The sequence below is a fragment of the Eulemur rufifrons genome, chromosome 2 (genome assembly GCF_041146395.1).
Source record: "Eulemur rufifrons isolate Redbay chromosome 2, OSU_ERuf_1, whole genome shotgun sequence".
NCBI classification, from domain to species: Eukaryota; Metazoa; Chordata; class Mammalia; order Primates; family Lemuridae; genus Eulemur; species Eulemur rufifrons.
The window spans coordinates 23,965,165-24,109,343 of NC_090984.1; the positions used below are offsets into that span (position 1 = coordinate 23,965,165).

Genomic DNA, 144,179 nt, shown 5'->3' on the forward strand with positions numbered 1-144,179 from the left:
ACGCTACACTAATTTACTTTCCCAGATAGATTTCTCCTCTTTGGGAAGAGAATGTATTGCCAGTTGACACGAATATTCTACCCTGCTTGTCAGTTCTACTTCTAGGTTAAGGTTTTGGTTTTGTGAACTATTTTTCCGAGGTGGACCACTTACCAGAAAACTGGCAAAAGCAACAAAAAAATTAGGCCCTGCACACCAGACCCTTAGGAGGCAGCCTTCCACAAAACCCTCTCAGCTAGGACCTACAGTGAGGACTTACCCTGAGCCTGTGAATTTGCCTTGAAGCCTTTTGCCCCTCATGACCTAGAGTTGTTCACCTATACTCTCTCTTTGCAACTACAGAATTCAGTCTGGATCAAAAGTCTCAACTTTGCACATTAGAATCATTGCGGTTAAGGGTAGGGATGGGGAAAGGGCTCAAAGCAATTAAACCATAATCTCTGTGAGACTCAGGCATTAGTATTTTTAAAATCTTCTCAGTGATTCCAATGCACAGACAAGTTTGAGAACCACTGGTCTAGATAACGTCAGATGGACAGGACAGTGGCATTAAGTTGCAACCCAAGACTAATAAAGCTGGAAAATGATAGCCTAAGGCAGTTTTTCTTTGGCCCACATTTAGAAATATTGTAAAGTGCCAACATTTCAAAATTATGAGAATTCACATTAATTCTGGATTGTACAGGATCCTCTCAAAGCCCACCTAGGCCAGGGTAGTCCATTCCTAAAATATTTATCTGGCTCTTGTAGACATCTGAGTTTGAGGCTCCTGGATTACTTGAGAACCCTGAATTACTATGGTATTAAGGTTGTGCTTTTGGCACTGTTAGAGGTGCTACATATCAACATGTGATTGCTTTACAAACTAATTAGCTCCTGCTCTGAAAATGGCCTTAATCCAGCGTATCATAGCCAGAAAACTGCTTTTCACAAGAATCTCGTATTATTTTTCCCACCCTAATGCTACTGCCTCAAGAAAGATCAACAGTTGCCTTAAAATTTGGATTTAATTCCACAAAACGTCAAAAATGAAAATCCAAAAGTTGTCATACTGTCTACTCCAATAGTAGGCACTATTCAATTTTCAATTGAGCATTTCTGAGTTGGCTATTTCATCTTGGGTAATTGAGAAGCAGATCCCTTAAAATAAACCAGATATATACCAATGTTATCCCCAAAGATATGTGAAAAATCTGAGGGGCCCATATATTTTCCTGTTTCTAAAGGAGTCAAAATTTTCCCATAATGCTCACTGCTCGTTATCTTAAAGCCCCAAAGGTCATCCAGTTCCAAGGATAAAGGCTGAGATCAAATGGATATTGGCTGTTCTGTGCATTCCTGGTTTAGTTATAAAACAAATCCTCTAACAAGTTCCAGTAGACTAACCAAAATTCTTTACATTTGAAATTCATTTGAATGAATAACCAGACTAACAACAGCAAATCACTTGGGCACTACTTATCAAATCATGCTAAACCATTTATTCTCAACTATCACACGTGGTAGTCTCCTCATGAGGAATAACTACCCTATTGAGATGAGAAGAGCTACTCCTATCCATGGCTGGCTGCTTCTAGCAATTACACAAAACACAGGACCTCATTGTTGCAAACTCTAACAAATTAAAGATGAGAGATAGTATACAGCAATCCTCCAACAGTAGCAGCGATAGGCATTTATACAGTTTTTGATGTGGTTTAAAAGTCCAATAGGAGATCTTTTTGTAGTTCATAAACGTGATTAGGTTTTCACGCTCACATGTGAGATATGCCTCCCTCAAACCTTGTTACAACATCTGCGATGTCAGCGCATTACCCATCTGATTTTTTAAAAAAGTACAAAATAGTTAAGAACTAGTTTTCTGGTACTAAAGAGTAGGTCATTCTGAGACCAAGATAAGAAAATATGATACCAAGAGGTAGTACAATGTGGTTTGAGTCCCAGATAGAAGGAATTGTGATATCTTGGGCAAGTTACTTAACCTCTTGAGACTTATTTTCCTCCTTTGTAAAACAGAGCAATTTCTACTTCACTTGTTTCACACAGTAAGTTAAAGTGCTTTGAAGATGAAAGTGATAAATGAACTCTCGTAATTATAGATACAAATAAGATAATTAAATTATCCTAAAATCTGGACTTAGCTAGAATCTCAATGACAAGTATCTCTTGACTTTGGAACCTTCTGTAAGACAACTCTTCCTTCATCCCCATGGGAGACATCAGCTGTAAGAATAAGCTAAATCGAAGCAATGTGAAGCAGTTTTGAGGTTAATTGAGATGACTTTTAAAGTATTTTATCTTCGAAAAATTGACAAAGATCTACTGGGTATCTAATATGTATCACTGTTATAACACAAACAGCAATCTAAATTTAATGTTTGAGACACAGAAATTGGAAAGTTTTCAGAAATTGCTCTGAAGGCCTTATTAACCAAGTTAAGTGTGGGGGATGGTCTCATTCACAGTTCCTTGCAAAGAAACTGAACCAAATCTTGACATTTTATATTAAGTAGGAACAGTGAATAAGGCACAGAATACAGGTGGCTGTTAGCCACCTAGTCATTTTTTTTAACTATAAAAATAAACATAAGTAACTAATGGAATAACAAAATAAAAGTTTATTTTATTAGAATTAGGAATGTTCTTTCCCTCTGGGCAACCTGAACAGTCCAGTTACAATGAAAATCTAAGAACAGTTATTTCCACAGCTCAGGGTGCTCTATGCACAAAATTACAGGGTTAGGAGCATTTAATCAATTCACCAATCTGATTGTCTCACCAACCCACCCCATTCCATCCCCCAAGTGCTCTATACCGGGATTTGTAATTAAGTGAATGTCACATTAAGTCCTTTTCTCTCTTGTACTAAATTTCAGTTCCTAATCATGGCTAAACCAATATTACACTGCAGATTCAACCATTTCAAATGAAGTCAGTATTGGATCTGTTGTATATGTGTGCATGTATACACATGTGTATTTAATATATTTATTTAAAAACACATAAAACACATACATCTGGGTCGCAGCACATTACACAGAATTTAGAATCTGATTGTATGCTACTCAATTTTACCACTGCAGTTGTCCTGAGCTTTGGATCAAAATTGTATTTTAAACCATTAAAAGTCCACCTGCTGCTCAATGAATCTGCTGTTCAAATGAAGCGTGCACTTCTCAAAAGACAACGTAACTGACCTCAAGAAGACAAGGAGACCCTGGTGCTTACTGTGAATAGAGCCCTCTGATAAAAAGATTTAGGTAGGTGAAATAGGGAAGCTGTCATACAATATGGCTTGCCTATCCCAGCTGGGGGCACTGAAGGTACTAACAGAGAAAGCAATTAACTCTGGGACTTCTGTCAAATATGATGATAGCTGTTAAAAGCTTGGAAGTAGAAAAGGCCAGTTCAGCTTGATCAATACAAATCAGGGAATGCACTCACAACTGCAATACCCTCAGGTAGTATGCCAATGCTAAAACTAGAAAGCATCTCTAAAAAGCACTGTTCCTCCACGGGTGGGAGCTGATATTATGAAGTGCACACACTGTTTTTGGATACTTGTTGCAAGGGGAGCATGTAAAGAGGATTCATGACACTCAAACCTAGATACTGCAAAGTTAACTCGTAAGATTTTTTAAAAACCCCACACATACACAAAGCATTTTAAGGGAACCACATCTCTCTATATAGCAACTCTGGCTGTTTTTCAAAGTTACCAGGGAAAGGAACTTAAGCTTTAAAAAAAAACAAAAAACAAAACAAAAACAAAAACTCCTTAGTTTTGATAAATGTCTTTTAAGATTGATGCAGTCATTTAAAGTAACATAAAGTCAAATGGATGATGGGGGGAAAATGCGGGGCGGTGGGGTGGGGGAGACGAGAATATGGAAGAAGCAGACACTGAGTTCAGATTTGCACCTGAGGTGGCAAGTGAGGGAAGGAGAAAAGGTACAGGTAAAGTTGATCCTAAAGCGACAAGTGGTTTAAGGAAGCAGCATAATATACTCAGCAAACATTCACTGATTTTTGATGGGAAAAGAACATTGCAAGTACATCTCATGTAACAACCTTTTCTAAAAGGAAAAGTAGGGTTGATTCAGCAAAGCCTAACTTAGGCAAAAGGCCAGAGGAAAGTGAACCTACTTCCCAATGGAGTAATAAGATGTACAGTGCAAGAGCAGACAAAGCTGCCTCACAATTGGTAAACACTCCCTAGGCACAAGACATTTAAAGGAAGACAAAGAGGTCCTCAGCCCAAACTGGTATTTAATATTTAGACCTCTTAATCTAGTTGCCTAGTTCACTCTGCACTCCTGTATAAAACTGACAGATTTCGGGATGCTGACCTGTTGCAAAACACCACAGCCTAAATGGCCTAAACAGGTATATAGTTAATAAAACCACCACCATCCTTTACTTTTAACATAGCTCTTAGTAGAAATTTCATAAAAATGGACATCACAGCTAAAATGCATTATTAATTTTCCTATCTGCTGACAATAGAAAAAAAGCAAACTCAGTGATTTCTATTTAAATGCACTAGATGGGAATATGTTCTAGGGGTGTTCGCCTTCAAACTGAACCCACAGCAACACGCACAAGTAATTTCAGTATCTGTCATTTTAAATTCACAATCTGAGACTAAGTGAATGGCTATTTTTTAATATTTAAAACAAAACATTCTATTTGACACCCTAATGTAGAGAAGGAGTGAGAGATGAGCCATAACTAAACCAAAAGGCTCAAAGCAGCAATTAAGGGAAAACAAAAAAGGAAAAGAAATTTTGAAATGCTTCCTCTGGATGTGACAGGAAGCCTATAGCTCTGTGCATGACATGGGCACACAAGGGCTTGGGTAGAGACATGAGGCCATGGAGGGGGATTAGGTTGGGGACAGGATCATTCATGAACTGCAGCAACAAAACTCCCTGTTGCAGCTCTTATCAGGACGTGGCCTTTAGTCAGAGCTTGACCTCCTTGTCCCTGATCAAGAGCTGGGAATTCAAGGCATGAGGCCCATGGCCAGCATCAGACATTCCAAAACCAGAAAGGGCAAAGTAACCCTAGGAAAGGGGAACTGAAGAGCTCTAGTTAGGTCTTCCAGAGGTGCTAAACCAGCACACCTTTTATCCCAACCCCAACCCTGGAAAGATAAAGCAAACTGAAAGAAAATGCACAGCAAATAGACATAATCTTGAAGATTTTTAAAGAATAAATATTTTTTTTTGTAATTAAACATTATGCAAACACGTGCCACGCTTGCTTTGTCCATGCATATGCGCTATATACAATTTTGAAAAATACTGTGTTGTCCTCTTGTTTTAAAAGTCATATACAAAGTTTTTTTGTTGTTTATTTAATCCTCTTGCTGCCTACCCCTTCCCCATTCCAAGATTTTCTTTACAAGGAACTAATCATCATTCACTCATGACCTTGGAGTATGAGAGAAAGAGTCAGACTGTGTGTGTGTGGGTGTATTTGTATGTGTAGGGGAGAAAGGAGAAGAGGTCCTTTACCAAAGTACAACAAAATGGCTGGTCTGGACATGAAAAGCAGTATCAAGGAGGTGTTTGAAATTTTAACTGTACTACACTCAGGAAAAAGAAAAAGAAAAAAAAGGAGTCAGCTTTGAGAATGAAGCTACGTTACAAGTTAAAGTTGGAGGGCTTTTAGTGTGTCTGTCACACTTTTGTTGGCGGCCTAGAATACTGTAGTACAATGGTTTATCTACCTTTTTTATTACAATATAATTTACTTAAACTTTCCGTTAACAAAACAGAATTCTGGTACTACAGACCAGCGGTGTCAGAATAGGCTTAGTGCCTCCTTGTTTGTGTTTGTTTTGTTTGTTTTAATTGCATGAGCACTCTAGATGGTAAAGTTTTCAGAGTTCATTTTATGCAGGGCCATTCTCAGTCCTCAATGTATTCCCACAGATCTTTTTCATAGCCTTCATGTACATGCTGTAACAAAACCCTTCGTCGACTCTCACAGTATCTGTAATCAAAGAGAAAAAAAACAACTTGTTGTCAGCCTCTAATAACAAAAAAAAAAAAAAAAAAAAAAAGAAAGGCATTTACTTATTTTTAAGGCACCCCTACAGTTTATCCAGACTTGGAACCAAGCACCTGTTTTAGTAGAAACTAGTATTTTCAGGACTAGATGTACAGATACATTAAACTGCTTCTAACATTAAAACAGTATTTTTTGAAAGCCAGAATTCCTAGTCAGGGGAATTAATTTTAAAGCAATAAAGTGTTAGAAGTTCAGATGGGCCTTAGAAATCATGATTCGGTCTGTAGTTCTACAAATAAATAGTTTCAGAAAGAAGTAATTTCATGGGTTGGCTGAGCGCAGTGGCTCACACCTGTAATCCCAGCACTCTGGGAGGCTGAGGCGGGCGGATCGCTCGAGGTCAGGAGTTTGAGACCAGCCTGAGCAAGAATGAGACCCCGTCTCTACTAAAAAATAGAAAGAAATTAACTGGACAACTAAAAATATATAGAAAAAATTAGCTGGGCATGGTGGCGCATGCCTGTAGTCCCAGCTACTCGGGAGGCTGAGGCAGGAGGATCACTTGAGCCCAGGAGTTTGAGACTGCTGTGAGCAAGGCTGACGCCATGGCACTCTAGCCCGGGCAACAATGTGAGTAAGACTCTGTCTCAAAAAAATAAAAAAAAAATTTCATGGGTTATTTATTCACATCTATAAAATCTCTGTTAACTATAAAAGTACTATTATAAATGTAATATAATAGCTATAGTTGGCTAAGGGAAGTGAAAATATTAGTTAGAAATAAATCTTCAAGTCTTCCAAATTTCCAAACTTTCCTACTACTTTAAAAAAATATTATCATTTGCCAGGAAAAAACTTTAGGGGAAATAGCTTCATGTTGAGAAAAATCAAACATTTTGCATCTTTAGCTTAAGAGGCAGCATGTCTTGAAGCAACATCTGCTCTTAGGACAAAGTAAATCTCTCCTTAGAGATAAAAAAAATCTAATAAAAACTCTAAAAGGTAAGTTTCATAGCTCATTTATCAATAGCCACAACCCACAGGATTCCCAGGCTAAGACCAACATCCAATTCTCAACCCTCACCCTAAAGGTCATTTGTTCTTTTTGGGCTCTTTCTTCCTTCTAAGGCAGCAACTAAATAGTTAAAGCTGAAGAGAAGTACAATCAGCAGTGGGATAAATGGCTGGATTCCTCCTCTATGCTTGACCAGTACTACTGTCCACAATTCGAGTCCCAATGGACAGAAGCAATCTGTGAGAAACATGGCAGCAGCTCCGTTACTGGATACGCTAAACTCAGTTTCACTGTCACTGAACTTCACTGCTAAGGCATACTAGACTACCACCGGCACAAAGTTTTACTCAACAGCTATTTAAAAAAATCTTACCTGTACTTATCTTGTACTTTCTGCTTTATATCCTGCAGAGAATCTTGGGAAATATCTCGCTCGAGGTAGCCCGAAAGCACCTCTGTGGCATTCTCTAGATCTGCTTGGTTATTCTGCAAGAAGAATACACAGTAAATTTTGGCTTCAAAAATAAACCTAAAAGATAAAACATTTTAGCTGCTTTGTAGACTGTACACTACTCTCAACAATGATTCCATAATTTTCATAGGTGGTTTAACTGCACCTGCAAAGTTCTTTAAAGGCTTTCACCTCTAACAACTTGTTCTTTCTTTTCCAGAACAATTTTTAAAATAATAAAAGAGCTAAAGATTCACCCACTACTTTTGGAAGGATACTAAGGACAATTTGAAAGGGCTTAATAAGTCTTTTGGAATCTTCTGGTTCTGGGAACTGCTCTTTGCTAAAAACTCAAAAACTTTTATTGCTAAAAGCCCGCTTTTAGTCATTACTTCTCCACCAAAGGAAACCACCATATTAACTTCTGATCCCATAGGGTTAGTTTAACCCAAATAAAGGCTTTCGTTGAGAACTTATGATGTGCCAGGTGCTGTATAAATGGATATTTCCATTTTAAAATAGAGAAATAAGATGTTAAGTAATTTGTTCCAAATCAACAGAGCCAAAAAGTGATGAAGTAAAGATTCAAATTTAGGGCTAACTCCAGAATCTGCACACTTAATCACTAGCTGATTAAACCACATCAATCTGACTGTAGCTTAAGATAAAAGAAATAGAAACTTCCTGTATCCTCGTAATAAATACTATAATATGTTTACCCACATTTTCCAAACAAACAAGAACCTTTAAGGCTCTATATATCTTATCTATGAAAGATCAAGTAGTCTTATGACACAGCTAGGCTTTTTCCCCATCCAGAAACTACTCCTACCTCAAAGATAATGGACTGGTTATTCTTTTTGAGGTAGAAAGCGAAGACATAAGTGTACATGAGTGTGGCACGACACTGGCAGAGGACATCAACTGCTTTCTTCAGGAACTGCACCTCAATCCAGGACATGTTGTGCTGTTGCATCTCTTCCATTTTCTGCTTCACCTGAGCATACAGTTTGTGCTCAAAGCGTAGACTCTGCATGTGGTTCATATAGCGATTACAGTAGAACAGGTACCTCTGCAGGGCTGCCCTAGATCGCTGTTCCATTAAGAAAAATGAGGTCATGTAATTATAACATATGAGTTGTACACAAAAGTTGATGTCAAATTAAAATCACAATGAGATACCACCTCAAACCTGTTAGAATGGCTTTACCAAAAACATAAAAGATAGTAAGTGTTCATAAGAGTGTAGGGAACTCTTGTACATTGATGGTGGCAATGTAAATTTGTATAGCCATTATAGAAAACGGCATGACAGCTTCTGAAAAAACTAAAAATAAAACTACCATAGGATCCAGCAATCCCACTACTGGGTATATACACAAAGGAACTGAAATCAGAATGTCAAAGGGGTATCTGCACTCCTATGCTCACTGCAGCATTTTTCACAATAGCTATGGTAAGGAATCCATCTAAGTGTCCATCAATGGATGAATGGACAACGAAAACGTGACAGATACACACACACACACACACACACACACGAATATTATTCAGCCTTTACTGATGAAACAGTATAGTAATTTAAGCTAAAATAAGGAACAGACGTCTACTGCTACCTTTGTTATTCAATACTGCTTTGAAAGTCCTATAACTGTACTTTCCAATACCACAGCCACGAGCCACATATGGCTATTTAAATTTATTAAAATTAAAAACTCAATTCCTCAGTGCTCAATAGTCACATGTGGTTAGTGGCTACCAAACTGGACAGAAGTGATAAAGAATATTTCCATCATTAAAAAGAAGTTGTATTGGATAGCACTGTTCTATAGTATGTACTAATGTAATACAAGAAGCAAGATCATTTTAAGTAGAAAACCATAGTGGCAACCAGATATCATATAACTCCTGATATAATGCAAGAGAAAGTCATAGTAATCAATTAAGTGTTACATGTCCCTCTCCCCACCAGCAATGAGTCTGAATTTGATCCAGTTTCTTAAATTAAACACCAGTTTCTGGAAATGCAGGAATGGAAGACATTATGGAGTTGCAATCCCAAAATCCATAACGTGGGAAATTCTATAGCACAAAGGACCTAATGTCCTCAACAAATGATAATGAAAAAAACGGCAGGGATGAGAAAGATCTGTAGATTAAAACAGACTCAAGAGATATCAATCAAATTCAATTGTAGATCTGTGTGGATCCTGATTTGAACCAACTGTAAAGGAAAATGTGTAAGATTATTTGGGACATCTGAACATTAGATAGTTGACACTAACAAAGTACTGCTTTAAAATATATACAATTTGCCTTTGAACAATATGGATTTGAACTGGAAAGTTTTTTTGAAACTTGGGACAATTTGAGAAAACTCGATGAAAAACCATAGCCGGGAAACATCAAAAAACTTAAGAAAAAGGTATATCATGAATGCATAAACTATATGTAGCTACTAGTCTATTTTATCCATTTACTACCAAAAAATATATACAAATCTGTTATTAAAAGTTAAAATTTATCAAAACTTATACACACATTTACTTAACAGATCATATATGGAACCATTCATAGTCGACAGAAATGTAAACAAATGTAAAGAGGTAGTATTAAATCACAACTGCATAAAATTAACTGTAGTACATACTGTACTTTCAGAGCTACCTCCTGTTGCTATTGCGGTGAGCTCAAATATTGAGAGTATTGGCTTAAAACACTGCATGACACTAATCATGCGTGACAAACATGAATGAGCAGTTCATCTCTCCAGAAAATTGCATACTGCAGTAAAAAGTGACCTCTTCTGGTTCTTGCATATCCTTCACCCAGTTTAGTAGAGTACTGTAAACCCTGGATAAAACCATGCAGCCCATACAAAGTACCACTACTGATGCTGGAAGTGCTCCTCATAAGCAGAGAAAAGTCATGACATTATAAGAAAAAATTCAATTGCTATGTACAGTAAACTGAGGTCTGGTGCTGTGGTTGCTCGTTATTTCCAGATAAATGAATCCAGTATAGGGACCATTGTAAAAGAAGAAAAGGAAATTCACGAAGCCTTTGCTGCAGCTACACCAGCAGGCACAAAAACTTTGCATTCTGGGAAATATCTTTTTATCTCATATTGAAAATGTAGCTTCTATGTGGGTGCTGGATTGCTATAAGAAAGGCATGTTAGAGTCTTTCTTATGTATTCTAATATGATTCAAGAAAAAATAAAGTCATTCTGCAACAACTTGAAGCAAAAGAAGGTGAAGGATCTAAAGCTGGAAAATTTAATGCCAGCAAAGGATGGTTTGATAATTTTAGGAAAAGGTTTGGCTTTAAAAATGTCATGATAACAGAAGCAGCAGCTTCTGCTGACCAAGAGACAGCGGACGAGTTCCCAGATGCCATTAAGAAAATCATTGAGGAGAAAGGATTATCTGCCTGAGTAGGTTTTTAATGCAGATAGAAGTTTCCTATTCTGGAGGGTGGGAGGGGGGAAGCCACAAAGGACATTTATCAGCAAGGAACAGAAGAAAGCATCAGGATTTAAGGCAGGAAGGGATAGGCTAACTCTACTGTTTTATGCAAGTGAGTTCAGTGTACGACCAGGGCTATCCTTATCTATAAAGCTGCTAACCCATGAGCCTTGAAGGGAAAAGATAAACACCAGCCGCCAGTCTTTTGGTTGTACAAGAAGGCCTAGACAGTTGAGAACACTTTTTCTGGATTGATTCCATCAATGGTTTGGTCCCAGATGTCAGGAAGTACCTTGCCAGTAAGGGATTGCCTTTAAAATTGTTTTGATATTGGACCACGCCCCTGGCCACCCAGAACCCCATGAGTTAAACACTAAAGGTATTGGTCTACTTGCCCCCAAACACAGTATCTCTAAGGCAGCTTCTAGATCAGGAGTCATAACCACATTTAAGATTCATCACACAGTACTCTACGGAAAGGATTGTCAACGCAATGGAAGAGAACCCCAATAGGAAGAACATCATGAAAAACACTATGGAAGAGAACCTCAACAGAAAATCATGAACGTCTGGAAGGATCACACCACGGAAGATGCCACTGCAGGAAAAGCCATGAAAGCCATCAAGCCTGAAACAATAAATTCCTGCTGGAGAAAACTGTGTCCAGATATTATGCATGACTTCACAGGATTTATGACAGAGCCAATCAAGGAAATCATGAAAGAGACTACAGGTATGGCAAAAAAGGTGGGACTGGGTAGGTGAAAGATACGGATCTTGGAGAAACTACTTAAGAGCTAATAGAAATCACACCAGACGAATGAACAGAAGACAATTTGATGGAAATGAGCGCTTCCAAACCAGTGCCATATTATGAGGAAGAAGACGTAGAAGAAACAGTGCCAGAAAAATAAATTAACATTAGACAATCTGGTCGAAGAGTTCCCATTATTCAAGACTGCTTTTTTCACTTTTATGAATGGACCCTTTTACGATATATAGGCACTGAAACTAAAGCAAATGGTAGAAGAATTAATACCATATAGAAACATTTTTAGAGAAATGAAAAAGCAAAAAAGTCAGATAGAAATTATGACATAAAGTTACACCAAGTGTGCCTCCCTCTCCTGCCTCCCCTTCCACCTCCTCCACCTCTTCTGCCTGTCATCCCTGAGACACTAAGACTAGCTCCTTCTCTCTCTCCTCCTACTCAACATCTAGATGACAAGGATGAAGACCTTTAGGCCAGGCTTGGTGGCTCACGCCTGTAATCCTAGCACTCTGGGAGGCCGAGGCGGGTGGATCGCTCAAGGTCAGGAGTTCGAGACCAGCCTGAGCAAGAGCGAGACCCCGTCTCTACTAAAAATTAGAAGAAAATTATATGGACAACTAAAAATATATATAGAAAAATTAGCCGGGCATAGTGGCGCATGCCTGTAGTCCCAGCTACTCGGGAGGCTGAGGCAGTAGGATCGCTTAAGCTGAGGAGTCTGAGGTTGCTGTGAGCTAAGCTGACACCACGGCACTCACTCTAGCCTGGGCAACAAAGTGAGACTCTGTCCCAAAAAAAAAAAAAAAAAAAAAGACCTTTATGATGATCCACTTAATGAATAATAAATATATTTTCTCTTCCTTATAATTTTTTAAATAACATTTTCTTTTCTCTATCTAGTACTTTATTGTAAGAATATAATATATAATACATATTACATACAAATATGTGTTAATTAACTATGCTTATCAGTAAGGATTCTAGTCAACAGTAGACTATTAGTAGGTAAGTTTGTGGCTATTAGTAGGTTAAATTATATGCAGATTTTCTACTGTGCAGGGAGTTGGTTCCCCTAACCCCAGCATTGTTCAGTCAACTGTAATGGTATTATAGTTATATTAAGAGAGTCTGTTTTTCAGATATACACAAAGTATTACCAAAGAAACAATATGATAACTAGTTTAGATTTGTTATGTATTATTATCACATTGCAAAAATTGTTCACATAAGGTCTCTCCCATTATACTATAAATCTATAGAGGGCATAGACTTTTAAAAAGTAATCTTAAGTATCTCTAATACCTGATATGCAGAAAATGATTAATAAATGCTTGCTAAATGCAACCACTATCAAAGGGTTTCTTACCACACATACATTATTTCTTCTCTTTTATCCTCACTTTCTCCTCCCCTCTCCATGCTTTAAAGTATACAAATAACACAGACACTTACTTCTTGGTCCTGTCGTTGGTCTCTTGCTTGGAAATACTAATTCTGAAACATATAATTAGCCAACCACATGATCTAGCATCATACAACATTGAGAGACCTCAAAACATCATTCCAAGCCTTGTTATTTCAGAGTCAGGTAGATATCAAACCTATGTTTATTAACTGGAATATTATGCCAATCTGAAAATAGAATATATGGAAAATAATCTGCTAGGCATTTTATCTTCCCCAAAAGCACTAATATTTTCAAGCCTGTCAAATTCCCCAAATGGAATAGAAAGCCTAAACTGTCACACACACACACACACACACACACACACATATATATATGATGCTAGAGGACTTAAACAATACTGAAAGAGTTTCTCACTAAAATTCAACATGAAAGAAGAAAATCCATACAACCACTGCAAATCTAAGACAAACTTTCTAATCAAATGCCAGAATCTGAAATGAGAAATATAATCAATGACCTGAAAACTGTTTGGAAAACAACAAAACAAAAAAACCTACCCCCAAATCCACAAGCCTGAATGCTTAGAACAGCAGCAGGCAAACTCCAATCTGCAAGCCAAATCTTACTACCACTTTGTCTTTGTAAATAAAGTTTACACAGAACACTGTCACACCCATTCATTTAAGTTTTCGCATTACAAAGGCAGAGGCAGAATTGAGTAGTCACAATAGAGATCAACCACGTAGTATGTAAAGCTAAAAATATTTATCATCTGACCCTTCACAGAAAATGACCCACTCTCCCTACAGATCTCAGAAAGGGATTCTACTAGCACCCAAATGAAGACCAGATCAGATCAAGGATAACTCATATACTTTCTATACTTATCTGGTTAGATTGCTAGACCTGGCTAGACTACTGTTCTTTTAGGATAAGTAAAAATTAAAAGTCCACCACGGTAATTAGGAAAATAAAATGCACTGTAAGAGAAAAGAACATTTCTCTGTGGAATAAAAAGAATTACTATAAAAATTAGAAGAAAATTTTAGGAAAATGTATGGCCTCTTTCTTTAGTAGGATTTAAGATGATCATGACTGCTTAAAACAGAAGCAGAAAGCCATAAAAGAGAAAAGGCTAAGATAAAACAACAACAGAAGGAGATGTAATAACAAAATGAGCTAAATAAAAAATACAGCAGCAGAATCAAGTCTAAATAGGAGGTTGGAAAAAGCATGACTGTCATTGTAGAACTTTTATATAAAAATTACATGGGATACTAAATTAGAATCTAAGGACCACTAGATGGAAGTGGAATAGGGGTACCAAATGACCTGGTCTCAGCAGATTATGGAATTTTAAAATACTTAAAAATTTTTAAATGCGCTTAAAAATCTGATGATAATCTAAAAGAAACAAATGCAAATACTCTAGATCATCTGGATAAATGGAGAATGTTATATTTGTGAAATGGCTAAAACTGGCATCCATATTACTTCAATTGTACCACTTAGAAAGGTAAGTGATAAGAGTATACATCAATAATAAATTCTGGGCAAATCAAATCATGACACACTGTAGGAATGAATGTTTACAGTAGTTGGAATATAGAAAACTGGCAGGAGAACAAGTTATCATATGACACTTAGACACTTAGTAGTATAGTAAAATTAAATTTAAAAAACTTCAACCAAAGAGCAGTCTATCAACAGTAATTTAATTTCAGCAAACAACATATCTGCCAAATTAACACTTTCACTGATTTTTGTAGTTCTCTTGGTTTGGCTGTCTAGTTTTATAAGAGCATATAAGACTTTACAGCTGGTTTATCATTTACACATTTAAATATTATATAATAAATGTAATTTAAGCCAACAATGGAACTTGTGGGAATTTTTTTCCCTTTAAAAGAATCCAAATATTTCAGAAGTCAGGAATTGAAAAGAAAAACAAAATAAAAAGAATCCAAATACTGTGAAAGTCTATAAAATATTTATAATCACAAAATACAATTTTCTAGGCTTTTAAAAAAGTGAGACATAGAACTTTCACTTTTATGTATATATAATGTTTTCTATTATGTTATTTTTATTAGAAATTAATTTTAAAGAAACATTAAAAAGTGAAACAATAGGAAACAGATGCAAACCATGTTTTGAACTGCAACCTAAGAAAATCAATTGAAAATAATACATTTGGGACAACTGGGGAACTTCAATATAGAATGAATGAATGTTAAGAACTAATAAATTTTAGGATTCTACAATTACGGCAGAATTACCAGAATGAAAGGACTGAAAGTGTCATAGAATCTAATTCACATCTCGTGTTTGGATTGCTTCTACAATAGTGAACAATTTCTCTATCTAGTAATAGGGAATTTCTCAGCTCCTGAGACAATCCATTCCAAATCAGCTCACCTATAATTATTAGAACTTCTTGATGAACAATGAGGTAAAATAATAATATTGCCTATAAATAGGAGCAGGACCATTTAATAAATGCTGCTGTCTACTGCCCTTGTTTGGAGGCAAGTCAATCTTGACACCAATACTACTAAAACCTGAAATTGTATACAATATTACTACATTAATTAAAAGAAAGCAAACAAAACTTATTCATAAGAATGCCCCTGATAAGCATTCTAGATAAGATACCCTTCTAAATGTAAATAAATACCTAGCATCTCCTGGAATGTCTTTTCAGAAATCTTTCAGAATTGAAAATGCCTGCTAAATTAATCCCTAAGGAATTATTCCCTAATGAATATACAATGTACATTCCGATTGAACTCTTACCCTGTAATAAATATACTTACCTCCTGTGCATCTCTTGCTGCCTTTGCATCATCCTCATTATAACGGTTACAGTTGTACCTTAAAATAAATTAAGAGAATTCCATAAAGAAACCAATGAAAAGGAACAAAATATTAACCTAGATTTAGAAATTACCTAAAACCAACATTCTCTTTTATAACAGATAAACTGAGATGTTAAAATAGTCAGGGTTCTACTGTTATAATGATAGAATTAGCAGGCTGAAAGGACCTGAAAGTGTTGCTGAATCTAATCTATACACAGTGTTTGAATCCTCTCTATTAATAGTGGATCAGTTCTCTACTTGGTAATAGGAAATTTCCCACCTCCTGAGGCAGTCCACTCCAAAACAGCTGATCTGTAATAATCATTAGAAAACATGGTCATTCTAGAACTTTCACTGACCATAGTCTGAATTTCTAACTCAAGTTTTTAAGGAAGAGATCATCTTATTTCCTAGGTCATCTGTTACTTAGGCAAATATTCCCAACTTTTCACAGTTACAAACTTTCTTATCTGCTCCTTTATAAAAACCAAAGACAATCAATAGTTGATGGCTTACCCAAAAGAGATGCTGTGCTATGTGCTTTACATGCTATTATAGTTTATTAAGAGTCACTGAAGGTCAGGTACAGTGGCTCACGTCTGTAATCCTAGCACTCTGGGAGGCCGAGGTGGGAAGATCGCTTGAGGTCAGGAGTTCCAGACCAGCCTGAGCAAGAGCAGGACCCCTGTCTCTACTAAATATAGTAAAAATAAGCTGGGCGTGGTGGTACATGCCTGTAGTCCCAGCTACTTGGGAGGGTGAGGCAGGAGGATCACTTAAGCCCAGGAATTTTGAGGTTGCAGTGAGCTGGGCTGACACCACAGCACAACAGCCTAGATGACAGAGCAAGACTCTGTCATGAGGCTGGGCATGGTGGCTCACACCTGTAATCCTAGCACTCTGGGAGGCCGAGGCAGGTGGATTGTTTGAGCTCAGGAGTTCGAGACCAGCCTGAAGAAGAGCGAGACCCCGTCTCTACTAAAAATAGAAAGAAATTATACGGACAGCTAAAAAAATATATATAGAAAAAATTAGCAGGGCATGGTGGCACATGCCTGTAGTCCCAGATACTCGGGAGGCTGAGGAAGGAGGATTGCTCAAGCCCAGGAGTTTGAGGTTGCTGTGAGGTAGGCTGATGCCACGGCACTCTAGCCCGGGCAACAGAGTGAGACTCTGTCTCCAAAAAAAAAAAAAAAGACTAAAAAGAAAAAAATCACTGAAAACTGAATGATATACAAAATGCCAAATGCCCAAAGAACCAGCACAGAGTGGAGATGAGACTGGCACTTCCCTTGTCTTTGTTATCATATCTTTTTTGTGGGAGCCCTACATTATGGGAGCAGCTATTTATTGAGTGCTTACTACATATCAGCACTTGCTAAGAACTTTAAATGTATTAATATATTTAATCCCCTCAAATGCCTTATGAAATACGTATTATTATCCTGAATGAGTAGATGAAGAATAAGATTTAGGGAAGATAAGTAACATACTTAAGGTCACATAACTAGAGAATTTCAGAGCTGGGAAATAAACTTTTGCTTGTCTGTCAAATGAGGCTCATGCTCTTAACCAAGAGGTATATCGCTCACATGCTATTGTTATGTCTTTGGAATCTTTTAATGGAGATCATTTTAGATCTAAAGGAAGAATTTTCAGTTTAATTTAAATCTTGTTAAATTGGAGCTGTTTCAGTGTGTCAAGTTCTTCAGGATTTAAGAGTTAAGAGTTAAAGAAATATCAAGTATTTTTTTGATATTAACCAAAAACACATTTAAGACTCTTAATTCTTCAAGCAAATTATCAATAAACCTGACCAGGAAAGCAGCATATACTTAATACATTAGGGAAAAAAAGATGAGAACACCACCTTTCACAGCAAGCCTTTAAAGCATTTCATAAAGAAAACACAAATCCATTATCTGTACTCCAAAAAATGGTCAATCAATGCCAAATATCCATGCTTTATATTCACTGCCTAGACCACAAACTTCTCAGTCCACACTGAAATACCTTGCTGAAATCTAGAAAACATCCCCGTATCTATCATTCTAGTGATACCATTTGATTCTGGGATTTCACATGAGAAAAATTAAGTTATGTGGTTCATGTGTAGTTTGTGGAACCAATCACAAATTTTGGAAGTTTGAGATTACATTTTATGCTTCCAGTACCAAAGGTATTTCTCTATTTTACATATTAGTCAGAAATAACCAAAAATGGCCCACTGATCTCATTTTAAAGTTTTTAAAGTAACCTAGATAGCAATTTGCTTGGGTTGGGAGATTTATTATTAATTTCCCCTTAGCTGGGATTATAAACCTCTCCTGGCAATAATTACCATACTCAACCTAGCCCAAAGATTGCTTCCCTTGACTTTTATTTGTCAATTATTAATCTCTCTCCTTCCTATCTGACGTATTCTTAAAAACTTTCCTTCTGATATATTTTTTAACATTATCTAGAAGCCTCAACTCATTCTGGACTTTACCCTGCCAACATTATTAAGGATTTTAAGGCCAGGAAGGCAAATATTTAGGATTCATCTATACTTCTAACTCAGATGACTGACAGTGCTACTTGGAATGCTATTTTGAGGATTGGGAGGCCTTTTCAGATATAAACAGGAAAGCATAGCATGGTTCACTTGCAGTGTCAGCACGGGTAAAGACAAGACACAGGTAGCACTTCTGACACCCCTGGTCCAGGCTATTCTTCATTCTTCTGTATCCATCATTTGTTCTGTACACTTTTCAGGTATAAATACAGCTTACTTAAAATCCAAGCTACAATTAGAGATGTCACTACACAAACATATACTAGGTTGGTGCAAAAGTAATTGCGGTTTTGGCATTGTTGAAATTTGCTATTTGATATTGGAATACATTCTTAAATGTGGTTATGTCATACATCATTTTAATGCGCATTTCTCACTTTATTTTTTTTGCTAATGACTTGCTGTTTATTTTATATATTTATTTTAGACTACGGAAATGTTAGACAGAAAGCAAATTCGAGCAATTTTCTTATTTGAGTTCAAAATGGGTCTTAAAGCAGCGGAGACAACTTGCAACATCAATAACTTGCAACTGCTAATGAACATACAGTGCAGTGGTAGTACAAAAAGTTTTGCAAAGGAGACAGGAGCCTTAAAGATGAGGAGCACAGTGGCCAGACATCATAAGTTGACAACAACCAATTGAGAGCAATCATTAAAGCTGATCCTCTTACAACTACATGAGAAGTTGCCGAAGAACTCGACATCAACCATTCTACGGTCATTCGATTCGGCATTTGAAGCACATTGGAAAGATGAAAAAGCTCGATAAGTGAGTGCCTCATGAGCTGACCGAAAATCAAAAAAATCGTCATTTTGAAGTGTTATCTTCTCTTATTGTACGAAACAACGAACCATTTCTCAATCCGATTGTGATGTGTGATGGAAAGTGGATTTTATACAACCAGTTCAGTGGGTGGACTGAGAAGAAGCTCCAAAGCACTTCCCAAAGCCAAACTTGCACCAAAAAAAGGTCATTGTCTCTGTTTGGTGGTCTGCTGCCAGTTTGATCCACCACAACTTTCTGAATCCGGGTGAAACCATTATAGCTGAGAAGTATGCTCAGCAAATCCATGAGATGCACCGAAAACTGTAGTGCCTGCAGCTGGCACTGGTCAATAGAAAGGGCCCAATTCTTCTCCAGGACAATGCCTAATTGCATGTTGCACAACCAACGCTTCAAAAGTTGAATGAATTGGGCTATGAAGTTTTGCCTCATCCGCATATTCACCTGACCTCTCGCCAATGACTACCACTTCTTCAAGCATCTCGGCAACTTTTTGCAGGGAAAATGCTTTCACAACCAGCAGGATGTAGAAATGCTTTCCCAGGGTTCATCAAATCCTGAAGCAAGGATTTTTATGCTACAGGAATAAACAAATTTATTTCTCATTGGCAAAAATGTGTTGATTGTAATGGTTCCTATTTTGATTAATAAAGATGTGTTTGAGCCTAGTTATAATAATTTAAAATTCATGGTCCAAAACTGCAATTACTTTTGCACCAACCTAAATACCTGTTTAGAAAGTATACGGTGAATTTAATTTCTGGGAACACACTGATCCTCCAGTTTGCCTTCTTAAAATCTAGAGTATTTGCCTGGCTAAACCCCAAATACCCTTTCTTGGCTCTGACAGTGGCACAATTTCTTCACTTCCACTTAATCAGTTCTTACCTGGCTTAGAATTAATTTCAGAGAAGTGACCCATCTTACTATTACTTTAATTAACACAACTAATGAAAGTTCCAACAAAACTAAAAGGGAAGACTCGCCATTGTTTTAAGTTCAGATCTTCTTCAACTTGTCTTAAACCTGTAATCTTTTCTCTCCCATAAACCCTCGATAAAGCAGTCAGAATAATGAGATAATGTATGCAAAGCACATGATACAGAGCTTTCTTATCTAAATTATAGCTCTAACCATGTCATTCCCACTTAAAATCCTTCTGATAATATCCAGACTACTGTAGGCCCTCGTCTACATTCCTGTTCCCCACAACTAACCAGGGGACACAAACTCAAATTCCAATAGACGACAGGCATATAACACAAATCAGTGAAGTGGGTCACCTGCATATCATATAATAACACTCAGAAATATTTTTGTTTTTATGAGGAAATATGTTAGCTACCATTTAAGAAATAGGCATGCAACAAAGGTATGTTATCACTACTAAATGAAAAACAATGGTGCCGTGTGATTACATGCAAATATTAAGCTTCAGTCTTAGGGAAACATATCAAAGTGGAAAGTAAAGGCCCCATCTAGATGACTGCTACTCAGTTCTAGGTGACTATTGCCAAACAGGAATGTAAGCCTGTTCCTAAGTTTCAAAGAGAAGCTAAAAATATGGATTTTGTTGGACAATTTCCCAATTTTTAAAGTTTGGGACTAACTTTCTAATGATGTACAGAGTAAATAAAACACACCTTGCAGTTTGGGTTTTGCTAACTGCCTCCTAGTTTTCAACTTTTGCCTAGAGAGACATATGTGAAAATGCACCTCTTCTTTGAAAAAGGCATGTACTTTCATATCACTCTACCTTTCCTCATGCTGCAACTTTTTCATTTCCTACTACTTTTTTAACTAATGAACTCTTACTCTTTCTTAAAGTTCATCTCAATTGTTACCTGCTCTGTGAAATATGCCTAACTAATCCCTCTCTGTGGATATCTTGCATATAAAACACTGATCACACACTGTATTTATTTATTTAGCTCCCCAGTTAGATGGTAATCCCTATAAGGTAGAAATTTTATTCATAATTCGTGGCACATATTGCATACTTATGTGAACATATTCTCCTCCCTTCATTTCCCCAACCTACCAGGCAGATCCATGTGGTTCCCAAGGGCCAAGACACACCCAGCAAAACTCTGCTTTACAGTTCTGGTTACGACAGACCATGTGATTACAACCGCCATCCTTCTCAATTGTGACATGGCATTTGGGACATTCCTATGAAGAGAAACTATAAAGTTGGTGTCAATGCTACACAGGTTGTATTACTACCATTGAGGAGAAGCCAGTTCCAGATTCGGTTTATTTTTAAATACCATATTTATTGTGGTTAATACATGTAAAGCACTTAGAACAGTGTCAAACACTTAATAAGTACTACTAAAAATGAGCTGTTGGTCAGGCACAGTGGCTCACACCTGTAATCCTAGCACTTTGGGAGGCGCAGGCAGAAGGATTGCTTGAAACCAGCCTGAGCAACATAGCGAGACCCAGTCTTTACAAAAAAATACAAAATTTCACTGGATGTGGTGGCACACGCCCAGAGTCCAAGCTACTCAGGAGGCTGGAGCGGGATGATCCCTTGAGCCCAGGGGTTTGAGGCTGCAGTGAGCTATGATCGCACTACTGCACTTCAGCCTGGGTGACAGAGACAGACCCAGTCTTAGGGGGAGGGGGGAAAAAAGCTAGTACAATTATTATTACTAGCTTTTACGATACAACAATTTAAAGTGTTTTGTTTTGTTTTTTTTTTTTTAATTTAGAGATGAAGTCTTGCTATGTTGCCCAGACTAGAATGCAGTGGCTATTCACAGGCCCAATCAATCATAGGGCACTATAGCCTTGACCTCCTAGACTCAAGTGATCCTCCCACCGCAGCCTCCTGACAGCTGGGACCATGGGCATATACTACCGTGCCCAGCTAGAAGTTTTTAAAAGTAGGGTTGAGGAACAAAAACATTTTAAGTACTTTTAATCATACACATAGTAATAATAGTTTTTTGGGAGGGTAAAATTTATTCATGTAAATATACTTTCTAGTGTCATCTAAAAATAATTATTGAGTACTCCCTATATCCCATGCACTGTTCTTAGTGTTCTATATGTATCAATTCACAATTCTTATGGTGGTGCTATTCCTACTTCCATTTGTCAGATGAATAAACTAAGGGAGGGAAAAATAGTAAAGAAACTAGTCCAAGAACACATAGGTAATAAATGGTAAAGTAAGGATCCAAACCCAAGCAACCTGACCTCAAGAGTCAGGCAAGTAGGAAATCAGGCCTCAACTGGTAAATTTATTTAGAGGCTATTGAATTTCCCAACTTTCACCTGCCAAATACCCATATTTTAAATTCTTTACATTTGGCTCATTAACAACTATACTACAGAGATCATGTTAGATTGTTTTTTCCCAAGTCCATTCCATTTTCTTTGTTGCTAGGTAAGCCAAAGTCACTGTCCTATAGGCCTGCTGGTTTTTACTTCTGAAAAATATAGAAAAATCAGCCTTTTTTTTTTTTAACTAAAACTATAAATAAGATGTAAATATCTTGTATTTTTATTATATTTGCTGTAATTGTGCTTGATGTCTGTAACCCCCACAAGCAGGAAACATCACCTACTATATTATTACTTGCATAATTTGGCTTTGTGAGATAGACTGCACTGCCCATAAACTAGCAATTTTAAACAGGTCAACATGGCAATCTTTTATTACATATTTTAAATCAAATTTTTAAAATCATTCACGTAAGATATTTTACATTTTCCCAAACAAGGAAATTTCAGGCATAAAATATGTTTCATTCTACATTTCTTGGTTATAATTAACCAAATAGTATTAAGCCCTCAAAATGTTCAACAATCTAATCTGTTTAAAGAGCTAATAACAATCATAAATGCTTCTAAAACCTCTTCAGAGAAAAACCCTTCAGTTTCATCTCCAAACTATCAAGTAACTAAATTTGTTATTACAAATTGCCATTCTTCCTTGGTAATCTACCATCTAAAACAAAGCCAAATACATCCAAGCCTGCTCCCTATTTTAATCATCCTGGGGGCTTAAAGTATTTGGAGATTTCTCTAGATATAGAAAGAAGGTTATTATTTAACCAAACTACTTAGTGAAAATATAACTGCCCTATGCTAAATACTAGTTTTTTGGTTTTTTTTTTTAAGAACACATTAAAGGATCCTGGGACTTTAAAGAACATTCCTGGTGGGAAAATCTTTAATTTTCAAAAAGAAATGCTTGGCTAGGAAGTTTTTTTTTTAAATAACAAAAGTAGTAACCACTTCCTGATATTACAGTATATTTACTAAGGTTTTCTTGAGTGACATGAGTTATGCATATTGTGATGGTTTTAGAGAACACAAAAATATTAATTTCTACCAGGTATTCCTCAAAGATTTGGGCATTTGTTTTATGTGACAGGATTCACTGCTTCACTGCTAATACTTTCTGGGAGACAAAAATGTACACTTAAGCTTTAAATATAAGTATGTAAGATATATACTTAAAATTGTGTGTTGGCCTTCATCATTTAAGCATGTCTTACTCTTATCATTATCCTGTGACTGAGTGAAGGACAGTGCGAAACTGTAATACTACTGGTCAAACTCAGCATTCTTTACAGTATCATCTTCATATGCAAAAGACAATACCAAAAATGAATAGTCCATGAATCATCCTATCATTCATTACTACCGTCACTTACAGGATTGATATTTATACAATTTTTTTGTTAAGAGACTGGCTGGTACACAATTGGAATTCAAATGTGTGCTTAGTGATAGTTAAGAAGGGTGTTCAAGATTATTTGCACTTATAAGACATCCGTCTAGGGTTAAGGAAATGGTTCATGATCATAAAGAGACTAGCATTTTGAAACTAGTATCATAAGCAATGTATAATGTAATTAAAAACAAAAAACCAAGGCAGACCCATAATACCCCAAAATTTCCACTTTTCAAGAGTCAAATCTCTTAATAAAGCACATTTTAGAAGTTTAACATGAAGTGGATTTAAAGAAATTTTTGTTAAGCCCAGTTCAGTTAAAAACTTCTGCCCCTAAAGAATGACTCCTAAAATGTAAAACCCTGAGAGTTTACAGCAGAAATGTAAATTAGCTTAATAGAACCAAGCTAGGTAGAGTAAACTCTATATTTGTACACTACAAGGCAGCCAAGCACAAACCCCTGACTTGAAAAATCCTATCACCTTTTCTTCTATAAGAAACTAAGATTTTTCCCATAGAAGCAACCTGAGGCAGAGCACTGTGTATAGTACAGTATTGTGCTCAATACTCTAAAATAAACTCAAATACTAAAATAAAGGAATAGTATTAGTAGGCAAGCATTCTGGGGAAAAAATGGAGAAAAAAGTGAAACAAGGTCTATAAACTAGGTAAACTTAATTGCCTTTGCTAATGCTGATGCACTTAACAGTTTCATCACTAAGAGTTACTAAAGGAAAAACACCAACCTTTGTGTTGGCTGCAATCCAATTGGAAGTTTCACTGTCATCGTCACACTTTTTAATCCACTTCTTTAACCACTGTTTGAAAACAACAACTTTTAGGATGTAACAAAAGATTTTTTTAAAATAGCAAATTACTTCATCACTTAACTACAGTCAAGCTTCAATGTAAAAGCCAATGAATAAGGCTTGCTTCCTCTTGAACCAGGGAAATCCTATATCGGTAATATCCAGTATATATAAGATCAACCGAAGGAGGATTTTTCTCTGGCTGTAACTGAGTGGGGAACCCCTAGACTGAAGAGAAGCACAGCTACAAGGTGTGTTATCCCACTAACTACAAAGCTTGTTGAAAAGGTGCCTTAACTATGATTACCCTAATAATAATCAGGAGCTGACTTTACTTATCCTAAGGAATGACCTCTGAATACCTATAGTGATCATCTGAAATGAAAAGGGAAAAATAAAATCTTCTATCTACTATGGATAGATAACAAAATCATCAGCTGTGATTTTTAGTCATCAAATCTTAGAAGTGTTCCATCATATTATTTAAAAATAAAAATGCCAGACAAACTCACCTTACATTTAACAGGATCATGCCAATTTTCTCCACAGTTAAAGCTGTTAAGTGACACAAAGAGTTAAAAGAATTAAGTCCTACCTACTGTCAGTAAGTAAATCGGCCAACCATATCATGCTTTATTGTTTCACAGTATTGTCACCATTTCTAGTGACTGGCAAATACAAGGGCAGGAACCATGTCTTATTTTATAGTTAATTATCTAGAATTTAGTATTAGAATTAGTATGTAGTGGGTACTAAGTACATATGAAATGAAGAATGACTATAAGCATGAAGACATCCTTTGATGACAATTTCATAACTGTTACTAGAGTGGTTTTACGTTTCAGACTGTATTCAGAATGCCCAATCAGTCCTTCATCAGTGCATATTTAATCTTTTACTTAACACCGCCAATGAAGAGGAAAAGTCTGACTTTATAGGTTAATAATATAACTTAGTACTAATACACAGTACTCAACATATGGGAAGGAGAAGGTCACATCTTTGCATAATCTAAATAAATGAACATCAGCCCTGTAAAGAGAAATGGAACTGAACAAGGTATAAAACAAAAGACTAAGTAATCTCTAAACATATACTGATAATTCATTCCTGTTTTTCTAGGCTCATTGTATATGCACTTGTAAAAAAGGTATAAATTAAGAATAAACACAAACAGTTAAGAAAAAATAACCATAAATGGCTTATTAGTTAGCTAATCAAGTAACTTAGAATACCAAAAAATCCTTTGTTAAAGAGAAGAAAGTACCATTGATCTAAATGAAGTCAAGATAATGATTATTTATTATCCTGAGGACATGGAGAATGGGATAGAGCAGGGAACGAAGGAGCTTAAAGTATATGTGTTGCATTTTATTTCTTAAAGAAAACAAAATACTAATTTTGATTAAGCTGTGTTGCAGCTATGTAAGTATCCACTGTTGTTACTCTCTATACTTTATATTTGTAATGTCTGACACTAAAATTCATTGAAAGTAGGTATGAAATCAGAATCTACCTTCTCTTTACAGGGTAAACTCTGAAACAATAATGTATTTAATCTTTATGAAAATAGGATGTATTTTACACATATTTAATCCCTGAGTTTACCTGCTCTTTTTAGAAATATTACTAATGATGTTTAAATCTAATTCTACAGATATTTGGAGGGGGGAAAAAAAGGTATAGAATACCAATAAAATATCCATTTGCTAGGACTAGAGACCCTTGGCTTGAGTGGCTTCTCACTCCTAAAGATCCTCAAAGAAACACAAGATTATCTTAACTTCCAGCATGGTCGGAATGTGTTTATCTCCCAAAATACAAACATTAAAACCTAATCACCAATGTGATGGTATTATAGGAGGTGAGGCTTTGGGGAAGTGACTAAGTCATGAAGGCAGAATCCTCACAAATAGGATTAGTGCTTTTATAAAGGAGGCCCAAGAGAGCTGCCTTGTCCCTTCCACCATGTAAGGCCGCAGCAAGACAGCACCATCTATGAACCAGAGAGTGGGCCCTCAGCAGACAACAGATCTGCTGGTGCCTTGATCTTGGAACTTCTAGGCCTTCAGAACTGTGAGAAATAAATTTCTGTTGTTTATAAGCCATTCAGTTTATGGTATTTTGTTATAACAGCATAAATGGACTAAGAAACGTGGTCCTGAAAAGTGAGCGTGCTGTTGTAACAAAAACTAAAATGTGAATGCCGATTTGGAACTGGGTAATGGAAAAAAGCTGGAAGAGTTTAGAGGTGCATGCTAGAAAAAGCCTAGATTACCATGAACAAACTATTAAGGGTGACTTTGGTGAGGGTTCAGAAAGAGAGAAGTGCAGATAAAGCCTCAATCATCTTTGGAAAAACCTAAGCAACTGTGAACAGAATATTGGTAGAAATATGGTGATGAGGTCTTGGATAAAAAAGAGAAACATGCTACTGGAAATTGGAGAAAAGGCCATCCTTTCTATAAAGCGGCAAAGAAGTGGAGGCTAAATTGTGTTTGTGTCCTATTGTTTTGTGGAAGGTAGGAATGTGTAAGCAATGAAATTGGATATTTGACTGAGCAAATTTCTAAGCAAAGTGCTGAAGATGCAGCTTGGCATCTCTTGAGTGTTTATAGAAAAATGCAAAAGAGAAATGACTTAAAGGCAAACTGTTAGAACTTAAAAATTTAGAAAATTCTCAGCCTACCTACATTGGGAAAAAATGAGAAAGCCTGTTAAAGTAGCCCGAACTAAGACATCCCCTAATATGTGGCATTGGAAATTTCCCAGTAAGTCAAATCTTGAATTCAGAGGCTGAAGAGTAGTATGGTATAGAACTCCTAAAGCCCAAGTTATCAAGAAAACTGGGCCCAGAAGAGCCACAGGAAAACTCTTAGTTAAAAAGTACATCCAATCAACCAAATTTACCTGCACATTTCATTTCTAGAAGATTAAAACTTGACAGAGTAAAGGAAACTTATAGTCCCAGATCTGTAAGTTTGCTCCCATATAAGTTACAGTGGGACATACAGGAAGATGGACTACAGCTGAATTTTCCCCATAAAAAATATATCTAAAAGTTAGAACATCAAGGAATGAAAAAAAATTATTTAAAACATGACTTTTTCATCTAACTCTTACTTGAAAGAAATATACACTATTTTAACAACATCACTCATCCCCCTGCCTGAGGTAAATATTTTTTTCTACTATTTTATTACCAATAATAAACAGAAGAAATAGAAAAGATATGTGTGCTATTCCAATTTAGAAAAAATCTGCTTACCAGAATTGGCGCCCACATTTGCAGCGAACAGGTTTAGCATCAGGATATTGAACTTTGACAACATGGTGGCAATCTGGGGCAGGACACCACTTTAATAGTCGATTGCACTGAAAAACAAGTTAGAAAATAATAAAATGACAGCAAATTAAGTCATGATGCAAAATTTCCTAGTACACCAATTATTTGTATTGCTTCCCTAGTGTAAAGAGCAAAAGAGTGATGATGACACAAGCATAGAAAAGCCTGCTGTAGTCTTCTATAGCAATGCTTTGGCATGTACTATTTTTCTAAAATTATTGATCCCTGAAGACCTGGTTTTATAAAATATGTCAACTGTCCCTTGTTCTATCTTCAAAATCCCACCGAAAAACTTTAAAACAATTACCCATTATGTGATCATTAAAAAGCATCAATTTATTTATGGTTCTATTTCAGGGTAATTTTCCTAAGATGCAAGAAAACCAGATATGTTCTTAATCAGAGAAGGTGTTTTGATGCTACAAAATAGTTAATAAGCTAAAGGATTTACATGCAATTTCTCCTTTTGATTATAAAAAGCTTTCCTCAGAGGAAAAGCCAGTTCTGAAACTACAGGCAAAGACTGCATTTAGTTCCTCAAAAGGAAATATGACTTTTTTTGTTTTAATTTTAGAGACCGGGTCTTGCTGCTCTGTCACCCACGCTGGAGTGCAGTGGCACAACCATAGCACACTGTAACCTTGAACTCTTGGGCTCAGGTAATCCTCCCACCTCAGCCTCCTGAGTAGCTGGCACCATAGGTAGACATCACGATGCCTGGCTAGTTTTTCTTATTTTTTGTAGAGACAGGGTCCCGTTAGGGTTGGTCTCAGACTCCTGGCCTCAAGTGACCCTCCCACCATAGCCTTCCAAAGTGCTGGGATAATGGGTATGAGCCACTGCACCCGACCAGAAATACAACTTTTGTTATGGAACAAAACATGGCTAAAGTAACACTTTGTATCAGAAGTCCGCTGACCATTTCAAAAAATACACTAGTTCTAAAATATGCTGTGTTCCAATTTGATCTCTAACAGAAATAAAAATTATTTTCTAGAATTAAAATACCAAGTTACCCTGATGTTTTCATATGGGGGCTGGCAAACTCTGTAAAGAGCCAGGAAAAAATTTTGGTTTTGTGGGCCGTAACAGTCACTGTAGCAACTATTCAACCTCACCACTGTAGCACAAAAGCAGTCACAGAACAAATGGCCATGGACAGGTTCCAATAAATGATAGCATTCTTTATTAACAAGATTTACTGATAATGAGACCTGTAACTAGCGGAGAAACAGAAGGGTTAGAATCCCAAACAGGATTAAACATGACATGATTAGTGATCTACTACAATTCTCTGCTAAGCATAAAGAGAAATAAAGGAAGAATATTGTAAAAATAATTTTACTAACAGAGCTCAAGATCTATGAAGACAGATCATTTACTGGTTTGTCATATTCCTTTGAGGATAAAGGTGTGTTGGTATGCTTTCTAAATATGGGAAAGTGTTTCTTACGGTTGATCAATAAGACTTTTTAAAAAATAGTATTTCTATAAATAAACAGAATTTCTTTTATTAAAAGAAGGAAAACTTAAATCACTTACCTCTACAAAGCTATTTGTTATTAAATGCTGATACTTTAATTTAACTTTTGAATCTGTGATGAGGCGCCTGAAACCAAGAATAAAATAGTTTATTAGAAAGTTTTCAGCCAAGGGTATTTTCCATATTTATAAAATTTCAAAAATTGTTTATGCTATGGCTACAAAAACTGCCCAAATTGAATACATTGAAATGCACATAGACTATCAACAAATGTAACTGTACTAATCAAAATAATAATTTCAAAGTTTCTACAGTTTTATTTTGATAGACATTTTCTGCATGTTTCTTATATTTTAAATAATCTACTTTTACCTAGTTTTTATTATAGCCTGATGACTTATCAACTATTGCCAAGTTTAGGCCCATTTCAGAGCCTTCTGACTCTGATATTATACCTTACGACAGCAATTCTCAGGCACCTTCCTTCAGACCCCCACCCAAATCAGTGTGTGCAATGAGACAGATGTTGCTGACAGGAGTGTTAAGGAATAAATCCAAGTTTTGTGATACCTAAAGCTTATATATTTATATAATTTTGAGGGCCTTCTTCTGAGAGCTCTTGGCAATCTACCAGAAGTGCTTATTGATTGTATCCTGGCTTCCTTTGTCCACCTAGAACACTCTATAATTCACAACAAATTCTAGCACTCACAGGAGCCCGTGAAAGTGAGGAATGTTGAAGCTCAAGTTTCATTAGTTCTGTGGTAAATACCCCTCCGAGTGTGTTATAAGAAAATGATGTTGAAGCAGGGGAGAAAAAAGAATAACCACTGACAAAGCCAGGAAGAATGCTGAATATGTTGAATATGCATGTAGTTCAACCCCAATACAGTCTTTTAAATGAACAAGATAGTTTTGTACGATCTAAACTCATCTAACGCTAGAGGTTCACATCCTACCTCTTTCCTTCCACAAGCCCCCACCCTGTCCCATACCACTTTCAGTGTACTCCTGTCACATCCATATTATTGTATTTCCTCAAAAACAGCATGTACCGCCTTTCCTCAGAGGCTTCGCATAAGGCTGCCTCCCTTGGAAAGGAAAAAGAAACGGAATATCATGATGCGGCTCTGAGGTGGGACAGCCTAGGTTTGAATACTGGGTTCGCAACTCACTAGCTATGAATTGAGGGTAAGTTCTTTGATCGCTCCATAACTCAGGTGACTGATCTGTAAAATACATAGCAGAAAAAGCGTTGTGACACTAGAACAGTGCCTGGCAAATAGTAAGCACTCAATAAATATTAGATGCTATTAGTATTACTTCACTCAGTTAAAATATACTGTTACTCACTCAAAGAAGCCTTTCCTGAGTTCCCACACTCTAGTTGTAGATCCCTTCTCAGTTCTTTTTCTTTCTTTCTTTTTTTTTTTTTTTTTAATAGAGACAGGGTCTTACTATTTTGCCCAGGCTAGACTTAAACTCTTAGGCTCAAATGATCTTCCTGCCTCAGCCTCCTGAGTAGCTAGGACTACAGGTGGGCTTCCCTCTTAGTTCTCATGGCACCTTAAACATATCCTTTATAGAATTTATCATAATTTTAATTAGACAATAATCTGTATTCATTTAATATCTGTCTTCCTGTTCCCTTATCCCCAATCAAACAGTAAGCTCCATGAAAGGATTCCCCTGTGTCTAGCACAGTGTCTGGCCAGTAGAAAGTGTTCAGTAAATATGTTTTAAATGAGTAAACCTCCATATTTCACAGATGTTGGAACTGTGGTCTAAAAATAATTAGTGCATTTGGCAGTTCCTCAAGAAGTTAAGCATAACATTACCATATGACCCAGCAATTCCCCTCTGAGGTGTATATATACTCAAGAAAATTAAAAACAGGTGTTTAATAAAAACTTGTACACAAATGTTCATATAACACCACAAATGTTTCCACAAAAAGTGACAATATTCATATAATGAAACATTATTTAGCAATAAAAAGGAATGAAATACTGATTTATGCTACAGCAAGGATAAGTCTTGAAAACATGAAAGTAAGTGAAAGAAGCCAGTCATAAAAGGCCATATATTATATGATTCCATTTATATAACATGTCCAGAATAGACAAATCCATACAGATAGAAAGATGGTAAGTGGTTGCTAGGGTCTAAGGGAAGGAAAGAATTGAGAGTGACTGCTTAATGGATATGGGGTGATGGAAATACTTTGGAATTAGGTAGTGGTAACAGGTGCATAACATTAAGTATGTACTTAAAAGCCACTGAATTATATATTTTAAAATACAATTGATTCTTGAATAGCCTGGGTTTGAACTGCACGGATTCACTTATACAAAGATTTTTTTTTCAACCAAACAGGCATCAAAAATATAATGTTCATGGGATGTGAAACCCACGTATATGAAGGGTTGACTTTTCATATATATGGGTTGCATAGGGCCAACTGTGGGACTTGAGTGTGAGCAGATTCTAGTACACTTGGAGTGGGGAGTGGGGGTCGTAGAATTAATCTCCCACATATACTGAAGGGCAGCTGTAATTAAAATGGTGAATTTTAAATGAATTTTACATCAATTAAAAAATAAGGAAAGCATCAATCCAAAGTTCAGATGCCTTGATTCTTAACACATTGCCACACTAGAAAAAAAATTGTTTTCTTGCAGCCACAGTATTTTATTACAAAATAGAATAAAAACTTCAAAAACAAAACAATCCTTTCTAATTTAATGAAAAATTTATTTTTTATTGTTTTCTGTGTATGAGTTATATGCAACTTGAAAAATAGTTCTTGCAGCTCGCAAGGTGAAGAGACATGTGAGTTACATATGCTTCATAAGGCCCCGAGCGCAAAACTAGAGTGAGTTAAATCCAACTCTCGTGGCAGCAGTTAATGTGTTAAACAAACACATCTTAATTACACATCTATTATCCCTAATGTTTCTCTGATATGACCTTAATGATTTCTTATGGCTGATCCTAGCCTAAAGAGCTGTCTAAACCTGGCATGACCCAGCAGGGCTGGTGAGAGCAAAGGTTAGCCATAGTTATTGGGCCAAAGTTTCTACCTTAGTTTATCTGATAATAGGAAAGTAAAAGAAAGTGAACTCCCATCCTTGAAAACAGGCACTCTTAAGAAGAAGGCAAGTGTCCTTTTGGTCATTAATAAGCTAATTCTCTACACAAAGACCTGTTGCCATCACTTAAGTTGAAAATAGTTATTATGCCAGCTCTCCTAGTGGAAGGCAGATTTCTAGGTAAACAAAAGGACTTCTACTGAATACCAACCATACATGCTGAGCACAGTGTCAGATGTATTAAACCACCCTTCAGTTTGGGGGATAACACTCTGTTTTAACAAACAAGATAACTAGAGAGCTGTGATTTGAAACCAGGTGATGTTAAACACAAGGGTTTTTTTTTTTTTTAATTAATGCCAACTGCTAAACCATACCTTAACACTTACATAGCACCCTGAGTAATTCAACAATATTATACTTCAATTTAAGACTACTAATAAAAATATTTAACTTTAAAAAGGTTTTTTGTTCTGACATACAAATTAGACAAGCATAAAGAAGAAAACAAAACCACCTATAACTATCACTCAGGAGGAATAACCACTTAAAATTATTATGAACCTAGATTTTTTTGTAAATGTATGATAATTTTAAATATAGAATTTACTACAATAAATTTTGTATCTTAGCTTTTTTGGCTAACATTATTATAGGCACTTTCCAGTGTCATTAAAATAATTCATGAACTAATTTTAATAATTGTATTACATTTCATCTTCTTTTATGGTTGGGCATTTGGGTTATAGAATTACGATAATGTGATTAACATCTTTATAATAAACCTTTGTTAAAATTTCTGATTATAAAAATTAATATAATATTTACTGTCACCTGAATTTATTTAATCACGATTAAAGGTCAAAATAATTTTGCAGTCATCCCTAACTCATCTCTTCTCTTATACTCCGTATCTAACCCTGACTCTACCTTCAAAATAAATAAAAAATCCAACTATTTTTCACCATCTGAAAATGGTGATATCTGTCCTCTGCTACCATCCTGATCCAAACCACCATCATCTCTCACCTGGACTGCTGTAACAGTCTCCGAACCAATCTCCTTACTCCTAATTATAGCATTTTTTTAAAAAAACTAGCAGTCAAAGCAATCCTCCCTGACCACGTCACTACTCTGCTCAAAACCCTCTCTCATGGCTCTATCAAAATAAAAGCCAGAGACTGTATACTGGCATATCAGGCCCTACAGAATCTGCTACATGCACCCTCCCCCACTATTCCCTGCCTCCCTTCAATCTGTAAGCTTGTATTTATGGTTCAGTAACATTTTTAAAAGCTAAAATTACTAATATTGATCAGTAATTTACCTCTAGCCTATATACTTAACCTTATACTTAAACTTGCCAAACTTCAATTGTTTCACCTTATATTTCAATGAGACTAGGAAATTATTTCAGTATGACCTTCAGCTCTGTTCCTTTAAGCATACATTCCAAAACAGTATACTATAGCTCTTGTGCTAAATTTCCTACCTAGAATACTAAAGTCAGTGCTTTTCCATGTTTCCTTAAGGAGAAATAACAGTGGGCGTTCAATTTATTCCACTATGAGACATATAAAGTTACATGTTATCAAAGCATTCTCCATAAACTCTATGTGCCTTAAAAATAAATACAACTTGGGGCAAGAAAAGATTTCTTAAGTAGCAATAGCCATAAATTGGTGAATTAGACACCAAAATGAAAACTTTTGTTCATTAAAAAAAATCACCTTTAAGAAAATGCAAGCCATACATTGAGAAAAAAATAGTTGTAAATATATATATCTACAAAGATTCATATGGGCATATTTAAAGAATTCTTACAAAGTAAATGACAGAGAAAATAACCAAATTTTAAGAATGGGCAAGTGACTTGAATGGGTATTTCGTAAAAAAGGATATCCAAATGACTAACAAATATATGGAAAAGATGTTCTACCAGGAAACTGCAAATGAAAACCACAGTGAGCTATCCCTACACATCAATCCAAATGGTTAAAATTAAAAAATACAAGTGACACAAGTATGGGCAAAGACTAGAGCTCTCATACATAGCTGAAAGGAATATCAGAACAACCACTATAGTAAACCATTTAGCAGTATCTATTAAAGCTAGAAATTTTACTCCTAAGTAAATACCCCCCCAAAATCGGTAGATGTCCACCAAAAGACATATAGGAATGCTCTCTGTAGTTTTTTTCACAGTAGCCAAAACCAAACAATCTAAAAAACTCCAAACATCTATTATCAGGACAATGAAAGACTATATAGTAATAATAAAAAACAAACCCAAAACACAGATATATTTAACATGTTTGAATCTCAAAGGCATTATGGTAACTGAAGCAGATATACTTACACAAAGAAATACATGCTGTATGATTTCATTTACATGATATTCAACAACAGGCAAAACTAACGGTGACAGAAGTCAGGATAGGTAGCAGAGATGAGATGGATACTGACTGGGAAGGGACACAAGGATGAACATTCTGAGTACTGGGAAAATTCTATACCTTGATCTGGGTAGTAAAACAAATATACTTTTAAGGTTAATGTACTTTATACACTTTACTGAATGTATTTTAGGACTTAAAAAACTAAATAAAAGTCAATACATAGCTAACTGAGCCTATTATAATTAAATAAGAACAATGCTTTTCCACTGTAAAAGATGAGATGCTCCACTGTAATGTGATTAATACACACACTGAAGTTTAGTTTGTCTCTTGCCTCAGGTGGTACAAAATGTATGACTTCACTTAATTACTAAGGGTCTAAAGTCCTTCACAACCTTATTTGTGATTTTTAAGATAGTGATAGAATGTAAAACATAATCATTTGACTTGGATGAATGAAATATTCTTCTTGGAGCAGAACAGACTTAGAAGATGACATTTATTTCTCTCTGGATATATTCAATTACTTGGTTCTACAATTAATATTTACACTGTTATAGTATTATAAACACATTGGTTTATAATTTTCTGAATTAACCTATTGACAAACATGAAAGAATCAATTACAGAACAGAAAAGTTGGTAATGTAATGTAATCCTATCTCTAACAGAAATTGGAAAATAGAAGACATAAAGGTAAAGTATAGCATGGAGGCACCATTTCCTCACCTTACATAGTAAGGAGTTAAGATATACTGCTTAAAATGGATTGAACAGGAAATATCTATTAAAGAATAGCACTTAAATTTTATTACTTAATATAAAACAATTTATTTTTAAAAGCATATTTCTGCCCTTTTGAGACAAGTGGGGAATTAGCCAATAGAGGCATGCATTATCTATACCATGATCCTAAGAATCATTTAAAAAAAAAAATCTTGCCTATTAGTTAAAGCTTTTAAAAAAGCATTGGGAATAATTCTGCTAGAAGTGAGTGGCAATGAGTTCTTGCCATCAACTCTGTTTCTAAAACACATATTTGAAAATAAATAATATTTTTTAGGCACACATCACAGGATGTATTCAAGTAGATGAACATTTATTTGGTTATAAGTGATACATAATTTAGAGAAATAATTTTCATTTATCTCATGAAAGTATCAAGGACAAATCTGTGACAAAGTTTGTCAAAGTATACTTTTACCTTCATGACTTTGAAAGTATAGCTATATGAGGCCACTGTGTAGGGAAGCCCCACTTAGCCTTGATGGCATTATAGCACAAATCAATCACTGAAGTTTCAGATGATGACATGTTCTTGAAGGCAAGGTATAATAATATATTTCCAGTTACTTATTCAAAGATGCATGCCTATTAAATACCAGTTGCTAAGGAATAAAAAGGTAAACCCATTCAATTACCACTATTAAGACTTTAAGAGTCGAAGAACCACAGAGTGGTGGTCAGTGAATAAATACTTTCCTTGTAGTATTTCCAAGGTTAGACCCACACATCCTGAATGGAAATAAGCAAAGAATTCAAACAATATATAAAAAAAATTAGGGTACCTGGGATCATACAGCTTATAGCTTAAGAAACAATACAAACAAGAATAAACACAATTACAAAAGTGAATGGTAAGAGAAACATGGGGGGGGACTCTGAAGCTCAAAGGATGTCTACCCAAACCGAAGTTACAATCTAAACTGAGAATGACTAAGAGGATGAATAGGTTAAGAGAATTCAAGAGTAAAACAAGAAGTGTTTTATGTGAGAAAGCCAGAAGGCAGTAGAGAAAAAAGTAAACAAAACTCAAACAAACCGAATGCAAATAAACGCACAATACTTTCAAGAAACCAAGCTCTACATGGTTAGAACAGAGAATGTGAGAAAAGACAAAGCAGAAAATGAGGCTGCAAAGGTGAGCAATGTAGGACAATGGAAACCATTTGTCAAGAACTGAGAGATGATGAAACTCCCAGATACAAGAATTCACTTAGAAGCCAGTTGCAGATTTCCAGGTAAGAGAAGATGATGGCCTGGATCAGGTTAAGGGCAGTAAGAATAGAGAAAAATGGACGGATTTAAGGGTAATTAGGATATGGAACTGACAGAATTTGGTGTAAGGGTGACTCTGGGAGATGCAGGAGAAAACTGAATCAGAGATATCATCAAGGTTTTCAATTCAGGCAAGTGTTTAACACCTAATGGTGGCCGGGCACGGTGGCTCATGCCTTGAATCCTAGCACTCTGGGAGGTGGAGGCAGGCGGATCGTTTGAGCTCAGGAGTTCGAGACCAGCTTGAGCAAGAGCAAGACCCCGTCTCTACTAAAAATAGAAAGAAATTATATGGACAGCTAAAAATATATATAGAAAAATTAGCCGGACATGGTGGCACATGCCTGCAGTCCCAGCTACTCAGGAGGCTGAGGCATGAGGATCACTTGAGCCCAGGAGTTTGAGGTTGCTGTGAGCTAGGCTGATGCCACGGCACTCTAGCCTGGGCAACAGAGTGAGACTCTGTCTCAAAACAAAACAAACAAACAAAAAAACACCCAATGGTGCCATTCTTTGATACTGAGAAGCAAGAAGAATGAGCCAGTTTGGTGGTGGTGGTGAGGACTGGATAAGATAAAACCACACACACACACACACACACACACACACACACACGCACGCGTACTTACACATGGAGATGTTTGATAGGTAGTGGGATACACAGGTCCTAAGCTCAAAAGAGAGATCTGAACTTGGGGATTTCCAGGGCATGCCTAGGGAAAGTGAATAAAGTGAAAAGAAGTAGGGGGTTGGACAGAATCCCAAGGAGCAATATTTTAGGAACAGGCAGAAAAAAGATGATTTTGCAAAGTCAATTGCAATAGAGCTGGAGTAGGCCTAGGGTGGTAGCCATGTGAGCGGGAAGCTCGGGTCAAGAGGATTTTACTGGAAATTAGATCAGGGAAATGAAAGGCTATAGCAATGGCTCTCAAGTGCATCAGAACCACACCAGGAGAGCTTGTTGTTCAGACTGCTGGGCTCCAGCTCCAAAGTGTCTGATTCAGGAAGTCTGGGGTGGTACCTGAGAATATACACTCTTAACAAGTTCCTAGGTGATGCTGAGGCTGTTGGCCTTGGGGATTATACCTTGGACTACATACATGCGTGTTGAAATTACTTTGAGTGACAACAGGCCTTGGAAAAGAGAAAAGGCAGTGAGTTAGGTATTAGCACTATGAATATGCAAGATGCTGAACTATTGGAGGAAAAGCCAAAGAGCATATAAATTTTTATAAACTGCCAAATTGCATTCCAAAAAGCTTGCAACAGTTTATACTCCCCGTTGTACTATAGTCTCACTAATATTAGATTCACTCATATTAGACATTACCAAATTCTTTAATCTTTACCAATAAAAAATTTTTTAGAGTATCTAATTTTGATTTATATTTATTTAACTAGGCCTGACAGCTTATATTTATAGCCATTTAAATTTCTTTCACTATGAACTGCTTGTTCATGTCCTATATATAGGATTATCTTCTTTCTACTGATTTGTAAAAGTTCCACGGTATCAAGGAAAATAATTTGTGTTGCAAATATTTTGTCCATTTCCCATCTAGTTTTCCCCAAAATAAAACCTTACTCAGAAATCTATAGATTTTCATATCTATCTTATATAAGACAGATATGAAAATAAGTTCCTCTGATTGAAACCAGAGGAAAGAGTCCCCCAGCAGAGCTCCTGAAGTACTTTCAGGAAACTTACGGCTTCATTGTGTACAGTTGAAAAAATAATGTTTACCACACTGTCAGGACAATGTCCTAGAACACCTGAGTAATCTGCAGAAGTTGTTAAACCATGAGCTCAACTCAAATCACTTTCTGTGATTTAGAAAGATGTTCTAAGTATCTAAGATGACATAAGTCAATATGCAATCCATTGAAGGTATAATCAAGAACTTGCCCTAAACTATCCATACTGTTCTCCATTTTCCATTGACATCTGAACTCATCACAATCTTTTTTCTACTTTCACCATTCTAGTACAGTTGCTTTTATGATGGGAAAATCCAATGGTGTTTTTTCAATGTTCTTTCACATCTCTGCAGGAAGTGACACCATTAGTGACTTCTCTTGTCAACATTTTCTAATCTCTTGGTTCCTATAATATTATTCTCCTAAAGTATCACCTAAATATCTTTCATTGACTCCTCCTTTTCTTCTAATTTCCCTTTAACTATTAGTCTCTAAGATGTCAGTTTTTCTTTTCTCATTCTACATTCTTTCTAAGATTGATGGCTTCCTCTCCTATTATTTCAACTGTTACTGAATTCCAAACTGAAGGTTACTAGTTTCTATCTAATGGATTGAATGAAAACTTGTAGATTCATGCTGCAGTTTTTTCATACTCCACAACCAATCTGTCCGTAAATTCTGTTGTTTCTACTGGCTCCCCATTAGAATCCCAACTGCCCCACTAACATCTTTAACACAGACTACAACAATAGCCTTCTAAACTAAGTCTCACTGCTCAAATGCCTCCCCGACTCTAAACCATCCTCCACTATACCATCAAAGCCATTATTTCTAGAATCAAAATCTCATTATCACAGTCTTAAAAGCTTCTATGACAAAACATTATAAACTATCAAACACTCTTCATCCTTCTCTCTGATCACCTCCTAGTCTGTGCTCTAGCCACTGCAAAATACTTAATAGAGAAGTTCAGGACATATTTAAAAAATATTGACATTCTTTATTTAACCAGTATTACTCTTCAGACTCTGAACATCCCTTTTTACTCTTTTTATGTTATTCCCTTGGTAAAGTCTCTTTAAACTCTTCAGATGGAATAATTTGCTTCTTTCTAACAATATATATACACACAAACCTTTATACACAAAAGTTAAACTCATATTGTTGTTATTTAATATCGTGAACCTTTTAGGGGAGAGGAGTACTGCATCTTAATTTTCTGCTATCCAGTGCATATGTGCTAGTAAGGAGGCTCCCAGTAAATGTCTGCAGAACGGATGAAAGGATATAGTGACCTATTATTGATGAAATGTATTGATGAATCTGTACCGATGAAATTGATGTACTGATGAAAGAATACAAGGAATCAGAGAGCATCACGGGACAGGATACAGATAATTGGAAGAATTGTGGTACTTCGAGATGATACATGGCTTATTTTTGCTACCTTAAAACAATAATTGAAACAAGATTCACTGAAAAATAGAACCAAGAGCAGACAACAACAGTAAACATGTTCCAAATAAACCAAAGTAGACTGAGGATAAGAAAGTGGAATCAGTGAACTTTATAAACTGCCCTGGCCAAGTCAATTTATGGCTTTATTATTTAGGTTAAGATATGTACTCATTAAAGCCCATGGCTGCTTTTACTTTTATTACCTTCAAATCTCAGGGCTTAAACACAGACATACCTTTCTATATAGGCAATTATCCAGTACTAAACAATTTGTTTGTGGATCATTCAGGCCTTCAACTGACACACTGGCATATCCTCCTATTCTCCAATTCCAAGGTTTATCAAAACCTAGCTATCAAGTATTGCCAAGTTTACAAGAACAGTGACTGGCATTTAACCAAGTTACAAGCGGGCTACAACAAAGGAATGTAGATTAGACAGTCTCCTTAGACTATGACAAGTTTTACCTCCTTTGAGGAAATGAGTGAAAGTTAATTTGGTTTAACCAACTAACCAATATTCAACATGCACAATCTATCAAAAATACTTACATAACTGTGTTGTCATCCACTAAGATATCACAACCATGAGCGGGACACGAAATAGTCTGAAAAATATTGAAATTTAAACTGTCTTCATTCAATAAATATTTAATGAATGCTTACCATCACCAAGCACTTTGCTAGATTCCAGGGATACCTTAATGTTTATAGAATCTCAATCCTTTCCTTTCTATTTAAAGAAAGTATGTGAGTGTGTTTATCACCATAGGGTAACTAGAACTGCTGACCAGAGTAAATGGTTTTTCAATACAAACTTCAATGACAAAGCAAGGTATGTGACAAAATTGCTCAACAAGTTCATCGTGATATATACCAATATTGATGCTTACTGAGAAAACTTTAACTGGAATGCCGCATTATAAAGAGAAAAAAAGTTTGTTATCTTTTAGTTGTTTTAGAGAAATGTTCCCCGTATGATTCGTAATCTAGAAAGCTTTACCTAATTTTATTTGTACAAAGGTCTAAATATTACAAGAAATTCAACAAAAACTGAAAAACAAAATTGGAATCTTTACCTGCCCCATGCCTTCCTCCATTATTTTGGTAGTTAAATATTCGCTCCAGCACTGCATACAAAACTTATGTCCACATTCAAGGCCAGTGAAATACTGGAAGAAAAGTAAAACATGAACTTTAACAAAGACATTATTAGAAAAATCACTATACACAGTGACTCAATAAAGCTCTGTGACGTTACATTCCCAAAAATGTCCAATTTGACATGAATAGATGGGCTCCTAAAATGAACTTCTTGGTGGTGAAACCTAGACATACAAATCCACTAAACACAAAACACCTAATTAATGAGAAATGCATCTGTGGTAGATATTTACAAATTTTAGGAAAGGCAGGCAACAAGTTTTTATTAAGAATATATCATATGCCAATAAGTATATGAAAAGACACTCAATATCATTAGCCATCACGGAAATGCAAACCAAAACCACAATAAGACACCACTTCACACTCACTAGGAAGTTATAATCAAAGAGCTAGATGATAACAAGCATTGGCTAGGATGTAGAAAAACTGGAACCTTCATATATTGTTGATGGGAATGTAAAATGGTACAATAATTTTGAAAAACAGCAGGCAGTTTCTCAAAATATTAAACAAAGAGTTACTATATGACTCAGCAATTCTACTGCTAGGTATATACTCAAAAGAAAATATACATCCATACAAAAACTTATACACAAGTGTTCATAGGAGCATTATTCATAATAGCCAAAATGTCTATTAACTAATGGATGGATAAATAAAATGTGGAAAATCCATATAATGGAATATTAACCATAAAAAGGAATAAAGTACTGATACAAGCTACAATGTGGATGAACTTTGAAAACCTTATGCTAAGTGAAAGAAGCCAGTCACAAAAGATTGATTATTATTTGATTCCATTTACATGAAAGGACCAGAATAGGCAAATCCAAAGAAAAAGAAAACAGATGAGTGGTTGCCTAGGGTTAGGGGGCTTCAGAGGAATTGGGGGTGGGGGTGGCGGCAAATGTAAAAGGGTATGGAGTTTCTTTTGGGGGTTGTAAAAATGTTCTAGAATTAACTGGTTGCACAACTTCTGTGAATACATTAAAAAATACTTTAAATGAGTGAACTGGATAGTATGTGAATTACATCTCAATAAACTTGTTATTAAAAAATGTCATGCAAATACAGGACTTCACAGAACTGCATGGAATATAGCTAACCTAGAAAATAAATAAAAATCTTATGATAAAGATTTAATCAGAATGGCTAAGAATGACAGTAATATTTTGCTCTAATCTTGATTACTTACATAATTTGAAATGCTATTAACTCAAGGAATGGTTACATAAAGTACACTATGTTCTGTAATGTGATATTCAGCAACTACTTTAAATATTAGAGGACCTGGAGGATATTTTTTAAATGACTCAAATATGGTTATCTTAAAGAACATTTTATAATATTTATTACTAACTTATTTTTAATTGAATAAGTCATATGGGCTCATGGTTAAAAACAATTTTTTAATAGTATGAGTTTATGAAAAATAAGTCTCGCTCATTCACATCTTTGTCCTTTGTTTTCTCTATGCAGAGGAATCGCTATTTCCAATTTCTTACATACTCTTCTAGAGGTGTTCTAACATATAACATGTACACATGAGTAGCAGTACCATGTGCTTGCTCTCTTCTGTGTCTTGTTTTTGTTTTAGAAAATTTAATAGATTTCTGATGTGGTGCCATATTGGTACACATGAGTTTGCCTCTTTTTAATGTCTGTATGAAGGTACCACAATTTTATTTTAAAATTCCACTATTAATGGACAGTTAGACTGCCTTTTTGTCACTACTAGACTACTACATTGACTATATACACATCTTTGTGATCCTTTGAATTTATCTTAGGACAAATTTATAGAAGTGACATTATAATATAGGTTTACATTTACAATTTGATAACTACTATCATGTTTCCCTCCTAAGGGGTTGTAGTCATTTATACTGTACAAGAGTGCTTTGTTTTTCACATTCATGTCAAGGAGTAAATTATCCAACTCCTTGATCTTTGCCAATCTAATAGGTGAAAAATGAACTAACTTCATCAGTTCTGGTTTGAGTTTCTTTTATTATGAGTGAAGTTTTAACATTTGAAAAAAGACTTAAGGCTGTATATTTCTTTTTCTGTGCACTCTCTTCAGATATTTTGCCCGTTTTTCCCATTGGGTTTTTTTCTTAATGACTTAAGGAGACTTTTTACTCATTTAGGAAACTGACCATTTAAAAGTATGGAAAATATTTTCTTTCAATTTCAATTTTGAATGTTCCTATTTTGTTGCCATGCAGATGCTCTTTATTTATATATAATGAAATGTATCAGTCTTTAATTTAAGCCTTCTGAATTAATTTGATGGAAGGACTTAGATAGGCATCTAAATTCCTATCCTGGATGGATACCAAGTTGTTCCAACACCATGTATTGAATAATCTACCTTATATAAAATGCATACTCTATAACAACACTAAATTCTCCTCATGCATATTTGGCTCCATCCTGTTGCACTACTCTGCCTATTCTTTTATCTGATAGGACTAGTCTTCTTCCTTGCCTATCTATTCTTTTTTTCTTTCTTTCCTTTCTTCTCCTTCCCTCCCTCTCTTCCTTCCCTCCCTCCTTCCTTCCTTCCTTTCTTTCTTTTTTACAGTCTTACTCTGTCATCCTGGCTAGAGTACAGTGGTGTCATGATAGCTCACTGCAATTTCAAACTCCTGAGTTCAAGTGATCCTCTGCCTCAGCTTCCCGAGTAGCTGGGACTACAGGTGTGCACCATTGTGCCTGGCTAATTTTTCTTTCTTTCTTTTTCTCTTCTTTTTTTTTTTTGTTAATAGAGATGGGGTTTTTGCTTTTGCTCAGGCTGGTCTCGAACTCCTGAGCTCAAGCTATCCTCCCAACCTCAGGCACCCACAGTGCTAGGATTATAGGCGTGAGTCACTTGCACCTGGCCCTTTTCTTTCCCCCGAATATTTTCCTGACTATTCTATCTCAAATGCTCAAGTCATCCTTTTATCTTAGCATTTAACGGTTTCTTCATATAGATCTTTCACATTTCTTGTCAAGTTTATTTCTACCTCTTTTTTTCCTTTTTGTGGCTCTTATAAGCGGTTGTTTAAAAATTCTATTACATTTTCCAAGTAGCTATTATTTGAAATATGTTTATAAAATTTCTGATGTTTTTACAATATTAGGTACAAATATCTAGTTCAGATAGAAATTTTATATACAGCATATCAACTATATTTAAAAAATGCATAGATGAAGCCATGAAAGGAAATATATCAGAGTTCTGTAACTAGTTTTACAGAAACAATGACAAATAAAATATTTATCAAGTTTAAAGGAGTTTATTCTCATTTCTCCCCATCGGTGAAGGAGATTTGGCACTAACTTGTTACCAGATCACTAATAAGAATCTTTGATTTTCAATATGAGGCGTATTCTGTAAAAGACAAATACGGTAACCATACCAATGCCTCTAAAATGTTTTATTAAAAAGTTATAAACATATACACATGCTTATGTGCTTATTTTTTTCAAATAAGAATCCTTAAGACTGAGAGACTAAGGGTCACCATGGTTATTAAGTGATCATTTTAAGTCCCCAACTTTTGTGACTTCTAGTCTAGGGCCCATTATAAGAGAAGATAAAAAGATAAAAGCAAGCTTCTTATTCTTTAAAGGCTTCTTTTAATAGCTTTTCTAATTAGATAACAAGATTAAATAAGATAAATCAGAAAAATAAATCACACATGCATGTCTAAAGGTAAAGCAAAAACTAATCTGTGGTTTAAAGACACATTCATTATGATCAGAGAGGGATGTATCATTATCATGGATATCTTCCTGTCTGTCTTATTTCCTTTCCCTCCTCCTTCTTTGATATGTTTGTACCCTTACTACCTTGTGCTCACCCTGGGCTTTCCCGTCTCAGTGATTATTCACTAAATTTATCCCTGTTTATATCATAAATAAATCCAATTAAGAAATAATACATTAAAGATACATGAAATATTATCTACAACAGAAATTAATGGTCCTAAAGAAACTAAAAGAATATATACTCTTAAAGGTTTCATTTATCTCCATCACCTTATATACACAGCAACTATTATCAAACAGTAGTAAGAACATTAAGAATTATCTTTCTTCTATTAGAAGTTGTCCATATAATCTCTAAAGTTGAAGTCACTTTGTTTATAAAAAACTAAGCAAATCTAGGCATCAGTTCTCTTGTGTGTAAATGGGATGGGTTAAAAAATAAGACAGGGTAAAGGATGGCAGGGTGGACCACCCTCTCTTACAACCTTCAACTCTGCCTTTACCTATTTATCTTATTATTAGAAAATACAAATTATTCACTTCATAAAAATAAGATACTGCAGCCCCCAAGCTACATCCTAGCAGTGATGAGATAGTAGTAAAGCTACATCTTAAGTTACCTTCATCCAAAACATTATTATAAAGTGAGTAACTGCTGCCAGGGTTTAAAAAAAAAAAAAAAAAAAAACCCTCTGAATTAGCCACAACGTAGGTGGGGGCGGATTGGGGGGAAATCTATGAATTGATAAAGTGCTACAAAGTCTCAAGAAATTGTTTTTAAAGGAGAGACCACCTAGGATAGTTAACTTCCAAATGTTATAAACTAAGCTATCAAAAGCATTTATTTAAAAATTTGTTTTTGTGTGTCACTGTATAAAGCAAAAATTGCTTTCTAGGAGGATAAAGGAATGGAAGATATATGTAAACAAAAGAAAAGCATAAATGTTCGAAGAGAGTAGTACAAGTGAAACACGGGAGTTATACAATATAAGAATTCACTCATCTAATTAATAAAATAAAGCTTCATGAAAAATTTCAGGTGACGTTTACTGCTAAAACTGAAGAGGTTAGAATTATCCTATATCAGTCTAAAAATTATGCAAAAAGAAGTCCTAGTTTCATCATGATTATATTTTTCATAATGCATATTTGCACACCTACCATAACTCTTTACTTACCAATCTATGATGTTCTTTTTGCTATCTTGTCCTGTCACTTACATAGCCAAATTTCTTTTAAAGGAGTAATTTGTTTACATTATTGCTTTTATTTCCTTTCCACCTTCAAGTCAATGAGACTCTTCAGTTCAGGCAGTCTGGTTTCCAATCCCACCACACTAGTTAAAATAATTTCTTTCCAAATTCACTTTCCAATTCTTTTCGCTAAAGATTTTAGCACTGTTTACCATTCCAGAATTCTTCAAAGTACATTCTCTTCCTTTGGCTTCCATGCTACATTTTCCTGGTTTACCTATCTATCATACTTTCAGGGGTTAGTTCAGAAGTCAGTTTCCGTGGGAAGTACTGCCTGATCAGTAACTGAGTTAGGCGTCCCTCCAACATGTTCCCACAACATCCTATCTTGTGTTTGTCTCTCAAAGCACTTACCATTCTTTCTGAATATGTTACTTTACTTATCTGCCCAACTAACCTGGAAATTCACGCCTGGTGTGTTGAATGAACAGTAGGTTCTCCATCACTACTTATAAGCACAAAGCAAACATCTACTCTCTAACTCTCCAGTCATGATTTTCAATTCTAATTTGTTGAGACTGTTAGACAACACCAAGGGCACACTGAGAAAGTTACAGTGCATCTTTGTAAGCACCTAATTTCATTATTTTTTAAAAAAAAATTCAGTCTCTGTAAAGACTGTCAAAAATTGCCAATGCTGACTATATAGCAAGTCGTCATGGCAGAGTACTGGGAAAAGCTTTCAATTAGCAGCAAGTGTACCTCAGATAAACCTATTGGCTATGATACTGCCACTGTACAAAGCTGGGCAGCCAGCTTCAGTACTCAAATTAGAGTGCAGATTTAAATTAAGGAGGAACTGGCTATAACAGAGTAGGAGGAAAAATGCCAAGGAATAAGTAAACCTTGTATAACCTGAGACAAATGATTTGTGTCTTAGTAAGTCAACTGGCAAAGAGAATCTGTTAAAGATAATAAAATGATCAAAACATAAATTTAATGTATTTTAATAGCAGTACTGCTTTTTTTTTAAAAAAATACTCAAGTTAGGATTGTGATTTAAGGAGAGGGAAATGGTAACAATTCACAGGCTTACTCATTTGAAGGATAAACCAAAACCCAGTGAGATGAAATGATTTACCTACCCCCAAAGCCAAATATTTAGTATTAGAGCTATGATCAGAACTTGAGAATTTGGAAATTCAGTCCATCACTTTAATTACTAAATTTCTTTAACTCACTGATCATTCTATTTCTCTAAGAGCACTGACTTTTCTTTTAAAACTTCTTTTCTAATTACTTATTCATGTGAACTTATTAGCTCCCTTCAAAGAGGTATACATATGAAATTAAGATAAACAATGAAAAACCTTCAATATAAATGTAATACTAGCCAGGCACAGTGGTGCACGCCTGTAGTCCCAGCTATTTGGGAGGCTGAGGTGGGAGGATCGCTTAAGCCCAGGAGTCCCAAGCTGTAGTATGCATGATCGCATCTGTGAATAGCCACTGTACTCCAGCCTGGACAATACAGTGAGACCCCATCTCTTAATAAACAAACAAATAAATAAATAAATTACTGGTGCCAAAGATCTTTATACGGTAATTAGAAAGAGGTACTTAACTATTAAAGCAGATAATATGAACATAGTTATAATTATCGTAGAATTAAGTTATTTCTTATCTATCTTGAAATATCTTAAGAGCTAAATTTCAAGTTAACACCTTTAATGCCACAAATATAATTTTCTTGTGGTGACTAATAAAGTAAAGCCTTCATAGGAAGATTACGTTTATTTAAGCCTAAAACTTCTTTACTAAACACACTAAAGTAAATCATCTCAGTACAATAAATTTTTAAGAGAAATATAAACTTAAGAAATTAACACCAATTATTCAGTTCTATTCCTATTATTATTGCTTTTATTCCAACTCTGTCCCTACTTGCCATATTTAAAAATCCCCATGAGAATGAATTTGTATAAATGAAAATCTTTTCTTTTGAAGAATCCTGAAAGTTTCCTAGTAAATAGTGTTAAAGACATTTTATAATTATTTTGGATATTTAATGAAAGTTGATTTACTCTCTGAAATACAGAGTCAGTGCTACCCTTAAACTACCAGATACTCACCGAGTTAGGGTAGTTCAAGTAGCAGATCTGACAAGGCATATCCTGTGCTGATGACCTTGTATTCATCTGGCGTGTTCGAGACTTTTTACTCGGATTAATTACATGACACTCAGCAAAGAGCTTCTCCAGGTTTCCATCAAAGTACCTGCATTATTTAAACAGAAAGGATGAGAGCCCAGCAATAGCACACTGTTAGAGCTCTCCAAAAACCTGACTTTTTATAGGGAAAAGCAACAGAATTAAAATAAAGCAAGATCATAACCCTTTTGCTCAGAGGAAACGAGAGGTGTATGGCTACAAATTGTAGCTAATAGAAGTCTGTGTGTGTGTGTGTGTGTGTGTGTGCGTGTGTGTGTGTGAGTGAAAGTAGACTGAGTTTTTCTTGCTTTTTTTCTTTTAGCTTTGTTTTGAAGTAAGAGTCCTGGGAAGTTAAGCTATTAGTATTTTAACATTACTACAACTAAAACTTAAGGATGAAAGTTGTACTATTGCTAGTGGTACCTATGAAGAGTTAATGCATTTAAATAGGTTGAATTTTATACAATGAATTCATTTTATTAATAACTGTAGTTAAACCAGTTTAAATATATTAGCTTTAATATACCATTTACAAAGCATACCTTACCCCCTACAAATCATAAAAAAATGAAATTGTTACATGTCTCATCCTACATAATAGACTTATTTTCTAAATAGTCTTTTTTTTTTTTTTTTTCTTTTTTGAGACAGAGTCTCACTCTGTTGCCCGGGCTAGAGTGAGTGCCGTGGCGTCAGTCTAGCTCACAGCAACCTCAAACTCCTGGGCTTAAGCGATCCTACTGCCTCAGCCTCCCGAGTAGCTGGGACTACAGGCATGCGCCACCATGCCCGGCTAATTTTGTGTGTATATATATATTTTAGTTGTCCATATAATTTCTTTCTATTTTTAGTAGAGACGGGGGTCTCACTCTTGTTCAGGCTGGTCTCGAACTCCTGACCTCGAGCGATCCACCCGCCTCGGCCTCCCAGAGTGCTAGGATTACAGGCGTGAGCCACCACGCCCGGCCCTAAATAGTCTTTTGAAATATTTTTTAATTTACTGAAAAAGGGGAAGAAGGAAGAAATAAAAAGGTTTGTCTTAAAATATTTTTATATGAAATAAATTATCTATATATTAGCTTTTCATAAATTATGTACCTAAACATACAGAAGTAATTCAATATCTAAGACATCAAGAATATAGTATGCCAAGTACTATCTAGAGTTTTAATTAAACTGCAAACCTCTTCTCCTCTAAAGATAATGATAAATACCTAGCACAATGGTTCCCATTAATTCAGATAAGACATGGTCCCTGGCCTCCTGAATTATCTTAATATTCTAAAGGGAAAAGCAACAGATGAAAAAAACTTTCAATCTATGAATCAATCTAACCAACAAAAATATTAATGCAGAATCTGGTCAATTACTTTTTAGCTTGTAAAACCTAGGTTTCAATAACTACCATGGTTCTTTACATACAAAAAGGAGATTCTCAATTTAAAAAATAATCAATACTTAGAAAATTCCAAATTTTTTTTTTTTTAGCTTTTGACAATGCATCGAGCACAGAGAGTTCCAATATTTTTAATGAAGGTCAAGTTCAGGCTTTGTGTCAAAGCACTTACCATATTACCATAAGTGGACATTCAGATGTACCACTTACCACAGAAAAAAATCATTCAAATGAGAACAAGCCATATCACTATCCTAAGACTACTAAATATCTTTTTATAAATGCTTTGATCACAGCATATTTCAACAAAGTAAATTATTAATCAAAATTAACACCTTGTTTTACAAAAAATATTCATGCTCACAAAAATGGACAAGCTTCTGTAATCCAAAATTTGATAACATGTAACTAATGTCTCCTCATGCTTTAGTTAATATTCTAGACAGCATTCTATGCATACACAGCCACACAGACATGTGCCTATAATTTCATATAAATAACATCATACTGCGGATGTATAACCTTTTTTCACTAAACAGTATTTAAAAGAACAGACATCTTTGACAATAAACATCTATATTATATTTCATTTTTGCATAATATTTCATTGTAGGTTACACCGAAGGACAGATGTTCCACATACAAACAAACCTAGTTTAAAATCTTGGCCCATCTGAAGGGGAAAAAATATCTAGACTTGTCTCTCTTTATTAGTGAGAATGAACATAATTTTCTGTGGAAATCTTATTCCCTATTATTTTATAAAAGTTCAGTATATAAACAGGAAAAGCAACTCTCTTTCCCCTGTCTCCAACTTGCCTTTCAACTTATTTAATAATGTTTTATTACCACTTTTAACTTTTATGTAGGCAAATGTATCATGTATCCCATTGCGATTTCTGGATTTCATACCAAGCTTTAAAAGACCTCTATACCCAAACAGTTTTTATAAACATTCATTAATGATTCAGATCTTTCTTTTAATCTATTTTTATTAATACTGTTGATTCACTTAGAATTTATTTTTGCATAGCAAGGAGTAAAGCTGGCATTCTGTTTCCTTTCAATCCAAATAGCTAACCATTTACTGAAGGGTGTTCCATCTGTCCGAAACACTTTTTCCCACCTTTAAGTTTCGGCTTAAACCTTACATCCTCAAATAAGCCTTTTCTGACAGCTCCTCGCCCCCCAATTAAGTTTTCCTTGAATTACATTCAACTGGAACTTTGTATTCTTCACAGCACTTACTATATTGCTAACTCTGTAATCACTACTTTGTTTTCTCTGCTAGAATGTAAACCTCAAAGAGAACTATTTTATTATTCTGGCAGCCTTAGTGTCTAGAGGCATTTTATTATAGGCATCCAATTTCTTCTTAAAGACTAACTCTCCCCAGATCTTTTTGCCATATACCAAATTTTCAACATTCAGACAAGTTTATTCCTAGACTCTCCATTCTATTCCATTAATTCCGCCCGCTCTTATAGTTTTTGACAAATTTTCAAGATTTCATAAGGGTCCCTTTATCATTATCCTTTTATAGAATTTTATTGACTACCATATTTATTTTTTCAAGTTAATGTATAATCATTTTGTTAAAGTTAAAAAAAAAAGCCTGTTGGAACTTTCCTTGCAAATATAGCAAAAGAATATTGATTGAAGGAAGAATTAACTCTGTTACATTTATTTAATTGAAAACCCCATCTTATTTCCCAATAGTTTTACAACTTCTTTGCACTATACAGATCCTGCAAATTTTTCAGTAAGGTTATTCTTAGGTATCCTTAAGGTTTTATCAATCTGAATTCCTTTGCTTTCAGTGTATTTTTTAAAGATGGCATATACTGAAGTTTATAGCCATTTTTTTTAAGAGACAGTGTCTCACTAATTTACCCAGGCTGGAGTACAGTGGCTATTCACAGGTGTGATTATAGCACACCACAGCCTTGAACTCCCGGGCTCAAGCAATCCTCCCACCTCAGCCTCCTGAATAGCTGGGACTGCAGGCAAGTAAACAGCACCCTGCTCAGAGTTTACAGCTTTTTGATCTGTTCTAGAAGCCACCAAAGAACTTATAATAAATACTACCGGGTAAACAGAGTGGGAAGCTAAGAATAAGAATCTACTCATATTCTTGGGCATAGTAAGACGAGAAACCTTTTCCCTTATCATAATTAGGTTTCATGTACAAGAAAAGTAACATTTGAAAATTTGTTCATTTTTATTTATTATAAGTTCTGTCCACCCCTGACCTCAAAATGGTTGCTTGGAAGATAATGAAATCTAATTTAGTTTTACTAGGAGTTACCTATATAACTTAATACTTAAACCTATTTCTTAATTTGTCATCTTTAACACACTGCCACACAATAAAAAAATTTTTTTTTCCTTGGGGCTATGGTGTTTTATTACAAAAATAGAATAAAAACTTCGGAAATAAAACAATCCTTTCTAATATAATGAAAAATTTGTTATTTTTCATTGTTTTCTGTGCGTGAGGTATATGCAACTTGAAAAACAGTTCATGCGGCTCAAGGTAGAGAGACATGTGAGCTATATATGCTTCACAAGGCCCCGGGGTAAAAACTAGTGAGAGTTAAATACAACTCACATGACAGTTAATGCATTAAATAAACACAGATTGTCCCTATGTTATACAACCCTACACTGAACCCTATGGTTTTGGCTGGAATTTTCTTGAGCTTTCCCCAGTTGATTATAATGTTCTATAATTTTTTCACTAGTTATATTCTTTTTTCATTAAGTAGCTTTTCTTTCAAGGAAAAAAACTGCTTTTTGTTTCTTAAACTTCATACCCCTAATCACCTAGACATAACAGAAATGTTTACACACATTCAAATGCTCACTTCAGCTAAAATCCTTTCCCTTCTTAATACTTGATTTTTTAAAAATATGTATTTTATTTTTTGTTTGTAAGAGACAGGGTCTCACTCTGTTGCCCAATTGGAGTACAGTGGGACAATCATAGCTCATTACAGCCTCGAACTTCTGGGCTCAAGCGATCCTCCTACTTCTGCTGGGTCTGCAGGCATGCACCACCATACCTGGCTAATTTTTTGTAGAGACGTGGTCTCACTCTGTTGCTCAGGCTGATCTCAAACTCCTGGCCTCAAGTGACCCTTCTGCCTCAGCCTCCCAAAATGCTAGGATTACAGGTATAAGCCGTACCTGGCTCCCTCTCTTCAATATTCTTTATGTAGACAATGTTCCATTTTCTTCTGTTACTTATTATTATTGAGGAAGTTTGTAGCCAGAATAATTTTTCTCATTTTATAACTCAAATCCTTTTTTTCTGGCACATACATAGGTTTCTTTCTCTATATACTTCAAGTTTAGTAGTTCTGCTAGGGTTTATTCTAAGCATTATTAAGTTATTAAGTATGAAATGTCCGATTTCCTTAAGTACTAAGTTTTACAGTTGATATCTCTGACATTTCACATTGACCCATTTTGTCTTATTCTTATTGTGCAAGGTACATCCTCAGTCTTTCAAATGCATGTTGTCACTTGTGATTATCTTTTAAAAAAAATTTTAAAGCAATTTTTGTGAGACCATAGATAAGTAAAAAATTCATGCTATTTTAGAATATGAGTTCTGTCATGGAACCAATGCAGTGCAGATAGCTGGAAATATCAACAAAGTGTTTGAGAAGGATGTGGCTAATGAATACATAGTACGTTGATGGTTTAAGAAGTTCTGTTCTTGTGATTTTCATCTTGAAAATGAGCCACGTGGGCGACCTGACACCAAGATGGATAATGATGAAAACTGTATTGGAAGCCAATCCATCTCAACCTACACGTGCATTAGCAGCAAGTTTTGATGTTACCATTCCAACAATATTGGACCATTTGAAACAAATCAGCAAGGTAAAGAAGCTGGATAGATGGGTTCCACATGAATTCAATAAGCATCAAAAGAAAAATTGTCTGGAACCTTGCCTTTCTTTGCTGTCAGGACATAAAAGTGAACCATTTCTACACTGTATTGTTATGTGTGATGAACAATGGCTTCTTTTTGACAATCACAAGCGTTCAGCACAATGGTTGGATACAGATGAAGTGCCAAAACACAGTCCAAAACAGAATATTCATCAAAAAAAAAGCTAATGGTGTCTGTTTGGTGGTCCAGCGCTGGTATTATCCACTACAGCTTCATGAAAGCTGGTCAATCGATTACAGCGGATGTCTACTGCAACCAATTGGATGAAATGATGAGGATGCTTGCGAATAAGCAGCCGAGACTGGTCAATAGAGACAGGCCAATCCTCTTGCAAGACAACGACTCAACCACATGTTGCACTAACAACACTGCTCAAAGTACAGAAGCTGGACTTGGAAACTGTCGTCCACCATATTCACCAGACCTTGCACCAACTGACTACTATTTCTTCCAGGCTTTGGACCGCTATTTCTTGCAAGGAGAAATATTCAATTCTCAACAAGCAGTGGAAAACGCCTTTCGAGATTTCATCACCATTCGCTCTCCAGGCTTCTTCGCTGCTGGCATAAACAAGCAACCGTTAAGATGGGAAAACTGTGTTGACAGTTTAGGTGCATACTTTAATTGTACTGCTTCTTATTTGAGATACAATAAACTAAACTTTTGATTTGAAATTGGACATTTCGTATTTAATGACCTAATAACTTTCTCTTTTGAAATGCCACTTGGTCATTAATTACTTCAAGATCCTTTAGTTATTAAGATTGTGCTTGATTTGTACCAGGTCTCTCTTAATTTGTCCGCCATGTCTATCATTTGCTAATTTCTTTTTTGTCCTTTTCCTGTCTTCCAGATCTCTATTTTCCATAATGTCTGTTCTACTTTCTGTTGCCAAAGTGGTTTCAAGTTCTACAAGATTACCTGTCCCTTCATTTTTTGTTCTGTCAGCTTCCTTTTCACCTTGTTGTTTTATCAGTTCATCTTTGATCTCTCATCTCACAGAGTCTATGTTCATTTTAACTTTCTTAAGAGAACACAGAAGCTGATTTCTTCTAATTACAATAGTTTTATTTAGGACTTTATGTCCAAGAATGCAGCTGGATTCTTAACTCTTCACCCTGTTTACCTAGGCACTATTTGAAAGTTCCTTCAGTTTGCTGGTTTTTATATACCTCATTGCTTGTGAAAAGCTGGCCAAAATGAAGAGGGACTGACTCAGTGTGAAGCACCTCAGTTCAGGCACCTTGTTTAATGAATTAACCACATATTCTCTCTGCTTCATTGACTTTGGTAAACAGCTGCAAAGCTTATCCTAGGAAATTGCTTCTCTCCTATCCTGCAACCCTGCTCATTGTTTTCAAGAAATCATATTGATGAAAATGAAAACAAAAGAGCAGTGTGGTTTTTCCTTCAGCCCAGACTTTTCTTAGTGGGATAAGGGTACAAGCAGGGTATCCCCCAGTCCCATGGCTTAGCTTTCTCTAGATTAGGTTTTAACACATACAATCAGTATTTGTCAGTTTAAAAAAGTAAACTATAAATTCTCTTCTCTCTAGGGTTTTTTCTGTTCATTCAGTAGGTTTACAGAAATAGAGTTAAGCAAACTGGCATTTAGGCAACTGTCCAGAATTATTTGGATTTTAATTTTTCATTTTACTTGCCTGCTGGACAGGAACATACAAATAACATGAATTAAATTTCAAAGCAGGAACAGTTACAGCCTAAGAGCTCTTATGTCTGGTTGTGGGGAGGGGAAATAGGGCCGGTAGGGAACACCACTGGCTAGTGTTTCTTTCTGAACTCTGAATGACTAAGGCATTACTGTTTGCCACTTCAATATTTAATTTTGCCATGAGTAACTTAAAAGCTACTAAGTGTTCATACTTCATAAAGATCAACCACTATTGGAGGAGTACTTATTCTCACAATAGAATCAGAAAAGCAAAAAATGTTAACCCAATGTAAAGATAATAGCAGGCTTTTCTACTCTATAGTCTTAAGCTATCAAAGCTCAACCCTATCAGTCGTTATAGCTCCCATTATGTTTACAAGCCAATTATCTATTGCTATAAGCCTGAGAGGAAGCAAAAATAGACACACACATTTATAAAAATAAATTATGCATTTTACATATCCACATATAAACAGGCATATACACACTTTTATTTCTAAATGACCAAATAATTTTTGTTCAACATTCTCATGTGGCAATTTATGGGTACCAGACATTGAGTTCAAAATGCTACAAAAGTCACAATTATTCTATATCATAATTATAGGTTTGACAAATGACTAAAAAAAATCCAAGGCAGATCTTAGATTCCTTCTCAGAACTGCCAGTTCAACTTTTTCCCCTGGCCACATCAATCTGCTTCTAATTGGGTGTTTTTTTCCATTTCTAGAAAATGTATAAGTAAAAATCTCAAAGGAGCAGAGGAATAGCTTAAATTTATTTACCTCATATGAATGAACAAGAACTGTCATCAAATTTATAAAAAGCAAAAACAGCACTTAAGACATGAAAATGAAAGTCTTAAAACAGCAATACAGAACAAGAGAGTAGACACATTAGAAAAGAAGACCCCCCCCCCGCCCCCGCCCCAAGTCTTTACAATGGACATTAGTTTCAAAACCTAATCCTCATCTTTCACAGAAGGAAGCCAGTAGATAGAGTATGGTAGTATAAGCAAGTTATTAAGAAATACTGAAATACATAGCTCTTTGCCTTTTGGGGAATGGGATTGGAACTGACGGTTTGGAGCACTATTTTTCCTGTATAACCCTTAACTCTTAAAAAACGATGACTGTGTTACCTTGATAAAAATTTAAATTTAAAAAGGCCTCTAGAAGTAGAATGTTAATTTTCAAACAAATTAAAAGATATCACTCCAACTTTGTGATTTTTAAAGGTATTCTTTCAAAAGAAGGATTAAAATTAGAATGTAAAATGACTGGCATACCTATGCACCTCTAGTAGGTAACATTCAGAATTCCAAAGAACCAAAACTCTCTAAGGGGTTGGAGACAGAAAACCTTTTTTCCTAAAGAAGGGTTTGGCCCTCACAAAAAAGATCAAACGAGGGCTTATGAGAGTCTATAAGAACCTGCTTTAAAAGTTTTGGGTTTCTTATGCTAATCTCTGAAGAATAATTTAGTTCACAATTCAATATGAATGTATTGTATGTAGTTTTTTTGTTGTTGTTTCTGTTTTTTTGAGACACGGTCTCACTCTGTCACCCCAGCTAGAGTGCAGTGGCATCATCATGGCTCAGTGCAACCCCACACTCCTGGGGGGCTCAAGTGATCCTCCTGCCTTAGCCTCCTGAGTAGCTGGGACTACAGGCACACACCACCACACCCAGAGATTTTTCTATTTTTTATAGAGACGGGGGTCTTGCTCTTGCTTAGGCTGGTCTGGAACTCCTGGCCCAAGCGATCCTCCTGCCTCAGCCTCCCAGAGTGCTAGGATTATAGGCATGAGTCACCGCGCCTGGCCATATTCTATGTAATTTTTATAGCTAAATAAACATACTACTCATGTATTTTAAGAAAAAGTAGAATACTTTTTGAGGTTATAAGATTTTTCTCCTATTAGGGAAAGGTCAAACTGATAAAAACAGCATTATAATAAATTTTCCTGAGTATGTTTAATGTTAATCAAAAGACTACTTGACAAGAGGCTACTAATTTAATACTGTCAAGTTGCAGCAGAAAAATCTTCTTGCATAATTTTTGAGAAACTTTTTGCCATACACTTTCTCCTTTTTGTTTCTGAGCTGCTATGAAGAAAGGTAGAATAAGGAACTAACCACAGTGAAAGAGATATTAGACAACTCCTTGTAGGCTTGAGTTAGCAAAATCATAACAAGAACACAATAAACTATGCCATCTCCCAAAAAGGCTCCAAACCTCATTTATTTTAGAAAAATTTAACTATACAAAGGCAAAGTGAACAAATAAACTGAACTCCCACTATCCCATTATCCAGCTTTAACAATTAAACATGTTGCTAATTCTTTTCTGAATAAGGTTTTACTGACACTCAGGAACTTTCAAAGTAGATCTTAAACCATACAGGACATTCAAAAAATAAGACAGTGACTATTCCTTTTCTAACACAGAATAGAGAAGAACTCCACAATAGAGGCTTCAGAAGACACAGATGCTGGTTTCACAAGGTGTTCTAGTCACACTTAAAGACACATGTGTCATCTTCACTGGTGGTTATCCATGTCTTCTGGCTTTATTATGATTATTTCAATTTTACCATGTTCTTCTAACACATGGATTCCTAATCTGAGGTCCCTGGAATTTCAACAATTTTACAGAATCCAAAACATTATAACTTATTTATAACTTATTTATACACATTCCTCCCTCCCCCACCCTCCCGAGAGAAAGGTCCAAACTTTTATTACTTTCTCAAAAAAGACTAACAGAAACCATTATTTTTTAAAACTATTTTTCACTTCAGTGAAAACAAAGGCAGTAGCTTCTGCGTTCTTTTCAAATATGTGCATTCAAGGGAAGTCTATACCCTCTGCTCAATGGTCTTTTCCTTCTGCTACACATTTTTATTTAGAAAATAAATTAAAACATACTGCTTGTGATTTATGCAATGATGGATCTGATTCCAGTTCAAGAGAAATATATAGTTTCTTCTAGTACACAAAAAGAAATACCTCTTTATTATTTTGATAATGGTTTTTCAATATATTTAATGGAAGTCTTCGGGTTGTAAATGTTAAAAGCCTATAAACCAAACAAGTATACTTAAAATCCAACTATGCTAATACTAAGAATAATCAATCAAAACACAAGGTAGTATACAATTAAGTTCCATTTTACATAGTTCCCTCACATATTAAGTGACTGTATGTGTGAACTGTGCTGGTTGCAACATTAATTGCTTTCAAGGAAAGAGATGAATATCAATTTGCAATATGACATGCTTCTTAGCATGCAAGAGGTAGGAGAAGAATCCTAGAGAAGCACAGAAAACAGCAACTAACTTCAAGAAGTCGAAACAACTTAACAGTAAATATAGTAAGAATTCAGAAAATAAGGAGATCCAGGAGGCATTGTATAAGTTGTATGTGATGTACAGAATTGTACCATGATGCCTATGAGCATAATCCCAGAATGAAATATTACTGGGTCTCTCTGAATTTGTGCAAAGATATAGCTCTTGAGGAGGTCAGGGAGTGAATAGTAAAGGACATCCCAAGAGAGTGTACAGTTGTAGTGTATAGATGTACAGAACAGAGTGAAAATATGAAAGGTTTTCAAACCCGGAGAGCATAGCTTTGATGTGGTAGGAACCACAAAGGTGGCAGAGGTTGATAAAATGAATTGATATGATCAAAGTTAAATTCAGGACAGATTTGATACTAGAGCCAAGGAGGGCAGTGAGTAAACTATCTTGGCAAAATGATAGATTTACTTGTAGGTAGGTACCAAAGGCACTATTAATGTTACCTGTCCAAAAAACAAGCTGAATCATCCCTTTAAGGTTGTTCCTTATCCTATGTTTGTGTATATGTTTTAAATAACACAATTCTAGAAAAGTACATAAACATAAACGTGCAGCTTATAAACTGTTATAAAGTAACACCAGTGTATAACCACGACCCAGGATAAGAAATGTGGATTATGCCCACATTTTAAATGTGGATTTCTTTTCACCATATTTCCTCAACTCTAACATAGTTTGGGTACTGAAATTTCATGGTCTTACCAGAAGCTGATATGGGAGACTTTTCACGGAAGTCAAAATTTCAATCGTGTTGGACTAAGTGTCCATCAACTGAAAGATGCACCCAGATTTCAGACACGTCAAAATGTGGAAAACTGTACATCTTTAAATCAATAGGACAGGTATTTATTACGCATGGAATTGTTAGGCTTCTTGAATCTTTGACACATGTCTTTTACCAATCTGGAAAATTCTCAGCCATTACATCTTTGAATATTGCCTCAGCCACACTTTCTCCTTTCTTTCTAAGATCTAATGAGACTATCTCATTATAGCCTCTATATTTATTAACCTCTCCTGTATTTTCTATCATTTAGTGGATATGCCTAATTCTGGAGAGTTTTTTGATCTTCCAATACACTAAACTTGTATTCAGCTTTGTCCAATATGCTGTTAAACTAATTCACTGAGTTAATGTTGCTTATTTTGTTCAGTCAAAGAAATTCTGAGGTTTTTTTTTTCAAATCTGAATTACAGCTCATACTTACCAGTTCCTTGGTGATAACATACTCATTTTCTTCTAGGTGTGACAATTCTAATATTTTCAGTCCCAAGTTGGTATGTTTTAATTAGAAAAGTAATTTTATGGAAATAGTTTGAGGCCTTAGATAACAATGTTCTTCCCCTAGAGAAGATTTATATTTGTATCTGTCACGTGTCTGGGGACACTAACATTCTGGGACTATCTTAATCCAATTCAAGGTCTGAGGTTTTCTGGACCACTCAACAGACATGAAGACCATCTTCAGCCTTTTTATTTTCAGATGGGGTCTTGCTATGTTGCCCAGGCTGGTCTTAAACTCCTGGCCTCAAGCGATTTTCCCATCTCAGTCAACCACCTCAACCTCCTGAATAATTTAGACTACAGGTGCATACCACTGAGCCTGGCTCCTATCTTCAGTCTTTACAAGAGGTGGCTCTGAACCTGAAATACTCAGGTTCCCATATCCCCTGCCCCTCCTTGTCCAATCAAATGCCACCTCATCAATAAAGCCCTTCCCACCTAACTCAGAAATGATCTCTTATAAAGTCCCATAAAACTATATCTCTATGGGGGTCAACTGTGTAATACATTGTTGTATGTACCTCATCACCAAACCCCTGTTCAAGTTCTTCTTACACACAGCTGATATTAAAAAAAAAAAAAAAAAATTGAAATTTATGAAGTAGTGAGGTAGTAGGGAGACTAGAGACAATAGAATGGATAAAGTAAAATCACTCCAGATGAGGTAATAGAGGAAAAAAATTGTTTCAAGTTCCTACAGCTAGTAAATGGTGGAGTGGGGATCCCACATTCTTAACCATTATACTATAAGGATATGGTACATTTGCCTCTTACCATATACCACTCCCCAATAATACCAGAATTGTTTAAACAGGAAAAATCCCACTATACTGGAGAAGAATAGTAATGAATGTTAGCACAAAAGCAAGGTTTCTGAAAAACCAAATTTACTTTCACATCCTAGAAGTTAAATATATTATTACTAATGTGGCTAAGAAAAGTTCCACATTATCATAATCACAAGTGGTAACTCTAGTACCTATTCATTAAATGGATATTAATGCTTCAGAATAAAAAGTGAAAAGCTATTTGCAAAATAGTCCAGGAAAGATTGAAATCCTTCTTCAGGATTCTTTGATTATACCGTCTGTTAGAAGTTTTCAATCACCTATACTTCCCCTCACCTCAAACATGCCAGTTAACTCATTAACACTCACCCTTATATACTATTAACTAAAACGAGTTTTTAAAACTTATCAAAATAGAAATGAGCTATAAGAAATGAGCTACAAGAGAGAAGATACTGATGTTTTTATTTATTACCAACTCTAAAGGAGCTCCCCGTTTAGTGTTTTGTTTCTAAATCCAGCCAAAACGAAATGCGATTTACGTTCATGTCATAATTTCAATAAAATTCTGTTACAGAAAAGAAAATCTAGAAATGGCTGTACTTAACTAAAAATCAACTACATATTAGGAACTGTGTTATGTGTAGGAATACAAGATAAGTGAAATAGTTTCTGCACAAAGAATTCTAACAGAAGTGGTGAAATATTAAATACACATTATGTACAAAGAAGGTAGTGATTAACTGTCTTGAGAAACAAGAAAAGTTGTCTTAGAAGTAAAGCTTGGGTTTTGAAGGATAATTAGGAAAAAAAAGACAATAAGAAAAGCAAATTAGAGGCCGGGCGTGGTGGCTCACGCCTGTAATCCTAGCACTCTGGGAGGCCGAGGCGGGTGGATAGCTCGAGGTCAGGAGTTCGAGACTAGCCTGAGCAAGAGCGAGACCCCGTCTCTACTAAAATAAATAGAAAGAAATTATATGGACAGCTAAAAATATATATGCAGAAAAAATTAGCCGGGCATGGTGGCGCATGTCTGTAGTCCCAGCTACCCGGGAGGCTGAGGTGGTAGGATCGCTTAAGCCCAGGAGTTTGAGGTTGCTGTGAGCTAGGCTGACGCCACGGCACTCACTCTAGCCAGGGCAACAAAGCGACACTGTCTCAAAAAAAAAAAAAAAAGCAAATTAGGCCTGGGCCAGTGACCGTACAATTCCAAAGATGCTCCCTAGAGCTGCACAGTTAACGGCCTACATTGATATCCACAGAAGCCCTGCATCAAAATGCATTTGTAAAGTTGAGGGAGCAAAAAAATGAAATTAGTGACCACCACAGAAATTTCGTACTACTAAAGTATAATATGAGAACAGAAAAAGATATAGAAATAAAGAGAAGAAGCCAGAGAAGTAGGCAGAAGATGGATTTTTAGTATTCCCTAGTCATAAAAAGAGGGGGGGGGCAAATGGACAACTCACATTCGCAGTCTCTACTGCTGGGAGGATTTATGCCCAGCAGGAGTAAGGAGACAGTTTATCAAAAACTTAGTACTTGAAGAAGGTTCAGGAGGAGTTTATTCTATCAAAGGAGTAAGGAGACACCCAGTTTTCAGAGGCTGCAATGGCAGAAGTAGTAGTCTTGTCGTCACATGCCCAATATTGATGGTAAGAGGTGTGATACCTGTGCCCAATGGTGGCAGAGATAATGTCTCCATTAAAATAGTTTGACACTGTGATTTTGGCATTTTCCTGGCTGCAGAGCCTTCACACTGATTCTCAATCTTTAATGCCTATTTTATTTTACCTCTTAAAGTTTTTTTATAACTGAACCCGACTGATATTTCAGGAAAGGAAGAATAGGTTCAAGACATGACAGATGAAAAAATGGAAGTAATATCCTATAAAAATTATTATAGTATCAAAGCTCAGATGGAAGGTTTGAGATACAGTTGTTGCTGCAGTTCTGATTCTCTGCTTTCCTTTGTTTCACTTCATCTGGAGGGTCGTGGGAAGAAATTAGCGAATAGAGAAAATTCTATTTAATTTGTAAAACAGAAGAAAAATTAATCTACAAAGTTAAAAAACAAACAAACAAACAAAAACCCCAGAAGACTGGAAAGAAAGATAATAGCAAAGGTATGGAAAGCTGCCATGACGGATAAAAGTACAGACCATAAAGTTAGAATTGTCCTTTCTCGGCCGGGCGCGGTGGCTCACGCCTGTAATCCTAGCTCTCTGGGAGGCCGAGGTGGGCGGATCGTTTGAGCTCAGGAGTTCGAGACCAGCCTGAGCAAGAGCGAGACCCCACCTCTAAAAATAGAAAGAAATTATATGGACAGCTAAAAATATATATAGAAAAAATTAGCCGGGCATGGTGGTGCATGCCTGTAGTCCCAGCTACTCGGGAGGCTGAGACAGGAGGATCGCTTGAGCCCAGGAGTTTGAGGTTGCTGTGAGCTAGGCTGACGCCACGGCACTCACTCTAGCCTGGGCAACAGAGTGAGACTCTGTCTCAAAAAAAAACAAAACAAACAAAAAAAAAAAAAAAAAGAATTGTCCTTTCTCCACCAGCTCCTCACCTTTGCTCAAAATAAATAAATAAATCTATCTATCTTTAGAGACAGGGTCTCACTCTGTTGCCCAGGCTGCAGTACAGTGATATAATAATAGCTCGCTGCAAACTTGAACTCCTGGGCTCAAGTGATCTTCCTGCCTTAGTTCCCCAAGTAGCTGCATGCATCACCACACCCAGCTAAATTTTTCTTTTTTTATAGAGATGGAGCCTCACCAAGTTTCCCAGTCTGGTCTCAAACTCCTGGTCTCAAGCAATCTTCCTGCTTTGGACTTCCAGAATGCTGGGACTACAGATGAGTCACTGCATCCGGCCCCAAAAATTATTTTTAAAAAGAATAAAATTCATTTTTAGGGTTAGGACAAATTTGTTTACACTACAGACTAACATGAGCAGCATGAGGCAAATAAGAGGAATAACTGGCAAGGATCTGTTTACACCTCTATTGCCCTCACTGGACATAAGCTCCTCCTCCAAGGCAGGGACCATGGTTTACTACTGAATAAAATAAACACTGATGTGCCTGGAATATGGAAACAAAGGAGTAAGGAGAGAGGAAGAAATTTTAAATATTTCACCATCTTGACTAGGACAAGATTTATCTTTAACTCAAGTACTATTTGGGTAGATTAAGAAAAAAGGATTTATCTTTAAGTATATCAAGATAAATAGAAATGATACTTGAATACATTCAGTGCTACCAATTAGGAAGCAAGATTTTTTAAAAAATGCTACATAACAATCTTTATTGGCTATATTGTCCACTTTTTCTTGTAATTTCTGGGATTCTAAATAGTTATAGTATTACCAGATGGGTAACCTTCATTTTTATACTCAAGGATGGGGAGGAACATAGTGTCACGGAAGCTAAGACTACTTTATTCCATGTTTCTTTTCATTTTCAGGTTTACTGAGGGAGGGAGTAATGCAGAGGGGCCTGGGCACTGGTATTTTTTAAAAAGTTCTCAGGCAATTCTAACAGGCAACCACTTTAATGGTTTATCAGTTAATTCTTGGGTTTCCTAGGTAGATGATTATATTATGTACATATAACTGCTTTTCTTTTCGAATTTTTAGACCACTTAATTTTCTGGGTATTTTTTTTATTTATCAGAACTTCCAATACATTGAAATAGTGGTAACAGTCATTATCCTCATTTAATTTTCATGGGCATGCTTCTGATGTTTCAACATTAAGCAAAATTTTGCTGTAGATTATTAGTTGACTCCTTTTATCAAGCTGAGAAATTACCCTCTCAGTTTGCTAAGAATTTTGTTTTCACTAAATAAATCATGGGCAAGTGCACAATTTTGTTAAATGCGTAACTGGCATATACTATAATTACCTTTTTGGTTTCTCTTCATTGTTAATGTAGTAAATGCTATAGATGAAAAGAATTTCCCCCATCATGATCTATCCTTGCATTTCTAGGAAAAATTCCACCAGACCACTGATTCATTCAATTCAATTAAGTATTATTTTATTTGCAAAATCGACAGCACTGTTCCTAATAAAGATGGCTTTCTCATGCTCTCTGTCAAATTTTGGAACCAGGATTATTATGATTTGGCTAACATGAATTAATGATGCCCTCTCTTTTTCTATGTTCTGAGATAATTTTCAGTAGGAACTGGCAGTTCCTTGAAGGTTTATTAGATAGAACTTAACCATACAGTCATTTAGTGCTTTATAGGGAAGGGGCGGGCAGTCTTATACTATATTTACAACACTTTTCTGTGGTTATGAGTTTACTCTATTTTTCTACATCTTAGGGGATAACTTAGGCAATTCCCACTTAAAACCTTTCAAATGTATTAATAAAGTTGGTACACAGTATTAATTTATAATTTTGAAATATTTTTCCCATCTGTAATTATGCCTTACATAATTCTAATGTTATTTGTGCCGTCTTCTCCCCCATCACACTTACCAATGGTTTATTACCCCCCCTTTCAAAAAAAAAAAAAAAAACAACCTACTTTTTGGGAGCAGTTTAATGTTCCCAGCAACATTAAGCAAAAGTGACAGTTTCCATACACCCCCCCCCCACTCCAACACAAGCATAACTCCCCCAACTATCAACATCGTACATTTGATGAACCTACACTGACACATCATTATCATCAAAGTCCATGGTTTACATGAAGGTTCACACTTGGGGTTATACATTCTACGGGTTTGGACAAATGTATAATGACAGGCATCCACCATTACAGTACCATTCGGAATAGTTTCAACGGCCTACAAAACCTCCATGCTATTCATCCCTCCCTTCTCTTTTTACTGTCTTCATAATGTTGCCTTTTCCAGAATGTGACATAGTTGGAATAACAACAGTATGTAGCCATTTCAGATTGGCTTCTTTCATTTAGTAATATACATTTAAATTTCTTCCATGTAGTTTTATACCTTGATAGCTCATTTCTTTTTAGCACTGAATAATATTCCATTTTTGGATGTACCACAATTTATTCATCCATTTACCTACTGAAGAACATCCTGGTTGCTTCCAAGTTTTGGCAATTATGAATAAAAGCTCCTATGAACAGACATGTGCAGGTTTTTATGTGGATATACACTTTTCAACTCATTTGGATAAATATTGTACCAAAAAGCATAACTGCTGTATTGTACAGTAACAGTACACCTTGTTTTGTAAAAAACTGCCAAAGTAGCTGTACCATTTTGTATTCCCATCAGCAATGAATGAGTTACTACTGCTCCACATCCTAGCCTGTATTCGATGGTGTCAGTAGTTTGGATTTCGGTCATTTTAATAGGTATGTAGTGGTATCTCAATGTTGGGGGTGGGGGGTTGTTTGGTTTGTTTGTTTGTTTTGAGACAGAGTCTCACTCTTGCCCCAGCTAGAGTGCAGTGGCATTATCATAGTTCATAACAACCTGAAACTCCCGGGCTCAAGTGAGCCTCCTACCTCAGTCTCCCAAGTAGCTGGGAATACAAGTGTGTACCACCATATCCAGCTAATTTTTTCTATTTTTAGTGGAGGACGGGGGTGAGGGGGTGGGGGTGGGGATGTCATGCTCAGGCTGGTCTCAGGCAAGCGATCTGCTCACCTCAGCCTCCCAGAATGCTAAGATTATAGACATGAGACACTGCGCCCATCAGTGTTGTTTTAATTTGCATTTCCCTGATGACACAGGAAGTGGAGCATCTTTTCATATGCTTATTTTCCATCTGTGTATCTTCTCTGGTGAGGATGCAACATCTTTGGCTCATTTTTTAATCCAGTCCTTTTCTTATTGTTGAGTTTTAAGAGTTCACTGTGCATTTTGGGCAACAGTCCTTTATCAGGTAAATTCTTCTGCAAATATTTTTTTCCCAGTCTATTGTTTGTCTTCTCATTCTCTTAATGCTTCCCTTTAAAAAAAATTCATTTCAAATATCTATCCTTCTGTTTGATCTCTTTTTTGTTGCTATTGTTTTCTATTTCATGAGTATCTGTTTTCATCTTAAATACCTATTTTATGCTAGGCATGGTGTCTCAGACCTGTAATCCCAGCTACTCAGGAGGCTGAGGTGGGAGGATGGCTTGAGCTCAGTAATTTGAGACCACCCTGGGCAACAGAGAGAGACCCCATTTCAAAAAAAAAAAAAAAAAAAAAAAGACAACCTATTCTACTTTCTTTGGGCTTACTTTATTTTTCTAACTTCCCGTTTCAAAGAATTGGTTCATGTTTTACTTCATTTTCTTTTTCTAACAAAGATACTTAAGACTAAATTTCCCTGTATCTTTTCAGCCACATTGTACTCTCATTATTTAGGTCTAATTATTTTAGTGTAAGGATAATTAATGTGGCAAGAGAGATAAAGGAAGAAATTGCGACCACAAAACAAGAATAAATTTGTTTAAAAAAAATTAAGTTGGACACTGTTAAACAATTCAAGATGGCTAAAAAGCAGAATGGATGCAGAAAGAAAAGCAAGTGAATTACAATAAACTTGAGAAGCCAGGTGCAGCAGCTTGTGCCTGTAATCCCAGTACTTTGGGAGGCCAGGTGAGGAGGATCGCTTGAAACCAGCCTGGGCAACATAGACCTTCTCTGTTAAAAAATGAAAAAAAATTATACCGGGCGCGGTGGCTCGTGCCTGTAATCCTAGCACTCTGGGAGGCCAAGGCAGGTGGATCCTTTGAGCTCAGAAGTTTGAGACCAGCCTGAGCAAAAGCGAGACCCTGTCTTTACTAAGAAAATAGAAAGAAATAATATGGACAACTAAAAATATATATAGAAAAAATTAGCCAGGCATGGTGGCGCATGCCTGTACTCCCAGCTACTTGGGAGGCTGAGGCAGGAGGATTGCTTGAGCCCAGGAGTTTGAGGTTGCTATGAGCTAGGCTGACGCCACGGCACTCTAGCCTGGGCAACAGAGTGAGACTCTGTCTCCAAAAAATAAAAAAATAAAAAAAAATTAGCTAGGTGTGGTGGTGCACGCCTGTAGTTCCAGGTACTCAGGAGGCTGAGAGGCTGGGGCAGGAGGATCTCTCGAGCCCAGGAGTTTGAGGCTGCAGTGAGCTGTGACAATGCCACTGCACTCAAGCCTAGGTGACAAAGCATGACTGTGTCTCTTTTTTAAATAAACACATAGATAGATAGACACACAAAAGATAAACCTCAGGAATTTTCACAGAACAAAGTACAAAGACTGCAAGTACAGAAGAAGTATTCTGAAAGAAGTTAGATAACCTGGAAAGAGATCCAGAAGTTTCAACATGTGACTAACAGGAATTCCAGAAACTATCAAGAGAATGGAAAAAAGGTATGCTGAAGAAATAAAAGCTAAGAATTTCCCAAAACCAAAAACATGAGTCCTCAGACTTAAAGGACCTAACTGGTTATGTTTTCAAAACTCACATCTGAAAATATTACAATAATTTTCAAAATATTAAGAATTTCTCTCATAGGACTCAATGTTTACCACATATGAAACTTGACTTACACAATTATGAGACATATTTCAGAGTAAAATGAATAAATTTCCAAAAAATATAAGCATGCAAGAAACAAATTAGCCAAAAAAAGAAAAAATGTTAAGTATATAGATATGAAAAGCCTTAAAAACAAATGAAAAATTCAAACATTATGGATTTATCAAGTTGAGCTGGAAAAGAAAAGGACTGAGAAAAAAACTATGCTACAGTTGTTATCTTGTACAGGGAATGGATACTGTAACTAAATACTGTCATAAACTTATAGTTTTAAGTATACATGGGCAAACTGTAAAGGTAACCACTAGAAAAACTGAAATAGAATATACATATAACGTTGAAATTATCAGAGAAAAATCAAAAGAAAATTTTATGAAGCCAACAAAATAAGCAAATAGAAAACATGGTAAATATAAAGCACAACTTAAAATAGCTGTAATTAAATCTAAATATCAATCATAAAATGTGAATATGTTAATCTCAGCTACTAAAATATAGATTAGTATTTTAATAAATTTAGATTTTTTTGAAAAATCACCTACATGTTATTTACAAAAGGTATACCTAAAACCAAATAACCCAGAAAAGAACATTAGAAAACGGAAAAGATATGCCAAATGCTTAAAGAAAAAAAAAGCATGGCAGTGCTAACAGCAGACCACATGGAATATGAGAAAATCATTAAATGAGACAAAAAGATATTGCATATTGACCTTAAAGACACTATTTAAAGATCCAGTTATAAATCTCTAGGTACCCAACAGGTTATCTTCAGAATATACAAAAACTGAAATTACAAAGAGAAACTGAAAAGTTCACACAAAGAAGTTTCATAGAAGCTTCTTACTTTTAAATTCATGATTATCACACTTATGTATAATATTTAACTGAAAAACACTTTCAGCAGCGTAGTAAGATACAATTCAGAACGTGTTTACAGAAATACATGACTATGAAACAAACCGAGTAAGTCTAGTTCACTAAACGAGTTTCAAAAGTAAATAATAAACACTTCTATTCCTAGTAGAGGTATCATAAAATAAATAAGCCTAAAAGTAAATGTTACCAAAATTAAGAAACACCACTGGGCTGGGCACAGTGGCTCATGCCTGTAATCGTAGCAGTCTGGGCGGTCGAAGCAGGAGGATAGCCTGAACTAAGGAGTTTTGAGACCAACCTGAGCAAGAGGGAGACCTCACCTCTACAAAAAGTAGAAAAATTAGCCATGTGTGCTGGCACACGCCTGTAGTCCCAGCTACTTGGGAGCCTGAGGCAGAAGGATCGCTTGAGCCCAGAAGTTTGAGGTTGCAGTGAACTATGATGACGCCATTGCACTCTAGCCCCAGCAACAGAGCAAGACTCTATCTCTGAAACACACACACACACACACACACACACACACGCGCGCGCGCGCGCACACATTAATTAATTAATTAATTAATGCCATGGGACAGAATCCTGCCCTGAAACCAGAAAATCAGTTTAAGCAGCTGGTCTGGTGGCCAGGAAAGCCTGAGTAACTTCGTAATTTTGTTTCAGTGAACAACTGTTATTAATATGCCTAACACAGATTTAAAAGTTCACGAGCAAGAAATCTTTTTAAGTAATTAGGGGAAGATCTTATTAATGTGCTCCAAGAATGTATCGAGTGATTTTTTTTCTGACCTGTTTTTAGTTCTTGGTGCCCAAGAGGATATATGTTTAAGAAACTGAAGCAGAGCAACCCCTCAAATAAATAAAAAACATTAAGTCTGAATTCCCTAATACTAAATTTATTATAAAATTTACAGATGGGAAATACAAGAGGTTAAAGCAATTACTACTTGCATTTTGGTTTGTTCACATACTGGTACATAAATCAATTCTTGCTTCCTGTAAATTCAGTTCAACAGACTTTCTGTGTTTCTTCTAAGTACAAAGCTGACAACATAGTTCCTTACCTTTCCATTAGCTTCTCTTTATCCCAATTGAAGTGGCTAAGGAGTATTCTTGTGATAGTTGCTGGATTCTAAAGAAGGAGGGAAAAAAAGTCATTTAAAGGGAACAGCACTTCACTGACATTTAGTGAAACTTCTAGGATGAATTTAAATTTCCATAATACTCTACCCAAATATCCATTCATAGGATATTTCTTTATTCCCCGAAGGAAATACAAAATTTGAATTATATGATCAAGACTATTTAAAAATAGTCTGCCACACTAATATGTCAGATTTCTGTAACAGTCAAAATAAGCCAAAAAGAAATTAAATCAAAAGTAAATTACTGTATTAAATCAGGCACTAATTAAAATTAATTTTTTTTGCAATTAAGACTTAACAGACCACCACATCAGCACACTAAATGTAATCAATAAAATTTCTAATGCCTAGCTGGGAACAGTGATGCATGCCTGTAGTCCCAGCTACTTTGGGAAGCTGAGGCAGGATCACCTGAGCCCAGGAGTTTGACCCCATCTCTTTAAAAAATAATAATAATATTTTTCCCTAATACCTTCATACATTGAATAGTTCAAATGGGTCTAAATCATTTCTAAGTCAGAGGGTACTTTGGAGATATTAAACCAAACTGACAAAATATTTATACTATGTAATAACTTATACTGTGTAATCTTAGGGTTGCTATTTCATTTTGAGAAGGAAAAGCTAACATTGTGAAGTAAGACCAAAGTTTACAGTGCTGTCACAAATATCTCCATTTTTCATAAAACTAGTGAGAATACTCTTTGGGTACAGAATTTTAACTTAAAATGCCATGGGGCCTAAGAGATCAGCAAAGCCTGATTCATTCAATGACACCAGAGCTAAGTTACAACAGCAGGAGTGGAACTCAAACATGGGTCTGTTTGTTTGTATTTCATATATAATTTTGCCACATCAAATAACATTTCAAAAAAGATTTCTGTGGACTAAAACTGCTTTATTTCACCATAGCTAATTACTGATTTAGTTAAAGTAATCTTGTATAAAATATCAAGAAAGAAATCTCTATCAATTTTCAACAATACCATTTGTCACAGAAAAATTCACACTCATATACTCCCCTTCCCTGAAAGCCAAGGATGTAAACACTCTCACTAACTCATCATCCTAGCACATTCTGCTAATCTATCTTGGCACTTCTTACTCTCTGACCCAGACTCGCCTAAGAATCCTTCTTCATCACAGCACTCTAGACAGACACCAATACTCTGTAAGAGTTAAGATGCAAAAAGAAAACTATTAACTGATCCTACAATGTTTATTTGTCCAGAATATACAGACACTGTTGTCCCTAGTTCTTCCTTCTAAGTCACATTTCTAAATTTCTAAATGTGACTTAAAATTTTTTTTCTTTTCTTTTTTTTTTTGAGACAGAATCTCGCTCTGTCACCCAGGCTAGAGTGCACTGGCATCATCATAGCTCACTGCTCAATTTCATACTTCTGGGCTCAAGAGATCTTCCTGCCTCAGCCTCCAGAGAACCTGGGACTACAGGTGCGAGTCACCATACTCAGCTTATTTTTCTATGTTTTTGTAAAGATGGGGTCTCACTATTGCTCAGGCTGGTCTCAAATTCCTGAGCTCAAGCCATCCTTCCTCCTCGACCTCTCAGAATGCTAGGATTACAGGTGAAAGCCACTGCAACGTGCCTGATTTAGAAATTTTAAAAGAACTCTCAGAGATTGGTGATAGGTTTTCACAAGATTTGCCTACAACTGAAATAAAGTCAGAAATTTAGATTTAGCCATGTGTAAAATAATAGCAATAATCCTATCAATTGAGAGACTTAAGTTTGGCAGTATTAGAATTATGTGACTATAACTTTGTGGCATCCAGTACATTATATTCCCCACCACTAGATAGGGTGTTTGGGGAAAAATATTTCATAAATTAAGAATCTCAACTTGCAAAGAGAGGGAAAAAAAGAGAGAGAGGAGGGGGAATGATTTGATGTTGCTACTGCCAAACACTGGATCCAGCCAGTAGTTCCCAAACCTATTATTGGTTTATCAAAAATAACTATGGAAAGTTTTGTTAAAACACAGATTCCCAGGTTCCACCCTCATATTTTTACTTAATAGGTTCTGCGCGGGGCCTCCCCAGAATGTGCTCATTGCCTTGACAGGCAAGACTCTAAAACTAACAGAACTCCATGCTTCTGGCTGAAGGAATAAAGAAAAGGCCCCTGGGAGCTGAGAAGTATGGGAGAAATCACTGAGAGGAGAAAAATGGAGAGGTAGATCCCTAAGTCTGTTTGTGGAACACACCCACAGAAGTATAGGAGAGGCTTTCAGAACAGAACTATGATATAAATCACTGCCCAGGTCCTAGATTAATTTAAGTGTCAATGAGAGGTGCAAATGCAAACAACATGGCAAAGGCTTTGAAAACTGAACAGATAATGGAACCAACTGCCTATGTAAGGAGAGAAAGAACTTGCAGGTATAACCTAATCAGGTTGACTTGTCTACTAAAACAAACAAAAAAAATCTTCAACGTTCTCAGAATCTCACAATGTGGTATTCAAAACATTTGGGATTGAATCTAAACTACCAGACATAGCAAGAACAAAAAATCCGACCAATTCTCAAAGGAGAAGATAATCCATAGATGCTGACCTATAGATGACCCAGATATTAGAATTACCAGGCAAAGATTTTTAAAGTAGCTATCAAAACCATGACCCATTAGATAAGGGTGAACACCTTAAAACAAATGAAATAAATTTTTCGAGAGAGAAATATAAACTATAAAAAAGAACTAAATGAGAATTTTAGAAGTAAACAACACAAAATTCACTGGATAGGCTCACAATCAGAAAGGAGATGACAGAGAAGTCAATGAACTTGAAGATAAATCAAAAGAAATCATCCAATCTTAACAGAGAAAAAAAAAGTTTTTTTAAATGAACACTCTAAGGGATATTAAAAAAGATGTCAACCAAGAATTCTATAGTCAAAGAAAGTATAGTTCAGGAATGAAGACAAAGATATTATCAGATCAAAATAAATAAATAAAATGCAATGATAGCTTCTTATAGAGCAGAGCTGCTCTAAAAGAAATACTTTAAAAAATCATTTAGGGGGAAGGAAAAATAATACCAAGGGCAAACTTGGAACTACAGAAAAGAATGAAGAGCAACAGAAATGATAAATATCTGGGTAAATATTCTAGACTATTTTTCTCCTCTTAAATTTTTGAAAACATGAAACTGTTGAAGTAAAACATTATAACATGTCATGATGGGGAGGAAGAGTTAAATGAATATAGACATGATACATATGACAACCATAATATAAAGGGGCTGGGAAAAAGTAATCTGCATGGTTGTAAGGTTTCTTTGTTTTACTCGGAGTGGTAAAATACTAACTCTAAGTAGAATGTGAACAGTTGGATAGTTATATTATAATCCCTGGAGTAATCACTAAAATAGTAAGACCAACCACTAAAATAACAAGACCAAAAGATATAGTTGTTTAAAAAAAAAAAAAAGGTTGGCCTGGCTCAGTGGCCCCTGCTGCTGCTACTCAGGAGGCTGAGGCAAGAGGATCGCTTGAGCTCAAGACTTTGAGGTTGCAGGCTGGGCACGGTGGCTCACGCCTGTACTCCTACCACTCTGGGAGGCCAAGGCAGGTGGATCCTTTGAGCTCAGGAGGTCGAGACCAGCCTGAGCAAGAGCGAGACCCCGTCTCTACTAAAAATAGAAAGAAATTATATGGTCAGCTAAAAATATATACAGAAAAAATTAGCCAGGCATGGTGGGGCATGCCTGCAGTCCCAGCTACTCGGTAGGCTGAGGCAGGAGGATTGCTTGAGCCCAGGAGTTTGAGGTTGCTGTGAGCTAGGCTGATGCCATGGCACTCTAGCCTGGGCAACAGAATGAGGCTCTACCTCAAAAAAAAAAAAAAAAAAAAAAGAGTTTGAGGTTGCGATGAGCTATAATGACTCCACTGCATTCTAGCCAGGGTGAGAAAGCAAGACTCACTCAAAATAAATAAATAAATAAAATGAAAAGGAAAAAAAAAAGTAACCAAAAGACAGAAAAAGGACAAAGAGAAGAATAATAAAAAAGACTTAAATCCAACCACATCAATAATTACATCAAGTGTAAATAGTCAAAACAGACCATTTAAAAGATGGCAACAGCCAAGTTTTTTTTTTTAAAGGGGGCAAAACCATATGTTGTCCATAACCCAGTTTTGTGTGTATGAAACATACATACTAAAAGGATGGAAAAAGATATATCGTGCAAACACTAATCAAATCAAACAGCAGTGGTTATATTTCTATCAGACAAAGTAAACTTCAGAAGGGAAATTACTAGTGATAAAGAAAAACTTCACAATGGTAAAAAAGTCAATTCACCAAGAAGACATAACAATCCTAAATATATGCCCCCAAGAACAAAACTTCAAAATAAAGTGAAAACTGATAGAAAGATAAGAAAAATAAACAAATCCCCAATTATGCTTAGAGATTTCAATAAGATAAAATAAAAAAAAAAAAAAAGAAGAAGAAAAGTCTCAAATGCTTCAACAAAACAAAACAAAACCCACCAACACAAGCAGAAGGAAGGGAATAATAAAAAGCAGGAGTCAAAAAAATCGAAAGCAGAAAAACAGGAAAAAATAAAGCTAGTACTACAGATCAATAAAACTAGTAAGACTCCAGCAAGGTCAGTAAAATAAGACTACAAACAATTCTTTCCCCATTAAATTCAACAACTCAGGTGGGGCGCAATGGCTCTTGCCTGCAATTCCAGCACTTTGGGAGGCCGGGAGATTGAGACCAGCCCTTGCAACATAGCGAGCAAGACTCCCGTCTCCACAAAAAACTTTAAAAATTAGCCTGGTGTGGTGGTGTGCACCTGTAGTCTCAGCTACTCAGGAGGCTGAAGCAAGAGGATTGCTTGAGCTCAAGAGTTCGAGGCTGCAATGAGCTAAGACTGTGCCACTACACTCCAGCCTGAGTAACACAATGAGACCTTAAGTGAGTCTCTTAAAGAAAAAAAAAAAACTCAGATGAAAATGGACCAATTTCTTGAAGACGCAAACTACTAAACTACATTAAAGAAAAAAAGAATACAAATACTCCTATATCTATGAAACAAATTGAATATCTAATTAAAACCTTCCCACAAAGAAAACTCAAGCTCAAATGGTATCACTGGTAAATTCTACCAATCATTCCAGGAAGGAAAAAATACCAATTCTATACAATCTCTTCCAGAAAACAGAAGAGAAGAAACACTTCCCAATTCCTATTACAAGATTAGTAGCACCCTGATACCAAAATCAGACAAAGTCATTACAGAGAAAACTACTATATGAACAAAGATGCAAAAATCCTCAACAAAATATTAGAAAATCAAATATAGCAATATACAAAAAGGATAATTACACCACGACCATGTGGGGTTTATCTCAGGATTGCAAGGCTGGTTAAACATTCAAAAAATTAATTGACCACACTAAAATCCTAAAGAAGAAAAACCACAAGATAGGATACATAAAAAGCATTTGACAAAATTCAACATCCACTGCTCATAAAATCTCTCAGCAAACCAGGAATAGAAGAGACACTTCAATTTAGTAATCTACAAAAAAAATAACGGCTAACATACTTAATGGTGAAAGACTGTATACTTTTCCTCTAAGATCTGAAACAAAGCAAGGATGTCTCTTTTCACCACTCCTGTTCAACACTGTACTGAAGTCTTACAAATGCAATATGGCAATTAAAAAAAGGTATAGACAGAGATTAGAAAGCAAAAAATAAAGCTTTTTCTAGTCACAGGTGACTACACGCCCATGTAGAAAATCCCATGGATTTACAAAAACATTCCTAGATTAAGTTTAGCAAGGTCTAGAATACAAGGCCAATGGGAAAAAAAAAATCAGCTGTATTTTTATACAGTAGCAATGAATAACTGGAAATAAAAAAATTAAAATACCACTTATAATAGTACTGAAATACAAAATATTTAGGTATAAATTTAACAAAATATGTGAAGGATCTGTATGCTGAAAATTGCAAAATTTAAAAAGAACTTAAATAGAGAGGTAAGTCATCTTCAAGGACTGGAAGACAACATAATTAAAATGTTAATTCTTTCCAAACTGACCTATAGATTCCACTCAATACCAACCAGAATACCAGTATTTTTTGCGTAGATATCAAAGTGATTCTAAAATTTATATCAAACAGCAAAGAAACTAGAATAGCCAAAATTTGAAAAATTTTGAAAAAGGACATCACCTGATTTCAAAACATACTATAAAGCTACAGTATTGGCAAAAGGATACATAGATCAAAGGAACAGAACAGAGACCAGAGACAGACCCAAATAAATATGACAAACTGATTTTTTACAAAGGTGATAAAACAATTCAATGAGGGGAAAACTCTTTTCAACAAAAAGTACTAGAATAATTAAGATATCCAGATTTTTTAAATCTACTTTAACTATAGCTCACATTTTATACAAAATTCATAACAGATCACTACTAAATGTAAGTAAGACAATAAAACTTCCGGGGGAAAATCTTTGTGATCTTCAGTTAATTTAAGCAAACAGTTGTTAGACACAACATCAAAAGCACAATCCATAAGACAAAACTGACAAACTGGAATTCATCAAAAGTAAAAAGACACTGTTAAGAGAATAGAGAGATGTACCGCCAACTGGGAGAAAATATTTGCAAATTATATATCTGACAAAGGACTTGTACCTAGAATACATTTAAAAAATCTCTCAAAACCTAACGATAGAAAACAAAAGCCCATTTTAAAAATGTGTGTATTTGATTCCATTTCTATGACACAGTGGAAAAGGTAAAATCATAGTCTGAGCTGGGCAACGTGGTTAGTATCAGCTACTTGGGAGGTTGAGGCAGGAGGATCGCTTGAGCCCAGGATTCTGAGGCTATATACAGTACACAATGATGGTGCCTGGGAATAGCCATTGTACTCCAGCCTGGGCAACACAGCTAGACCTTGTCTCTTGAAAAAAATTATATAGATGGTATATATCCATGGTTGCCAGAAATTAAGGGTGGGGGAGGGTTTGGTTGAACAAATAGATATATTAGGAAAAGGAAATGCCAAGGCATGTGAGGGAACTGTTTTTGTAAGTTAATTGTGGTGGTGGTTATATTAATACAACCCTAAGCATTTGTCAAAACTCATAGAACTGTACACCCCAGTGTAAGTTTTATTGTATGTAACTTAAAATATAAATTTACAATATTAAATTATAAAAGTATTCTAACCTGCACTGGAACACCTATAGTAGAATTCTTCTAAAAAGAACAATGAGTGTCAAAAAGGAACGCTGAACAGAAGGAGTACAGATTTGAAATTATTTAGTGCCAAAGTATCAGACACTGTATATACATTATCTCATTTAATCCTCACAACAATACCTTATACACAGTAGGCAATATTTGTATTTTAAAGATGAAGTTAAAGAATTGACTTGGCCTAAGATAAAATAGGCTAGTAGGATTCAAATACATGCAGAAATTTTAAAAACTTTATACTTATAGCACCACTCCCTAGAAGGAGTGGTTAAAGGAGATATATCCATCTGTGTGGTACCAAAACTGACAGTTTAGTGGAAAGCCAATCAAGCTCCTGGTTGAAATAAAGAACTCTTCATTCTTTTCTTGCTGCTGTTTGTCATTTTTAGAAGACATAAACAAACAAAAACAGTTTGAGCAAAATCACTATAATTGGAAAATTAATTCTAATATTACAAGCAGAACATTTAACTTTTAGAGGACAGTAAAGCAACCTAAAATCTTACATCTTCTATACACTCTAAATGAGTGACTCCCCATTCTGTCTACGCATTAGAATCTCCTAAGGAACTTTAAGAATATAAGTCCTTGGGCTTCACCCCCAGCAATTCTGATTGTCTGGGGTGGGATATAGGTATGTGCATTTTCACTCAAAGTTTTTACCTGAAGCTCCTTCAGATGATACTAATAGGCAGTCAGAACTGGAAACTACTGCTCTAAACAATTTCCCACTACAGAGGCTCTGAAAAGTTTATCTGCAGAACTCCTGTATAAATGTAGCAGCATAGTATTTCAGTAATTTGAAGAAAATTACATTCCTGGGTTACAGCAGCAGTGTTTGCTTTGAAAGTATATCCAATGTTCTGTTTTGCATTTTTAAAAAGCTAATTAGTGAGTCTGATTATGCCAACTATCCCAGCTGAAGCTTTAACATCAATTGAACCATCATCCATCAACCTCTACCCTTAGATCAAGTGGTTCTTAATTTTATTAGCACAACAGAATCATCTGGGGAGGTTTTAAACAAGCCACACCCAAAGCCAAATATATCAGAATAAGGGGGAATGGGGACCTGGGCATTACTGTTTTTCAAAAGCTCCCAGGCAATTCCAATAAGCAGTCTACATGGAGAACCACAATTCTAGATGTACCATATATGCACACAGGCCCACGTTCAAGAGTGTGGCACAATTCCAGACAGAATCACAACCAAGTTGTTCAATGACATTTCTACGTTTAGTAGAGTGGGAGGCAAGTGCTTTTTTAAAAAATCCCAATAGACAACTTTCTTATTTCAGGAGAAAGCTAATTAATAGATTAATAGGTCTTATAGAAGAGTAGATGGAACAGTAAAAAACCATTTTTTACCCAAATTAACATACGAAAAAAGTCTCCAAAACCTAGCTTTTTATTAATCTCAGAATTTTACCTGAAATAGATAATAAATAGGTTAGAAATTCATCTCAAAACTCAGCTTGAAGATTTTCTTACATAAGAGGCTCACATTTGTTTCTATATTGTTTCTAATTTAATCTACAAGCTCAAGTGAGCTGTCGGACCCAAAATTTAAAAACTATTGTTTTGTAAGGCCTTCTTAAACAATATTAGAAACCCAAAAGCCACAAAGTACAAAAACATGTGTATACTAAGAAATATTTGTAACATCGATAACAAAAAGTAAATAAGCAAATATACATGGCCATAAAACGCAAATAATCCAATTAAAATGGACAGGTTATGGGTTCAGACTACAATCAGCTGAAAAACACAAGAAACTATTCAACTTCCTTAACACAATGAGTGCTTTAAATCTGTCACAACAACTAAGATCTTAAAAACTGATACTATCTAATGATAAAGATATGAAAAATGGGTCATACATAATATATTAGTGAGATGGCAACTTTGGTCAAAACTTTTGTGAGGGGGGCCGGGCGTGGTGGCTCACGCCTGTAATCCTAGCACTCTGGGAGGCCGAGGTGGGCGGATCGTTTGAGCTCAGGAGTTCGAGACCAGCCTGAGCAAGAGCGAGACCCCATCTCTACTAAAAATAGAAAGAAATTATATGGACAGCTAAAAATATATATAGAAAAAATTAGCCGGGCATGGTGGCGCATGCCTGTAGTCCCAGCTACTCGGGAGGCTGAGACAGGAGGATCGCTTGAGTTCAGGAGTTTGAGGTTGCTGTGAGCTAGGCTGATGCCACGGCACTCACTCTAGCCTGGGCAACAGAGTGAGATTCTGTCTCAAAAAAAAAAAAAAAAAAAACAAAAACTTTTGTGAGGGTAGTTTGACAGAAGTGATCAAATTTAAAATGCACATGAAGTAGGAGCTAGAAATTCCACTTCTAGGAATCTACCCATCAGAAATACACACTGTAGAAGTATAAGAATTTTCACATCCACATTATTTGGAAAAGCATCTGTCCATTTCTACATTCTTTCAAGAGGAGACTGCCTATAAATCGTGCTGTACCCATACTTGAAATATTATGTAGACATTAAAAAATAAAACAGATCTGCATGTACTATCATGGAAGGATATCCATGAGATACCACTGAGTGGAAAAAAAAAAAAAAGCAAGCTATTGAGCAGTATACAATATTCCATTTTTGTGTTTAAAAAAAGCATATTTCTATGATATATTGACATCAAAGGTGAAAGTTTAGGAGATATATTAAAGCTGTCCGTGGAAGTTATCATCCCTGAGGACTGGTTTGGGTATGGGGTGAAAAGGTGGGCGTTTAAACTTCATAATCATAAAATAGAAATTTAAGATATTACTTTTATAATAACTATAAACAGTATAGGCCTTGCTACTCAATGTGTAGTTCACAAAATCACAATCACCTGTGAGTTTGTTAGAAATGCAGAATCCTAGGTCCCAACCTATATTTACTGAATCTTCATTTCAACCAGACCCTCAAATTCCTGAGATGACTTGTATGCATATTAAAATTTGAGACGCACAGAAACAAGCTACAGGAAGTAACATTCTGAGAGTTGGTTACATTGCAACTGTAAAAGGTTTCATTTCCAAATTATCCTTAGATCTCATTAAACACTTGATTTCCTTCTAAGAAATTATTGTGTGTAATTCAAGTATAATTTTTCTTCCCTTTACAGGTATATAAGTTCATTGAGGGCTTTTTTACTTCAGAGTCACTAAAAGGCTGCAATATAATTAATGCTTAGTGACATACCATAGAATAACTTCTTTATAACACTACAGAACTGAAATCACAAGAAGCTCTCCTCCCCTCAAGCCACCAATGGCACCACTAAATTCAAGAACATATAGTAGGATAACTATAATCCAAGGATTAGAAAGCTGTAATCAGGAAGTGTCCACTGCCACTGCCACAAATGCTTCTAGATACACACAAAGCTAGGGGATGTGCACAATGAAACAGAGTCTAGCTGCTGCCTTTGCCACAAAAACTTGATAACTCAGCAATCTGGAGAATAGATAATGCAATGCTGCTTTTCTGCTACTGCATAACAACCTCACATTTTCATGACCCTGACCACAAAAAGGAAGACAAACTCCCTTCAAATCTCACACATATACATCTAACTGCCATCAACTATTTCACATCCAGAACCCTACATGCAAAATAGTTTGAGAAATAAAGTTTTAAGCTTCCTAGCCTAGCAGTAAACAGAAGCGCTCAGGAGGGTTGAGGGAGACAATCCACAGAATCTCCAGATGGCTTTAAGGTAACATGCATTTTAAAAGAATTTACATCTATATACTAACTGAAAAACTTACCAGTTTTGAATATTTACTTCTAAGCTACCCGCAGGAGAAGAAAGGTAAAAAACGAAGAAGGGAAAATGCTGAAAGTAATTGTTCTTGAGAGACCTCCCCACCCCAAGATGTTTCCCAGAAGATTACTTCAGCAAGAATTTCATATTTTCACTCACTACTCTTAAAGATTATTTGAAACAAAATTCAACACTGGCAAGTTTTGATTAACTGTTTGATGCTATAAATTCACAACACTTAATATGAAATTTTCCTGAGGTATGCAATTGATTTAGATATAATCCTGACGTACCAAAACTTGTTAATGAATGCACCTAGCCAAAGACCCACCTTAGCTTTGTTGTTCTTCACCTGTCCTTGCAATTACTTCCTTCTATGTCATCCCAATTTGGATACTCACAAAGATTTCACCTCTAGAAAACCTCATCAAGAGTTTAATCAGTGTTTAATAAATAAAATGTTTCCCTAAAAGGAAGGATGCTATCACTATGTATAATCATTTGATTTCTTCTGTAAAAATTCAAATACAAACAAACCAAAGGGGGGTGGTTAATGGAAAGTATATATTTATATAAACAATAGAAACAATAGGTAAGGTAATACACTTCTATTTCATATCAGAAACACAAACTCAAGACTTTAAATAGCATTTTATGCTTTAGCATCGAGCCAAGTCTCCTCCAACATACATAACCCTAGTTTTATTTATTTATTATTTTGAGACAGGATCTTGCCTTGTCGTCCAGGCTAGAATACAGTAGCATGATCATAGCTCACTGTAACCTCCAACTCCTGGGCTCAAGCAATACTCCTGCCTCAGCTTCCCAAAGTGCTGAGACTACAGGCATGAGCAATCACATCGGGCCCATAATCCTAGTTTTAAACCTTTACCATTACCTGAGACTCCATTCAGGCAAGATTTTCTTGGGTCACAATCTCTTAACTGGCTATTCCTTGAGGAGGGAAAAAGCCCTATAGATAAAAAGGATAAGAACTAAAGGTAATTAAAACAAGGTAACTAATTCCAAACTGCTTTGGCACAATGGAGATAATCTAAACCACAAATACAGACCACCACATGCTACTTTATCATTTTTGTGGTGATTTAGGGTTGTGAGATAATTAAAATTATTTTGTAACCTTTCAGTTATCTATTCACATTCTCACCTCTGGATTCCAACTATCAAGCCTCAAGTATTACACATAGCTACTGTGACACACACTGAAAATGTTCCACCAAACACACAAGCAAAACATTTGAGTAACTGTAATGTACTTCCACTCCCTCAACTAACACAACCACTAGTCATCTTCAAACTACCTAAGAGAAGGCATACAAAAATTAAATTAGTTCTGTAAAGTGAACTGAGTATCATTAAGAAGTGTTGTATATATTTAATAGTTACCTCTTCCTCTGGAGGCAACTGATCCACTTAGAAAAAGATTTCATATACATGCCCAATACTTTTTTTTTTTTTTTTTTTTTTTGAGACAAAGTCTCACTCTGTTGCCCAGGCTAGAGTGCCGTGGCATCAGCCTAGCTCACAGCAACCTCAAACTCCTGGGCTCAAGCAATCCTGCCTCGGCCTACTGAGTAGCTGGGACTACAGGCATGTGCCACCATGTCCGGCTAATTTATTTTTTCTATATATTTTTAGTTGTCCAGCTGATCTTTCTATTTTTTTAGTAGAGATGGGGTCTTGCTCTTGCTCAGGCTGGTTTTGAACTCCTGACCTCAAGGGATCCTCCCGCCTCAGCCTCCCAAATTGCTAGGATTACAGGTGTGAGCCACCACGTCCGGCCCCAACTACTTCTTAATAATCAATTGGAAGAGCACCTGAACCAGTACTTTCTCAAACCATATCTTTTTTTTTAATTTATTTTTTTTATTTAAATAGATTTAGGGGGTACAAATTTTTTTTTGTTACATGGATGAAGCGCATAGTAGAGAAGTGTAGGCTTTTAGTATACCCATCACCTGAATAGCGTGTGTTGTACCCAATAGGTAATTTTTCATCCCACACTCCCTCTCCCTCTCCGATCTGAGTCTCCAACATCCATTAAGTCACTCTGTATGATCATACATATCCACTGCTTAGTTCCCACTTATAAGTGAGAACACATAGTATTTGGTTTTGTTCCTAGGTCACTTCACTTAGAATAATGGCCTCCAGTTTCATCCAAGCTGCTGAAAAAAACAGTATTTTATTCTTTCCTATAGCTGAGTAGTATTCTATGGGTAGGATTCTGATTAGCAATTCAGTGACTACTACTTACTTATTCATACTATATATATGTACATGCAGTACATAAAATTTTGTTCATAACATAAACATAAGATTTGAAAATCACAGTATTTACTTATTTTAATAAAAAGGTATGGAGGTTTAAGTAAATTTGTCTCTTACAAACTTTTTTCTAAGAAAAGCCCTATTTTTTAAAAAAGCCACTGTAGATTTCTTTAAAGCTCACAAGAGTCATAAATCAAAATGATCTTGAATTAGACACAAATATAATCCTATATCCTTTAAGTTTTACAACCAAGCAATAACAGGCCATGTAAGCATTCTCTTGCCAATTATTCTCAAAAATATACAGCTGAATGATTAAGAATCATGACAAAGGAACATACGGCATATACAAATGGAATCTACCTCCCCTCACGAGGTTTATAATAAATTCTTGGACTAAGAACATGTCTACATATATTTGCTAAGGGGATTTTAAAGAACAAAGGTATCACTAAATGTAGACCTCTAGAATTAAACTAAATCACTGTTTCAAATTATTTTATTTAATATATGTACATAGTTTTAAAGGTCTAACAGTCTTCTTTGCCATGCCTCAGTCACTACTGATTTCCAATCCTCTGAGGTAACCATTTTAAACTCTTTTAGCTGTTCCTTCTAGTATTTACTTTTATCCTAAATATGCTTATGCTCAAACAGTTATTATTTTTCCACTTTAGGTATTATCTATCACCTTCTTGATGTGAAAGATGAGGATTTAGCACATGAACCTCTCAATCTTGCTTGCATAATTTATTAACATTTTTAGTTATATCCGTTGGTTTTAACATTCAACTAACAGGAATTCCAGGAGGAAAGGCAAGGGAAGGAAATTACCAAAGCAGTAATAGAAGTTAATTCCCCAAAGCTTTAAAAGGACACCAAGACTCTCAGTTGAAAGGGTCCACTAAGGGCCCAGCATAACAAATCAGAAGAGTCACACACACCTCTCTTCAGAACACCAAGATAAAGAGAAAGGGCTGCAACTTAAAAAAAAAAAAAAGAAAGAAAGAAAAAGAAAAAAGAAAAGTCACAAAGAAATTTGAACCAGTCTTATCATAACAGTGAATGCAGAAGGCAATGTCTTCATAAAGATTCCAATATACAGTTTCCCATCTAGCCAATCTAGCAATCAAATCTGAAGGAAAATTAAGCACATTATCAGGGCCACAAAGAACAATATCTTAAGAGAAATTTTGTGGTAGTTAAATTAAGGATATAGGCTGGGCATGGTGGCTCATGCCTGTAACCCTAGCATCTGGGAGGCCAAGGCAGGAGGATTGCTTGAGGTCAGGATTTCAAGACCAGCCTGAGCAAGAGCAAGACACTGTCTCTACTAAAAATAGAAAAAAAATTAGCTGGCCAACTAAAAATAGGAGGGGGGGGGGAGTAGCAGGGAGGGCATGGTGGTGTGCACCTGTAGTCCCAGATTCTTAGGAGGCTGAGGCAGAAGGATCACTTGAGGCCAGGAGTTTGAGGTTGCTGTGAGCTAGTCTGATGCCACAGCACTCTAGCCCAGGCAACAGAGCAAGACTCTGTCTCAAAAAAAAAAAAAAAGGGCGTAGTCCAGCAAAATGAGATTAAATCAACAAAAAGACACAGATCTAAGAATCAGAGGCTCCAACACAGGAGAACAGCAAAGCAAAGTCCAGTTGAGAGCTATATATAAGAGGCTTAGAGGGAAAGCCACCCTGATTAGAAGAGCAAAATGAAGGGCTGCAAGAGAAGTGTAAATAAATCCAAACGACCTTGATACAGAGTACTGTTCTTAGGAAGATCCAGAGCATTTGACATTAGGCCTGTTAAAAACAAAAGGTAATGATCATAATACACTACTTGGAATGTCACTGAATGATATTTAAAAACCATAAAAACAAACATTCAATGGTGTCACTTTAAAAAAATCAAGCTATGTGCAAATTAATAAGATTTGGTTATGATCACAAGATGAAAAGATTTTGATAACATCAAAGTATACCTAGCTTTTTATAAAGTGGGATTGTCAAAGATGGAGGAAGAAAGAAAGAGGAAAGAGATAATATTAAAAAGTGATGGAACAGAGATATATGAAAGCTATAAATGTAATCATAAGAAGACATAGTAACTCTTTTTCATTTGTTACCATGTGCATGTATTACTGTTTTTCCTTTCAAATAACAGATTGGAGAACATAGCTACAATAACTATCAAACATTAAGAACTCATTAAGAAAAGGTGTAAAGGATACGAAAAGGCAATTCAGGGAAATGTAAATTAAAATAGCCAAGTAATATTTTTTTATCGATTAATGAAAATTTGAAGATTCTTTTTTTTTTTTTTTTGAGACAGAGTCTCACTCTGTTGCCCAGGCTAGAGTGAGTGCCGTGGCATCAGCCTAGCTCACAGCAACCTCAAACTCCTGAGCTCAAGCGATCCTCCTGTCTCAGCCTCCCGTGTAGCTGGGACTACAGGCATGCGCCACCATGCCCAGCTAATTTTTTCTATATATATTTTTAGCTGTCCATATAATTTCTTTCTATTTTTAGTAGAGATGGGGTCTCGCTCTTGCTCAGGCTGGTCTCGAACTCCTGAGCTCAAACGATCCGCCCACCTCGGCCTCCCAGAGTGCTAGGATTACAGGCGTGAGCCACCGCGCCCCGCCTTGAAGATTCTTAATAGTTGGCAGCAAGAGTGTAGAGAAAATGATATTAATAGTTCATACACTGCTAGTATAAAGATAAACTCATATAACCTTTTTTAAAACCTTCAGCCTCACTTATGAAAATTGCAAGAAAAGGAAAGAAAAGAAGACACACAATACCAAATGAAATATATGTCCAATAACAGGGGAAATGATAAACCGATATGGTCATATAAGAAAATACCTATACAATTGTTAAATCCAGTATACTGTTGAAGAAAAAACATACCAACTGGCAGAATGAAGTTGAATTGGAGCAGAAAGTGAGAAAGAGCACAAAAATGACTCATCATTTTTCTTCTAAAATAAAACATTTCAGTTGTAAATTAAAGTTTGACATAAAAAAGCACTATTTTAAAAAATCAAAACTTTCTGAGCAATGATTTAGGTCTAGTCAAAAAGTTCACACCTTTACCTCCTTATTAAGAATCCTTTTCCATAAAGACAGATTAACCACATTTTTTTAAGTTAACACCAACATGCATACTTTAAACAGAAAATTAAGAAGCAGAAATTACTTTTGAAAAGTCATTAGTGGCAGTCAGGGCCAGGTATGGTGGCTCACACTTATAATTCCAGCGCTTTGGGAGGCTGAGGCTTGAGGCCAGGAGTTAAGACACCAGCCTGGGCAACATAGTGAGAACCTATCTCTATAAAACAAAATTTTAAAAAAAAATTAGCCAGGCACACCTGTAGTCCTAGCTACTTTGGAGGCTGAGGCAGGAGGATCACCTGAGTCCAGGAGTTTGAGGCTACAGTGAGCTATGATCGTGCCACTGTACACCTACCTGGGCACCAGAGGGCAACTGTCTCAAAAAATAAACAAAAATAGTGGAAGAATCAGGATTAGATTAGAACCCAGGTCTCTGAAATTAAGAACTATTTTGCTTTATATTGAGTTGTACTGCTAGATCTGACAATTTTCAAGAAATTGATTCATGAATAATATTCATTTTAATACTGCCAAACCATAAAAGGTAAAAAATGATTTATGATCTATTTAGCAGACCATGAAATACCTAAAATACGTTGGGAAGAAGGTGCTCGATAGCGAATATGAAAGCAAAAAAAGTTAGCCAGAAAGGTTTCCAAGACCAAAAAAAGGTCACCTTTTAACAAAATCTTGTTTTAACATTATTGATTCAAAATATCCCTGGTATAGTATACCAGGAAATTTCACTTCTACACTGAAGAAACAGTAGACTAGATCTCCTCAATGTAGTATATGGAGTTTATAAAAGTATTAACTATTAATGTCAGCCTTTTGAGCCAGAATTTAGACTGGGGCTACTAAAGATCTTAGGTATTTCAGTCATCTTGAAAACCTAGCAATCTTCACTGAACATCAAATATAAATTTTATCTGCCTTTTCATTTGGGTAACTTGAGAAGTACTTTATTAACCTATTCAGAAAAACACAGCCACTTTCTTTTAAAATATAACAGCAAAGAAAATGATACAAATATCTGCATCATTTAGCTATCCCTATAGTACCTCACTTTACAGCCAATAATAGAATGATATAAGCAACCTAACACTTAATGTTATAAGCTTTACATTTCTTTTTCTTCATGTGTTTACACTGTATTGCCTAATTTTTTAAAACTTGCCTAAAATTTAGGTTTTAGGATTCAGTATAAAAATGCTATTGCTCTCCCACACTACCCTAGTATTTTTTTTAAAGTCAATAATTGCTATTATGACTATCATTTAGCAAGTAAATGGATACAAACATTAATATATAAATAGAAATCCTTAGGTTTCTTTATAGAAGTTAACTAAAGAACTAGGGCCAGGTGCGGTGGCTCAAGCCTGTAATCCTAGAACTCTGAGAGAATGAGGTGAGAGGATAGCTCAAGCTGAGGAGTTCGAGGCCAGCCTGAGCAAAAGCAAGACACCCAACTCTACTAAAAATAGAAAAATTAGCCAGGTGCAGTAGTATGTACCTGGAGCCCCAGCTACTTGGGAGGCTGAGGCAGGAGAATCACTTGAGTCTGCAAGTTCGAGGTTGCAGTGAGCTATGATGATGCCACCACTCACTGCACGCTAGCCTGAGCAACAAAGTGAGACTGCCTCAAAAAAAAAAAAAAAGAGAGAGAGAGAGAACTGCAAGATTCAGTTGATTTTCATCAAAATATTGCACAATCAGTAATATAAATATTAACATAAATATACACACACAGACAGATTGATCTTTCCTGCTTCTCCTCCCACAGTTTATAAAATAGGATCCTTCATCACCATAGTTTCTGAAAATCAACCAGGTACGTGAATCAAGCTAATACCATTAATATCCTCCATTTAATCATCTCTTCTATTATTCAGCATCTTAAATATAGTGGCAAATGCCATTTACTTTGTTACCTAAGTGCCAAGCAGGGTTCTCATTTAAAAAATAATAAAACTGTGCCCTTTATATCAAATTTGTCATGTCAGAACAGTCTTTCCCATAAAAATTTATAGGATAAACAGTGTGCCCTTGAATAATCTGGTACTTGCTGCCAATGTATGTGTATATGCGAGTATGTGTGTTTAATGGTCCTTTAATGACTTATCTTTGGAATGATTCTGTCCTACCTTTGCTGCTGCAGCCCGCCTGTCCTTTGCATCACTGAATTCATACTTCTGGAAGTACCCAATATGCACTGTAACAGACAGATGGACAGATCAATGGGCCACAGCGGCAAAGGCCAGAGAGACAGACTTGATAAAAATTAAAATCAAGGTATATAAAGGGGTGGGGGAAATCAGAAGAAAACACATCTACCTATAGTCTATCGTAAAATACCTCAACTTGATGTTTGCAAATATCCCACACACATACCCAAATAAAGTATTCTTGATTACATATTATTTTCTTCTTACAAGTAGAAATGGTACCACCACAACAGACAAAATAAAGCAATCACTATTTTTAACACATTGACTGCTGCACCAGAAAAAAATTTTCCTTGGGGCCAGTGTTTTATTACAAAAATAGGAAAAAAAACTTCCAAAACAAAATAATCCTTTCTAATTTAATGAAAATTTGGTTTTCTATTGTTTTCTGTGCATGTGTTATATGCAACTTGAAAAATAGTTCTCGAGCCTCCCAAGGTGAAAAGAGGTGTGAGTTACATATGCTTCATAAGGCCCCAGGCTCAAAACTAGAATGAGTTAAATACAAATCACATGGCAGTTAATGTGTTAATACCACTGTAAGTTATACACATACCAGACACTTTTGTAACCACGTCACATAATTCATCAAATAGTGTCTGCTCTTTGATACACAAGAAACTATCACATCCACAGAAGGCTGTCTACATCAAAATTAAAGTGGCAATTATTACAAGTAGAAAATTTCCACTATAACACTAAGGTCTGTGTGATTAGAGTATACTTGGAATCACTGAATAAAACTCATATTTTAGCATTTTGCCATTCTACATTCCTATCTTTCTATATAAAAATGGCTGCGAGTGCCACATCTAGGTAAGATAACTTTGGGGGCTCAAAACAATATATAATAGTGTCATTTAGGTAAATTACCAAACTGGACTAAGACATTTATAAACAAAACTACCAACATTATTTTTAAAAGCTATGTGGAGTCCTCCTGTAACTTCAAATCTACTCAAACAAGTATTCACGCTTTAAGAAGATTCTTAAAGCTATATTTCAAATTTTTTAAATTCTTATTTTTAATTTTTTTGGAACAGAGACAAAGTCTTTCCCTGTCACCCAGGCTGGAATGCAGTGATGCGATCATAGCTCCTTGTAGCCTCAAACTCCAGGGCTCAGGAGATCCTCCTGCCTTAGCCTCCTGAATAGCTGGGACTACAGGCATGTGCTACCATGCCCTAAATTTTTTTTATTTTTTGTAGGGATGGGGTCTTACTATGTTACCCGGGCTGGTCTCCAACTCCTGGCTTCAAGTGATCCTCCCACCTTGGCCTCCCAAAGTGGTAGGATTACAGGTGTGACCCACTGCACCTGGCCTAAAAGCTATTTTTAAAATCAAACAAACCTAATGTCTCAAAATTCTAGTTTAAGCCAGCATAAATATTGTACTCTGACAGAGTAATTTTTTTAAATCAGACATTACTCCAAATGGCTTTGTCTCATCTGTCTTCACCAAAAGCTTACATTCACGTAAGAGCAATTTTAATTTAATGTTTTATTTTGTATGCATCTAAAATAAAAATAGATCCATGCTACATGTTTAAGAACATTTGAGGAAAAATGTTTCCTCTTTTATTTCCAGGGGACCTAACTATACATTCCTCATTATTATTACTGTGACCCATCAAAAACATAAGCAGGTAAAGAGACATGATAACTAAATACAATCCATGATCCTTAACTAAAAGAAGGAAAGTTATAAAAGACATATTGGACAAATGGCAAAAACTGAATGTATTTTTTCTATGACAACTTTATTTAAATATAATTCACATACCATAAAATTAACTCTAAAAGTGGTTCAGCAGTTCTCATTATATTCAGAGTTGTGACACATCGTTGTGTCAACTATTCATTTTAGAATATTTCATCACCCCAAAAAGAAACCTTATACATATTAGCAGTCACTCTCCATTTCCCCCACCCAGCCTCTTACAACCACTTATCTACATTCTATCTCTACAGATTTACCTATTCCGGACATTCTGTATAAATGGTATCACACAGCATGAGGCCTACTGTGACTGGTTAATTCTGCCACTTAGTTTTACTGACCTAGGAAGGCCAACAAGCTGAGAGCTTGCGATGGACATCAAATAGATTTGTGTTACTGAGGGATGAAGAGCAACTATTAACTAACTATTCAGCAAGTTAGTTAAATGAAAGCTGCTTAAAGCATCAACTACACAATACTCATTTTAAAAACGATGAAACAGAATTTATTAAAATTAAATGACTGATGCAAAATCACACAGCTGGTAAAAGGCAAAGCTGGAACTGAACTTAGTTCTATAATAATACCAAAGACTTAATCACTACATTGTTTTGCTTCCTAATAATCCACCATTTCTCACTGAATCTACTGCCTAGTAGGATCTTGAATGCCACCCCTCCTCTCCATTCCAGCCTTGTTAACCTCACTACATATTTCTTGCCCAGATTATTCTAACAGACTTCTCACTACTCTCCCAGTTTCCTAATCTTACTCTGTTTTCATTTATTCCCTGTACTGCCAAAAGAGTGATCTTTTAAACAGTAATTCCATATTAATTTGAAAGTTTAAAATTGTTTCATGTAGCCCTAGGGGATAAATCCATTTCAAAAGCACTATGCTAAAGCCTTTCACAAACTGATCACACTACCTACCTACCTAGTCCGAGCTCCTACCACTCTACTTCCCAATAATTTTAGCAATATTCAGTTCCTTATTGTTCATTCAACATACTAGACCTCTTTCTATTCCATGTCCTCCTTTGTCTGGAATGCCATCTCCAACCCCATCTGTCCAGTGAGCTACTGTTCATTTTTTAAAACCCAGCTTCCAACACTACAGTCCTTCCCAGAAAACAGTATTAAATATTCCCTCTTTGACTTTGTACTTCTAATTGTTAAATATATCATTGTGTAATGTACTTATACATGCCTTCTTAAACAGTTGTCCAGCATTTGTATTCCCCAACACAGTGTAGCAGCTAAAGAAATACCAGTTGGTAAAAATATTAATAGAGTACTCAACTTACACAGTATTCCCAATTAAACTGAAGCATTATTTTTAGGGACCCATTAACCTCAGAAATGCATAAAAGAAATATAACTCAATATTTAGGATATTATAAGAATAAAAATTTGGTTATGGGAAGGGTGGAGGTTCTGCATGTAAAAGAAATGTATTAAGATAGTAATAATATTGTAAGGAAGGGAGCCACATAGCTAAGTATTAAGGCAGAGAGATAGTTTAGTTTTTTAAATCCTTTGTACTTTTCTAATTTGAGCCAAGAAAAATATATGCACAAACAAAATTTTTTAAATTCTAAAAAAATTTATCAGCCGGGCAACGGTGGCTCACACCTATAATCCTAACACTCTGGGAGACCAAGGTGGGAGGATCGCTTGATGTCAGGATTTCAAGACCAGCCTGAGCAAGAGCGAGATCCTATCTCTACTGAAAAATAGAAAATTAGCCAGGCTCATGGCGCGCACCTATCTATAGTCCCAGCTACTTGGAAGGCTGAGGCAGGAGGATTGCTTGAGCCCAGGAGTTTGAGACTGCTGTGAGTGAGGCTGACACTATGGCACTCTAGCCCAGGCAACAGAGCAAGACTGTCTCAAAAAAAAAAAAAAAAGAAAGAAAGAAAAAGAGTTTATCGACAATTGATCTTACCACGCTAAGTCTGTTTAAAAAACTCTTTTTAAATCTAAGGTGATGGAGAAGAGTTCAGTTATACTGCCTCAGCACCCAACTTATTTCTGAATTTTTTTTGGTTACATTAGAACAAAGAAAAGTATGATTCACAAACTCTTCACTGCAATGTCAATATTCTTCACGTAAAGTGACCTGGAACCCTTAAAAAGGTAGTAGAAAACATTTTATTCAGAGCTAACTAGTTAACACTGGCTAGTGTTAAACTGCTTTTATTTTTATAAATGCTGAGTCAGAGAAAATATACAGAACTCAAAACCTCAAAACTATTAATAATACAGGAATATTAAGATGAGTTACTTCCTCGCTTGTGACTGCAAAAACCCTCCAGTATCTGCAATTAGGGTATGAACAAATAGATCTGTCCTAGCCTTGTCTGGCATTTATTTAACTGAACAGGTTGTACATGTGCTGCTGTAGTATTCTACTTTATACAACTTTGCCTAAGCAGACATGCACAGGTCTCAATCCAACACACCAGTGCAGAATAATCAACAATCCGTAAGAGGTAAAGCAGAAGCCTACATTCTGGATTCTGCTCAAAAAAAACTGTTACTCTGGATATAGGTTAACAAATTGGTAGGTTTCCAATATGATAAATAAGTCTTTAAAATTATGAAAGACTATCATGAGGAAGGGTTAGAACCAGGTAGGTTCAGGTAAAAAGCTACAGGGAAAGAAATATCAGTATATGGAAGAACCCTAAATCAGAGCTGTTCAAGCATGAAATGTGCTCACTTCTAGAAGTGGCTGCAAAGGTTCAGTCACAGAATAGGTTTAAGAATAGGCTCAGGGACTACTTAACAGGGTGGTAGTACTTGGTAAGTGGTTGGCTAAGATAACCTTTAAAGATCCCTTCCAACCTTGTTAATCTTACTTTATGTGAATCCAAAATTATGTTGACTCTGGTAGGAATCAAAGATTAGGCAAGCTTACTTCAGCAGCTATTGCTTAATATTTATAAGTATAATCATACTTTCATTCCAAAGGGTGATTTTTGTGAACTTTAAAGATCTATTTTCACCACTTTGGTTTTACAGTGCATTTAGAATGCAACATTATACATCAAGCTTCAGGCATTATCACATATCCAGAGGACCCAGCTATAACTATATTAATGCAATGAGTTGAGATGATTATAATAAAACAATATAAAATTTTTAGCGTCAATGAAATGGAATCATTACATTTAAAAATTCAGTAACAAACTGATAAGTAAAATTATGTATATACTTTCTTTCTAAAGAAATATTATTCCCATATTAAATAAGTAATCTGAGGCACACTCCATAAGTTTTCCCCTTCATAAGAGCTGAAGTGATGAACAGCAGGTTAAAAAGTAAACACATTTTCTAACATTTGAGGTGGAATGGTATCCGTAATAAGCTCACCTGAGAACTTCACTAAAGAACTATTTTCTCACTATTGAGTAAAATAAATTCAACTACTCTCCCCTCAAAACAAGCATTTGTTATCTAGTGCTGCAGTCCCCAACCCACAGGCGGGCTGCGCCCATGACCGCCTGAGCTCCACAACCCACCCCTACCCCAACCCGGGTTCGTGGGAAAATTTTCTTCATGAAACCAATCCCTGGTGCCAAAAGGGTTGGGGACTGCTGATCTAGTGCATCCACAACGTAACAATGCTGTTCTTCCAGAATCTTTTTTTTTTTTTTGAGACAGAGTCTCACTCTGTTGCCTGGGCTAGACTGCTGTGGCGTCGGCCTTGCTCACAGCAACCTCAAACTCCTGGGCTCAAGTGATCCTCCTGCCTCAGCCTCTCGAGTAGCTGGGACTACAGGCATGCGCCACCATGCGCAGCTAATTTTTTCTATATATATTTTTTAGTTGTCCAGCTAATTTCTTTCTATATTTTTTTTTTAGTGGAGACGGGGTCTCACTCTTGCTCAGGCTAGTCTCGAACTCCTGACCTGGAGCGATCCACCCACCTCGGCCTACCAGAGTGCTAGGATTACAGGCGTGAGCCACCATGCCCGGCTAAGAATCTCTTGATGCTTCTGTCCGAAAGAGAATGCTGGGCATTGTGTACCACTGGTCTAAGTTTGTAACTTCACACATAGATGATGAACACATTTCACATAATATATATGCATTCTATTGTAGCAGGATTATTTTACATTAAACTTTCTGTTTTTAAATGCTTATAGTAGATTAGAAAATAGTAAATGTTATAATAGTAATTTGGCTTGAAATTTTCTTGAGGATGGTACATACATAAGCAGTGAAGTCTTAAATGGGGTGTGTAGTAGACTTCTCACTCTATTCTATTCTTTGTTAATATTGGATTCACCGGCCATAGCAAGAAGTCACAAGTCAGAGCCCACCAACTCAGTTTGCATGAGTCAGTCTTCCGGGGCACAGAGCAGAATGGAGAAAGGTAAGGTAGTTCTGAAGAGGCAGAAAATACCTAGCACACAGACAATAACATTCATACACATTTGTGTATATTTAATGATATAAAATACTTAATGGGGCCGGGCGCGGTGGCTCACACCTGTAATCATAGCACTCCAGGAGGCCGAGGTGGGTGGATGGTTTGGGCTCAGGAGTTCGACACCAGCCTGAGCAAGAGCGAGACCCCGTCTCTACTAAAAATAGAAAGAAATTATCTGGCCAACTAAAAATATATATAGAAAAAATTAGCTGGGCATGGTGGCGCATGCCTGTAGTCCCAGCTACTGGGGAGACTGAGGCAGGAGGATCGCTTAAGCCCAGGAGTTTGAGGTTGTTGTGAGCTAGGCTGACGCCACGGCACTCACTCTAGCCAGGGCAACAAAGCGAGACACTGTCTCAAAAAAAAAAAAAAAAAAATACTTACTGATATAAAATACTGAGTTCCAACCCCAGCTATGAAAATTTGGGCAGGTTACCTAACTCCTCTAAGCCTCAATTCCTTATCCATAAAACAATAAAAATATCATCCATTTCACAGAACAGTTGTGACAACTAAAACTCCGTAAGATAACTGGTTAAAAGCAAAAAACAGCATGTTAGAGAATGAGAAGAGTTAATTCCAAGAAGTCAGCAGAAGAGAAATGGGAACAATTCAGAAAAGAAAAAAACGGGGATATTAATGGGACTTATTTTTATCAATTATAAAATCAATAAGAAAATTCATTCATATCTGACTTTTCAATGTTTATCAGCTATGTTCTAGACACTGTGTAGGTGAATGGGAATACCAAAACAATACATTAGTCCTACTGTTAAGGATTTCAGAGTCTATCTAGAGGGAGAATAAATAATAATATATAACTTTTAAAAAATAAAAGTGTGTACAAAAATCTGAGACCCACTCACAGGGAAGGATTCAAAGAAACAACGTTTAAAGTGGGTCTTGAAGTATGAATGAGTTTATTGGGGGGGGAACCATTTGAAGCAAGGAAAAACCTTACAAAGGTATAGAGAAAATCTTCACAGGGAATATTATTATTACAATACGCCAGGAATGATCATGAAGTAGTACCATTTCCTATTCCTCCCCACATACACTCCCATCCCTATTTATCATGAATGGTAAAGATTTGATATACTTCCTTGGGCCATAGATTTAGACCAAATAGGAACATTTCTGACACTGTCATAAACACAGTAAGACAACTAACCTGTAAGAAAAGGAGACATTTCACCATTATCTGAAAAATCTGTGGTGACTCTACATACTATACTCACAGGCTGCAAAGGCCCCATTTTCCAAAAATATCACTCTTTTCATGTTTTTTTCTGATGTTTTCCAAAGGAAGCCTTCTAATAGTTCCCAGCAGTTTCTAACAGACTCCACTTATACACATAGGACAATATTTTACTTTTTTCCTAAAAACTAACTGATCGCTTTGGAAGGCAAGACTTTCCTTGACCCAGACACAAAGAGGAGTCAACATACAACAAAAGTGAACCACACACCAGGATTAATATCTCATCAAAATAACATTTCAAAAGACAAACTGGTAGGGTGAGGAATTTCTGGATAACTGCAGTACACTGAAATTCTCAACTTTGGAAGCCAGGCCAGGGCAAATCCAGAAACAGGAAGAGATCAGTCTACACATGAATAAAGGGAGGCATGGTAAGTTCTGAGTTATTGCCTTTACTATCAAGTAGTTATTTACAGGTCAGTCTACCCTTCCTAGACAATGAACGCTGGAAAGAAACGGAATATTCTCTGCTCATCTTTGTATACCTGCTGCCAACCACACATACTGGGGGAAGAATAGGAATGTAATGGTTGAGAATAGATCTGGCAGAACATGGTGCTGGGAAGATGTATGTCTGTTCCAAGGATAGTAAAATGCAAGAGAACCAAGTTCAAGATAGACAGTGACATTTGATAAAACAGAAAGGAAGCTTTGGTCTCTTAACTTCCTATCTTGAAGCAGTCACACTCATTATCCTTTGTCACTATCTGAATTTTATAACTGGAAAACATCAAGCCCAAACCTCTGCAAGAGCAGATTCAGCCTAGAGATTGATTTAGCCTAAGGTCACACAGTAATATAGATGGGATTAGACTCTAGTCCTAGATTGCAGGATACATGAGTTTTATGAGGCTGGGCATGGTGGCTCACACCTGTAATCCCAGAGATACGGGAGGCTGAGATAGGAGGATCATTTGAGCCCAGGAGTTCGAGGTTACAGTGAGCTGTGATCATGCCACTGCACTCCAGCCTGGGTGATAGAGCAAGGCCCTGTATCTTAAAAAGAAAAAAAAAGGTGTTATGAAATTGTATGAACTGTGAATTAAACAGTGATTGTTATATACTTAAGAGCTTTACAAACATTTGTACCATTTATAGAAGCTTTTTAATATTGATTTTGATAAACCTACTTTATTTTGCAAAAGAAGGCTGACCACTCAGTTTAGAAGGCTTTCAAGTTTACTTTCTACTACTTATTAAGTATACATCAATTTTTTTAATATCATAATCCTGGGACTAAAATCTAATCTTAAAGCCATATCCCTGTATCTTATCCTTCCTTTCTACACAATACCTGTGGTAGCCAGCCTCCAAGATGGCCCCAAACGATCCCTGCCTCTTGGTATATAGTGTAGTCCTTTCCCATAGTGAATAGAGCTGACCTGTGTATCCAAGACAAAGCTATGACTTCCAAGCCTATGTCATAAGCATCTGTCTTGCTCTCTTCGATGACTTACTCTAGATAAAGCCAGCTGCCATTTACAGAGGACACTCACATAACCCTATGAAGAGGCTCATATGATAAGAGAACCGTGGCCTCCTACCAATAGCCAGAGTGTGAATCACATTAAAAGCAGCAATTCCTTCAGCCCAAGTCAAGCCTTCAGATAAATGTAGCCCCAGCTGACAGGATGACTATGACCTCATCAGAGACCGTGAGCCAGAATCACCCAACTAACCCACTCGAAACTATGAGATAATAAATGTTTGTTGTTTTAAGCCACTCATTTTGGGGTAATTCTTACACAGCAATAGATAAGTAATAAAATGACTCAGCTAAAATCAGAGTCAATTAGCTACAATGAAAAATCATTTTAGTATTATCAAGTTTTCAATAAACAAATACAAAGAAAACTTAAATACAAGAATTTGGCTTAGTCACAAAGTCTAACTAAAATGTGAAAGAAGTCTAGTAGAGCAGAGAGAACTTGTACTTTAAAGTCAAAGAGACCTGGTTTCAATTACCTCCATCAGCTTACAACAGAGAAAAGTTGAGCTTCTTTGCGAAACCCATTTCTCAGCTTCTCTGACCTCAATCTACTCACTTGTACAACACAGATGCTAACTATTACCCTGGGATTTTATAAAAAATCAATACACATGAAAACATCTATTTGTGATAATATATCCATAAACACAAGCTATTATTACCACTTTCATCTGTGTGTCTCTGCTTCTATAAAATTGAGAAAAAAATGATCATTTTCCCCTCCCCTCCATTCTGTTATTTTCCTGATTCCCAGACAGAATTCTTACTTCAGTCTTTATAAGGGCATACTTTCAGCCAGGCACAGTGGCTAATGCTTGTAGTCCCAGCTACTTGGGAGGCTGAGGCAGGAGGATTACTTGAGGCCAGGAGTTTGAGACCAGCCTGGGTAACACAGCAAGACCTCAACTATAAAAAACAGAAAAAATTAGCCAGGCACAGTGGCTTGTACCTGTAGTCCCCTCTACTCAAGAGGCTGAGACAGGAAGATTGCTTGAGGCCATGAGTTTGTGACCAGCCTGGACAATATGGCAACACCTCATCTCTTAAATAAAAAAAAAAAAAAAAAAAAAACACACCATATTTTTTAGCTATAATCCAAGTTCAAAAGTACATTCCACAGTCTACAAAGTGGTTGCCTGCTCCCATGGAATGCAAACCTCCAAAACCCCAAAATACATCCCAAAGACTAAGGGTATTAATTTATTTTAAAAAATATTTATTGTTCCCCTTCCCGGTAGGATAAAGTAGCTAAGAGGCAAACCAGCATTTCCACCAAGAGCTAGAAAAGCCAGATAATGCCCAGAAATCATCTGTTTGAAGGCAACAGAGAACTGCTGGGGTAAGAAGAACTGAAGGAGCTGGTGATTTTCTGCAGTGGCTTTACCCTGGAGGCATTTGCCAGTTCTGGGAGCAAGCAGGTTGATAATCTACCAGAGGGGCACTGCTGGGAGACAGAGTGCGGTAGGTGCCCTCTCCCCAAGATGATCACATCCTAATACTTAGAACCTGTAAATATGTTACGTTACATGGCAAGGGAGTATCAATGTCACAGATGGAATGAGGGTTGATAATCAGCTAACCTTGTAATAAAGAGATTATTTTCTATTTATCTATGTCAGTCCTTTAAAGTAGAAGGAGGCAGCAAAGGTGGAGGTCAGAGTAAGAGAGATTTGAAGATGCTATGTTGCTGGCTTTAAAGATGGAGGAAAGGACCACAAGCGAAGGAATGCAGGTGGCATCTAGAAGAGAAAAAGGCAAGGAAATGGATTTTCCCCTAGAGCCTCCAGAAGGAACACAGCATGCCCACACCTTGATTTTAACCCAGTGAGATCCATTTCAGACTTCTGACTGTAAGATAATGAATTTGTGTTGTTTTAATCCACTAAATTTGTGGTAACTTATTACTGTAGCAATAGGAAACCATAATAACACACAGATCAACCAGGTGAACTTATTTACTGAGACTTGAGTGGGTATCTCAAGGAATGGTCCATCTTCTCCTCAGGATATTTGCTGAGCTGATATTGCACAAGGCCAGAGACTAAAAATCTAAAGATAAAGCCTCTGAAACAGACTACTACTTTCTAGTGGTCTAGGGAGACAATGATTAAAGAATGGAACCCCTGGGGAGGGACTGCTGAGAGTACAGCAAGTTGTTAGCTGAAGACTCTAAAAGACCAGGATCAGATCACAAAGAGACTAAACAGGTCTACAACTCATTTTTATTGGATTTAGGGCTCTAACAGTCAAGCATAAGAGAGAATAAAAACTCTCTATGAAGGAATCTACCATCCTCTAGAATCTCTAATATGTTTTATACATAATATATGCATGCAATCAAAAGTCTGTCAAATGACAGGAACACATGACCAAAAACCAAGAGAGAGAGAGAAAAGATAATATGAGGAAACTCTCAGATGATTCAGACAATGTAGTCTGCTGACATAACTTCAAGACTAACTAAATAGGAGGTTGAGGCAAGAGGATCACTTGAGGCCAGGAGTTTGAGGTTGCTGTGAGCTAGGCCGATGCCACAGCACTCTAGCCCGGGCAACAGAGCGAGACTCTTTCTCAAAAACAAAAAAAAAGATTAACTAAATGATTAATATGCTGGAGAAAATCAAGTAAAAGGTGGAAAATACATGAAAAGATCACCAGAAAATTATAATCTATAAAAAAGAATCAAATGGAAATTATAGAATTGGAAAATACAATATCTGAAATTAAAAATTAATTAAGATGTGCTTAGTAGCAGATTACACACAAAACAAGACAGATTAAAAAATGTGGAAAGTAAGTCAATAGAAATTATCCAAACTCAAGACAGAGAAAACAGGAATACAGGATGGGAGATTCATAAAAGAGCACCGGACACATATGGAACATAACAAAAAGCTCTAAAATATGTGTAACCAGAGTATCAGAAGGAAAGAAGATAAAGAGACAGAACTAGAATTTCCAAAACTGATAAAAAGACATCACCCCCAGAAAGTCAAAAGGATTTGAAGACCCGAGGATAAACACAAAGAAAACCATGACTAGACATATTTTTTTAATCAGTCTTTCAAGAACAAAGTTAAAAAAATCTCAAAAGCACTCATTTAAAATAACAACGGGGAACACCACATGCTATAGCATAGAATGAGGTGCTGCCTGATTTAAATTAAAAATTAAAAAAAAAAAAAAAAAACAACCAAAAAGACTCCTTTACTTTCCTCTCATTAGAAAACAATGGAGGCCGGGCGCGGTGGCTCACGCCTGTAATCCTAGCACTCTGGGAGGCCGAGGCGGGTGGATCGCTCAAGGTCAGGAGTTCGAGACCAGCCTGAGCAAGAGCGAGACCCCCGTCTCTACTAAAAATAGAAAGAAATTATCTGGCCAACTAAAATATATATAGAAAAAATTAGCCGGGCATGGTGGCGCATGCCTGTAGTCCCAGCTACTCGGGAGGCTGAGGCAGTAGGATCGCTTAAGCCCAGGAGTTTGAGGTTGCTGTGAGCTAGGCTGACGCCACGGCAACTCACTCTAGCCCGGGCAACAAAGCGAGACTCTGTCTCAAAAAAAAAAAAAAAAAAAAAAAAAAAGAAAACAATGGAAGCCAGAAAACAACAGAATCTTTAAAGTGCTGAAAGAAAACAACTTCCAACTGAGAATTATATATGTTGCAAACAATATTCTTCAAAAATGGTAGTAAAGGAAAAATAGTTACCAAAAAAAGGTTTACTATGTGCCCACAATGTGCCAGGTACTGTCTGGGCACTGGGACTACCCACAATGAATAAAACAAAGTCCCTGCTCTCACACAGCTTTCATTTTAATGTCAAAGTCAGAACATAAGCAAATTCATAAATAGAATATATCAGGTAATATCTGGTAACTCCTTGAAAAAATTAAGCATCCCATCCCCTTCCCAACCACTCTTCCCCAACTAGTCACATTTTTTTTTAAAGTTCTTCCGTGGGTAAATAGTCACATCTTAAGAGTCACATTTTCTAGATTTTATTTCTTAAGTACAGATTCTAATATTTCTGTTAATTAATACCCCTCCACAGTATCTAATATAACTTGTATATGTTTCTGATCAGTACACACCTCTTCTTAATTTTTAATTTATAACCCACTGATAATTTATACTAAGCTCATGCAGCCCTAGCTCCTGTTTGTAAGCCTACATCACGTTTCCTAATGATTAAGATTTATTTCAGATTTATGTGGCCAAAGTGTTTATACCTCCATAATATTCTGAAATTAAAAAAAAAAAAAGAATTATTTCAGAATACAAGAGCAGCAGTTTTCAATCTGTTTGGTCTCAGAAACCCTTTTCATTTTAAAAAAATATTGAGGATGCCAAAGAGTTTTGTTTATGTGAGTTACAACTACCAATCTTTATCATGTTTGATACTAAAACTGAGAAGTTTTAAAAATATTTAATTCACTGAAAATAAATCCCATTATGTTATTACAAATAAAATGTTTATGAAAAATAATTATATGTTCTAAAACAAAAAGGGAGAAAAATCCACTATTTTTACATGTTTGCAAGTCTTCAAAATCTGGTTTAATAGAAAAAAGCTGGATTCTCATATTTGATTCTGCATTCAATCCCCTGGATATGCTGTTTTGTTTGAAGAATATAAGGAAAATGTAGCCTATGCAGTTGAAAAAGGGAGGAGTACTTTCATAGCTTTTTCAGATAATTATGGCTATTCTTTGACACTATACCAAAACTCAAAAAGTTGTAGTTTCTTAAAGGCTAGGTGCAACATGGAATCTGAAACCATATCAAAGGACTTTTCATATTCTTGTTATATTAAAACCCAATGGTTTTTCTTCTACTTCATACAGATCTTTTACCAATGCATGATTGTAAAACATCATGCATTGGTCATTTGGAAATAATTGGTCTATGATGTTATGCAGATCTTCCAAATGATACATTTCACTATACAGTATTTCATCAGAAAAGTTTTTAAGTACTAGGAAACTGTCAGTCTCTCAATGGCAGATAAAGTTTCCAAACTTCTAATTTTCACTTGAAAACTCAAATTTTGTCATTGGTAACAAATATTGCCAGCGTGGCTGGGTATGGTGGCTCACGCCTGTAAACTTTAGGAGGCTGGGAGTATTGCTTAAGGCTAGGAGTTCAAATTCAGCCTGAGCAAGAGCATGAGATCCCATCTCTACAAAAAATATTAATAGAAAAATCAGCCAGGTGTGGCGGCATGTGCCTATAGTCCCAGTTACTAGGAAGGCTGAGGCAGGAGGATCACTTGAGGCCAGGAGCAGTGAGCTATGATGATGCCACTGCACTCTAGCCCAGGCGACAGAGCAAGACCTTGTCTTAAAAAAAACCAAACACAATACTGCCAGCCATTTTCCTTGCAATGACAGGTGTACATCATTCATTTGAAGAAATACTGTATGTTTGCCTATATGTCTAAATAACCGTAGTTTGTCACTCATTCAAGTAAAAATGGTGTTCCAAGAACACTTAGCTCACAAGTCAAAAGTACACACAAATGTTTTTTTGACATAACCACCATACTTCAGTATGCAAAAAGGGCTTTTTTGGTCACACAAGCAATTAAGATGTGTACTTAATGGATAAGATATAATAAAACTAATAATTTTTACTGCTTCATTTAGGACAGTAAGTGAAACTAATATTTTTTTACTATGAGTGCACAGCAGTGAAGAATACAATGACCACTAGTATAGCTCGGTGCCACTGATTTGATTTGTGCTAAGGTGCCTGTGGTTTTACCTACCCCTTGCTCTGCACCATCAGTACAAATGTCAGCACATTTTAAAAGGCAAATAATGTCTCAGCATTATTATCAAATGTTTTGCTCTTATGGACCATACTTTAAGAACTACTAGGCCGGGCGCGGTGGCTCACGCCTGTAATACTACCACTCTGGTAGGCCGAGGCAGGTGGATTGTTTGAGCTCAGGAGTTCGAGACCAGCCTGAGCAAGAGCGAGACTCTGTCTCTACTAAAAAATAGAAAGAAATTATATGGACAACTAAAAATATATATAGAAAAAATTAGCCGGGCATGGTGGCACATGCCTGTAATCCCAGCTACTTGGGAGGCTGAGGCAGAAGGATTGCTGGATCTCACGAGTTTGAGGTTGCTGTGAGCTAGGCTGACGCCACGGCACTATAGCCAGGGTGAGAGAGCAAGACTCTGCCTCAAAAAAATTAAAACAAAAAAACTACTGTATTAAAGTGATTCCATTGTTTTTAACATCACTGTGTCAGTTCACATAAAGTGCCAGGAAAACTACACGCAAATAACGGTTTTATCCAAAAGGGCTGCTATATATTCAGGGACCTTAAAAAGCTCATCCTCCTAGAATTTAAACATTATTTTTTCTTGCCATCTTCTTACACTATCAATTTGGTGTTATCTGGAAACCATAAAATAATTTCTCAGTGCCAGAAGAAAATCTTGTCTGGATCCCTCTGGTTCACAGATAAGGAAACCAAGGCAGCATTTATCAGGCAAGGGCAAACTCCAGCAAGTATTTACTGAGGTTCTACCTTCAGAGACTCTGTTAGTATGCTATATTCTATGGACACAAAGATGGAGTTTCAGCTCTCACCCTCAAAACTATCGTATCTAGCTACCTTGATAGATGGATAACATATCTATCTAGCCAGCTACCTCTTGTAGACTACACCAAATACCCATATCAAGTACTATGCAAACATAGATAAGCATTGAAAAGGGAGATGAAAAGGACCTGGTAAGAAATTAGGTAATATCTGAGCAGGTTCTGAATAGGAATACATCAGGCAGTTAAGAGAAAGGGTAGCATAAGAAAAGGGACCAGTGGGAACAAAAGTATGGAAAACACAAATGTGTTATACATTAAGGAATTATAAGTAGTGCAACTGGCCGGGCGTGGTGGCTCACGCCTGTAATCCTAGCACTCTGGGAGGCCGAGGCGGGTGGATCACCTGAGGTCAGGAGTTCGAGACCAGCCTGAGCAATGAGCGAGACCTCGTCTCTACTAAAAATAGAAAGAAATTATCTGGCCAACTAAAATATATATAGAAAAAAAAATTAGCCGGGCCTGGTGGCGCATGCCTGTAGTCCCAGCTACTCGGGAGGCTGAGGAGCTACTCGGGAGGCTGAGACAGTAGGATTGCTTAAGCCCAGGCGTTTGAGGTTGCTGTGAGCTAGGCTGACGCCACGGTACTCACTCTAGCCTGGGCAACAAAGCGACACTCTGTCTCAAAAAAAAAAAAAAATAAGTAGTGCAACTGGAAACAGTAAGGGATGAGGAATAGTGGAAGATAAGACCAAAAAAAATTAGCTGACATTGAGACAGGGAAGCCATGAATGCCACAGTAAGGAGTCTGGACTAGACTTGTGATAGGAAGTTTCTTTTTAGCAGGAGAATGACTATTTCTGTTTGGTATGACAGATTAGAAACCTAGAGACAAGGAGGCAAAATAAAAAGAGATCCTAGACTAGGATTAGTTAGTAAAAAGGCTAGCAATAACATGAAACAAATTTCAGAGGTAACCTGACCAGGCCTAACTAGATGTGGAAAAAGAAAGAATCGAGAGTGCCTCTTAAATTCCAAGAACGGTTAAAGGAGAAATCAATCAAAGGAAAAAGAGCCCCAAGGAGAGAGGTATTATATTTGGGTTACAAATGAATTTCAGAGAAATATCTAAAATGTCACAAATTCTAAGATAAATGTCCACATAAGAGGCTTTTACCTATAAATACTTGCTAAGAATCAGAAAATACTTCCCAAGTCTCTATACTTAATCTCTAAAAAATTGTACAATTGTGATTAAGAGAGAGGACATATTACCAAGTAACTGGAGTCAGTTAATATTTGAGTTAGAAGTATGACAGTTTCGGCCGGGCGCGGTTGGCTCATGCCTGTAATCCTAGCACTCTGGGAGGCCGAGGCGGGTGGATCGCTCAAGGTCAGGAGTTCGAGACCAGCCTGAGCAAGAGCGAGACCCCGTCTCTACTAAAAAATAGAAAGAAATTATATGGACAACTAAAAATATACATAGAAAAAATTAGCCGGGCATGGTGGCGCATGCCTGTAGTCCCAGCTACTCGGGAGGCTGAGGCAGTAGGATCGCTTGAGCCCAGGAGTTTGAGGTTGCTGTGAGCTAGGCTGACGCCATGGCACTCACTCTAGCCCGGGCAACAAAGTGAGACTCTGTCTCAAAAAAAAAAAAAAATAAATTAAAAAATAAAAATAAAAAAAATAAAAAAATAAAAAAAGAAGTATGACAGTTTCAAAGGAGATGCCAAAGCAAGTCTTGGGAGAAGTGTCTAGGATTGTAGCTATTCTTAGCATTGTCTAAATAAATGTCTCAGTAATAAGAAAATGTAACCTAGTACTTCATTATCTGGTATGCTTTTTGCCAAAATGTATTGTCAGGTCACTTCTGATACTTCTTTTAAATGGAACATATTAACAGAAAAAAAGCAAAGAAAAATACTACTGAACAATGCTTATAAGAGGAAAAAAAAATTATATGGGAATCTCCCAGAACAGTATTTGGCCTTTCTCCTTTAAAACCTCATAACCTTTTGGCCTTAATAATAGAATTCTCATTTCTAAAAATTAAAAGAAGCAGGACTCTGAAAAGTTGAATTGCCAGAGCAGATGCTAGCTCAATCAGAACTTTTTAAGCTGTCTTCCTGAGATACCGTACTATCCAATCAACTTAACTCTAACACTAATTGGGCACCTACTGTACAACAAGATAAATCAAATCAGGCATTACAGTAGGCCCCCCTTATCCTCAGGGGATATGTTCCAAGACCCCAGTGGATGCCTGCAACCTCAGAGAGTACCAAACTCTGTATGTGCTACTATGTTTCTTCAATCTGAGAACTAAGACAGCTAAATGACTAACAAGTGGGTAGTTGGTGGGTAGCTTATACAGCTTGGATATGCTGGACAAAGGAATGATTCCCAGGCAGGAAAGTGAAAGATTTCATCGTGCTGCTCAGAATGGCATGCAATTTAAAACTTGTAAATCTTTTATTTCTGGAATTTTCCATTTAATATTTTCAGACCACAGCTAATCTCAGGTAAGCAAAACCTCAGAAAGTGAAACTGCAGACATGGGGGGAACTACTATACTCAAGATCAAGCCAGATGATCACTCACCATTAGGTGAATTAAAATTTAGAAAAAAAGCAAAAATTTAGGATGAAATTTTAATCATATGATTGTAGAAATGTACTGACTCTATAATAAAGTGGCCTGGCAGTTTAAAAAAAAAACCAAAATTAGGCTTTTTAAAACATTGAAAATAATGTCAGGACCGCTACTACTTTCTTCATGGGCCCCAAGGAATCTAGTCATGTAAGGTTAAAAGAAGCCTGTTCATTCTCTTGCCCAATAAGCAATGATTATCAAATGTCAGCCTAAATAAATTCTCATTCTCTATCCTATAATTTAATGGGAAGAATTAAGCTATTTAAAAAGTTACATTAAGCTATTTAAAAAGTCAATATCAAAGGATGAGCTGTATATATGCTCTCAAGGACTTAGCAAAGTTATGGCCTATGATACTACGCTTATTAATACAACAAAAACTGGCCAACTGGAAAATAAAGAAGTAGGTAACATGCATTATCATAACAGGAATGACCGAAGAAAGGAAGGGATAGATTGACTTCGGTTAAGAAAAGTTTTTCCTTCAGGATTCCAAAATGACAGTTATATAAAAAACAAAAAACTTTATCCAGGGGGCTACCCTACGAATGAGTAAAGTTAACATGAAAGTAGATTTTATTTCCATCTTGGGAAAAAAAAAAAAATCAAGAGTCAAGCATTGGAACAAGATGTATCACAAAATACACAAAATAGCTCACCATCATTTACTTGTAGTTAATCAGAGACAGGAATTTTACAGAAAGGATTTCTTACAGACACTGGACAAGAGCGGGGGCTCTCAACCCTGGCTGTGTATTAAAATAATCCAGGGAAGACTTTTGTATAATGTCAATGCCTAGCCCAAACCCCCAAAGTCCCACTTACTTGGTCTGGGGTGGGGCCTGGGTACCTGTGTTTTTAAAAACATCGATGTCAACATCCTGGCTGTGATACTGTGCAAGATGTTTTTTGCAAGATAATGTTTTATAAGATGTTACCACTGTAGAAAAATCAATAAAGGTTATGTGGGATCGCTGCATTATTTCTTGCAACTGCATGTGAATCTATTAATACATATAATTATCTAAAACAAGTGTAATAAAAAAATCCCCAGGTGCTTCCATTATGTAGCTGGGGTTTAAAAAAAAAAAAAAAAAAAATCAGTGAACTGGAGAATCTCAAATTCCTGCCAATTCTAAGAGATTACAAGCTATTATTTTAAATGTAGCTATTGAAAGGTAATTAGTAATGCTTATCATTTACAAGTATAATAATGCTTTACAAAGACAAAGGTAAATAATTTATGGCTAATCCAAAACAAAAAATGCAAAGTACTATGCCCTCCCATTAGGATATAAACTGACTGGATACATAAGCATTATCGATAGTCATAACCTCTTGACAGAGAGAAAAAAGGAGAAATGGCCTCTAAGATAGCCCCCACTCATCCCCACCTCCTGGTCTTCACACCCTTATGTAATCCCCTCCTCGAGTGTAGGCTGGATTTACTCACTTATAACAAACAGAATATAGCAAAGTGATGCGATGTTACTTCTGAGATTAAGTTATAAAAAGACTGTGGCTTCTGTCTTGGAGGCCTTCTTTCTCAGATTCCTCCCTCTGGAGAAAACAAGCTACTGTGTTGTAAACCACCTGTGGAGAGGCACACATGGCAAGGAACTGAGGTCTCTGGCCAACAACGAGCCAGTGAAAATCTGAGGCCTGCCCAGTCACAAGTGTGCTTGAAAGGAGATCCTCCTACAGTTAAGCCTTGAGAACTGCAACCCACCTGACATCTTGGTTGCAGCCTTTTAGGAGACCCTGAGTCAGAGGCACCCAGCTAAGCTGCACCCAGAATCATGACTCAGAAACTGTGAGATGTATGTTTGTTGTTTTGAAGTCACTAAGTTCTGGGGTAACGTAAGTCAAAAGATAACTAATACATACAGCTAACACAGGTCAAACCCAAAAGAAAAGAATCTAATCTGATGACTTCTGTCTGCCTTTCTTCAAATCTCTCAGGTTCTACAACATTATTATCCACCATTTATAAACTCTGCTCTACTTTAGCTGACCTTACCATTACCATCCTCATTCTTACCTCGAGTTCAATTTCTTACGATGGCTTTCTATCCCTCTTTTCTATTCATCCAATCCTACCCATCTTCCAGACAACAGCCACAAATATCTCTTCGTGAATAATATCTATTACTATCCACTTTAACACTTGGTTAAACTACTTACTAACCCAATAGCTTTGGGGTTTTTTTTGTTTTGGTTTGGTTTGGTTTTTTGAGACAGAGTCTCACTCTGTTGCCTAGGCTAGAGTGCCCTGGCATCAGCCTAGCTCACAGCAACCTCAAACTCCTGGACTCAAGCAATCCTATTGCCTCAGCTGGGACTACAAGCTTGCACCACCATGCCCAGCTAATTTTTTCTATATATATATTTTCAGTTGTCTAGCTAATTTCTTTCTTTTTTTTTTTTTTTTTTGTAGAGACAGGGTCTCGCTCTTGCTCAGGCTGGTCTCAAACTCCTGAGCTCAAATGATCCACCCTCTTCGGCCTCCCAGAGTGCTAGGTGAGTGTTTTAATTCAAAGAGATCATAAACTCCTTGAGAAATCATCTCATATTCTCTTCAACACCTTACTGAACAGATGCATTTACAGATCCAAGACTTTATATCCCTTCCAGTGTATTAATACAAAACAACTTTTTGTGTTAAAAAAAAAAAAAATCTGGAAGGAGTGGAAGGAAAACCAAATGCTCCAACCTAGAATGTCAGATTTCACAAGTTTGGTTTGCACATTTGAAATAACTAAGTAAAAGCCACTTTACCTGAAAGATAGCAGCAAAGATGACAAATCCCTTCCAACCCTACACTTAGCCTAGTTAGTAAGTGTTGTCCAAGTTCTGGAAATTTTCTTTTTGTTAGTTTCTTAAATTTACCTTCCCTCATTAATCTACCTCTGTAGTAATTTATCAACAGATGCAACACATGGAGAAACACTGCTGTTAAATTTCAACTAGATCAGTAGTTTGCAAACTTTAGCTTGTGTCACCATCACTTGGAAGGCTTGTTAAAACAGACTGCTGGACCCCACCCCCAGAGTTTGATTCATAGGACTATTGCCATAAGAAATTCAACAAGTCTTTTTTGTTGTTGTTGAGACAGAGTCTCACTTTGTTGCCCAGGCTAGAGTGAGTGCCCTGGCATCAGCTTAGCTCACAGCAACCTCAGACTCCTCGGCTTAAGCGATCCTACTGCCTCAGCCTCCCAAGTAGCTGGGACTACAGGCATGCGCCACTATGCCCGGCCAATTTTTTTCTATATAGATTTTTAGTTGCCCATATAATTTCTTTCTATTTTTAGTAGAGACGGGGTCTCGCTCTTGCTCAGGCTGGTCTCGAACTCCTGACCTCAGGTGATCCACCCGCCTCGGCCTCCCAGAGTGCTAGGATTACAGGCATGAGCCACCGCGCCCGGCCAACAAGTCTTTTTTTTTTTTTTTTTTGAGACAGAGTCTCACTCTGTTGCCCAGGCTAGAGTGAGTGCCGTGGCATCAGCCTAGCTCACAGCAACCTCAAACTCCTGAGCTCAAGCGATCCTCCTGTCTCAGCCTCCCAAGTAGCTGGGACTACAGGCATGCACCACCATGCCCGGCTAATTTTTTCTATATATATTTTTAGCTGTCCATATAATTTCTTTCTATTTTTAGTAGAGATGGGGTCTCGCTCTTGCTCAGGCTGGTCTCGAACTCCTGAGCTCAAACGATCCGCCCACCTCGGCCTCCCAAAGTGCTAGGATTACAGGCGTGAGCCACTGCGCCCGGCCAACAAGTCTTAATATAATTTAAAATTTACACTCAAGGAGATCACCTGGGAAAAGTTCAAGAGAAGTAAATCTAAACCGTACCAAACACTTCAATAGCTTCAAAACACACACATATCCTCCCTCTTTTTCCTCTCTCAACTAAGTTAATCAATTTAAGTTGATCTTGATATGCACACCTGAATTCAATTCCTCAGGAAAAAATGAACACATCCAATTAACTGAGGTTTTTAAAAGGATGTTAAACAAATGAACCATAATGCAAAAAAAAAAAGACCAAGTCTAGTAGTTCAACTCCCGTTTTCACTCCCAAATTAAAAGCAAAACAAACATTGAAGGTTCTGAGATGTTAATTATCTTGCCACTTAGATGAAAACCAGGGCTAGAACTGATTCCCCAGCCAGGACACAATATGCTGGAATACACTGCCTCCCTTAATTTATGCTTGTAACATCACTTTAGAGGTTCTTTAATTAAATCTTTAAATTAAATAGATGAAATAAAATTAAAGATTTCAAATCAACAGCCAATTTCTTCAGTAAGGCTTACATATTTCTGTTTTCTTTAAAATGGGTTATCTAGCATAATAAATCTAAGAAAAGTAAGACACCCATACTTTTCTCTTTATCCCTTTTCTCTGAGCAATCACATCCAACAGTCCCAGGTCCCTGTTATCCAGAACGTAACTCTAAATTCAGTACAGACTGAGTATCCCTTTTCTAAAATGCTTGGGACCCGAAGTGTTTCAGATTTGGAATATTTGCATTAAATTTAGCAGTTCAGCACCCCTAATCTGAAAACCCAAATGTCATGTCAGGGCTCAAAAAATTCCGGAGTTTGGAACATTTTGGATTAGGGATACTCAACCTGTATTCCAAAAAGCTGCTGTTCTTCTCACTCTACTAGCTCTGCCTAAGTCAAAATCGTGACTGTGGACAAACTATCACTATTCCAGTGGCTCAGAACTATCGCTGGAATAGCTAAAACACACAGATGCTCAGGCTCCATTTCAGACTGAATTAGTGAGTAAAAATCTCACACAGTGAGTCCAAGGTCCTCTATGTTCCCTACCTCTATATGCTCCTTCAGCAAGAACCACATCCTCTACTTAACACTGTGCCTGGCATACACAGAAAGCATAATCAACATTTGCTGAACACTACTGTAGAAATACAAAATGGCAAGTTTAAACATCCCCCAGAACTATGTAGTTAGTTTAATACATTACCTATTTAGGCAGCTACATTAGAAAACCACTTTTTAATATTAGCAATACTAGTTAAGTTAAAGGAAATCCCTGATTTTTCTTAAAAGCTCAAAAGGGGGCCTGGTGCCGTGGCTCACTCCTGCAATCCCAGCATTTTGGGAGGCCGAGGTAGGACAGATTGAGGCCAGGAGTTTGAGATCAGCCCAAGCAACATAGCGAGACCATGCCTCTACAAAAAAACAGAAAAACAAGCTGGGCGTGGCGGCGTGTGCCCATAATCCCAGCTACTGGGGAGGCTTGGGCAAGAGGAGGGGATGACTTAAGCCCAGGAGTTTGAAGTTGCAGTGAGCCTATGATGACACCACTACACACTAGTCCAGGCAACAGAGAGAAACCCCATCTCAAAAAAAAAAAAAAAAAAAAAAAAAAAGCTCAAAAGGTAAGCTAGGTAGCCACAAAGAATTTAAATTAGAGACCAAATTAAACTGACCAGGAAGCCAGAAAACCAAGAGTTTTCTAAAAGAAAAATAGTGTTGACTTATTTGACAATGAGAACTAACCTGCAGACATCTGCAAATAACAGCATTTATCTGTTGTTGCCCAGAATTGCTCTCCCAGAAAAAGTAATCAAATTTCCAAAGAAAGAGGAAATTAACTTGGTGACCTTTTAAAAGTTCAAACTTTTTTTTCCTGTAAATACATTATCAAATTCGCTAATAACATATCTGATTTCATACTGAAAATTAGCATTGAGGAGCAGGGAATTTAAAAGGTTTAGCATTAACACTAAGCTTGCTCCTCTAAACTAAGCAAAACTTAATGTTTTTTAACTTGATAAAACCTGTTGTTGTATTAAACCAACATTAAAAACCTAGACGACATTTAAAACCTCTATTAATATAAAGAGGTCTTATAAACATCCCAAAAGGGGATAAAACAAGCAAAAAGCAAAGCGCAATTTACAAAAGAAATACCAAGCCCAATAAACATGATAAAGTTCAATGAGCACATTTTTAACTGACCATCTTATACCAATCAAATATCAAGTGGTGAGGAAAACTTGTATGATCTTTCTGAAAGCAATGTGGTAACATGTACCAAATGCCTTGAAAATGAACAAATTCTTTGACTCAACAATTCAAATTATCCCAAGAAAGAAAACAAAGATTGACCTGTGAGGCTATTTTCATAATGTATATAAAAGTCAGAAACAAGAAAATAAAAAGACTGATTAAATAACTCAGTTTAGAAACGTAATAACATAAGCTCTTAAAAAACAGTTACTTATTGACAGGACAGAGTTGTTCAGAGAATCCTTCCATTTTTGTAACCTGCTTTTGTCCTACTGAAAACATAAATAGAACATACGGTATGTTTCCATTGTTATTAATATTTGGCTATCCAGAGGTCTGGAAAGATAACCAAAGTTCATATTTTGGTGTGTATCTCTCTCTCTCTCTCTCGGTGAAAGATTTTTTTTTTTATTATTGCCTAATCAGATTTTTCTTACAATGTGCATGTATTAGCTGTGTAACTTTTTAAGTCCAATTCTATTAACATAAATAACCTGTAACATAACCAAAGCCTAGTTTAGACCTAACAAGTACACCATTTGGAGAAAAGAAGGTCTCAGATACATCCTACCTTTTGATTTTACTGCTATTTCTAAACATGAATTTTTAACAAAGTATAGATACTTACATGAACACCCTTACAATGAAGTAGACTAGAAAAAAGTTTTTTAAAAAATCATGGAAACAAGATAAAAGTAGGACACCTAAAAAAAATCCCTAGTTTTTTGTAGGTCTTATTAGTTCATTTCATCAGCATTTAATTTTTCTCACCTAAACTGATAAAGAATGACGTCATATGCATTAGCTACATTTCTATTCCAGAAGTGACATAAAGAACTTGTGTTTGGCCTCAGTGATTAAGACACTCCTAAGAGCTGAGAAAGCTAGATGAGATTTAACCATAAGAAAACAATCAAAAAGTTAAATAATAAATATTCATTATTTTTTAAAAAGCTAATTAAAATTCCAGTAAGGCAGGTAAATAAGTTTGAGGACATCAGATTTTACGTAGCTGTAGACTAAAAAAAAAAATTAAAAGTTTTACTGCAAATTCTTTAATAAAGTTCCCTTTAAAAAAAGAAAATTTCTCAATTTAGTGGCCTAAGAACTCAACTGTCACATTTTTAGGATCAGAAAAAGCTTTAAAACCTATCTTACTTCTATAATCCTCAATTTCCTTCTTAGACTGTGTTCTCTATATTAAAGTTTGAGACTTCCACTGTTTAGTATTAACACTAGATATCAGATTTTTCTATTATGCAAAACACTGTCTTCAAATAGTGCTTAAATAGTTCCATTTTCAAAACCGTTGCTTTTTAGGCAATACTATAAAAATCTGTTAATAATGGAGAGTCAACAAGTAGGTAGGGACAGACTTCTGATTTGTCAGTGAATATTTAGCCAACCATGTTAAAGGGGAAAAAAAGACTGACACGCAAGAAGGCAATAGTAACTTGCTGCTCCTATGTTTCCTTCCATGTAACTAGCGTTTTCTAAAAGTTGCACTGAATCAAGACTTCGTTTTTATTCTTAACTATATCCCTGGCCCTTCAGGACAACTGGTTTTTTTTCCCCCAAACAAATGGAAACGTTTGATTTCCTAAAGCTGAAAAATGTACAATCTGACTCACAGGTTAAATGAGATACGGTTATCAACTTAAACCAAGCCTAACTTACTGGCCACTAAATAGAAATTATCAGAGAAAGGAGTTCAGAAGCAGAAAGCCTCTGCTTTCTATCTCACAATAGAGTCTTGTCCAATATTAGACAACACTGCATTTTGTTGTTGTTTTAGCTGCAATCTGCAGTAACTATTCCAACAGCTTCAAGCAAATCATATGCTACTACTGGAAAAAGTAGCAGTTACGTCCCAAACAGCAAAGACGTAAAAAGATGCAAGCAAAATCCTCACCATTGGAAAAGAAGACCCATCAGCACCTCTTCCGAGAACTAGTTCCCTTCCCCCACCTTTAAGTAGGCACTTAAGACTGCCAAGGAGATCCATTTCTTTATTAACTGGTGCCCACTTGGGGCAACCGTACACCAAGCTGCTCTTAGGCCTACCCTAATCCCTTCCAAAAGTGCTCAAGAGAGACTGAGGGCCAGGGTAACCCTCGCAGGGGCCCAATTCTTCCTGACTCCTCTTCCCCATCCACCCTACCTCTTCCGCCCCGCCCCTGCAGGCGCTCCTCGGGCCAGAGGAAGGACACCCAGCCCAGGGACTCGCAGAAATTGCCCGCAAGAGAAGGCTTAGGCTGCCGGAGGCCTCCGCCATAGCAGGACCTGGGAAGCACCGCCCCCAGCGAACCTCCCCACACCCGGCAAACCGGCAAACGTCTGCTTTCGACACCCTCGATCTCCAGCAGAGGCAGAGAGAAGACAGGGCCGGGAGGCACCGGGCTGGGCTGCGCACCAGGCCCAGGCCTGCCCCTCGGGGCCGCGCGGGCCGCCTGAATCCGCTCCCACGTCGGGCCCAGTCAAGCTGGCGCGGCGGCCACCCTCACCTGGATGACCTCGTTGACCTCCCGGATACATTCCACCATGTGTTGCAGAATCTGCTCGGCCGTGAGCACCTCGTAGCGGTAATCCTCCTCCTGCTCGTGCCCCGGCCCGCCGCCGCCGCCGCCGCCGCCGCCGCCGCCGCCGGGCCCCAGAGCGCTGCCGCCGCCACCGCCCGTCTCCCCGCATAGCAGTCCGTCCCGCTCCCCGCCGACGCCCAGCCCGGGCTCCACCAGCTCCACCTCGCCCAGATCCAGGTTATCATCGTCCGGCTCGTCGTCGTCCTCGTCCTCCTCCTCCTCGGCGCCGCTGTCCTCTTCACTGCACTCCTCGTCCTCGTCGAACTCGTAGTTGTAGCCCTCGTCCGAGTCCATGGCGCGACGCGCGGGGGCCCGGCCGGACGCTGGCCGAGGCGGGGAGAGGGCGGGGACGCCGAGGCCCCGGCTCTCGCTCCGGCTCCGGCTGATGTCCGGACGCAGGCCTGGCTCGGGCCCCGCGGGCCGCGGCTCCTCCCCGGGCGCGGCGGTTGGCGACGGGTGGCGGCGGGGAGGGCGCGGAGGAGGGAGGGAGGGAGCGAGGGGGCCGCTTGCTGCCCGCCTCAGTCAGACGCGGCTCGGCTCCGGCCTCCAAGAAGAAACAGTCCCGAGCGCCACCTCCACGGCCGCTGCTATCGCTACTGAGCCAACAAAGGGGCGTGCGTCACCGCGTCGCGCTGCGTCGTCACGTCACTCTTTGCGTCACTGCGCCCCGCCCCGCTGCCCCTGCGTGGAGTGCGGGGAGACCCCACGACCTGGCCTACCCGGGCCTGGGAACGCAGTGGAGCGGGAATTGCCTTCTTGCATGGGTCGTTTGCTGTTGTGTGCGCCGGGCCCAGACCGGATAGTCCTTTTACGTGAGGAGGCTGCGGTCCCCTGATCACTGGTCACCGACAGAGGGGCCCCCGGACCGCCCAGGTGGTGGTTTTTACCGCAGGCCATAGAGATCCAGGCCCCTCACGCAATCCCGCGGGGAAGGCGGCCTTCCTACCCGGCTGCAAAGGCACTTCCCGCCCGCCTAGGGTGATTCCGGGAAGCCCTTAGCTGTGGAGCCAAAATTTCTGTTGACCGGGCTACTGAATGGAAATTTGTTGTGAGCAGAACCTCTAAACTATGTGACAGGTGAACCTCACTTTAAGTAGTTGGTGTGATTCTGTCCACTTGTACAGACGTGCAGTGGTGTTTAAGTCTCCTATAGTGACGTCATCTTAAAAAGGCGTTTCCTGAACTCTGCTTGACAAGCGCCTCTTGAGGGCTCTAAGCAATGTAAGCAGTATGGTTTTCATTAATTGAGCACTGTTTAAGAGCCATACATATATCATCTCTCATCTTCATGAAGCCGAAGTACCCATTTTATACCTGAGGAACCTGAAGCTCAGAAAGGGAAAGGGACTTGGCCAAGGCCAGGGGAACCCTTGGCCCTGTTTCAATCAGCTACTGGGAACCCTAAAACATCAATCATAAAAATGCTTAATAATGCATATGTATTATAAACTACATAGTATATAAAATGCATTATGCTACAACACAATAGAGGCAATAATAGAAGTATCTACAAGAAACAAATGTAGCGAGAGAGATAATGCTTAACTCTTATCTGGAAGTGTTCTGTGTGAGCTGAGTGTCTATGGATGGCTAGCAGTTCAACAGAGGAGGTAGGGAAGATGGTCTAGCTGGAGAGAACTACTGAAGCACAGAAGGTGTAAAGTAGGTAATAGTTTGGGGATCTTAAAGTGCAAGGAGAGTAAATGGCAAAATATTGGGCGAGTTAGTCAGGGGTCCCATCAGTAAGAACATTTTATGCCTTTCCTAGAGTGGACTCAAATCTTTGTAAACAGGACAGGAGAGCCAGAGAAGTGTTCTGAAAGAAAGAGAGGCATAAGAAGTCTCCCTCTTAAAATAATTTAAAGAATTGGCCAGATTGAAAGTCTCTTAAAATCGAAATCCCTAATGTATTGATAAATCTTACTGTTTAACTTACAGATTCCCTTTGGATATTGATTTTGAAAAGTAAAAAATTCCATTATAATGTAAATAAGCCTCTCCCAATGTGTCCATTTGGTAAGTTTTTAAATACCAGTAATCATATTTCTTTTTCTTTTTTTTTTGGAGACAGAGTCTGGCTCTGTTGCCCAGGGTAGAGTGCCATGGCGTCAGCCTAGCTCACAGCAACCTCAAACTCCTGGGCTCAAACAATCCTAGTGCCTCAGCCTGCTGAGTAGCTGGGGCTACAGGCATGTGCCACCATGCCTGGCTAATTTTTTCTCTATATATTTTTAGTTGTCCATATAATTTCTTTCTATTTTTAGTAGAGATGGGGTCTCGCTCTTGCTGAAGCTGGTCTCGAGCTCCTGTGCTCAAACGATCCACCCGCCTTGGCCTCCCAGAGTGCTAGGATTACAGGCGTGAGCCACTGCACCCGGCCATATTTCTTAAAATAATTTCAGGATTTACAAATTAAAGGTTTTAACATCAGTACCAGTAGGTTTGGGTCCTTTGATTCAGTGTTTCTATTTAGTAATCCTAAGTTGTTGCCACAACTGGTGCAAGCTATGGACACAACACTTCTCTCTACCCTATCCCCTTTGTGATATACTTATGGGAAAAATTCAGTAATACTTGTCAGTACCCTGAACTCCTTTGCCCCATCTTCCTATTCATAATACTTCTATCTTGAATGAAGCCTACGATTCATATCCTACCCTTTGGTACTGGAGCAGCTGACCACTGTTTGAGAAATATGCATGGCCATATGCATTCTATTAATAAATTTTAATCACCAAACACAACTGAACCCTCAATACTACTCAGCAATCCTGTTAGTTTTTTCTGAATTGTTTTCCCACTCTAGGAAACTCTTTCACACCTCTGCCAGATTCCTCAAACTTCCAACCCTGCCCTCCCAAAGCATATGACTTTAAGTCACGGAGAAATTTGAAAACATCAGGCCAATGTGACTGAGACATACTGAGCAAAGGAGAGAGTGTTAAGGAACAAAGTGAGAGAAGGCAGATCAATGCAGAGGGCCAGTAGGGCCTTGTAGGCCATCTTAGGAGGTTTACATTATTGCAGTAAGAAGCATTAAAGGGTTTTAAGCAGAAGAATGAAATGATATGATCTGTGTTTTTAAAAAGAGAACTCTGCCTGCTTTGTGAAGAATGGACTGTGAAAACAGAGACCAATTATGAGGCTATCTCCTAGGTGTATAATGATTTTGGCTTGAGCTAGCATTGTATTAGTTGAGATGATAAGTGGTCAGATTCAGATATAAATTGAAAGCAAAGCCAACAGATATGCTGATGGCTTTACTGTGTAGTTAATAGGGGAATCAATGATACCTACTAGATTTGGAACTTGTGCAACTGGGTGACTGGTGGTACCATTTACTGAAACGTGTTGTTTGAGGTGCTTGTTAGACATCAAGGTGGAGGTGTTGATGTTCCATAAACTAAAGTATAAGACTGAAAGGTCAGGAAAAGTTAGAACTGGAGGTAGAATTTTACCAAAGTTAATGTCAACAATGTTGAGAAGCAGCATAGGATGAAGGTGAAGAGCTTAGGCCTTGAAGGAGACAGACCTACAGACATGAATTTGTCTCCACCCCTCCAGTTGCTATTTCTAACCTTAATTAAGCAAATTACTGAACCTCTCTGAGCTTTACTTTGGAGGATTATAATTCCTATTCTCATAGGATTATTTGTGAGTATCAAATGAAATAATGTCTTTAAAGCACTTCACACGGTACCTGGCACATAGTTATGAACTTTTAGAAAGTGTCATAAATCATCTTGCATCTTGTGGAAAAAACTAGTCCGTTGGACTTACAACTTTAATAGGTTTTATTTTAATTATGCATACATGTACACAGCCTGTGTCATCTTCATTTTCAAGGGAAGAAATTGGTCTGCATTTTTCTAAGAAGCCTTTTCCATGAGCTTATGACTTTTGTTTGTTTGTTTGTTTTTGAGACAGATTCTCACTCTGTCACCCATGCTGGAGTGCGGTGGCATCATCAAAGCTCACTACATCCTCAAACTCTTGGGCTCAAGCAATCCTCCCGCCTCAGCCTCTTGAGTTAAATAGCTAGGACTACAGGCCCAGGTGACCGCGCCCAGCTAATTTTTGTATTTTTTGTGGAAACTGGGTCTCGCTATGTTGCTCAGGCTGGTCTTGAACTCTTGGCCTCAAGCAATTCTCCCACCTTGACTATCCAAAGTGCTAGGACTACAGGCATGAGCCACTGCACCCCACCTCATGGCTTCTTTTTGGATCAATGTCGTGAACAATATTACAATGCTTCTAAATTTTTGGATCTCCTATTCATGGATAAACCAGATTCTCAGCAGCATTCATTCCATGCATATTTTGGAAACTATCTTAGATTCAGGTTAGGTTATGGTGCTATTTAAGGGAAACCAGTAGAACAACTTCTCTCTGGCCCCAAATTGGCCAAGGGATGACCCACATACATTGTTTTTTTAAATGACTTGTTCTTAAAGCTATGGTGATTACTAACTAGAAGTACAGTAGTCTGTAAACAACAGAACAAGAGTCTTGAAAAAAATGACAAGTTACTTTTTGGGTTATCTTTTACCAAAATTTTTTACCAAAAAATTTATTGGTAATTTGGTACTTCCCTTGTCCCCATGTCCTAGTAAGGTAAAAAAAAAATTAATATTAGTATACATTTATTAAATATTTACTCATGAAGCAAAACTCTGTAAGTATGCTCACCAAATGATTATGAACTAAATACTAACAGGAAGAATATATAGGTGCTTTTGGGGTAAATAAACATTAAAATAGCACTGGGATTATTTCTAAGGGAAGATAATAGAACTATAAGCTATGAAAAAAACCCTAGTGAAGGCAGGGCACTAGAGTGACCAACTGTACCAGTTGGCTTGGGACAGGGGTCTCCTGAGACATGGAATTTTCAGTGCTAAAACTGAAAATTTGTCCCAGGCAAAGGTAGGATGATTTGGTCACCCTACAGCAGGGGTCCCCCACCTATGGTGAGTTGTACAATTATTTCATTATATGTAACAGTGTAATAATAATATAAATAAAGTGCACAATAAATGTAATGTGCTTGAATCATCCTGAAACCTTCCCCCTGCTCCCCATCTGTGGAAAATTGTCTTCCAGGAAAACGGTCTCTGGTGCCAAAAAGGCCGGGGACCACTGCCCTACAGGGCACCCTGCCAGAAATTCTGGTATGTGTGTAATGGTCTCTAAAACCAAATGGGAAAGAAATTGCTTTTTATCATTTTGTTTATGAAATTGGTTTTAATGCAGCACTTTTTGGTTTTGTATTTTAATGTTTTAGATGTCTCTGTGTTTTACCAAATATAAGTAAGAAAATTAAATGTTAATGTAAATTTAATTTAAAATTAAATTTTAGTCAAAGCACAAAGAGAGATGCTGATAAACTAATTAAGTGCTTTGCATTCTTTAAAAACATCTCTGTACTTCAAATTTGTTACAAACACCAATTAAGTGTTACACCATTGTTGAGCAACAGATCTTATCACACCAATTTTAAGTGGTAAATAAATAATAATAAGGCATAGAGAAACTGAGGTTATATGCCTCTAGTAGAGATAGTAACAACCAAAAGTATTAATAGAACCCAAGATTCATGATTGTAGTCCTTTCTTTAAGATATCCTCTACCTTATCTTTCTTCTACAATACAGTTGTCCCTTGGTATCTGAAGGGGATTGGTTCCAGGACCCCACAGGTACCAAAAATCTGTGGATGCTCAAATCCCTTAAAAAAATGGTGTAGTATTTGCATATAATCTACACACATCCTCTCATATACTTTAAATCATCTCTAGATTATTTATAATACCTAATATAAATGCTATGTTAATAGTTGTTAACTGTATTATTTTTTAATCTGTATTATTTTTAATTTTTCTTTTTCGTATTTTCAAGCTGTAGTTGGTTGAATCCATGGATATGAAACTCATAGATACAGAGGGCCAATGTACAGAGTCTACAGACTTTATTATTGAACCTGGGATTTCATACAAGTAATTATCTAGTGTGTGGAAAGATAATGCTTCAACTAGAAGTAGAGTATATACTATCATGCAATTAGACAGATGTACAAAACTGTAGTGTCTTTCCCTATAATTATAAGACATTTATTTGGCCTTAAATGTGTGCTTATACTACAATAAAAAGTAACACCCTCAAAAAACTTGTCCTAATAACCACTTAAAGAAAAAATTATTTTTATAACAAAAGTTTGCAAAGGAAACACTTCTGTATGGTTCATAATATCTTTAGTTTATTGTGTTGCCTTATGGATATATTTGAGTAAATGATGAATGGGCAAAAAATGAACAAATGTATTATTGAGTCTGTACTATACACCACACTAGGTGCGTATGCATTTTTAATTGATTCCTTATGATCTTGTGAAGTTGGAATTCTGAACTTCATTTTATAGATGAGACAAAAGACTCAAAGGTGAAAAATGATTTGCCAGCATATACAACAGGTGGTAGAACCTTGATTCAAATCCAAGTTTTCAGAGTTCAAATCTACTTTTCTGTACAATTCTCAGTAATTGTAATAAAACCTTATTCCTATGCTAAAATGTGTCTTTGTATTTGTTATAAGGGATTAATTGCTATTAACCCTACTGCTCTCCACATTGGCAGCATAAACATTGATTGTATGTAATATTTGTCCCTCTTGGAAATAGGTAATAAAAATAGAGTAGTGAATAAATAGATGTGTTATCCTCTACTCTCAAAGTACTACTTTATTCTTATAGATACCATCTTAGCATCTTTAATGAAAACTTAAAATATATAAGCCATGGTTCTTTTGGTCAGCCAATCAATAGTTATTTATTAGCGTCTTCTCAGTGCAAAACACCTTTCTAGGCATGTCTGGAGAGAGAAAAAGAAGGATTCTGCCATCTAAGAGATCATAATTTATTTCAGGGAAAGACATAAATTAAAAGGTTAATTATAAAAATGGCAACTGTACAGATGAAGAGATCTCACAACCCAAGAAAAATGGCATAGATGGTAAGTATTAAAGGAGCTCAAAGAAGGTAGAAGTCACTAGACCGGGGTGTTCTAAAGAAAGTATAATATGCTAGACTTTCTCATGCCTCCTTTCTACCTCCTTGTCCCTCTGCCTGACCCACCCTTTCTACCTACCCTTTCCTGGCGAGTAATTCATGTGCTTCAAAACTACTGTTTTTTCAAGTCATTCCAAACCTGGCACTTGATGCCTAGAATATGAATCAAATATGTATCTCTCATTCCCAACAAACTCACAAGCTTTTCTTAATGTTGGAATGAATTAATATAAACCTAAAGCTGTAAACCAAAAGACATTTATTGTCTTCTTCAAAGTATATTGAATCTTACCAACACTAAATCAACATTGGTGTTCTTGTCTATTAATTCTTCTAGGTCTCCATGAAAACTTGAAGGTTGTGTGGAAGAGGAGAAGGGGGTCTGATGTGCATATCCCCTACAGCACTCCTTATGTAGGGCTTCTCTAGGGCAAATGCCCATCTTACCTCCCACATCCCCAGTGGTACCTCAGCATTTACTACTTCATGGTATGATAGGATTTATGTTGGAATCCAACTAGATTGGATGCAAATGATACAATGCAGCTTAGTTACAAGCAAGTAAAGGACTGAAGATTGGAGTAACTGAGGGAACCCCAAAAACAGCAGGATGTGACAGGTCCCCAAAGCTTTCAAAAATGAAAAACGTTTTTTTTTCCTCTTAGAGACCAAGTTTGGCACTGTCACCCAGGCTGGAGTATAGTGGTGTCATCACAGCTCAGTATAAAAATGAAAAAGCTGGAGACCATTATCCTAAATGAAGTATCTAAAGAAGGGAAAAACAAACACCACATGCACTCACTATTAAATTGGAGCTACCAATGAGCACACATGTGCACAGAGGGAAGTAAAACTCAGTGGAAATCAAGCAGGGGGCAGAGGGGAGAAGGGGATGGGCGAAACCTACCTAATGGATACAATGAACACTATCTGGGTGATGGGCACACTTATAACCCCGACTCAGGCATAACAAAAGCAACAATCCATGTAACCAAAAACATTTGTATCTCTGTAATATTTTGAAATTTAAAAAAAAAGAAAAATATGTTCTTCAAAAGTGGAGAAAACAAAAAAAGGAAAATAATAACTAAAAAAAAAAGATAAAGTCATTTCAGCTCTCAAGATGTTCACAGACTAGTAAGAGAAACATATGTAAACCATTAATTATGTTAAGTACTATAATAGAAGTATGACCTTGAATGTTAGGGAAACAAGAAGATAGGCATCTAACTCAGTGTGGGAGGCAGATAAGGGTGTCATGGAGGGCTTCTTAGGGGAGGTGTGGCCTGAGCTGAGTATTGGAGGAGAAATAAGAGATGTTCTGGGAAGAGGGTTATGAATGTACATGTAAGTATGAAAGAGCATGACATATTTGAGCCATGGGAACTGCCAGTAGTTCAACGTGCCTGAAATTTAGGGTATAAATAAGACTATCAGAAATGCCCTTATCCCTTCTTGTACTCTTCCCATACTCCTTTCCCTTTTCCTATTCTTTTTTTTAAAAATCATCTTTCACTTTCTCTCTAGGTAACTTGGCTAAAGGTTCCTCCACTTGTAAATGGTAGAACAGGGGAGAGACTGTGACAGTTTGCTTGCTTTATTAATTTTGATCATTGCATTTAGATTATATAGATCAGTAGGATGGGTGCAAGGAAGGAAAGATGCATTCCATATTTATTAAATATACATTTACTGAATGCAGTTGGACATAAACTGTTGTGCTAGGTATTATTGAAAATACAAATCAGCATTAAGAAGTTTACAATCTAATAGAGGAAATGATACAGAAAAAAAATCTAATACAAAGCAGCTCGTCTGACAACTGTCTATTAAGTTTAGCACTTAAGTCTTTCTCTACTTTTTTATTTCATTATCAGTCCCCTCTGGAACCTTTTTAGGCCTTTTTTTCCTATTCACTCCCCCCATAAAATTTTAATACCACAGGTATACTGTATATCTTTTTATGTATCATGTGTGTATCTGTGCTTTATACATAAAAAGTAAATTTTTTTTTGTACTCTCCAAGAACCAAGTTTTGCTCCTCGAGGAATGATATTGCTCATGTTGAAAATATATGCACTAAACTAGAGCTCACTAAACTAGAGCTATTGCTTTCAAAGTCTAAGATTGGTACTCAAATTCTAGTTTCAGAATTTTATAATAGTAAATACCTAACCAAACATTAAATATAATTTAGAAATTAAATTTCCTGAATTAAGATAAAACCCACAGAACTGTCAGCATCAGATCAAAAAATAAATAATTGTGTATACACATACTTGTATGGCTGAGCTCAGGATTGTCACCTTGTACAACTCCAGGAGGGTGTATTTGCAATATAGTCTTTGTGATGGGAAGGGAAGGAGAGAATGAAAAATAATTTGAAGCTATAACCATGATGTGGCTGAAAGAGAAACTCAAGATTATCGATTATTTCAACTTCAGCCCACTCTAATCTTAAACTTTTCCTGACATTCTTATCCTGTACAGAACTATGTGTTTGTCCTATGCAATGTATAATTAATTCTCCATGAATGCTTAATTCACCCACATATTAATTTATATACAAGCCAGAAATGTGTACCAACCCAAATCTTTACAGTGTATACACATTTTATTATGGAATATAGAACTAAGAATATGAATGCTGTGCTAACTTTTACTCCATAAAGACATTTTATATAAATCTATTTTATCAAAGCTTAAATGCCCACTCTAGGACAAAAATGAATTCTCCTGGCCTATATGCCAAGGAACTGAAGGAGGTCTCCAGTCAACAGAAAACCTGTGAGGAACTGAGTTCTTACCAAGGAACTGAAGTCCTTGGTTTAAGGAGCTACATCTTGCCAACAACAACATGAGCAAGCTTGGAAATGAATCTTCCCACAGTCAAGCACTCTGAGAGGCCAAGGCGGGAGGATCACTTGAGGTCAGGAGTTTGATACCAGCCTGAGCAAGAGCAAGACCCCATCTCTACTAAAAATAGAAGAAATTAGTGGGATGTGGTGGTGTGTACCTGTAGGCCCAACTACTTGGGAGGCTGAGGCAGGAGGATTGCTTGAGCCCAGAAGTTTGAGGTTGCTATGAGCTAGGCTGATGCCATGGCACTCTAGCCCAGGCGACAGAGTGAGACTCTATCTCAAAACCCCAAAACTGTATGATATGTACAAAATAAAAACACTGGTTTGCCACACTAGGCAAAACCACAATAATTTTCCAACTGTAAGCATCTTCTGCCATCTTTGAGAAATCAGATCTAAAAATGCCAGAAAAAATAAGGGTGAGATTTGATATTTTTCTAAAAGTTTTATTCTACCGAAACACATTTTGCTTTATAGAAATGGAACACACATAAAATATACATATACCTATGTTTCACTGTTAGTATGTAAGCTAGTGCTAGAATAAATATGAAAATGTGGGAGAGGAGGGTGAAATGCCAAAGCCCTTTCATATCAAGGGATTAAAAAATCCAAAGATACATTTTCACACAATAGGATCAAAGAATATTATGGTATGACATAGTTATCTCTATTTCAACCTCTTTATTTTATGAACAAGAAAATCAGAATGATTATAATTTGCCCATAGTAATATTATTAGCTATTTACTGTCAAAAAACTTAAAACTCTAATCTCTTTCTTCTTAATCCTAGTACTTTTTCGTTTAATCCTTGCTGTAATGGGAGGCAATAGAGTAGAGGCTCTGGAATTTGAGGGCTTGGTTTCAAATCCTGGGTGACTACCTAACTGGCTATGTAATCTTAGGCAAGCTACACAATCTTTCTGGGTTTTATCTGTACAGTGGAGGAACGAATAGCACTTAGATCAAAGAGGCGTATAATAACTGACTGAGATATCATATATAAAGTGCCTAATACAGTGTCTGGCACATAGTAAGAATTCAATAAACATTAAGTATTTATTGTTCAGTGTAAATAAAGTTTTAAAATGATAACATGATGGGCAGGAGTATAACTAAAAATATATAGAGCAAAGGGTCAAAGAAATTGAATTTATGTGTGGAGGCAGGAAAGAGAGAAAAGGTCATGACGTGGAGAGGGAAAGTATGAGTCAGGAAACAAACTAGAACTGAGTTAGTTAGAGCAAGATAACCCGAAGGAAACTGGTCCATAGGAGAATTTTAAATAAAGAGTGGACCAAAATCTCTGTAGATTTGGGGATACAGTCAAACTGTGGGATATGGGGGAATTGTGGGCCTTGAGGTCTTAGCAGAATAGGCTTCAAAGACCATGCTTCCTGAACCAAGACTACAGAGAGGGAGAGCCTTATATACTTGTTTGCCTGGGGCAACTGAAGAAAAGAACTGAGATCTGAAGTGCAGGTAGAAATAGCAAGGGATTAATAAGATATATCGGGCTTCTTTGGGGAAGCTCAGGCAAAAGAGAGACTGACAGGTACCAGAAAGGAATGAGGCCAAGACATTGGACAGTAAATGTAGAGAACCATGAAACACTCTAAAGCAAAGCTTCCTATAACCATTGGTTCTTTTTGTTAACAAGCTAATTCTTCATATTCTTAAAAAGCTGGCCCAAGTATGTTATATGATGTGATTTATAACACCTTCCCAAGCAGTTAAAGGCCAGAAAGTTTGGTCCTGGAGTGAGAGCCAGTTTCAGGTGGTGGATACAGTCATACCCGTTAACCACTGTTAACATGAAGAGACTTTTGTCCATATGTTTATAGCATTTTGTCACATGTTTTTCCAGGAGTATTGTTCAAAGTTACCAAAACGATAGCACTCGTAAGAGTTCTGTGGACCCTATCTAGAACTTTTCTTCTGAGATGATAGCACTCCATTTGCATACCCTCTCTTAAACAGCCAGGAGTATTAGAAATTAGAATCTTTATAATAAATTCTTGATTCGTCAGAATGCCCAAATACGCAGAATTGACTGGATTTAGAGCTGTAAGGGACTTTGGAAGTCTTTAATTTTATAGAAGGAGAAAATGGAGCTCAACAGGGTAGACTGACTTGCCTGTAATCAAAGTGACCAAATTGTAGAGCTGGCACTAGAATTTCAGTCACTTAATTTTTAGTGCAATGCTCTTTCCACTGTCGTGGGTTATTAAAATTGTATATTTAAACTGATCTTTTAGAAAATTCAGTACAGGGGTTCCTAAATAATTGCCCAGAACTGGTGCTGGACTGGCTATAAAAAATTATTAATAGTGCTTATTGGAGATACATATCTTGGGTTCCATCTCCAGAGATTCTGTTTAAGTATGGTCATGTTATGGAATCGTATTGTTAAAAATTACCCAGTTAATTCTGTTGATCAAGGCTGGGCGCGGTGGCTCACGCCTGTAATCCTAGCACTCTGGGAGGCCCAGGTGGGAGGATCACTCAAGATCAGGAGTTTGAGACCAGCCTGAGCAAGAGCGAGGCCCCATCTCTACTAAAAAAATAGAAAGAAATTATCTGGACAACTAAAAATATATATAGAGAAAATTAGGCGGGCATGGTGGCACATGGCTGTAGTCCTAGCTACTCGGGAGGCTGAGGCAGAAGGATTGCTTGAGCCCAGGAGTTTGAGGTTGCCGTGAGCTAAGCTGACACCACAGCACTCTAGCCCAGGCAACAGAGTGAGACTCTGTCTCCAAAAAAAAAAAAAAAAAAAAAATTCTCTTGATCAGCCAGGTCTAGGATGCATTCTCCAGGCCAGTCTCATCAGATGTACCAGAACCATCAATAACATTCATATAGCTTCTGCTTGAATACCTCCAATAAGATCTATTATATAAGTAAGTCATTGATAGCATGATACCTAAGCAGAGAAGGATGAGGATGAGTTTAGCTTTTATTATAATCCTTATAAAACTCTACTCAAGTGTAGATAGAAAAATAGGATTTCTCCAAGTCTTAACAATCAGTTGGGCATAGATGTCAGTTTTCACATAATTTGGGGCTATATTAATGGAAACATGGAAAGAGGCAGAAGATTTGTTGAGTTCAATGGTAGAACCCAGTAAGCTGGACTTAATGATATTTTTCCATAAATTAAGACTCTGTGTCCAGAATCACTTGAGCTCATACTCCTTGGCACTCATAATTAAGGTTTTGCTTCCAAATATATCAGTGTATACATCTTTTTGAGGGCAGCTATGTAGAGAATAAGCAATAGATTTATTATAAAAGCTGTTGTACTATTACAATTAACATAGTAATATAATTTAGTTAATTTCAGAATTCATTTCCCCCTTTTGATTCTTAAAGAACCTTGTTTGACTATCCCCCTCTCCCATGAATTCTGTCTGATTCTTTGAAGCTCACCTAATCCCCAGACCTAGTTGGTTTATTCTAACTAAAGCAACATGGCAATCCTATTCCCATGCCAGTGTTAGTTATTTGTGCCAGAATTGGGCTTAAGGCAATCAACACATAGAGTTCTTCTGGTGGCTGTTATTGCTCTGGGAGAGAACCTAAATTGACCAATCAAATTGAAGGGAAAGACTTACATTCTGTGGTAGGTTAGAGGTTTCCTTTCTCTCTCCACCTATAAGTGAATGAGGATACATGTTGCCACTACTGCTGCTGGAAACCATCGTGTGACCAAGAAGGAAGCCACTTGAGTATAAATCCAACAGATTGAGGAGGGCAGAGCTGAGAGACTAGCATAGAAAATGGAGCCAGAGCCTGGCTATAGACACCCAAACCACTGGACTTTGTTTTGTGAGATAATAAAATTCCATATTGTTTTAGCCTATGTGAGTTAGACATCATTACATACAATTGAAAATATCCTAACTATCCATGCGTAAAATATTATTGTGAGGGTGCCAGGGAAGGGAGAGTAGGAGATATATGGGAAATCTCTGTCCTCTTAATTTTGCTATGAACCTAAAACTTCTCTAAAAAATAAAAGTCTTAAAAAAAATATAGGCCAGGTGCAGTGGCCCATGCCTGTAATCCTAGTGCTTTGGGAGGCCAAGGTGGGAGGATCGCTTGAGGCCAGGAGTTTGAGACCAGCCTGGGCAACATAGTGAGACTCTGTCTCTAAAAGAAAAAACATCACTAGCTGGGCATGGTGGTGTGCACTTGTAGCACCTGTAGTCTCAGCTACTCAGGAGGCAGGGGCGGGAGAATCACTTGAGCACAGAGTTCGAGGCTACAGTGAGCTATGATTGTACCATTGCACTTCAGCCTGGATGACAAAATGAAACATTATCTCTAAAAAAATAATAATAAAATAAAATTACTACAATGTGACCTGCTCTAAATCTTCACATCATAAGAAAATCATATTTGATAATCCAATCAATTAAGTATTTGACCTAGAGTCTCTGTCTTTATCACCAAGAGTTTATTCATATGGCTATTGCCCTACCTATACAGTCTGTAAATTCTTGTTAAAGGACAATCTGAGAGAGCCTCTCTGACTGCATTCAGAAGCTAAGGTATGATGTTTACTTAACAATAGGTAATGAATCCACACAAAAGATTTATTTATTTGTTAAGCACATGCAAAGACTGAAAGGTGAGGCCATTGAGATACAAGCAAAACTAGGGAACTATGGTATCAAGGATGCAGGAGGAAAATATGTTTTGAGAAAGAAAAACCAGCTATTCAAGTGCTGCAGGAAGCTCTCTTGGAATTTAAAATGCAAATGAATAGGCAATATATTCACACACTATAAAACAAAGTTGCATATAATAAATGTGATGTGAATTCAAAGGCTACAAATTCTAGCTCCTTCCTACTCAAACTGTAGTCTAAGAGTTTTATAGTTTTTCCTCTCACATGTAGGTCTATGACCCATTTTGAGTAAACTTTTTGTGTGTAGTGTAAATGTATGGGTTTATTTTTGGACTATCAGTTCTATTCTATTGATATATATGTCTGTCCTTCTGCCTGTCTCATGCTGTTTTGGTTATTGTAGCTTTGCAGTAAGTTTTGAAATTAGGACCTATATATCCTCCAATTTTGTTCTTCTTTTTCAAGTCGGTTTTGGCTATTCTATGTACCTCATATTGGCTATTCTATGTATCTCATGTTCCATGAATTTTAGAATCAGCTTATAAATTTCTACAAAAATTTAGAATACCTACCAAAACTGGGGTTTTGGTAGGTATTGCTTTGACTCTATAGATCAATTTGGCAAGGACTGCTGTCTAAACAATATTAAGTCTTTCAGTCCATAAATATGGGATATCTTTCCATTTATTTAGAGCTTTTTAAATTTGTTTCAACAATGTCTTATAGTATTCAGTATAAAAGTATTGTACATCTTTTGTTAAAGTTATATCTAAGTTTTTTATTCTGTTTGATGCTATTGTAAATAAAATTGTTTTTCTTAATTTCATTTTAAGAATGTTAATTGCCAGTATATAGAAATACAATTGATTTTTGTATATTGATTTTATATCTTGCAACCTTGCTGAACTCATTTATCAGTTTAATGAGTTTTACCTGTAAATACACCCATGTAATCACCAGCAAGAGATGGGAGTATTGCAAATATACAATACCCCCATCATTACTGTACCTTCCCAAAGGTAACCATCATTCTTAATTCTATTACCATCGATTCATTTTGTTTGTTTTTTAACTTCATATAGTGCAGTCATACCTACTTATTCTTTCATGCCTGTCTTCCTTGGCCCAACATACTGTCTTTGAAGACTCATCAATATTGTTACCTGTATCAGTGGTTCTTACTTTTTTATTGCTTTGTATTATTCTATTTGTATGACTGTATCACAATATACTTATTCATTCTCCTCTTAGTGGACATTTGGGTTGGTTCTGGTTTGTGCCTATTATGACTAAAACTGTTGCATGCTTTCTGTATGTGAAATTTGGCAAATACATGTATGCATTTCTGTTGGTAGTAAACCTAGGAGTAGGATTGCTCAGTCATAGAATAACACATACAGAAAAAAGAAAACTACAAACAAATCTTTATGAAAATTCAAGTCTTTTGTCAGATATCTTCTTCCACTCTGACTTAGCTTTTCATCTTCTTAACGATATGTTTTGATGAACAGAAGCTCTTAATTTTAATGAAGTCCAAATTATCGAATTTTCTCTTATGGCTAGTGTTAATTTTTATGTGTGCTTTGTATGTATGTTTTGTGTAAAAATTCTTTGCTTGCCCTGATTGATGTCATGGAGATATTCTGTTTTCTTCTAGAAGGTTTATTGTATTTAGTTCTGTGCAATTTCATGAGGTATAGGTTTCTGTATCCACCACCATTGTCAAGATATGGAACAGTTCCATCAACACAAGGATCTCTTCTGTTGTCCTTTAATAATCACAATCCCCTTTTATGCTGTCTCCCTAATCCCTAACCTTTGTCAGCCACTAATGTTTTTCTCCTTCTCTGAAATTTTCTCACTTCAAGGAAGTTATATAAATGGAACTATAAGTATATAACCTTTGGGGTTGGCTTTTTCACTCTGCATAATTTCCTTGAGATCCATCTAAATTGTGTGTATCAGTTTTTCCTTTTATTGCTGAATAGTATTCCATGGTATTCATGTACCACAGTTTAACCATTCACCCATTGAAGTACATTTAGATTGTTTCTGATTTGGGGCTATAATGAATAAAATTGCTATGACTATTCATGTACATGTTTTTGTATGTGTGAATGTAAGTTTTCCCTTCTCTGGGATAAATGCCCAAGAATGTATGTTTAGTTTATAAAAGAAACTGCCAAATTATTTTCCAGAGTAGCTGTACCATTTAACATTCTTACCAGCAATATATGTATGATCTTGTTTCTCTGCATACTCCCAAACATTTGATGGTATCACTAGTTCCTTATTTTAGCCATTATAATAGGTATATGTAGTTATATCTCACTGTGGTTTTTCATCTGCATTTCCCTAATATCTAATGATGTTGAATATCTCTTCATGTGCTTATTTGACAGCTGTATATCCTCTTTGAGGAAATACCTGTTCATGTATTTTGCCTATTCTCTCATTGAATTTTTTCATTTGTTTTGTTTTCCTTTCCTTTTGAGACGAAGTCTCACTCTGTTGCCCAGGCTAGAGTGCTGTGGCGTCACAACAACCTCAAACTCCAGGCTGAAGCAATCCTCCTACCTCAGCCTCTGGAGTAGCTGGTACTACAGGCACAGGCCACCCCGCCTGGCTGATTTTTTCTATTTTTAGTAGAGATGGGGTCTCACTTTTGCTCAGGCAGATCTCAAACTCTTGAGCTCAAGTAATCCTCCTGCCTTAGCCTCCCAGAGTGCTAGGATTACAGGTCTGGCCTTAACTGTTTCATCTGTGTGCTTTTTTGAGATGGGTGTCTCAGCTTATTGCCTAGACTGGCCTTGAACTTCTGGCCTCAAGTGATCCTCCTCCCTCAGCCTCCCAGGCAGCTGAGACTACAAGTGCCTGCCACCACGCCTGACATCATTTGTGTGCTTTTTTAATTCTTGAGGTTTGAGAGTTCTTTATATATCATAGATACCAGTCCTTCGTCAGATATGTGGTTTGTGAATATTTTCTCCTGCTCTGTAGCTTATTTTTCCTCTTCTTAGTGAAGTCTTTTGCATAGCAGAAGGTTTTAATTTTCATGAGGCCTAATTTATCAATTTTCCCTTTTATTGATGTTTTTTATGTCAAATCTAAGAATTCTTCACCTAGTGTCCCAAAGATTTTCTCCTAGTTTTCATCCTAAAATTTTCAGAGTTTTACAATTTACATTTAAATTTGTGATCCATTTTGAGTTAACTTTGGATAAAGTGTGTGATTTAAGTCCAGCTTTAGTTTTTGGTCTATGGATGTCCAGTTACTCTAGCATCATTTGTTGAAAAGGCTGTCCTTCTTCCATTAAATTGCTTTTTCACTTTGACATAAACCAGATGGATATATTTGTGTGGGTATATTTCTGTGTTCTCTGTTCTGTTCCATTGATCTATGTTTCTATCTCTCCATCAGCATCATACTAACTGTGTTACTTTAGCCTTGTAACAAGCCTTAATATTGGGTTAAAGTGATTCCTCCCACTTTTTCTTTTTCAGGATTGTTTTTGCTTCTCTAGGGCCTGTGCCTTCCCATATAAATTTTAGAATAAACTTACCTATGTCTACAAAAATCCTTGATTTTGATAGGAATTGCCTTAAGCCAATAGATCAATCTAGGGAGCATAGATGTCTTTACTATGTCGAATCTTCTAATCTGTGAACATGGTATGTCTCCCATTTATTTAGACTTCTATATCTTTCATCAGAATTTTCTAATTTTCAGAATATAGATCCTGTTTTGTTTATACCTAAGTATTTCATTTTTTGAATGATCATAAGTGGTATTTTATTTTAAATTTTGGTTTCCACATGTTCATTGTTCATCTTTGTATTTTAAACCTCTCTGTATGTTTGGGGTATATCTTTTGTAGATAGCAAAAGATAGATTTTGCTTTGTGGTCCAATCTGAAACACTTATTCTTTTACTGGTTAATATTAAGTATTCTCACTTATTAATTTAGGTTATATTTGGTTTGGAGCATATCACATTATTAAGATATGCTTTTCGTTTTTATAGCTTTATTTTTTTTCAAAATGTGGTCTTTCCACCACATCTTTCAAAATGTGGTGTTTCCTTTCCTTTATTTTGTGTTTGTATTTCATCTGATAATTTGCAATGTTTGTATTTTTTTCTGTTGAATACATTTATAATAACATTATATATACCCTTAATTCTCATTTTCTTAAATGGATCTAATGACTGCATTATTAGAAGGATTAAATTAGTAGTAGACTATTTCCTCTTCCTTTCCCTTATTCTCCTTCTCTTCCATCTTCTGATTTTAGATTTATTGTCTTTTGTAGTATTTATACTTTGTGTTTCCTGGGAAAGTATGTAGTTCCCTATAATAGAAAACCCAACTAACTCTAGCTTTGAAAATAAGGCTTTATTTTTCTCACATAACAAGGATTCTGGAAGTATGTGGTCCTTGGCAATTTCCTCTGCTCAACAATATCATTGAGGATTTAATGGTTTCTGTATTTCTGCTCTGCCATCCTCAGTATGTTGGTTCTTGACGTCATGCTTTTTGCTTCATGTTTCCAAGATGACTGCTGCACCTCTGACCATCACAGTAGCATTTAAGACCAAAGGAAAAGTCTAATAGCAGCACCATTAGAGTCTGCAAAGCAGATACACATTTTCTATAACTCCACAACATACTGCCTCTGATGTCTCAGTGGACAGAATAATGTCACATGATCATGTGTAGCTGTAGAGGAGGCCAGAAAATGATCAATTAGGTGATATGCCACCATTGAAACAGGTCTACTGTTATGTCTTGTAGGAAAGTTTTACAATCTTCTTTGTATAGGTCTTCCATATTTATTTTGTTTATTCTTGGGTATACTATTATTCTTTCCTACATTGAATGTATTTTATCGTTACATTTTCTAATTTGTTATATTGCTAATTTTTAAATAAGCTGATTTTTGAATATTAATTATCTTGTTCTTTTATTCATCTATGTAACTAAAGGTTTTTATTAGTTCTGACGGTAAGTTGGGATAGTGAGGTAAAAAAGGAAGATGGAACAACTGACATCCTGGAATGAGGCATCAGTACTGCTTTTTCTTTAGATCTTACTGCAAATGCTGGCCCTTTGAACTAGCTTAGCTGTCCAGGAAGGCCTAGGGAGAATCCAAAGTCCTACCTTGAAGGGGAAAGCAGTGAAGTAAATACCCCTTCTGAAAGGAGAAAAGCTATAGTAATTCCCCAGAACAGAAAGATGAGAAAGCATGTACCACAATTAAATAGTGCGTTTTGTCTTTTTTCCAGTCCATTCTTGGAAGGAGAATTCATGGAGCAGCTTTGCAAAATACTCCAAAGAGAAACTGTAACTGAGAAAATAGAATAACCACCTCCTCTAATACTAGGGGATGCATCTTTTCTAAACACTAGAGTTTTAAACACAAGATTTTCAAATAATTAGCTGAGCTCTTGGATCTCTGGAAACCCACAGCTGATATGGGGGTAAGGACTCGAGAAAGCTGAAATTGCTGTGTGTAAGAAAATGTGAGAAATTGGATTTTGCTCCGAAAAAGAATGGGGCAGCAAAAAGTAAAAGAGGACAGACGAAAGATGAGAGATAGGAAAGCCAAGCATTTATGACAAGAGGCTAGAGTCTAAGGAGTAAAAATGGCTGAGGAAGTTTTATTTTTGTTTTCACTTTTAAAGAACAAGTTTATTTAAATGTAATTTTAAATATTATTCCTTCTGTTTCCCAAAAGCTTTAGGAAAGTCAGCTTCACACTAAAGATTTGTTGAGTGATTTTTCTCCAAGATGAAGTCTATGTTACTAGTTTTTCATTTTCAAGAATGATCTCCTTTATATTTTACCCACCCTGAGCAGCTTTGTCCTAAGCTCCTGGACAGATTTGGGTGTGCTGTACGTCTTGTGTACTATTTGAACTTCTGACATCTGTACTTTGCCCTTTACTCCTGTTGCCTTTATCCCCCACTACACAGTGAATGACCATTCGGTGTTCAATAAATCTTTGTTAAAATCTTGATGGATGGATGATACATGGGAATGCAGGTATGAATAAGAGAAAATGGAGGTTACAGGTTTCCAAACCAGTGAAATACCTGATGCCTCCATGGTTTTAGGCAAAATTATATTGCAAGTGAAATTTGAGTTGATCAGTCTCCCTCATGCTTTTCTCCTTTTTCAGTATCCCTGCTCTCCAAGTAGTCAGCCCCTTCATCCTGCCTGAAAGCTCTCAAAATTCTTCCCCCATCTGGACTTTCCTTTCACAAAGTTTCTTCTTCCTTCTCTTAACTATCAAAGCATTTGCTTAGTAATATTTGGCTATATAATCATATGATTGATTTAAGTAACCTACTTTAAGGTGTGACTAAAATTTTAACTATCTCCTTAGAAAATTTGTACTGTAAAAATATCTGTGAAATCACATTTACCAGGAGGAATGTCTTTTAATGCCTGCTGCTCTATCCTCTACTCTCTCCTTATTTCTTGTCTAGTGTTCCGGAAAGTGAAATACATGGAAAGAGGATGCTATCATTTGTTGAAGCCACTTTTAAAGATGATAAAATTAAATTAAGGGCCAGAGAATTTTACTAACTAGTAAGAGGTACAGAGAGGCAGCAGTAGTAAAACAGTGACTGTTTTTAAGGAATTGAGATGGATTTTCATGGTAAACTACTAATACTTCCAATGAAAAAACTAGCTTTTAGTTTTAAAGGCCACAATCCCTTTTGTGAAACCATTTAAGGCCTCACAAAAATTCTCCATATCTAGGTGGCACATTCTGTATCAGAGAGTCTAGGTCCTTTGCCCTTTGTCTTTTTCCTTCCTTTCCAGTTCTTGCCAATAATTTTTAAAAGTGAGTATTACCTACATTTTTTATGAGCTATATACATAAAAAAAGAAGCAAATTTCTAGAAGTAGCCTTGGAGGTAGAGAACTGAATTTAATTACTCTGACTAGACTAAATTACCTACTAAAATAATCTGGGGTTCATGGGTCAACAGGAATAACTTCTGTATTGTTTACCATTTATGGCCATAAAAAGTTTGCAGTAGAAGGAATCTCAGGGTCTAGGTCAATGAAGGATCTTAGGCCAAAGAAGGTTAAATCTTTGCCAAAAGTCAGCCTAACTAATTACCAGAGTGAGGACTAAAAACTAGAGTATTGAATTTCTAAACCGAATGCTCATTCCATTCTGCTGAGGTGTTCCATCGTGTGATCATGCAAATCTGGAAAGGCTTGGTGGCCTGGGCATCCCATCTATATGCCTTTTCCAGTCATGGCATACAACACTAATACGGAAAGTCTTTAATGAGCTTTTCATCACTTTCTCTGTGATTAAGTTGTTGATGCCTTTGACCTAAACCATACTAATGACATTCTTTCATCCCAAATGTTGACTTCTTCAGTATATAAAGCATAATCTGAAGATGGTACTGTCATCTCAGAATCAATCCTCAACTCTGAAAGGAAACCTCTCTGCCAGGCTTTTTTTTTTTTTAAGTATCTCTGTCCTCTACTACATTATATCTAAGATTAATTTTTTGTCTTGTCATCATTTTTCTCAGCTGAGTCTCTGTCCATACCATCCCTGTCTTTGGACATTTTCTTTTTATTACCCTCTGGCCTAGTTATTGCTTGACTTAGCACTAGTAACATTCCCTATTGTTGTCTCTGCCTCAGGCCCTGGCTCTGTTGTGCCAATTGATTCCATCCCAGTAGCTAACCTACCCCAGGTGACTAACTCATTCTTTATTACTAATGCATTCCCTATCTCTGGCTCTGCCTGGGTCCTTGTCTCTGATTGGATCCATGGTTGTGGCACTGGCCTTGAATGCATTTCTGGTGCTTGATGCATCCATCGAGAAAAACCTCCATTTGGTTCAATTAGATTCCATCCCACCGTAGTCATATGTCCTATCCTTGTCCTTGTTGTAGGGATCACAAAGACATGTTGGTCTGGAGGAGGAACCTGAGAACTTATGTAACTAAGTCCATAGAGGAACCCTAAAGGAAAACAAAGTTCAGGGTCAGCATTGTAGATTAGTAATAGATAAAAATCTCAAAGCAGCAAACACTCCTGAACAGTAGGGCTGGCATAATTATAATGGAATTTGATTAACAATACATTTCTGAATATCCTGTTCATTATCTTTAGGAACCTGAGGTTCAAAACAAACGGCTTTTTTGTAGTACAGTGATATCCAGGGAGTGTGCGAGCCAATCCATTAGGATACAGGAAGAAAATAGTATTTTTTTTTAATTTTTAGCAAATCATGTTTTAAGTTCTATTTTTGAGTATATTTTACAATGTAATGAATATATTAATGATTTAATACATATACACATTATATAAATAAACATTTTTTAATGCTTGCTAAAAAGTGTTTTACTAGTAAGGCATATGATGAAGTGGTTTAGAGATCACTGTTGAAGTTAATTAATTAAAATAAATATTTGGCTTAAAAGGATTAAAGAAGTGTTATACAGGCAAAACTCCTACATTATTTGCTCTGCCTTATATTCATAATATTACAAAGGAACATACATTAAAGCTTTATTTTGGAGATTGATTTGAATGTTTAGGTAAATTTTTCTCACGAAGGTAGAGAAGTTATTTGATATGGAAAAAGAAGAGGAGAATTTAGAAACTGTCTTCTGGAAGGGCTGAAGAACTATGAATAGCTCAGTTATGTCTTTGCTTCCTCTTCTACTTACTGAATCCTACCTGTGCAGTCTCAGGTATCATTATAGAAAAATGAGAGCACTTGTTATTAAGGATTGTTTGCTGACATGGAAATGACTCTTGATAGAGCCCTTCCAAATCGTGAGATTCTAATATACCAAACAAACAGGCAAAAGTAAGGAAAAAAAGAATGAGAGAAGAACCAACCATGTAGAACTGCGTTTTCTGGGCCTTGACTATTGTAACAGGAGCATTAACTCACCAACTATCATGTAGATCATACTGCCCCACCAATTGAGGTGGTAGACTAATAAGAAGTGAGGCTCCAGGACGTTTCTACTGTACAATTTCACTTGCATCAGGAACAAAATGAGGCAGAGGAGTAAGCAGGTGCCTGGGATCAGAATGAAAGCTATCACTACCCATGATAACCTCCTTCTGCCCTCTCTCCCCTTCCACCCTCCTCCCTCTCTTTGCACTCCATTGTCACCCTCAGCCATCTCAATTATGTCTTAGAAGGAAGACTCATTTGGCAGTTAACCAAGACAAGCAGAGCAAAGAGTTTCTGCCTTGGCTGGAATAAGGTTGATAAAGTGGAGCCTGTAAGTAAAACAGACAGAGAAGGTAGCTGTCTACATGGTGATTTTTTGGGTGCCAGGAGGGCTCCAGTCTATAATACCCTTCCCTACCAGTCCATCAGATAGCAATTCTTACAGATATATTCATTGGGTTAGGTATAATCTTTCCAGGGTCCCCTCTTTAAAAAGCAATAGCTCTGTAAGGAATGAAAACTTATCAAAAGCTTTCCTCCTTTGGGGAAGAGGTAAGGGTCCTAAGACAGCAGTGTTCATGTGAGGCTGGGGACTACTTGGTAAAAGGAGAAATGGCACAGGATGGGGAAGGAATATCAGGAATCCAGGGACAAACTTTTCCAACTTCATCATGTTGTACCTGAGATAAAACAGGAGATGGATATGCTCAGATCTATGTAGGTTTTGTTTCCCGACCATTTGGTGGAACAGATGCAGAGCCGAATAAGAATAACGAGGACGATGAGGGCAGAGATGAGGAATAAGGCTCTGGAGAACTGGAGGTAGTCTGCCAAGGGAAGGTGAAAAGAACAGGCTTGGCTGAAGCAGAGGTGACCCGGCCTTAAAGAAGGCTAGATACAATCTAGGGAAGGGAGCAAGGGTCAAAGAAGGATGGAATCAGGGCTTGTCTTACATGTAGTGGAATCAGAGTAAGTAGCCACCAAGTGGGTGGCTTCACGGGCACCAGTAAGGACCCTGTTTCTATCTCTTCATTGACATGTGGAATTCCTTTAAAAGGAAATAAATGATTTATTCCACAATGAGAGAAAAGTTGAAATTATAACTGTAACCTTGAGAGGCAACTTAAGGTATAGTATGAGGTAACTTTCACATTAAGGTGTAAATAACTAATATTGCTTCTCTGAGGGAAGTTGTGAATGCAAAGGTAAGAAAAAGCACAAGGTCACTAGGCATTAGCTTTTAATAATTAAGGGGCTGTGGCTTTTAAGTCATTGGAGTAGTCTAGTCAAGACAAACTTGGGCAAATTTGCCCTGTTTGGGGTTGGGGCTATCCTTACATGCTTTGAATCAAAGGAGAAAGAATGGGCAGGGTTGTGGGAAGGAGAGAGGGAGAGTAGGGTGTGGAGGAGATCTGAGTGGATCTTCCAAAGGAGAGACTGACTTCAGGATTGGGAAAGCACTCACAGGGCGCCTTTGATGTGTGGCTCCAACAAAGATTATGGTGGCACACGGTTCAGAGCCCTGCCAAGAGCTGCTGCTTGTTTTCTAATACCAAAAAGTACACCCAGTGCAAAGGGGACAAGCAGAGCATCAGGACAAAGACGCAGCCCAAGAGGCTGACACAGAACACGTGAATGTAGCTTCGGGTCTTCTCCAGGAGCTGTTGCTGGTAGGGCAGCGTGCTATAGAAGCGGTGCAAGCAGTAGCGGACAATTGGCTAAGGAGGGGAAAGGAGGAAGAAATCATGAATCTTATCTCGGGTATCTCCATCTCCAGTCACAGAAAGACAAGTCCTGAAACCTATACTGGAAGGAATCTTGTCTCCCTTCACACTTCAGGGTCTTTTTCTCCTCTGACACCAGAGCCTCCCACAGGTTTCTATTTTTCAATGTTAACTTTTTTTTTTTTTTTTGAGATTCCTTTTTCACCCATTCTCTTCCAGTTTAATTTTTTTTAAAAGAGTAATCTTTGCCACCTTGACATTTTCCCTGTGTCATACATAAGCCACTTCCTCCAAAAGGACCCCACAACTACCCACCCCACAAAAAACTTCCTCACCCTATATGTTGGGTCACCCATTGTACTAGTTTTAGAAGAGCTGTGGAAGGTCGTGGCATTTCCTCCTGTCCTTTCCATCTTAGCTGGCTCACTGCTCCTCTCAACTGTCATAGAACCTAACCTGCTCTGCCCTCACACCCTTTCCTGCCCTCCCCCAACCCAGAGACAGAGCCAACAAGAGTCAGAACATACAACATATGCCCTTTCTTTAACTCCTGCCACTCAATCACAAAGTGTTCTGCCGATTTTACCTCTTCAAAGTTTCCAGATCCATTGTATATTCCTGTTTCCACTTCCTCAGGCCATCTCTTTCTCATCTCTGTCCTGGATTTCACAACAGCTTTTTCCCTGATGTCTCTGCTTTGGGGCTTGCTCTTCTTCAGTTTATTCTCCACAAAGTCACCAAGATTGATGTCTCTAAAAATCAAATCTGATTATGTCTCTTCTCTGCTGAAAATACTCTGGTTGCTCCCTATTGTTATGAGGAAAATCCTAACTTGATAGCGTAAATCGGAAAAGCCCTACAAGATCTGGTTTCTGCTCCATTATCCAGCTTCATTCAATCATTACGTGTTTAGCCTGTGCCAGGTGTTGTGTCAGGTGCTGACAATACAGTGATATGCTGGGTGTCTTCCATGTGTCCTTCCAGATCCACTTTCCATCCTTGTTCAAGGAGGTTGACTGATATGGCCTACATCAATGTGTTGCCTTGTCATCCAGCTTCTGACTGGGTTGACTAATGAAAATGGCAGGCACTTACTGAGGATTAGAGGTCCAGGGCAGAGTAGGAGTAGTGTGTTTATTCACTGGTTTTCTCCTTACCAGACTACTGAGGGTTGTCCATGTGCCTTTTCCTAAAGTAGGGTCCTGACAGACAACCTTCTCCATAGAGCTACCCATTTCTGTTCTGCTAACTGCTCCTTTCACTTAAGTAATTAGACTTAGGAGTAGTAATGACTCTCCCCACTGATGGTTTCCCCAAATCCTTTTCAGTTCAAAGGGGACTTTGTAAGTAGTCTCCTAACTTTCCCAGATTAAATGGTTTGAACAAGCCATCTGTTTCCCATTGAACATAGTCATTATTATCAGGGAGCAAAAAGCCTAGTGGCATCTAGATTTACTAGGCTACTGTGCATCTGCTCCCGGAGCACCTTGAAAACAATCTGTGGGAGCCCAGGTGGGCAAAAAGTTTCCTGTCCTCCAAATACCAGGCATCTATGCTGTGATTGCTAATTACTGTTTGTAATCACAGAGGTGCAGACAAAGAGGCTGGCAAGCATTGTTGTCGGACCTCCTGCCATTGTTGCAAGCCCCTCCCACTCCAGCTGAAGTGACTTCCAAAAGATTTAAAGGACTGGCATTGAAATGGCTTGCATCCTTTCTGTCTCCCCATCATTTTTCTCTTTTTCCCCTTTTGGGAGCCAGACTTTAAAGACTAAGACATTCAAACACAACTACATATAGCGGGGAAATTAGAAAATGACTGTGCACGCCCAGGGAAAGGCTCGGAAAAGATGTGAGAAGACTTTACGTTTACACCTGAGCCTGATCCTTGGCACAGAGATAGCCTACCAAAATAAAAATAAATAAATAAACAAAAACAATAACAAAAAATAGCAAACCTTGGGGAAGGGGAGCATCTGCTTTCCAGAGTTACCACATTATTAGATACAAATGTTCAGTTTTCAACAACAACAAAAAAATCACAAGGCATACAAAGAAACAGGAAAGTTTGGCCTATTGAAAGGAAAAAAAATCAACAGGAGCTATACCTGGAAAAGACTTGAAGGCAGATATACTAAACAAAGACTTTAAAGCAACTGCCTTAAGATGCTCAAAGCACTAAAGGAAGATATGGACAGGGTTAAGAAAATAATGGATAAATAAAATGGAAATATCAATAAAAAGAAAACATAAAAGAAACCCAAAAGAAATTATGGAGCTGAAAAATACAATAACTGAAATGAAAAATTCACTAGATGGATTCAAAGGCAGATTTGAGTAGTCAGAAGAAAGAATCAGTGAACTTGAAAATAGGACAATGGAAACCATCGAGTCTGAGGACCAGAAAGGAAAAAGATTGATGAAAAGTGAACAGAATTTAAGGAAACTGTTGGACATCATCAAGTGGACCAACATATGTATTGTGGGAATTTCAGGAAGAGAAGAGAGGGAGAAGGGGCAGAGAAACTATTTGAAGAAATAATGGCTGAAATTGATGTAAGACATGAGTATAAATGTCTAAGAAGCTCAACAAACTCCAAATAAGATGAACTCGAGGAGACACATTCTGAGATATATTATAATCAAACATTTTTTTTTTTTTTTTTTTTTGGAGATAGAGTCTTGCTCTGTTCCCCAGGCTAGAGTGCAGTAGTATCATAATAGCTCACTGCAACCTAGAACTCCTGGGCTCAAGTGATCCTCTTGTCTCGGCCTCCCAAGTAAGTAGCTGGGACTACAGGCACAGGACATCACATCCACCCAATTTTTCTACTTTT

The 144,179-nt window shown here is 36.8% G+C and overlaps 1 protein-coding gene, 1 non-coding gene and 1 pseudogene across 3 annotated transcripts; 1 reads left to right on the forward strand and 2 right to left on the reverse strand.

Moving 5' to 3' along the window:
- The first annotated feature begins 1,715 nt into the window (after nucleotides 1-1,715).
- On the forward strand, nucleotides 1,716-1,825 carry LOC138381234 (small nucleolar RNA U13; annotated as a pseudogene).
- Nucleotides 1,826-2,659: 834 nt separating this feature from the next.
- On the reverse strand, nucleotides 2,660-116,626 carry ARIH1 (ariadne RBR E3 ubiquitin protein ligase 1). Of its 2 annotated transcripts, XM_069482340.1 has the most exons (15): nucleotides 116,034-116,290; nucleotides 89,276-89,343; nucleotides 70,619-70,686; nucleotides 48,624-48,768; nucleotides 41,452-41,544; nucleotides 40,925-40,980; nucleotides 29,728-29,794; nucleotides 28,108-28,214; nucleotides 25,352-25,394; nucleotides 24,777-24,848; nucleotides 21,378-21,508; nucleotides 15,948-16,005; nucleotides 8,317-8,577; nucleotides 7,407-7,519; nucleotides 2,660-6,000 (listed from the first exon to the last, which is right to left on the reverse strand). In XM_069482340.1, the coding sequence occupies exons 1-15, from the start codon at nucleotides 116,215-116,217 to the stop codon at nucleotides 5,916-5,918; spliced, it is 1,551 nt and encodes a 516-aa protein (XP_069338441.1). In that variant the 5' UTR covers nucleotides 116,218-116,290; the 3' UTR covers nucleotides 2,660-5,915. The 2 variants fall into 2 exon arrangements, with proteins under 2 accessions (XP_069338441.1, XP_069338451.1); XM_069482350.1 differs by lacking the exon at nucleotides 89,276-89,343 and having other exon boundaries at nucleotides 116,034-116,626.
- LOC138380967 (U4 spliceosomal RNA) lies at nucleotides 47,158-47,297 on the reverse strand. Its single transcript, XR_011232929.1, has one exon. It is a non-coding gene; the product is annotated as a U4 spliceosomal RNA (small nuclear RNA).
- Nucleotides 116,627-144,179: the final 27,553 nt, after the last annotated feature.

Bases quoted from the DNA above. Each gene is read 5' to 3' on its own strand.
- ARIH1 (XM_069482350.1), bottom strand. From the start codon at position 116,402: ATGGACTCGGACGAGGGCTACAACTACGAGTTCGACGAGGACGAGGAG. The intron at 24,849-25,351 runs GTGAGTTTGTCT...GTTTTCAAACAG, and splicing joins ATGATCCTGTTAAATGTAAG to TGGTTAAAGAAGTGGATTAA. The intron at 7,520-8,316 runs GTAGGAGTAGTT...TTCTTCTTGCAG, and splicing joins ACCAGTCCATTATCTTTGAG to AATAACCAAGCAGATCTAGA.